Raw genomic sequence first — 144,179 nt, forward strand, 5'->3', positions numbered from 1 at the left:
CGTTTGGACGCCCATACCTAAACGAGGACTTACCTAAAATACGCCCATACCTAAATGAGGTGATACCTTGGACTACACTTATTTCTGCAACGACTTGGAGATGCAACTTACGAGGTCGTTCCCGGCGGTTCGCATAGTACGAGGCTTCGCCAGCACCATCCTGAACTCGTTCGCGTTGTGCGTATGACGTTTTATGTCAGCGAGTGACTGCGTGACTTTTCTTTTGAAAAAAAAAACCTTCACTATTGAGTCAGCATGAGCGCGATGTTCTTTGAGAGAGAAGCAAATGACGCGTTTTTAAATGTGGACAAAAATGACGATGAGGGTAGTTAGCGGACACCATGTAGTGGGCCTCTGGCTATTCGAGGACGATGGTGATCTTGCTGAACTGTTCAGCTGCTTAGAACACGCTGTTATCACTGTGTCAACATTTACTGGTCTTCTGTTCGCGTTGCACCATGACAATATAAGGAGTGGAAGTTCATGGTTCAATTATGTGTTTATAAGACGTGGTTAACAATTTACAGTACTTGGTACTGTACTATGGGAGAGCCAAAAGCCGTCCCACGTGCTAGTATTCAACATTCGAATGCATGTGGAACGTTTGATTATAGGACACTCTCTAAGTCAAGCAGATGTCTCCCTAAAGGCACCAAATGATGCCTCAAACGGCTAACCCCATCCGCAGCGCCCACGAATAATGCTGAAGTTTCAGCGTTTACACTTGTGCGATTGTCGATTCAAAAGCAATTATTGCGCATATCTGAGGCACCATAACAGTGCGTCAATGTTTTATATGTGTGCCTTTATACTGGAGAAGGCACACGCAAGCAATTCTAATGACCATAGCGTTTGTCACGCTGTGCCCACAGTGCAACGCAATGCTGAAAAAGGCAAGTGTTTCCAACGCCTTGCTAGGATGACACGGTGGTGGCACCTGCCCGTCGATTTGCGCTATACTCCTCATCGCCTCCAAGACAGGCACGCATCTTTCTCCACGGGCGCTCACGCGTTCCTTCGTTTTTGAAGACGACTGCCAGATGGCGCTCGTGTCTAACGTTCCTCGATGCGCTCGTTTGCTTTCGCTGCATGGATCGAGACTTTCTAACTCAGCACTTCCAGAATACCATTCACTGATTTTCTCACGCAGAACACCAAATAAACGTTTTGTTCATTCTCTGCACACGCAAGACAATCGTCTTTCAAAGACTTTTGCAATGAAACATGCAGATACGGGGCCAATTTTTTGTAACGTTTTGTTCCTCTGACATACCCAAAATTAAGAAAAACATGTATCCGCTTTGTCAACGGGCACCAAAAGAGCTAAACTTGTTGTGTTTCGTACCACGTAGTTTAAACCAACAAAATAGATATTTACGTTGCTGTACTGATGCAGGAGTAGCATCATGCACGCATCGGAAAATTTGGCTGAGCAGACGGGTCACGAACACACTGTTATCAGCCGCGTAATTTTCCCGTGCGAACGCTGTGAGCAATCATCAAGTTCCACACATGAAATATAGACAAAGACCAGCATCTATCGTTGGAGTAGAGAAATAAAGAAAGAGAACTGGTTTTTGTACTATCTACAAAGGCCGCCAATATCAGAATATTGCGTTTTGCCCTGTGTCTCATTTTAGCCTACCTTACCCCAACTGACTGTATATTCTCAATACTTTATTTTCTGCAATATACAAGGTATTCATATAGGCTCCCGTTAATCATAAAGAGTCACGTTATGATTAATTTGAAAGTCATGCGTAATGATGACCGAAGAAAAATTACTGAATTATTAAAATTGGAGTGTCTTTGACATCAGTCAGAAGCAATTCATATCTAGAGAAAAGTTGTTGGTGCATAGCACATTTTAAAACACGAGCTACCGCTGAAGCTAACGCCCATCATTTTTTTGTGCAATCAATTGCTCATCACGACTGTTTGTTTCACCAGTGGCCTTTTTTTTCTGCCAAGACACAACGTGGTGCGCCATGCAAGCTCACTGCCTTTCGACATTATCATTCATCCCGAGGGACAGCTCGAGCAATCGCAAATTCAAAACCGTTTTACATCGGCACTGTCGAAATATCCGCACTCTCGAGCGTCCTTTGTTTCACCGACTGTAGTCAAAATCTTCAAACCGACCAGGAGGGCTGAAAGATTTATTCAAAGCACGTAAAATCCATGAAAATGGCAGATCACGTTGCTCCCTTAAGCAAAGAATTCAGATGAGGCTGTGCATGACGAAAACACAAAAGAAGCGAGTAAGACTGTGGTTTATCAGGGTAGGCGCTGTATAGTAAAGGTGCTCAGATCATTCATCTTCCGAGTCTCTCCCGGGTTTCAGGCAATATGTCACTCGTACTTACCTTTTGATTTCGTTCATTTTTGTTGGGGAATAAGCCATAGCAACTATAGACATATCGCATTTGATGATTTTTTCTCCTGATAATCTCAAACTGCTTTTTCTCTTATTATATACGGCGTGGTTGCCATAATTCACCCGAAGCCGCTTTGTTTGACGCCACTATCCTTCGTATGCCACCACCATAGGCCTCAAAACACGTGTGCCACGTATGTATGAGGGTCAAGTTGAGAACTGGTTTATAGTCGATGTGGTGTTCAGGGTGCTACGAAGGTGTGGCACAGTTCCTTCTGTCTGTGCTTCAAGTCCCAGTGAAGGGAAATTCCCAATTGGAGTCCGCGTGATGATGGAATGGAAATAAAAAAAGAAGAAGAGGGTGGGGGGAGGGGGTGCGGCCTTATGCGAGGCGACCTCAGCCGATGAAGCGAAAAAATCTAGAGACTTATAACAATAGTTCTACTTCAATTGGGAACCACGCAGATAGCGCGATGGAAAGGAAAATTATAGGTGTGGCGACCCCAGCGCAAAAACATGCGCAGCCTCCCTCACGTCACTGGTTATCTCGGCGTGACACAGCCACTTGCTGCAACACTCTTCGATAAGAAACAGCGCCACCACAGCTTCAGTGGAGGCCGGCGTCACCACTGGTGGATATAAAATCCAAGCTGCCAAACTCGGTTCCTGCATTTGTTTCCCTAGCCGTTCGAGTGCAGCATCGTCAAACTCTCCACACTGCTGCTACCACGTTAATAAACAGTCGTATTATGGTTTATGTTGGGATGCATCCTTATACCCACACGGCATCCCACAGGTGTAACCTCAAGAGGCAGAAAGAGCGCAGAATGGGCCAGGCAACAAACCGGGGTTAAGACTATCATAAACAAAACCAAGAAGAAATGAAGATATACCGGGCACGTAGCGCGTTGCAGTATAACTGCTGGTAATTAAGGACAACCGACTTTATTCTGAAAGAAGGCAAGCGCGTGAAAAGGAGACAGGAAATTAGGTGTGCAAATGAGATTAAAAAGTTTGTAGGCATAGCATGGCAGCAGAAAGCACAACGGAACGTGGGTGGGGCCTCAGCCCTGCAGTGGGCGTAGTCGGACGGATGACGCTGATGATGATGATGAGTATACTTTCCGCGATGTTGCCCTTCGCTGGAGGGTTTCTAAGTCAAGTGTCAAATTTAGTGCATGCCAGATACATGTATGTACGAAAATTAATCGTTTTAAACCCACTCGCGGGTGGGTTTCTTATAAAAAAGGACGAGTAAAAAACGAGAAAGAATATAGGAAAGGTGGGCAGGCTAATTAGCTTACGTCTAGTGAGCTACCCTAGACCTCGGGAGGAAAATAAAGGAGTGAAATAGAGAAAGTAGAAGCGTAATGCACATCAGACACACCGTGCAGGGTTTCACAGGTGGTCGCTCAGTGAATCCACAATTACGCTAAAATTTGCACCTCAGTTTTGTCGGGCATGCAAACTAGCGTCTTCAAACGTTTTTTTGTCAAATCATGTTCTTGCCAAAAAAAAAAAAAAATTTGTCCATAGCGGTGGGGCTCAATAACGTAATTGCGTGGGTAGCAGAAGTATTTCATGCTGATTTATCAAGCCGAAATTCTTTGATGCTTCCTTTAACCTGCAATGTGACCTTGAGCAGCCTAGTGGATTTATCACATTAACTCACTCGAGTGAATGCGATAAATTGTCACGTGGTAACGTCACTATGACATCGCTCAAAATGACGTCATCACGTGGAACCGTCCCTTGATCAGAAGTGTGGAATTGGGCTAATTGTTATTACTTGATCGGAAGCGGGCCAATCAGAAACATGCAAAACAAGGTTAGCTGCAGAAGGCTTTCAGACAAAAGGAAAAGTGGGAGGGATAGTGTGTCGACTACATCCACATAAATAAAACACAAGCAGAAGTTTTCTTTCGCCTTAGAGTCAGTCATCTTAGGCTACTGCATAAGAGACACTTTCAGTTTTCAATCACACAGCGAAGCAGCGGTGACATATTAAAACTGGATTATGCCCGTATTTAAATACTGCATTTCTCTCCAATGAAGAGTAGGCTTGATACATTGAGCGCTGGTGTCTATTGTTTTTCACATAAATTTAACAAGAAAAGAAACATAGCATTGAAGGAATGCCTCATTTAAGTTTGAAGGAGTGTGCACAGTATTCACTAAACACAGCGTGTAATCCGAATTTTGGAGAATCACAACATATAAAAACCAAAGAAAGGCAAATTTTCACTCTACCTACGCGTTCCCAACAGCTGCAAAGAGGTCGGCATGTAGTACGAGTTGGGCAGGTGTACACATAAGTATGACGTAATGGTAGGAATATTACAAATGTGTGCTGTGTGCACAGTTGTACGTATGGGAAAGGTGCAAGTGTGTGCTATGTATATATATGCATAAAGTGCGGCACATCATATTTCTTAAACTCGGGCTATTTTATACCCGTGAACTTCAGCCTTATAGCACTTTCCACTTTCCGAAAATCATGAAATCGTTGGCACGTTTTTTCTGCAATTTTTTCCCTTCACAAACTTGTTGTAAGAGTAGTGCACTGAATTTTTGGTTATACCGATACCAACTTTCCTCTGCGGTGGCTTCATAACAGAATGGTATAAATATGTTGGTATATAGAATGTGCACTTATAGTAATGGCTCGTAGAAAATCTATAAACATGCGCACAAGGGAATTACAAAGGGTCCCGCATGTATTGATTGGTGTGTCCCATGTGTCGCGAAACTTTTTCAGTTAAGATACACCTGTCTGATCGTGCTCGTTTTTAAGGACTACTACGTTCGCGCATATCTACAGTTTACCAGAGTCATTCAGTGCTTTTCTGGATACGAAGTTCCGCCCGGAGTTTCATACAAGGACAAATGCCCCACAATAATTCAACCACCACTCATACTTCACTTGGCTTACAAAGTGGCTGTCGCACCACCGCGTGTCTAAAGTTATTTTTGTGTATTTCATTTCAGTTATCGAGGCTGCGACGAATCCAGTCATGTTGGACGTAGCATTAGTCGCTGCACATATTGTACCAACTTGGTTTCTTACCTCAGGTAGTGAAGCACAAGCGTATATATTCAGGCGCACAATATTTTCTCTAACATCTGGCACCGCTCAAGTCTTATAAACCCACCAACCCGCAAAATGGAGTCTCACAGCGAGAGCTGAGCCAGTGATGATCACCCTCTTTACAACCAGACCACCTAGGTCTGGATTCATGGCCGTATCACGAAATATAAAAGCTATAAATTCATGAGTTTAAAATTCACAAGAGCTTACTTTCCGCCACCGCCGCCTAGCACACGTAAATTTGGCAACACACTAAATCAGGAATGACGAAGAATTCGCATGGTAACGTCCGAACGAAAGGCAACGTTCGTAAGATAACTCATATATCTAAGGTATATAGCCTGGTCTTAAGTCCGAGCCTGCAATTACATCCCGTTAATTTTGGATGTGTAACCTTGGACCTACATGTTATATGGACAATATTGTACGAGGGAAAGTGTGTCGGACTTTACGTTGTGCGTCGTCACAAGGGCACTCGGCTAGAGTGGTGCCCTCACAAATTATACGTGGGTTACATCATTGCTTAGATAGACTACATATGCAATATATGTGATGCGACAAATTTCGTGAAGGCTTCTCGTGCGGTAGGCTAAATAAAGAAAACAAATCCGTGTTTCTCTAGCCTAAAAAAATTATTCCATGTATTCACAATTGGATGCAGAGATTGAAAAACGCAGCATTTGGAAAATACCTAAAAACGTGTGAAGCGGAGGAAGCAGTGATGTACATTGAGTTCTTAATTTTTCATGATTGCTTGATATGGTGCAGTTGTTTAAGAACATGACACTGTCTAAAACTAACTTACAGTAAACGAAGTAAGAATACTATGATTTAAAGAAAAATAGAAGAAAAGTAATAGAAAATTACTCCAGGAAACCGAAACCTATAAACGACACTTTTTCTAGTGCAGTAAAGCTCTCTTCTAGGCCAGTAAGCGAAGGCAGCTGGCTATTAAAGAAACAAAACCACTGAACTAATGTAAATAAAAAAGCATTTATCTTACTTGACATTCTATAAACAGAAATATATATTTAAAAACTTAACAACTGTAACCAAGAAAATGGTCAAAAACATGTAATACACAGGCAAAGAGCTAAAAAGCTAGCTAGCTACGAAAGAAACGGCAAACACATTTCTGTTCTGTCACTATCAAGTCGTCAGCTCGAAATCTCGGTGGGGTCAAAATCTTTCTCACACACTCTAACATGTTCGAAATTAGAGATTAGTCCAATGGCTTCCTGTTGTGGTATTGCACGTTCGCATTCATGCATCTCATTGCCATGCAGGCAAACTCAACGACACCTTTTCGCTAGTACATGTATTGTCGGAGTGACAACCCGGTACACAGTGTATCTGCACATCGTCATTCACGTACACGTTGCAACTGTGGCGCCGCATACAATTTTCATAGCTGTCAGCCGCTAAAGTGCAGAAAAACGAGGAAGACTGAACGCCGATTCCACCGGGTGTATTGGATCTCCAGCTTCGCGTTCCGCAGCGAAGCTCTCCTCGATGCCCCCAGCGTGTGCTTAACCAACACTGTTCAGTCGACGTAGCACCGTCGACGTAGCAAGCTCTTTCCGTAGTTCTAGAGGGGGGTTTCGTGACCAGAATAGCATTGAAAGACTTGGATTTTGCCAAGTATTCCGAATGAGCGCTGCGAAAGCACGGAACTGTAAATCAAGGATGACGATCCAAAATTGTTATACCTGAAGAGAAAGACGAAAAATAACAATGAGTTGTTTAATGTTAGCGTTTGGCTTGTGTAAGTAAGAACAAGCCAGGTCAAGCCAAGCAGCAGCGGCTGTACCGTGGTCGTTTCCGTTCTTGCTACACGTCAAAACACAGCGTGCCGTGCCTGCATCATGCACCCACGCTTGCTTCCTTTTAGACTTCTTAGAAAGGCTAAAGCAAATAAGGTCACCGCTTCGTCGAAATATCTGCCTTGGTCTTATTTAGCATGCACAGTACACTTCCTGCGCATAGCTAAATTAATCTATACTTGGATTTTCCATTTTAGACAAGCCTTAAGTTTCTGGTCCTAGTTCTCGGTGGAAAGATTTCAAGGTAAAGATCTCTCCGATGAACCCTTGGTATTGGCAGCACGCGCAGCACTCCTAGCGAGTTTACTTTGAACAAGACTCCCAATTTATTCTGCTCCTATCAAAGCGGTGTACCTTGTGTTTGTCTTAACAGTGGCATGGATCTCTACTGATCTTCTGGAAACAGCGCTGGAACGGTTCATCGAAAGAAGGAAAAATACCAGGCGCGGCTTGTGTCCTGCCATTGTTCTTGTAGCTTTTTTTTTTTTCACGTGCCGTCTCAGTTCTGTTTTCAGACGTTTTGTATGTAGGAACACGCATGGACGAGTGAGTACTGCTGTTCATTTCACTTGCTAGAGAAAAAAATTGAACAAGCTACTTTTTTGTGATCGTCAAAGAGCGAATAGAATGACTATGCTACGTTTTCTTGCCGCAAAGGTTGGAAAGTTTATTGTGAAAGCGCAGTCGTCTTTAGTAAAAACTTTTGTTGCTCCACAAGTTCACCGAGATTTGGGCTGCATGAACGACAACGTAAAAACGTGGGCACTGAAACAAACGCACCTGTGATATCATCCAAATTTGAATGATGTTCTTTATCTTTCATTATTCCTGGGTGTACATACGCTGCTAGCAGAATGTCTTTGTTTGCACGGCACTGCCTGCCTGCATCAAGTTGGGAGCTTGGGGTGCTTTTAAGTGCTATCTAATGGGCATAATAGAATTTCCGAAAGAAATATACTTGCTTAGTGCGCAGGGAACGTTTTCAAAAGGAAGATAGAGCCGAGAGATAGGACAGAGCGCACCGTGTGCTATGTCCTATCTCTCGGCTCTATCTTCCTTTTGAAAACGTTCCTGCGCACTAAGCAAGTATATTTCTTTCAAAAATGCAATACCAACTAGCCCAAGTAGCCAATATGCTGCCTAATAGAATACGTTGGGCTGTTTCTTCTCTATATGAAAAATAGTCGCACTCTCCGAAGTGTTCTCAAAGGTGGGCCAAGTTCCTATTTACCGCTGTAACCACGTTATTCGTTCTGGCGGTGGCGTGCTTTTGGCGATAAATAAAAAGTCGCCTTCAGATTGCATTCAAACTGCATCTAATTCGAAGATGGTATGAGCAGTCGTAGCACTATCCCACCAAAAAAAATAATTTGGGGGTTTGTTATCACCTCCAAGTTTTACTACAATGCTCGTGGGTGATTTGCTTGATGTAATTAGCAGTCTTTTTTTTCCAGTACACCACACTGCCAGTTTTAGTACTTGGTAATTTTGGTTTCCCTCATTTCTTACGGAAAAAGGAACCCATCACAGTGTATACCCGAACCCATTTATGGCACAAGTTTTTTTACAGTTGTGCTGTACAATTTCTTTTGTGCAGATTATTAAAAAAACCAACAAGAATAACACCATTTGTTATCCTCGATCTTGTATTAACCACACAACCCGATCTTGTTTATGATGAAACATCCCTGCTGGAATAAGTAATCATAGCCTTCTCCCATTTCAAGTTTGCCTTGAGAAACCGAAAGTGGTTAAAACGACTAAGACATTAAGAAATTACAACAATGTCAGCTTTATTGCTATCAACCCTTAACTTGTTGTATTTCCTGATTATTTATTAAGGGATTTCGTTTATCGCAATGTTCAGTCGAACTGGAGTATCTTTCTTGCTAAGGGTGCGGAATTAACAAATAAGTGCATCCCTGCTTACCTGGTCTCCTCCAATCTAAAGAAAAGAACATGATTTCATTACCAGTTTAAACGCGTGTTTAACAAAATAAAGCGTATTTTAAAATCACTTAAACTTAGTAATCGTAGGGCTAGTTCGCCAGCTTATAAGCAGAGTGCTTATCAACACGCGCAGGCTCTGAAAGTAGCCAAACATCGTTTTCTAGGTGACATCTTTTCCAAGATGTTTTTGATTGACATGTGGGGTTTAACGTCCCAAAACCACCATATGATTATGAGAGACGCCGTAGTGGAAAGCTCCAGGAATTTCGACCACCTGGGGTTCTTTAACGTGCACCCGAATCTGAGCACATGGGCCTACAACATTCCCGCCTCCATTTCCGAAGACTTATATCCTAAATCATTTTGGCACATGATCAACTCTCAAGAGAGTAATGTAATAGTACTAAACGATCTCAGCGATAATGCTGTACCGACTGACCAATGCTACAACACACTTAATGATGTTCTTTTAAAAAAACTTCTTTGCCCACCACCGCCAATGCTCCCCCTGTGCAACAATATGACCACGATTATATGTTTCCTGTCATTTTCAGTTACGATGGTGTCGCAAGCAGTATTAAGTTACTGAAACCATCCTCGGCACCGGGTGGTGTTCAAATAAACGTCAAATTTTGCAAAGTACTGCCTGTTATTCATTCATAATACTGACCACATTTTATCAACAGTTTCTCAACAATAGTGTTCTCCCATTTGAGTGAAACGTTGGGAAGCTAGCTCCAATCTACATATCAGGTATAAGAATTATCCTTTAAACTACAGATTCATTTTTCTCACTAATATACCAAGTAAAATATTAAACCACATTTTGCCTTCTCACTTTGCGAATTCACCACACTCATTTTTCGCTCAATGGTAACGTGAATTTCACGAATCATACTTGTGCTGAACTCAATTAACACTTTTCGTACACAAACTAAACAGCATTCTTGACAACATCTGCTTAGCCGGCTGCATTTTCCTCAAATTTTCTACAGCTTTTGACGAAGTGTGCCACAAAGTGTTGTTTTATAAATTATGACTATTTAAACTAGACCCTCGTCTTGTAACCTGGATTTAAAGTTTTCTTTCTGACAGCTCACTATTTGTCTCGGCTAATGGAAGTAATTCCGAGGAATGTGCGGTACATTCTGCTGTACCACAGGGCTCCGTTCTTGGTCCGCTTCTTTCCCTACCCTATAATAATGATCTGCCATAACGCGTCACCTCATCAGTTCATCTAATAACCGTTAATTGTGTAATGTTTTGTGAAACCATCATCATCTTCTTCAGCCTAGCTACGCCTACTGCAGGGCAGGGCGAGCGAGTGACAGACAGACAGACAGACAGACAGACAGACAGACAGACAGACAGACAGACAGACAGACAGACAGACAGACAGACAGACAGACAGACAGACAGACAGACAGACAGACAGATAGATAGATAGATAGATAGATAGATAGATAGATAGATAGATAGATAGATAGATAGATAGATAGATAGATAGATAGATAGATAGATAGATAGATAGATAGATAGATAGATAGATAGATAGATAGATAGATAGATAGATAGATAGATAGATAGATAGATAGATAGATAGATAGATAGATAGATAGATAGATAGATAGATAGATAGATAGATAGATGTCAGATTTTTTGCTTGTTTTTCAATGCTCTTGCTTCTGAATTAGGTCAGCCCAAATTCATCGTTTTTGACAAAGAAATGTCTTCACGCACGCTTTGATGAACGGCGCGGACAAAATTGCCTACTGAATTGTAGTATTCGTCCACAGAGCGCTAGGACGTGACATAAAAGTCAGTGCGTTCTAGTAAGAACATTGAAATGGTTTTTGAGGGTACTCCGGGCCTTTTGACCCCAGGAAAGAATTTGTAATTGAGAAGACTACACTATAGCTTGAAGGCACTATGTCTTCGCTATGAAAACGGTATTTCTCTTTGAACGCCGTGGGCAGTATGTCTCTGGGTAGTGAGATTAGGAACTTGAAGTTTCAACTTATTACGAGATATATCTTCAGCAAGTTCTTTGTTCTCAATACAAAGCTCGTTTCTACCTAGCTGGAAAGTTAAGTATGAGCCTGAGGTGCTTTTTCAGCTTGCCAAGTAGAAAGACATTGCTCACGCCTCTTCCCAAATAAGCTTTCCCCAGAGTCAAGGGTCCCGTTGTCCACATTAGCACTTCGTCTGCGCGTCTCCACAGTGGCAATAAACTTCTCGTCTTAGGCCCAGCGGCTTCAGGGGAGTCTCTCTGTCGAGGTCGTGGCGGGAAAATTCCTTTTCGAAAGTCTGGTTCAACTCCTTTATCTATGTTCGTATGCGTGTTTGTATGCCTGCACGTAATGAATGCATCCAAAATTTTAAAAAAAAATTATGAATGATGTATGCGTTTGAAAACATGAAACATGAAGACTAAATGGCGTGTGATAACACTGTGAGTCTTTCTCTCGATAGTCATACACTGCGTGTACGTGGGCAGCTTGTGGTGATTGTTATACTTCAAAAAAAAAAAGGTTGGCAGATCCCACGTTCAGTGGGAATTGGTGATATGCAAAGCACGAATGAGGAATGTCGAATCCTCTCATTAAAGCCAGCAAAACGTTACGAGATGGATGTAAATTATGCCGTACAAGACCTCCATGTTATGATTATTATGTTATCGCCTGGCATTTGTGTTTGTCGTCTACTCATGACACGTAATACCAAATTTGGTATGTGTGAAGGTCCAGAAATGGCCACGAGCACCTTATGAGTGTAGTAAGTAGTCATGTTTTACATGGCACGTAAGTCATATTTATCAGATTTGGACGTGCCATTTCCTTTTATTATCTATTCACGTCACGTAATGCCAAATTTTGAATCTGTAAAGCTAGCGAAACGGCAGCGAGCACACCATGAGCATGGTATGTAGTCATGATATTACATGACACGCTTGTCGTGATTATCATGTTTTTGCCAGTCACATAGTTTTCTCATCTACTTACGTGTTGGAACACCAAACTAGGCATACGTGAAGCCAGAGAAATGACCGCCAGTTTACTATGAGCGTAGCATGTAGTCGTGTTTTACATGACACACATGACATGACTAGCATGTCTGGATGTGTCATTTACCTTCATCCTTCGTTCACGCCACAAAATAGCAAAGCTGGCGTAAGTGAAGCTAGAGAAACGGCTGTACACGCATCATGAGGCTGGCATGTAGTCGTGTTCTTACATGAGACGCATGTCAAGATTATCATGTTTGCTCCAGTCATATAACCGTCATTTATTGACGTCACATAAGCCAATTTCGTATTTGTGAATTTACCGAAACGACCGCGAGCGCATCAAGAGAGTGGCATGTATACTCATGTATGCTGATGTTCTTACAAGACAAGCATGTCATGTTCACCATGCAGTCATGTCATACCATACAAAATTTGAAATATGTAGTGTGAACGAAACCACCGCAGGAGCAGTAAGACTATGGCATGCACACATATCATGATTTTCATGTTATGACTGGTCACATATGCTTGGTATACAGTCGTGGTATGCTATTCCAATTTTGATGTCCAGGAGGGCTAAAAATTGTAGGAGAAATATATATATATATATATATATATATATATATATATATATATATATATATATATATATATATATATATATATATATATATATATATATATAATGGAAAAGAAGATGCACCTGCAGCGAGCAGCATCGCCAACGCCCGTATCTCTCGGCTCGTGCTTCAGTTCGCTGCTGTGCCAGTCTCTGGGCGGTTTTTCACGCTGTCTCACCACTGTCCTTAACGACTAATAAACCTCTTCACATTGGAGGTGGAGGATGCTGTTTATCTCCGTCGCTACACACTGGAGCTGCAAAGCCGCACGCTACCGCCCGTCATGACTGACAGCGCCCACCCATCAGCGCCTTCGGCCCAGTTCGTCAACTGCCTTGGCCATCCTAAGCTACGGGACCCGAAGGTCTTCAGTGGTGCGGACGGGACAGACGTGAAAGACTGGCCCGAGCACTACGAACTGGTGAGTGCCAATAATAAGTGGGATCAGCAGACAAGCTGGGCCACGTCATATTTTATCTCAGTGGCGTCGCCGAATTGTGGTTTAACAACCACAAACACATCTCCACATAGAGCGTCTTCAAGACGTCATGTGCTGAAGTGTTTGATCAACCGGCTGTCCATAAGCATCGGACAGAACAGCGCTTGCGCGTCCGCCCTCAGCAGACAAGCGAAAACTTTCCCAGCTATATTGAGAACGTCGTCAACCTTTGTCGTCGTGCGAATGACACCATGCCCGAATCTGACAAGGTCGAACACATCCTGAAGGGCTTTGACGATGGTGCATTTCAAATGCTCTTGGCTAGGAATCCGAGCTCAGTTTCCGAAGTCATGAGCTTGTCTCAGAGCCACGACGAGTTGAAGAAGCAACGCACTCTGACACGGCAGCCTCAGCATGGTGTTGAGTCGCTGTCGAATTTCGACACCATGCCTGGCGATTCTCCGTTGCTTCAGCAAGTCCGAGCCTTTGACCGTGACGGAGTCGCCCGCCAACTTTCCCTAGTGCCCTTTACTCTCTTCACGCTGCAACTTCGGAAGAGGTTGCCCAGGCTGTTCCCCTTGCGCACCACGAGCCGCCTCTATCTAGCCGTGTGCCCTGCCCACGTGTCGCGCCGCCAGTAGGCGCTGGTGTCGCCTATCCACCAGCCGTGCAGCCTGTGGCCGCGCCCCTAACGTATGAAGCACAGCGCGTGGCTCTTTCCGTCACCTGTTCGCAAGAGATGCAGCCTGTAACCGCGCCGCTCACAAATGCAGACGCTGAGCGTAGGCTTCCGCAACTGCCCTACACCACGCGCTCACAGCCCGCACACGCGGTTGCCTATACTGCACCTTGGGTGCACAACCAGTCACCAATCCTTGGAGGACGGCCGATAACCGACAGATTTGCTACTTGCTTCGCCTGACTCCCTCCCGGCTATATATATACACACACACACACACACATATATATATATATATATATATATATATATATATATATATATATATATATATATATATATATATATATATATATATATATATATATATATATATATATATATATATATATATCTTCATTGAGCAACTCGTTGTGCCTTTCGCGTTGTGTGACACCTGGTGTTATTGCACTTTGCACTTTTCTACCATGCTACACTACCATACGTGATCCCGGCACGTCACCTGCACGGGAGTTTCAAGCACTGTCGTGGCTGTTTAGGATAATACTGGAATGGTGCGCACAGGGACAAGTTTTAGGGCCTATCTGATCACAAGCTCTTTTCTCGTGTCATTTTTTTAGAGAGCCGAAGAATTTTCAGCGAGCTTTGGCGACTTTGAGTTTGTCTGTCTATCTATCTATCTATCTATCTATCTATCTATCTATCTATCTATCTATCTATCTATCTATCTATCTATCTATCTATCTATCTATCTATCTATCTATCTATCTGTCTGTCTATCTATCTATCTATCTATCTATCTATCTATCTATCTATCCATCTATCTATCTATCTATCTATCTATCTATCTATCTATCTATCTATCTAGCCGCTTACGCCTTTCACCTCTCCAAGCCATTTTGATAGTGGTATCAATACTAAAATAGGTATGGCGTGACATGACTGAACGACGAGAATAACTGACTAGTCGTAACATGAAAATTATGCCACGCATGTCATGAATGTCATGATTTACATTTCATGGCCCCGCAGCTCTTGCGGTGGTTTTGCTCACATCACACATTGCAAAACTGGTATATGGTATGGCATTACTGCATGGCGAACATAAGTGATAGACCCTAACGTAGAAATCATGACATGCATGCCATGTAAGCCATCACTACACGCTATGCTCATGATGTGCTCGTGGCCATTTCGCTAACGTCACATACACCGAAATTGATATTACGTGACGCGTACGGACGAAGAAGGTAAATGACACGACCAAACATGATGATCATGACATGCGTGTCATGCAAAACATGACTACCTACCACGCTCATAGTGCGATCGTGGTCGTATTGCTTGCTTCACATATACGAAATTTGGTGTTAAGCTGCTTCATTGGATGACGAAGGTATATGATTGGTTTGAACATGATACTCATTATATGCTTGTCGTGTAAGAACATAATTATACGCCACGCACATGACGTGCTCGTGGCCATTTTGCTAGCTTAATATATCCAAATTTGGTATTACGGAACGTAAATGTATGACGAAGGTGTATGTGTGGTGAAAACATGATAATCTTGAGATTCATTCATGTAGCAACATGATTACATGCCACGCTCATGATGTGCTCCCGCCCGTTTCGCTAGCTTCACATACACCAAATGTCTTATTACTTGACGCGAATGGACGACCGGGGTTGCCACTTGTGGCTACTTTTCGCCAAATTGGCGAATTTGAGAGGCCCGTGGCGACCTAAAAACTAATTGGTGACATGGCGATTTTTAGGCAATTTTACGACTGAGCTATGTATTCTATTTTTAGCGTCTTCAAAACGAATTGGCATTAGCATTTGGGGGGGCAAAGTTCCCTAGTGTGGGTCGTGCGTCCACGATGCATGTAGTCGTCGTAGTAGTAGTAGGTAGCCACCTCCACAGCTGGACTAGAGGAGCGGCACACGCGCACCCTTTTCAATTGAGGAGGAAACCCGCGTACGTTAATCATACATAAAAAGATAGTTGTTCCTGATAAAATAACTTACAGAGACGAGTATTGATGACATGACCCCGTATCTGCATGTTTCACAGCAAATGTCGTCGAAAGACGATAGTCTTGCGTCTAAAGAGAGCGAACAAAATGTTTATTTGATGTTCGGCGCGAAAAAAACGCTGATTTTATTTCGGAGGCACTGCGTAAGAGTCTCGATCCGTGCAGCGAAGGCAAACGAGCGCATCGAGGCACGTTTGACACGAGCGCTGTCTGGCAGTTACCTTTGAAAACGAAGGAAGGCGTACGCGCCTGTCTCGGAGGCGATAAGGTGTAGAACGCAAAGTGACGGACAGGTGCCATCGCCATGGTGTCTGAGCAAAACGTTGGAAATACTTGCCTTTTTCAGCATCACGTTGCAATATCAGCGTAGCGTGATAAACGCTACGGTCTTTAGAATTATTTACGCATGCCTTCTGAAGTGTAAAGACACACATATAAAATGTTGACGTGTTGTTATGGTGCCCCAGATATGCATCATAGTTGCTTTTTATTTGACTATCACTCAAGTATGAACGCTGAAACTGGAGCATTATTGCTGGGTGCTGCGGATGAGGTTGGCCGTTGGGGGTATCGTTTGGAGCCATTGGAATAGCGTTAACCTGGACAAACAGATAAATGCACAGACAGGCAGACAGACATAAAGAAAACAGAGTAGACAGACAGACAGACAGACAGACAGACAGACAGACAGACAGACAGACAGACAGACAGACAGATCAAAATTTTTGCGTCGAAGTACCCCAGGAAAGGCTATTTTCTTTAAAAACTAGTATCAGAAGGACGCACTTTGAGCACAATCTGAGCAGAAAGGGTTGCCATGCTAAACTCGCTGGGCGTAACCTCCTTGGTTTTAGCAAGGTTTAGTGAGGGTTGGGCTGCAGGCCATGAACTTAGTAAACTAGTATACAGCCATGAACTAGAGGTTGTCAAATGTGGGAAGTAGAGACGAAGCACAGGCTGTAAGAAAGTGTGCGAGTGCCACCTCTCGTTTAGTTCTTGGAATGTCCGCTGGATGTTGGTACTTCTATATGGGGATTATATGATGAAAAGATGCGAGATGGCGGTACTTGGAGTGTTCACTAGATGGTCGGATTGACGGACAGACAGCCATATGCATGGACGGGCGCACGGATGGATGGACGGATGGACGCATGGATGGACGCAGAGACGGACGTATGGACGAGCGGAAGCAAGAGTGAACGGACGGATGGACGTTTCGCCCCACTCATCATCATGCACTACGTGGATATGCTACGATTTTTTTTCTATTTTTCGTAGTTTTGGACTCACCAGTGAGAGGCACACTTTACGCGCAATTCAGTGTGTATGTCCTGTTCCTCGTTCCTCGTGTGTATTTTCTCAATTCACCAAGACGCTTGAGGCACTGGCACACTGATGCACCCACCAGCAATCTCCAAGCATAATTTAGGTCAGCAGACTTCTCGCGTGCCGCGAGGTATTGGTGTGTGCTAAGTTCTTGAGGAACTTAGAGCTTTACGTTTCTGTAAAGGTGGCTTCTGAAGTGGTTGGGTGACAGTTAAGCCACGTGCTCCAACCTCAGTTCCAACTGTACTGGATAGATGGTCGACTTCTTCCAGGCTGTAGTACTACCTATTTTTTATGCAGTTAAAATTTTCATCAACATTCTTTTAGGGCCGGCCAAGAAGTCGGTTTCCTCGGACAGCCTTCAGAAACTACACTCAGGCGAATGTTTAGTGTAAGCATGACCGCACATAAAGGGTGTTGCGTGCATTGCGAAGGTTACGCCCTACTTTCGAATGTATTACCTTTGATTTGTAATTAAGTTTTGTTTATCAAACGCCTCACTCCACTCAATGAAATTCTCCGTTATTCCAAGAAGGCTACGCACGTCATCCCTCTCTTGTTGTAGGCACTGCTTCATCCTGCAGTGTATCCGCTACAAGTAAAACCGTCGCAAACTAGAATTTAGAGATGCTGATGGTGCATGCATGTCCTCCCTGAGTGTTGCCATGATGAAGCGGGTCATGCAACTGGCATTAAAAAACCTCAATATAAATAAGGGTTGACAGGCGGTATTGTTGTCCACGGGGCTATACATAATTAGATATTTTATTACTAGGCACGCCACACATTTGTAGAGCGCCGACTTTTGTGGTAAAAATTGAAAAAAAATGGCAACATTTGGTGACTTTTCGCTCGTCGTTTGACTAATTTCACTCCAACGTCAGTGGAAACCCTGCGGACGACAAACGTAAATGACACGTCCACACATGATAATCGTATGAGATGGGTGTCATGTGAAACATGACTACATGCTACGTTCTTAGGGCGTTCGTGGTCGTTTCCTCAGCTCCCCATATAATATAATTGGGATCACGTGACTTGAATGGAAAATGAAGGTAAATGACTCGCCTAAACATAATAATCACGACATGCGTTTTATGTAAAACATGACTGTATGCTACATTCATAGCGTGCTCGCGGCCGTTTCGCTTGCACCACATATACTGAATTTGGTATCAGGTGACGTCAACAGACGATGAAGGTAAATGACTCGTCCAAGCTTGATAATCATGATATGGAAATCATGTACGGCATAATTTACGTCCACCTCATAACGTTGTGCTCATTTTAAATTGACACATCAGCCTTCCTCGTTCGTGCTTCGCATATCATCAATTCCCATCACATGTGACATCCGCCACTTTTTTGCCTGATAGTTACAGAATGTTCGCCTTTTTTGTATTTCGTGAAAAAAAAATTTGTCATCTTATAACAGCTTTGACTGTAAAAGTTCTCGCAAAGCCTCACAGTATCGCGATAATATTCCTGAAGAAGACATTGTTTAACCAAACCACTCAGAAAGATTGGCTCAGTGCTCACTAGATCAATTGCTCAAATGCGCAGCAAAACGACCAACTCTATAAAAATATCCTTAGTGTAACGAATGCATGGTACAATGACGGCATTTCACTGATGAACGCAAACTTCTATGCCTACCTTCTCGTGTTGCTTGATTCGCTGCGCCTACAAGGCTGTAGTCTCGTGGAGAAAAGTACATTTAAATATTTCAAGCAATATCAACGTTCATGTCTAGTTGTCTTTTTTTTCCTTCTGGAAAAGATCTCGCATCGCATTTTTTGCAGAGAATGCCCGTTACTGTGGCAAGTTAGTAGAGCAGCAAAATGTCGCAGAAAACAAATGTCGAAGAAATAGAAGAAATAAACAAGAGAATCTAAAACAGCAGAGCAGCTGTTCCTATAAACGCCTACGCAGTTAAAAGCGCAATGGCGTCTGGTACGCAGATACAGGCTTAATATAGTTTAGACGGATTTTTCATGGAAGGCTCGTAAGATTGCGCTTCTACCGTAAGCATAGTTCACCGATCTCTCGCGTTTCACAACACCCACGCAACTTCCTCTCTTGTCAAGGCGCTTTTGTATGCATATTCGGTCAGCGATGGAGGTCCTAATATTAGGCACAACATTCGGAGAACCGTTAACGAGGCAAGTGACTGTGAAAGATATACGCGATCATGGTCTCGCTTACGCGTAACGGGGACCTCATTATCTCGTAGGTATGCAAGAACATTCCCGATTCACAGAGCAACACAAATGTTGACAAGCGCTATCACCAGGAGCGCACGTTTCGTTCTCTTATGCCTTCAAAGGTACGTTGAAGCGCTTTTAGGTACTTTGGTTATTTCAATCTTCTAACGCTAAATAATTGCAATAATCATCCACCTACGTACTTATATAAATTTACCATCGCGTTCGCAACCTTAGAGGGAGATTTTCTTTCACCTATAGTCAAACATTTTACGTTGGAGACATATCATTCTTCCGCTCAGCCAACGTATCTCAGTATATTAAAGGTGACAATATATAATACTATACTTTCATACATATGTAATGTTTTTTATCAACACGTAAAGAGAAGGGAGCCTGGTTTTTTTTTTCATACGGCCGGCTTTGTCAACCCACAGGAAATTAAGGGAGATAATTACTAAGTATGGCTCTCACATTGACAAGCCATTCTTGTGTGGTAATTGCTTTATGGGGATGACATTTAATAACTATGTACAGCATACTTATTGCGAATACAGGTGACCAATAGCAGCAATAGCTTACGAAAAAAACGTTGTGAATTCAGACGCTGAAAACCACAGACGCTGACTTTAGTAATCACATTTAAAGAGACCAGTCGAAGCAGCTATGCACAAAACATTCTTTCTTTAACACATCAGTATTTTTAGCGCTATGCTGTTAAGCTAGCATAACTAACGTACGTGCAGAAGTATAGTGATGCTGTTTTGTTCTTGTAAAGTTGCATCACTCTGCTGGCTCTTACAGATGCACAAGAGGATCATTTAGTCAGAGGCTTTATGAAGATCATGACGTCTATAATACCCATTAAGAGAGTAAAAACTGCTGAACCTAATAACAAAGCAGCTACAGATGGCCAGACTTTCAGACCGTACTATAAGCCGAACAATGTAGTGGCGCATAACAAAACCGATCCTCGCATTGGCGCCACGCAAGCATGTCTTGTTATTTATTGTCTTGGACGTATACTCTCGTATGTGTTTATTCAGAAAAGGCACATGCATGTTGAGCTCGCGATTTCATTAGAGCTGTATGCAAAGTGGCTTCTTTATTCAGGCTCAAGAAAAGGCGAGAGAAGCTCGACTCAGCAGACTCCGGTGCAGATGCTTGATGTGAGGCGTCAGCTACAAGGATGAAAGCTAGATTATTCTGATGTTGTCGCAGATTCCTTTCCAGACACTGCATCCCTCATCTCCTGCATCTCTCCACGCTGCTCTATGTCCACTTTAAGCCGTGAGAGGTTGCAAGCCAGTTTATGTCCTTCATACGGGCACGTAGTCTGGGGTTACCGGCCTCATTAGAGGGCAGTTGAAACAATAGACAGAATAATTGGAGTAGCTGTGGCCGTCCTTGTCCTGGAAATGATCAACCTTCTTGTTTTAGTGTCATGGTGCGTATTTTAACGTCCTCGATCACAAGTATCGCTGCATGACAATAAATCTAAGTGAATCATACATGGGCGCCGTTAGTGAAACACTTACTTAGGCATAGCATTGTCCTAATATTTACTAACCTTGTTTAGGGTAAGCGATAAGAATTTTCCAATGCGTACTTAACAGTGCGACGCTAAACAGTCCATATAGGTTAGTGTTGCAGTGAGATCGAAGTTGCGCCGCAACAACTGTTCTGGAAAGCATAAACTGTTGCTGATATGAAACCATGCAGGCATACATTCTTGCTTGTATACTTAATCTTTCTTATGTTCGAACTTTAATGGCATTTGTGTCTCAGTAAATGAATGTAGTGCCTAGAATGCGGCGCTAAAAGAATACCTTACTTGCTATTGAAAACATAGGGTGTGGTGAACATTTCGCTTTTTCGAATATTTAAATTTCAGGAGCTGCGGTGTAGCATTAACATTCTTGTTGTAGCCTCCGACTTTAAGCATGAGGATTACTGTCCGTAATTTATTTATTAACTAACAGTGATAATGGTGATGATTAAATAAACGTTTAAAACCCCGCAACACTGTCCCGGAGCTTGGGATCACCCTCGGTGAGATGATCCATCATTCCAAGAATCGTCTGGCCGCGATCACCTTCCGGATATTAGGGACGACTCCTTGTTCGTCGTACCGCGCGGTGGTCTTGTCCTTTCACGCCTCGTCTAAGAGGTTGATACGTGTAGTCGTTGCGTTTCCTTGGTTTTCTTGCGACACCAAGCGTGCGACAAAACTAAGGGGAATGCTAGTAATTAAGAGGGTTGTAATAGGTGACACGCAAAAGTGTCACCACAGGATACAAAAATTAGCAAAGCTTACACTAAGCCGTGCAAGGTTTGAAGAGCTAACTGCGTGATTCTGAAGACAGATCAGGTGGCACTCTAGGCCTTAGCTAGGCGATCCTAGGTCGTTTATACGTTCATTCTTAGCGCAGAGTGCTTCGACCTAAACCACCGATAGTCACAGACATTCAACTGATGTCAAAAATCTAGAGACAGAAGCTCACGTTCAAACCAAGCGTTCTCCCCTCTGATAGATTGTTTTTAATGGACCAGTGCCAAGAAGTAGGGTTCACCCAATTTCTGTGGCAGATGCTACTTCTTATGATGATATAAATCTTATACGCCACACAGTGGCACTTGTTTGTTTACTTGTTTTTCCTTTGAGAACAATGGCAGGCACCCACTTTGGGCGGTTGTGAAAGATTAAGTATTCAAAAATTTGAAAGGTCATTCGAAAATGTTGAGAGGTTTGAAAACGAAAACAAAAAAAAAATGACAGATTCTGCGTACACTGGGAATGGATGATCTGTGAAGCACGAATGAGAAATGTTGATATGTCCCTTTAAACTCAACACAACATTACGAGGTGGAGGTAAATGAAGTCGTACATGACTGCCGTATCATGATTATCATGTTTGGATGTGTCGTTTGCCTTCGTCATCTATTCACTTCATGTGATACCAAATTTAGTGTATTTGGAGCCAGCGAAACGGCCGTGAGCAGACTGTGAGCGTGGTATGTTCTCATGTTCTTACATGACACGGGCGTCAGGATTACCATGTTTGCACAAGTCATATATTTCGTCATACATTGGCGTCACGTTACACCAAATTTGGTATATGTGGAGCTAGCAAAACGGCCGCGAGCGCAACATGATGGGTCCAATACACTCTAATGCAGCGTTGACGCGCGCGCGCGCTGGGCACAGTGACGCTACATAAGCAAAACACGAGTGCTCTATATTCTGACGCCAGGCGCGACCGGCGCGACCAGCCTTCGTCAGCGCGGCCCGACGGCTACCGGCGCGAAATGCGTCATGCTGCATTTAGCACTAATGCGTTACCCAGACAACACTACGCCTTCCTCTTTTCGTGACAAAGAGATGCCGGACTCGCTGAAATGGGCAGGCGTCACAGCAACGCGGCGCGGCACGCACCTGCGAGTATATGGCAGGGCCAGCGCCTGGCATGACAACGCCGGCGAGACGCGACGAAATGAACGCCAGCGAGCACGTTCACCGCGTCACGTCGAAATGTATTGGCGCCATTACTATGGCATGTCGTCATGTTCCCACATGACACGCATCTCATGAATGTTAAGTTTGCACCAGCCACATACCTTCGTCATTCAATGGCGTCACGTCATACTAAATTTGGCCTTTGTGAAGCTCGCGAAACGGCCGAGAACGTATCATGAGTGTGGCATGTGGTCATGTTGTTACATGACACGCATGTCGTGATTATCATGTTGATAATTTAAGTTATAAGATGCGTTTGTGCTTGAACAATGAAGAATCAGTTCTGAGAGTAATCGTCATGGCTCATCCTAATAAAACTACCAATTTCGACTATTTAATCATGGGCCTTTCAGGTTATACCCTCCTGCGCCGATGAATTCAGGAATATGCTTCTGCGTTACCTCTTTGCCTCAATGGCGGCATCTGAATACGTTTTTTGTCCTTCGTATTGTCCCCGCAATGTCCGTTTTACGGCTGTAGCTGTGCCAATGACTGAGAGATTACAAGCGAGGTCACGGCCCACTACTTTACCTAATTAGGAACCCGTCTATCTCCTGCGTGTGGAAGGAAACAAAGGAGCGGAAACGTGGGCTAGACTTGGGAAGTTGAGGCACACGCTGGTGCGTGCAGTAGAGGATGGTTATCTTGGTATGTGCCACAGAGGGCTAATTGATACACGTACGCAGTAACTCTGTTATCTAGGCCACGCTCGGTAGCCCGCATAATTACAAAACCAATCCCTCGTGGTAGGTTTACGAGAGCAGTTCATTAGTGCAGACACTGTTTTCGCTTTTTTGCGTTCCGGCATCATACTTATTTTTCTACAGCCAGCATAAGCAGTGTGAGGAGCGTATTCGATTGAGTCTCTTCTAAAGGTCATTTTAGTAACATCGGAACACTTTAAAAAGATTTTTATGATGAGCTTTTATAATCTTCTAAGCTACGAGATTTCTTAAAACGAATGCAGTAGTTACCACGCGGTCGCAATTGAAAAATGCTATCTTCCCCAGTTTGATGTTTGCTGGATATCACTGAATTATTCCACATATTGTAGGTAAATAGCACTGGCTGTAATTCACCATGTATATTATTATCTCTATGCATTGAATACCATGCAATATAGACGCTTATGCGTGTGCTGGAGCACAAACATTGTAAATGTGTGTGCGATTCACCGAAGATTCCTAATCTGAGGATCAATCGAGCACATTGTCATTCAATTGCTCAGGTGCTGCCTTGGTGCATGCAGGGATTGCTTGGCTTTCCTGATGCTAGATTTCTTTACGTGACTACTCCATCTGATAAACGCAATAAAAACACCTGATTGTACTTGTCGTGCATTTGGCTGTTTGCAAATTTTTGCACGTGTAATGATTATGCGAGTCATAGAAATACACATAGCTGTGCACAGATCGTCTTTCCTTTTCATTACCGCTTCCGTCTCACTACAGTACAGCCTGGACAATTCCTTGCCTCTCTCTCTCTCTCTCTGTCGCTCTCTCCTCCTTTTTTTTCTTTTCTTGCCTAAGCGCTCAACCTTTCCTCCACATCCCTGCTTTATTGCGCATAGTACACTATGTTCGTAAAGATTGTCGCTATCCTCGTGGCTGTGCCTTGCGAGCGAGTAAGCCATCAAGAAACAGGTCTTCTCTAAGAAGAGAAAAAGACGTTATGCTTCACTGCTCGGCGCTCTATTTCTGCTCGATTTACTAACTCCATCAGTTAGACATGAAGAGACGTTTTGCTTTTCTTTGTTTTTTTAGATTGTTGGACACATTTGAGAAAAGAGCTAACAAGAAACAAGTCTATTATCTTTGCTGGTGACAACAATTCGCACGTCCCAATTTTATTGATTAGTATACATAGTTGTACAGCTTGTACTGATGCTGGAATATAGATCGCAACGTTGTCTGCAGTCCTCGGTTTACTAACCTTCATTGATAATCGCTTGTCACTTCAAAAAGGCATGACAATGCTAGTTTAAACTAGAAACTGTGTTTTGAAGAGCCGCTCAAATTAATTTACTTATTCATGGTACCCTACAGGCCCCGAAGGGCATTGAGGGGGGGGAGGGTACAGAAAATTTATTATAAAGAAAGCATAAAAAGAAACTGCAACAAGAAAAAAAATAATGAAGAAAGATTATACAATGGAAGAGAAAAGAACAAGCGCTATAATACACTGTAGTAAAACATCTTTATACAAAATTCAAGGGAAATATGTCAATGTGTGTCCCATTTGTTTTCGAGGATTTATTCTGCTGTTATTAGTTCCCAGTCTAGGCTTTGGATTCGTTTTCTTCAAGTAGGACATTTAAGATATTTTGCCTGCGTGTGCACCTCTCAGTATTTTATCCATTTCTACCTTGTTTAAAGAGTATTGTGTTCGTGTAGTCGCTGTGGTGTCATACATCTTGTTTTTTGCCGTGTGCTGAACTTTGCGCACATTTTATGTACGGATTTTTTTCTAATCACTAAAATGTAGCTGGTGTGAGTTAATGAACTTATTCGCACTTCATTGTGGTATAAAAACGGTTACGCGTTTTTTGTGGTCACTCGTAAGAGTTGACGCACCGCTTCTTGAATCGTCAATAAAAAACACAAATATAAAGCTGTCGAACAAAAATACATGGTCAAAAACAACAGTGTGGATCTTGCTAATGCTCTATTCGGCCGCTCAATTCTTATCCGGCGAACATTCTCGAATGTTTTGTGCTTTTAAATGCGGATTCATTTATTAATCGGACTATGTCAGGCGTCCGTCGTTATCCGTCCACCTCTCCCATAGCAATAGTTGCGGGCACGCGCGCCCCTAGCAACCGAAGTCATGTCACGCTTTGGCGTCGGCAGCTTTCAGCAACAGCTGCGGCCACGCGCGTGCTTATCCCCACCCCTACAGATAGACACCCCGCCACTTCGACATTTTCGGGCCGATGCTCCTTATAACGGCACCTGTTCATCCCTCGTAGCCGTTGTAATCTGTAACAAGTATAACATTTTGACCTACAAGGTGATGCCGGTAAGAGATTTCTTCTGTGCATTGTTGAACAATAAAAAACAGTGCTCAATGTACATGCCAATGGCTGCTAAGAGGGAATGAGAGACATGAGCATTCGGCTTTTAGTTAACGCGCACGCTGCGATCCCCATTGGTAACCATTGGCATGTACATTGAGCAATATCTGACAAGAAAGGGTTGCTACGTTATACTCGCTGGGCGTAACCTCCTTGGTTTTAGAAAAGTATAGCAAGCGTTGGGCCGCAGTGTCATGAATACAGTGAACTAGTATATACCATGAACTCGAGGAGTTTGAAGGTGGGAAGTAGACCCGAAGCGCAAGCCGTAAGAAAGTGTGCGTGTGCCACCTCTCGTTTAGTCCTTGGAATGTCCGCTGGATGGCGGTGCTTCTATAAAGGGAATATATGATGAAAAGATGCGAGATGGTGGTACTTGGAGTGTTGAATAGATGGACGAACGGACACACAGACAGATGCATGGATGGACGCATGAACGGAGGCAGGAGCGGATGCATGGACGAACGCAGGGACGGACGCACGAACATACGCACGCATGGACGGGCGGGTGGACGCATGGACGGCCACACAGACGGACGCATGGACGGACGGAAGCAAGAATGAATGGACGGACGAATGCTTCGCCCCACTCTCCATCATTCACTCCATAGATATGCTGCCATTTTTTACACTATTCAGTGCGACAAGTTTTCTTTATTTGTTGCAAAATATATAAACGCATTGGGGTTACTATATACAGAAGCAGGTCCCATAGCACAAGGCATAAATGGGACTTCCTGTAAGAAGTATACATGTTGATAGATAGAACGAAATGGCAACTAAAAGCGGCCAGTAATTTTGATAGGAATAAAAACGACGCAAACATGCAATATAAATACCAGTAAAAATGACAAAAACCAACGTTCAGTAATTTTACATGTCAACATGACTTGCCACCACATCAATTCCAGACCCGGCGTTTCCTACTAGACGCAGCACATTCACCACCAGGGAGTCCACCCCGGACCTAGTTTTCGTGAAAAATGCTGGCTCGGTAGGTTGGGAAATTGTTCTGATGGATTTAGAAGGAAGGAAGAAAAATAGGGGGGAAAGAACGGCAGGGAGGTTAACCAGCCTATAGGCAGCCGGTTTGCTACCCTGCGCATGGGAGAGGAATGGGGAGGTGAAAGATAGTAAGCAGGTGATCATTATATTACAGTTACTAAATTGCAGATTGAGGCAAAATCTAAAAGAAAGTTTACTTACGTGAATTGTGATAAGTTTCGACAGTTTCGGGAGGGGGATTTCTCGGAGTTTCTGGAGCAATAGATGGAGATGCTGCTGCAGTACGTTAGGGCGGTTACCAGAACTGTCGAGACAGAGGTACAGACAGAAAAAAATGAGCAGTCGGCGTGCGCATTCACTGGAGGCAAAGCAGTCACTATTGGTCATATGAAAGGGCCAGAGGTTTAATCGTAAGCTTCGGAAAAAGACTGCGGAGTTAAATGCACAAATTGAAGAACATTGCCAAATTTTGTCTAAGCAGCAGTGGGATGAAATTCGTAACTGAGATGATGGACAAATGCAAACCAATGGAAAATTGAATCTTTTAAAACACCTGCCCGATGAGTCGGGCACTAAATGTAATCAAAGGGGGGTCCTCACTAGAATACTTCATCTTGCTCAAAAGTCCTCTTCGGGCGCGGAGCTATTAGGGCAGCTTGCTAAGATGATTTACCGCTAGCACTCGATTCCAACATGCAAGTCTATCTGGGGTATATGGGAATACATTGTGCTCATTTGGATGAACCCTTCCTCATCAGTGATGTGCGACATGCCCTGCACGACCTCAATGGCCGATCAGCGCCGGTTCAAGATAGGGTCACTAACAAAGCGCTTCGGAACTTGTAAGAAGACTCTGTTTAATTTTTAGAAGCAATGCTAGAAACAACAGGTGTCAATAACACCACGATTCAAAGGTTAGAAAAAAAGACAGATAGTAATATTAGACTCATAAGGCGGGTGGCTAATCGAAGGGCAGGATTATCAGAGGACAACTTGGCCAGGCTTATACATGCTTTTCTGCTGTGTCATTTTGCATTTGTTGTGGCAATGCATGTTTGCAAGATGTCACAAAACGAGCGCTCAAAAGGGGCGCGCCGCCAAATTCTTGCGATAACGCGCGGGAGAGACGCCGCGAGGTCAACGAAAAAAAAAAGAAAACAAGCATCCAAGGACTCCCTGGGCGCGCGACCCTCCCCTCTCGGAAGCGTAGCTTCGCCGACGAACCTCCTCACCCCACAACGGCGGCCGAGCAAGCACTCGAATGTTCTAGATGGAAAGGGGTGGTTGATGCTGGGTTGAGTCATCCGTCGTGGACGGCATTCGAGCCGTCTCGCCCTCTCCTCAGCCTTCGCTGCGTATCGCGCCGACGAAATGACGAGAACTTTCTGGAATCTCGCGCGGAAGGTATTTATTCGAGCAGCCGAGGTGGAAAAGCAGGAGAAGACGAAAGTTAGCGCCAGAGCGCGTAGGGATTTCGCCATGTAGTCGGCTAAGGTTTTGTCCGTAGAGACAAAGCAGGAAAAGAAGATGATTTCCACCTGAGGGGTGACGACTTGAGCTACAGGCAAGAGTGTGTGTTTACCGCTATCTAGCGAAGACGCGTGGCAACAGCTGAGTGTGTGAAGCCGACGTGTTTCTGGCGAAGAAGTTTGAAGCTTGGAGAGTGGCCAATTGAAGACGCGAGGTTTTCTGGAAGAGAAACTTCGGCGAGGTGTCCCGGAAGAGAAACTTCGGGGCAGCGGAACGATAGAGGTTTCCTGGAAGAGAAACTTCGGGGGCAGCGGAACGACAACAACGCTGTACTTTGAGTGAGTGATTCTCGGAAGAGTATCATCCAGACTTTTGTTCCAAGAACTTTGGATTGAATAGGTTTTCTATCTCTTTAGTCTTTAAGTGTCTTGGTTGTTCAATGCATGCGACTGCATCGTAGTGCGTATTGTTGTCCGTGTCCGTGGTTTCGAGTGTGGCTGATTGTACTGTGTAGTACTTCGTTTGATTGGTGTCATATTGCATTGTGGAGTGTGCATTGTGGACTATTGTGGAGTGTGCATACTTGTGTATTGTTTTATCTGCCATTATTGAAATATAATTTTCTTTTGTTTATCAACTCTCGGCTCTGACTTGTTCTTTGGGCCCCAGCTGGCGTTCGCTGGCGCGCCAAAAAGGACCACTACTAGATTGTCCACGCTTTCGTGGTGTGGTTCGGGGGGCTTGGAATTAGCCAGGCGATTGCCTCCCTAATTAACGGGACCTGTGTGACACAAGAGACCGGAAAGGGACAAGCGTAATGCAATGATAAGGAGAGCCGTAAAGAATGCCCTTGGGCTCCCCAACTAATCCCATAGCGATCGTCTCCTGCAGTTGGGAATTCATAATATATTGGGAAAAATTGCAGAAGCGCAAGAAAGAACACAGGTGATTAGGCTGTCTGGCTCAAAAGCAAAGAGTATGATTCTCGTGGATATGGGTATTCCACCAGCTCAGATTGAGGCTCTGTACCAAGGGTTGACGAGGGATCAGAAGGAGAACATCATTGTCTCGCCTGCCCCGCGGAACATGCATTCCCAATTGAATGTTGAAAGGAGGAGAGCGCGCGCTCGGGCCTTTCTCCGCCAAGTTGCGGATCTCGACGGGGATGCCTGTTTCGTAGGCGCGGTACAATATGATGACCAGAGAGACCGATTGACGGTAGTGACAATCAACCACAAAGGGTTACAATTTATGTGGCGTCGGTATGTGCCAAAACTGCCAACGCGGCTGAGCAGGTTGCCATTGCCTAGGCTCTTTTAGATCAACGTCATGAACGTATATTTAGCAATTCTAGAGCTGCCATTCGTGCCTTCAGTGTTGGAGCTGTGTGCAAAGAGGCCAAGAACATACTCGGCGTGAAGTCGCTTACAACCCGTACCCTTACATGGTTTCCGGCTCATATGGGAAACATGGATGGAGAGATTATCAGTCTCAATAAGTTGACCCTCTCCAGGGTACGAGGGTTAGCGCTGTCCGCGGCCGTGGAGGACCATTGAGTCGAACTGGAGATTTCGTAAACAGGGATCCGCCAAGTACATACAATGAAATGGCCCAACATTTCGCTATGGATAGGAGAATCCTTCCACCTCCACATAGGAAGCTAAATAGAGCGCAGACACTTGCGTTGTGATTACTTCAAACAGAAACGTGCCCTAACCCTGCTTTTCTCCACAAGCTTTACCCTGAGGTTTATTTAACCAACTCGTGCGCAAAATGTGATGGTTTAGCCACCTTACCTCACATACTCTGGGGGAGCCCTTCGGTACGCCGCACCGATACAGCATCGTCCTGAAAGTGGGACTCTGCTCTTCGGAGTCCGGACATAACGTCGCAACTTTGGGCTTTCCAGAGGGCCCACGCTGCGGCGCTAGGTCTCGGCCTTACTGTCCCATCATGGGAGCGGCCCGCCGTGTGCTAGGGCACACGGCTTCAGACTTTCACAATTATATTTTTTCCAAATCAAACCAAACCACAATAATGCAAGGCGTTTGAAACGTGTTTGCAGCGTTTGTGCTTCCAGCATTTGTGTAGCGTTGTTGTACCCATATACGCTAGCTACTATACTCTGTTTCGCCACTTTGGTTCAGCACTACAAAAGCTACGGGGTGTAAGAAACCCACATACAAGGGCTTTGAGATTGACAAGGTTGGCTGAAGTTAGCGTTACTTTGGTGTGTTTCATGCCACATGGATATACGATATGTTTATTCTTCTTCGCTTGTATTTTTGCGCATTTATAAATTTGTGTCGGTTACCGCCCATAACTGTGTCTATGAATCAACATTGCAGACCCACGCAGAAGTGACTGCCTCCTTCGATCCGGACTTGCTCTTGCTACACGCCCACTGCACTGACAGCAGTAAAGAAATGATGAAATCAGCCATCGATTCGTTCCATCTCACTCCAGCACTAAAGCATCAGGTACCTTTTGTCGATATTAGCGAGACATGTTGCTTGCTTAGCCGCACCTACTAAGCCTAATGCCCCGAGGCAGTGGTCGGACTGGGTCGTCAGACCAAGAACGCAACACCTCCAAATATCGCGCACGCAACCTCGCACAGCATTCCGTGCGTTTCGGGTTCTCCTTCGGTGGAAACAAAAAAGAGACAGAAAAAAATGGCAGCATATCCACGGAGTGAATGATGGGGAGTGGGGCGAAGCATTCGTCCGTCCATTAATTCTTGCTTCCGTCCGTTCCTGTGTACTTCTGTGTAACCGTCCATGCGTCCATCCACCCGTCCGTGCGTGCGTCTGTTCGTGCATCCATTCATGCATCTGTCTGTGTCTCCGTTCGTTCATCTATTCAGCACTCCAAATACCACCATCTCGCATCTTTTCATCATATATTCTCCATATAGAAGCACCGCCATCCAGCGGACATTTCAAGGACTAAACGGGAGGTGGCACATGCACACTTTCTTACGGCTTGCGCTTCGGGTTTTCCTCCCACCTTGTTGCGAAGCCAGCTCCGAATCCCACCGCTGACCTCCACTGTTGCGAACGACGGACCGATCCCGCCGAAGCCACCACTGTTGCGAAAGACGGCGACGCCAACACGGCCCCGAAGGCGCCACTGCTTTCAACTCCGCCGGGAAGGTCACCAGCCGTTTGGTAGCGTATGTTTCTCAGCTCGCGACTGCTTCTGCGCAGAGCTGATAAGACGAGCGGAAGAGACGACGGTGAGTTAAACAAGGTTTATGTACAGCATATATACAGAGGCGTTACAATTTCGGCACTGGGGCCGACAGAGACTCGAAGAGCCGAGCTCTCCTCTCTAACACATAGATCAGCCTTTCGCCTAAGACCGCTGACTCATACGCATGTCGGCTCTCCGACATGGGGACTCCTCTCTCAGGACCGCCGATCGCGACGCGCCGCAGGGCTTCTTTTATTTACACCGGGTCCAACCAAAATGTCCAATCAGAAGCGCCGCTGGTCGTCAGGGCAGATTCCTCCAATCGGGGTCGCCGCGCCATGCGTCAGACCACCAGACACGAGGTCGCCGGCTCGCTGTCACGTGCGCAGCTGACTCAATGCACGTGGGCCAGAGAGGGGCGCCGCGCGTGTTCACGCCGTTGAGATGTTCGCGTCAGGCGGACTGCGGGCTGGCCTTGACCCAGATTGCCTTTTTCAGAGGCACGGACGTTTGACGAGGACTCGCTGGCATAACAACCTTTAACCACCTCGAGTTCATGGTATATACTAGTTCACTGTATTCATGGCTATGCGGCCCAACGATCGCTAAACCTTTCTAAAACCAAGGAGGTTACACCCAGCGAGTATAACGTAGCAACCCTTTCTTGTCAGATCGTGGTCAATGTACATGCCAATAGCTGCTAATGGGGATCGCAGCGTGCGCGTTACCTAAAGGCCGAATGCTCCTGTCTCTCATTCCCCCTTAGCAGCCATTAACATGTGCATTCAGAACTATCTTTTATTGTTCAACAACGCACAGAAGAAATCTCTCACCGGAACCACCTTGGAGGTCAAAATCGTAAGGACCGCTATTTCGGGTATGTGCCACTGGTGGTTGCGTACTACGAGCGACGCACAAGCCACGCTGCCTTAACCGTGTCTTATAGACTGTGACCTTGTCAACGGGACGGCTTTAAGCTCTCCCATAGTAGAGTACCCTTTGCTCTAAATCGTTACCCCCTTTTGCTAACCCCCCCCCCCCCATAAGGAGCTTCGCCCCTAAAAGGAGCGTTGCAGTGGGAGACGCGAAGGAACGCGTTGACTGAGGAACGAACATACGAGAGCCACGAACAGCGTCGCAGAGAAACAGCCACAAAGTGAAGTTATCCGCCGGCATGCGATTCTCCCAATCTTAAGCAAAGCTACGAATTAACGCTTAATAATGTTCCTGGTGAAGTTCCTTGTTTAATAGCTTTAGTGCATTTTTAAGTCTATAAACTAGCCATAATAACTACAATTCGCTGAGCAGACGCCATGAATACGGTGAGAAGACGACATGGCGCGAATGAATGCATGTGGAGTGGCTAAGCGCCCTTCCTACTGGCTGAGGGGCCTGTAGCTTCCACAGTGCCGAAGAGAACTTCTGAAACAGAGCATAGAGCTGGAAACGCATGGCGCGTTTCTCGCGACATAAAAAACGCCACGTGCGGTGAGCGTTGCTATTGGCTACATGGTGTAAAATTAAAAAAAAAGAAAACATTATTTTTCTAACACTGGGTTCTCACGTGCGAAACACCGTTATGAACGTTACGCAACGCATTCGCATTTCCTCAAGATTCCTTTTAGAGTGGTGGGGCATTTCTCTTCTTTTTAGTTGTAACTTCCAACGTTTCTGTATTGCGTGTTGGCGGCAACACTCGGCGCACTCAAAAGTTCTAGGAACGACTCGTCGCCGTAATAAGAGTCCCATGTCCGGTATTAGTCTTCTCGAACGGTCGCAATGTAGCACACTAAGCCGTCGGGTAACAACGTCACCCCCAAGCTACCACAGCTGTCGCCTAACCCGTCGCCAGCATCTTTCAATTTTTTTCCGCATTTCTTTCATTTGAGACAAACTCCAGATACTTTGAAGTGGCTGTCTGAGACTTTTTGGGTTTCGAGAGATGGGTTACCGAAATACGGACACATTTATTATATATCGTTCGTGCACTTGTTTATCTCAATGAGAGTCTTCTGATTCTGTGACGTGTTGAAAACACATATCAACGCCATTTTATATGATCATGCTCTGTGGCTTTGCACCACGCTATAAAAAAATATACATAAAATAGTTGTATGCGCTCATTTTGGAAGCTGAAGTTTTTCACGTTTTTTTTTATGCCTTGAGGCATCCGAGCTCACACTTTTCAATCACGTTTACCCGGAATTCCATGCGTCAATCGCGTATAGTAATATATACGTCATGAACTTGCATTACTTTTGCAAATATTACAAGTAGTTACAATTACGGGGGCTTTTTATATTTTCAGTATAGGTAGGTGGTTGAGTGGACAAGAAATTCTTCTACATGATATATCCTAGCCTAGTTATTCGAAACAGCGTAGAAACGGGATACAGATGAGACCATACGACAAAGATGAGGATTTCCAATGGGAATTTATTGAACGACAACGAAATATATAGGCAGAAAAAGACTACAGAAAACACCTAATAAAAACAACACTAGGGTGTACAGGCTTTTGAAAGTCTTCAATTTTGCATATATGCGATTTTCTTGTCAAGCAACTGGATGGATTGTGAGACAGGCAGACAGAAAAAGTTTATTAGCAAGCGTGTTTGTACCCTCCGGGGTCCCTGGACCACCGCGCGGTCCCACACCACGTCTACGTGGTCATGCCTCTGGCTGCGATTACATCAGCTGCCCTAGTAACCGCAGCAAGCTGCAACGCCAGGTCCCCAGATGAGAGCAGGACCTCCCAGTCCTCCCAGCTTGAGACGGCAGGCTGTCCCTGCGGGGGAGGATCAGCAGGGCAGCCGATTAGGATATAGGAAAAGGGCGGCGTGAGGTTCACCGCAGAGGGAGCATTCCGGGGAAGTGCCACTGTAGTTGTACAGCAGCTGAGGGGAAGAAAGAGTGCTAGTGGGGAGACGTCTCCATAGGATTTGTTGCGAGTGCGTAAGAGAGGGATTTGGAGGAGGGTAGATCCGACGGTTCGAACGGGGTATTTGCGTGAATTCTGCAACAGTGTGGGGCTGCTCCTTCGAGAAGCCCGAATATAGACTGTCCTGAGCCCGGCAAATCAACCCTCGGGCCAATTTATCGGCAGCCTCATTTTCGGGGTTCCCTGAACGAGCTGGTACCCACTGAAGCTCTACCATTGGTGGTAAATATTGCGTGGGGCTGTTCAACAACTGCCAGGCAGAAGGGTGTATCCTACGCTGGCATATTTGTACAGAGCAGTTTTTGAATCAGTGAAGATGTACTGTGAATTGTATCGTGCAAGGGCTATAGATGGTGAATACTACAGTGGTCGCGTTTGCATTCTTGTTCTGAAGCTTTCATACGGTGGTGGCTTGATCGAAATTCAGACATGGCCTCCGAGATGGTAGGCGCGTGACGGGTTTGCCTCTTGCCGTCCCAATCGCACTGTGGATACTTGCGCACAAGTATCCACAGTGCGAATGCAAAACTGAAGTATATTATGTTAAAATGAATTTCACAACGTTTTTGTCGATAAAATTACGGGAGGCGTAATCTTTGTCCCTACTTTGAACCATATGATCTAAAGCATTGTCTCCGAGATGCGGCGCACAGCAATTCTTCTGTAGAGCAGACGACGGATGACAACTTGCCCTAAAGCGTGTTCTTCAGTCTAATGCGGCAGTCTTCGTGCCCCAAATGATAAGAGTTTGTTATGAATCGTTTATGAACTCATTCAACATTCAATTCTCTTACCCAACGTGTTGCAAACACATGGCCGTCACAGCAGCTCCATCTGTGTGTCAGTAATGGAGAGGCGCCACATATTACAAGTCTCAGTGCTCTACTTATAAGAGTGAATTCAGATACTGTAGAATACCGTGTTCAAAATAGTTACTCCTATCTGCTAAAACAGCCTTTCTTCACCAAATGCGGTCACGTTTACTCGCGTTTGAAGCTTATTGCCGCTTTTCCGTTCCGATTTCTAGATTTCTCAACTTATCAGCGCATTCTCGAAAAGCTCTGATTTGTACCATGAATATTGTCGCTAAAAACAAAATGATGCAACATGTTTTTCTATATTACTGTATGATGGCCTTCGGTTGTATATTTACGAGATTTTGAAAAATCGAAGATAAGTTTTTTTTTATTATTCAAATTTCAGCGGAGTACACTTTTGCCAATATGAGAATTTTGAGGCAATATATAAAAATTTACATTTGCCTTACGGCAGCAATAACTTATGTACCTAATGAACACACTATATCCTTAAAACGTGTCAACTTTGAAAACGCTGCTTGCATTACTTTCGGAGAAAAAAAATGGGGAATACGTAACTTATTTTAAACTGTCGCAAAATTAGACATTTTTAAAAAATATTTTCTTAAGGTCTACAAACTTGAAACCGTATGAATTTATTCTTCATTAGACGTGCATTTCAGGTAAAAAATTATCTTCCTTAAAACAAAAATCTTTGTCTTTTTATAGTATCTGCAATTTTCAAAAATAACAGGTGAGGAAATTGGTGCCTCCATGTTGGTGAAGTTTGATATGTTTTTTTCTCGTAATTTATGCCGTTAATCATAAAATTAAGTTGACCTCCGGGCTACCTGGTGAGAGGTGCACGAAATATAAAATACTCAATGAAATCCAAATATATAAACTTTTGGACCCGTTTCGATCTCTCGTGGAATAACCCATATATACATGGTGGCTCAGTAATACGAATACATAGCTCTGTCAGATCGCCAGGCATGTCACAATCGTCTCGTTTGTCTTATTTGTTGTTTCAATAAAGGCTCTGAAAGAAAACATGAAAAAGGACTTTCAGTAGCAATATTACGCGTCAAGTCCCACTCACTCCAGTATATGGACAGATTCACGGTTTCGTTCGAACAAAGTGTCTGAAACAGCGTTTCGTTTATTGACTCCGTTTCGGCGTGAATGAAGTTTTCTTTTATAGTTGTCTTTATCACTAATTTCGGGCGAATTAAAATCGTAATGTGGCGTTTTATGAGTTATTTCTTGGTAATTTGAGATGTCAAATTGGCTTTCTGTCAAACAAGTTTACATGCGATAAAGTAGTAGAGCAGATGCCCCTTTCACCCCATGGCCCTCTCACATACTCTCAAACAAGATTCTGCTTTAGCTCCCTTCTGTATTCAATCCTTTCCCTGGTTACACCCTCTCCCGGATAGGGCAGCAAACCGGGTGCAACATCATTATTCTCCTTGTATATAATTTGCCTTTTTCTCTTTTTGTTCTCCTTTGGCGGTCTCCAGATAATCTTTCATTCTCGCCTATACAGTTTTCCTCAAACCTTAGATTATTTGACAATGATGTACAGTGTCTGTCGGCATAAACACGCTGTTTCATTGACGCCTTACTGAAAGCCTTAGGTACCGTATCAAAACTGATTAGTGGAAATGTTTGGGAGAATTGGTAGGTCATCGCCAAGAAAGTTTCAACAGCGCGAAAAAGAAAAACAAGAACGGACGAAGATAGAGCTGACACTGCAGCACGTGTCTGTGTCAGCTCTTTTTTCGTCCGTCCGTGTTTTCTTCCCGCGCTGTTGAACCTATAGCCTGGCAAAAATGGACCAACATCTCGCATCACGACTCCCGTTGGTGGTGTCAACCCGAGAGATGAAAAAATCATCGTCTCGCATCGACATCGCCACATGACGTCACTGTGACGTCATAGATAAATATGTGACGTCGATATGAAGCCATCGATGCGCCACAGTGACGCAACGTCATCATGACATAGCACCACACGATGACATCATCACATCGTAACTTGGTGTACGGTGCCACGATCACGGAGGCAGTGCAGAACTAGGTGAAATGCCTCTGATTCAGGAGGCCATTGAAAACCACGTTGGGTGCAGATGGCTTTTTCAGGGTGGTGTAGGGGCGTCAATGCAATCGTCTGAGAAGAAAAAAACACCAGGCCGGCGTGGAACACTCAGCACATTCACAGCGAAAGCTAGAAGAGCAGCTTTTCAGAGCCTTTTCTAAACACTCTTTCCGATGCTACAACCACACTGCTGGTTACCCACTGCGCCTTAAATAGTAATGCATTTTTTGTAGTGGGCCAGCATTCACTCTAAAACCCTACGTTATTTTGGAAAAACGTAGTATCCGCTACACACTTGATGGAAATTTTGTGCAATTTTCTATGCAGTTGCTGACGGCGATGAAGAAATAAGCGTGAAGTAGGTATAGCCGCAATTATTAGGTGATAAGGAACAAGTTTTCTAATGGGTTGGAGCATTAAACGACCCAGTCGTTACGCAATTCGCATTGTGTGACACCTGGCTGTTTCTTTGATGTTCTAAAACGCTTTATTACTCATATGAACGGGATTCCTTTCCCTGCAATAGGCCTACCTACAGCCATTTCAGAAACTAGTTTCAAGCACTAGCGTGGCTCACTGGTGGAATGATAGGCTGGCATGCAGAGGACCCTGTCTCGAATCCCATTGTGTCATTGGTGTTTTTTTTATTAAACGATTCCATAGCATTGGCGTGGCTCAGTGGTAGAATACTGGGCAGGCACGCAGTAGACCCGGGTAGGAATGCCATCGTGTCATTGGTGTTTTTTCTATTTACGGCGTTGTTTTCGTTTGCTACTGCTTACGGACACCGGCAGTGGCGGCAGCGGCGGTCAAGTATACGGCGCCGCGCGTCATCCGTGTTCTGTTCTGATAACAACTTTCGCTGTAAAAGAAGCTCGTTCTCGCCTTCGACTCGTGTCAGTGGTGCGCATGAGGAACCCTGGGGTCTTATGACAACCACATGCGTCTCAACGGTGTTTCTTTGAAACAGTGCAGCTACATAAATGCCTACTCTACAACAACGCATTTGCTTCAGTGCAGTACCACAGAAGTACGTTCTACTCGCTCTTGGCAAAGCTAAACCATGCTAGCCATCGCTCCTACACGTCCATTTTGTGAAAGTACTGTTTTCTTTAAAGTGAGAACGACGTCCGAACTTCTAGCGCCGCTCTTCGAGTAAATTCGATTGTGAAACTGTATTTTTTTGGGTACGCCCTATGGCTCATTGCAGCGACATTGACAAATAGCATCGCCTTGTCGCGGCGGTTTCACAAAGTGAAGTCTGCTGGGCGCGCCTGTCGCAAAGAGACTGCCGCTGTTCGTGTTTACTGTCCTATAGACACACATGGACGATAAATTGCGTCTTTGGATTGGACAGACAGACGAAGCTGGCGGTTAAGTAACGAGTAGATGGAAATGTCAGCAGCACATAACCTGCGAGGCTCCAATAAACTACAGTCCTGTGTAATGGTTACCCCTCCCTCATTGTAATATTGAAAGCCTCGGCTCCCTTGTTTCACGAGGCTGCCTATAGCCACAACCACGAACACCTGCGAGTGACAGGTGGAGCCGTGACCGTGAGCAAACTGAGTACGAGAAATGTGACAAGCAGTCACGCGTTTCACATTGAAGGAACAAAAAGCTCCATTTCTTAGTCTTCTAGAACTCCTGCCTGCCGCGCTGTATTTCTGTATTCTTATCTATCTATCTATCTATCTATCTATCTATCTATCTATCTATCTATCTATCTATCTATCTATCTATCTATTCAGTTATCTGAGTATGTATATGGTTTTTCATTATTTATATTTGTATTTTCTGTAAGATGTATACATTCAGAAGCCGCCCAAAAAAAACGGGACATTTGCAGTTACTTTCCAATAAAAAAGGGTAAGCAAAAGTTGGGCAAGTCTTCAGTAGTTGCACCATACTTCCAGCATTCTGGCACCCTATTCCAGGAAACTGGCTGCAGTCTAGTAAGAGATCGTCTCCAAAACGTTGCATGACCATGCCGATACGTCAAGAAAATCGATTATGAAGAGCAAGTCAGCAGTCGCCGTTTCAGAGGTAGACACAAAACTTAGTGACATCTGAAAATCTTAGCACTCACCATCAAACTGGAAATTCTTGGAGAAGGTGCGTAGCCTTTGGGAACGTGAGAGCTGAAAGCAAAGAATTCACAAGAGTGTCCGGTTTCTAGTTTTGCGTCCTGTCACTTTCGTATGTCTGGCGTGGAGTTTCAGGTAGGATGGTGAGACATTTGAGAAAGCAGTTGGATAAAAGAAAAAGTACATTCCAAAGCGTACTCGTGCAATTACGCTCACATTCTCGGATACACATGCCAAAAAGGGGGGTAGAACAAAAAATTCTCGACAAAATAATTTTGGTTTTTAAAGAAACGTCTTTTGTTGACGCAAATGATGGTCTCGAGCGATTTGAGGTTTGAGAAGGGTCAGTGAGAACAAAAATTGCTTGGGCGAATACATTTTATTGGAATACTAATTATATCGATCAAACAAACAGTGAAACAAAGAAAGAAATAAATAGCCTTATTGAGGCGTTGGAATTCGACGTGCTGCAACACTGTTCAAGGGGATTAAATAAGAAAGAGACATTCATTCACAGCTGTTTTTGTAACAAAAACAAAAAAACAGATCATCAATGAAGACTTATTGTGGGTTAACCAAAAGCATGCATACACGCAACAACCTTTCCTTCTCTCCCCAAGTACACTATTTACTCCGACTCTCACGCCGCCATCCGTCACATACAGAACAACACGTTGCCCCCTGCTCTTCAACAGGAGGTCGAGCGAGCGGCCTCTGCTGTCACTTTCGGGCTTCTGGGTCGATAAGGGGTATTGGGAATACTGTAAATTTAGCGCGCCGGTCTTCGAGGAGCCGCCGCGGACATTCTTGGGATACGGGAGATTCGAGCCCGAGGTGCAGCCCAGGCTAGTCAAATAGCTGTTTCACACCTAATATAAAGCAGGGCTCAGACAGAGGATGAAGGAACGAAGTGACACACGGCACTGAGGCGAGAAAAGTGCATGCACAGAGCGTTCAAGATCTCGTCTGCCAAGATTGGCAACGCTACGTGCCCCGGAAACAGGTAAAATGTCAGAATGCCACTGAACGCCGCTTGTCCTTTGTTTCACGGGCGCGTGCCCTCGACACGGTGGAAGTGACGTACAGCAAGGAATGGCCCTGTGTACGCCAAAGTAGTAAGCGACCCTTCGAGCATTATTCGAGGTGACTCGTGTAGTTTGTGTAATCTGTTGCTTGAATGGTAGTATGAAGGGGGAGAGAAATATTAACACATAAAAAAGAAATTAGTGCGTGTTACTTACCGTTTTACTTCGCGTCGAGCGAGATGCGAGACTACAGTGCAGTTTAAACTGTGCGACGTTGTGTATCGTTGTAAAGATACCTGATTCTTGCTAGCCTCTGCAAACGTGCGCGCATATAAGAATCTATCACACAGAAAGCAGCAATGTATACGCTACACAAAACGCCTAAACGACCCAACGCCGCTTGTGTGCACGGCCTGGCTTGAACATGTCATGCGAATGTAGCCTTGCGTGCACGTGACGTGACATGCGTTTGCGTCGTATGATCGTGCGGCTCCGATTTGCTTCAATGCATTACTGGGCAGGGGAAGAATTTGTCTTCCGAAGTGTGCACAGGATGGCAGACGTTCCAAGCTCAGCTTCTCGCATCATGTCTTCGCGACTCGTAATGAGCCAATTAAATGCTTCTTGTGGTACAAAGCTTTTCATTGGGCAGGCAACAACTTTCTGTGTCTATCTGAAATTTCTGATGTGACCTGTTGAAGCGCTTTTAAGAAGTATTGACAAGGAAAACAAAAACCACGAGGACATTAGATTTTTTCTTTTACTGACACTCTACTTTCTCATGATGATACTTTAAAGTTTGGCATTCGTTCTCCATCGTACTGCAGCTACACAGAAGTAACTCTTGGTCCCTACGTGTGCCAGCAGACACCATGGAGATGCCGATCCGATGATGTGGTGCAGATGAATGCATGTGCAGAGGCTAATCAGCCTTCCATTGCACCAAGGGGCCTTGCAGCCTTGACAGTAGTGAAAGGAACTTCTGAGATTTAGTATAGGTTGAACCCCATAGAGTTTTGAACGATAAATTCTGCCCGTTAACATGAATACCACTCTTAAACTCTACTCGAAAGCAAAATTTGAGGTTATATAGTGTTCACATGGGCACTGATTTCGAAATCAGGCATTTATATTTACTTATACGATTTTTTTTTCACAAATAGCTTTTTTTCTCCTGAACAATGGTATAAAAAAAACGAAATACACTTTCGGGCTTCTGGGTCGTATGTGCACAAAATATAAAATAAACAATCAAATCTCAAATATCACCCTTTTCGATCCGTGTCGATCTCTCGTGGAATCATCGTGATGCATTTATGAGAAACGCTGCCAAAATTTAGCTGTCAAACACTAACAGACATTGTATAAGCTTTCTTACATCTATGTACAATAAACACTAAACTCCGTAAGGACACTTTTTGCTTTTGTGTTACACCGATTCCCAAGACGGATGGATCCATCATGCTTTTTTTTTTTTTACTTTGGCTGCAGTATAGGCTCTCTGTAACATAGACTAGTAACAAGACTCCTGGTCTCTATCGGCGCTAAATATAGTGACCTCAGAAATGCTTGCAGGAATAATGGTATGCTCCGGGAGGCCATTTTGGCCGCGAAGAATTCGAGAGATCTTCAAATGCGTAGGTTTCATGACAGCGAAGTGGTTTGAGAAACGATAAATTTTATTCTGAAGCCGCGGTTCGCCTTTAAGCTTCCGGCTTAAGACTGCACGCTTTGTTCTAAGCCTTATTTAAGGGCCCTGTTTTAGAGCTTTATTCCGTAACAAAAATGTGAGAGATGTGTTCACTTCGACGACAACTAGCTTTGTTTTGGCCAATATATATAATAATGAACACAACGAATAGCACGGGAGATATCTTACATTTCTGGATTGGTCCCTGCCTACGCCACTCATTGAGTGGCAGCGCCCTCGCAAGCTTCTTAGCTTCGGGGTTTTCGCAGAAAATGAGATCGAAAGGCCACCCCTGAAAACTAATGCTGGCAATATCACTCACATAACAGAAAATACAGGAGAAAACTTTCATGATTCCAAAAGTTTGCGCCAAATAGCCCTATTAACTTGCTTTATTTTCAGTCGTATCCACTCAGCAATTCTTTTACGTTGTTAGGACTTTAAAGCAACACATGACAACGCAACTTCTTGCTCTGCTGCTGCTTTCAAAAAGTTCATCCCAGCCTATCTCGTCACATCGCAGGCGTGCCAAAAATATTTCATTGTATTCAAGTTTGGCATTTCCTTGCGAACGTCACTTTTGAATATTGCCTGTTCGAAAAATAAGCCAGTTTTTGGACGCAAACAAGAAAAATTATTTCTGAAGTGAATGCCGTTTCTATGCCTTGTATAACATCACTGATTTAAATATTCCCCATATTGAAGATAGTTAAGCTCGCTCTAAATACAAATTAAAGTGAGAGACTGAGTTGATGCAAACTGTCGGTGTCGAACATTGGTACACAGTATGCCTTAATTTAAAAATCGTAGAAGAGGCCACCCGCATATTGTACTCCGGGTTGCGAAAGGGTGGTGATTGATGTGCACGTATAATTCAGCGCGCGTTGTCTGCGGGTCAATCATATATAGGCCTGGGCAACATGCGGGTACACTTCGTGCAAGGCTTTGTTGGATGAATGCACGAAAAGTGTGCTCGGTATGTGCAAGCGAAAGCGACAACTTCAGAAGAGCACAGAATCGCGCTGAGCTGAACGCATCATAGTGAGTGCGAGGTACTTGATTACGGAATTTCTGTTTAATGTCATTATAGCACAGCCTACGTTGAAAACTTCCTTCGTCCGGAAATATCCCCCACCTGCACTCTTAGAAGTTGAGCAAAATGCAGTAACTACTACTTAACTAGCACACCTGTAGCTCTTGTACTAACTTTCAATTAGAAGCTCTCACAAGACAATCCTTCATCTAAAATGTCGCAGCATATTCACGAATTGAATGATCATAAGTGGGCGAATCACGCGGATCACTTACTCTCTTTGAACCACGTAGACGAAACATTTCAAACGTTTTTATACATTTGCTCTATATACGTGATTCAGAAATGATAAGCGATCGGGTTTGGGTGGGTAGCTGTAGCCGTACATAACGCTTTCAGCGTTTCGCAGCCGCTTCCTACGCTCTAGACACATTCTGGTCCACCTGAAGGCGTCGACGTGCCGCTGCAGCTTTGCGAGCCCTCAACTTAGCAGGCCAGCTTGCCGCTACGGCCGTTTTATTTCAGCTTTGTGAGCCCACAACCCTGGATCTGCTTGTCCACGTTGCCGTGCTGGAGCCGGCTTGTGAGCCCTCAGCTACGCATGCAGTTTTGCCGCTGTCTCTCTATTGTCTTCGTTGTCGAAGAGGAAGAGCTTGCACGTTAATAGCGAGCTACTTGTTTTATTTAGGGACTTCGATATCCTTATTTAGGATATCGAGGTGACCCTGGGCGCTACTGAGATGAAAATTTTGATGAAATTGCTCGAAGGGCACACTAACAGAATGACTTCCGTGAATAGCCTAATATCGAATCAAAGCGAACTGTAATCAGACATAACCGATATGAAGGAAGTACTGGGCAGTTTAGATGCTAGCTCGTCTGTCTTGGAGTCCTCAGCACCGGAACTTAAGAGCATGAAAGCGACTTTCACTGCCTTGGAAACACAAGTGTCATTTTTGCAGAATAAGTTATACGATCTTGAAAACAGAGGTCATCGGAATAACTTGATAATATATGGACTACAAGATAACGACACTGAAACATCTCAAAGCGTAACAAAAATACTGCAAAAGGACTTATTCACATACAAGCTAGGACTGAGTCTTAGTGGCATCGAAAGGTACCGAAGACTAGGCAAAAAGACTGGAAGGAGCCACCCAGTGATAATAGTAGATTATCGGCAGAGAAATGCCATTTCTAGCGCTTGCTGAAAGCGGAAAGGGACAAAGCTTTCTGTATGAAGAGTTTTCAAGCAGAGTACGTCAAATTAGGAAGAAATTATGGCAAATGGCAAAAGAGGAGAGAAATCAAGTTACTCTTTTATAACCTTATTATATATCCTGTAATATTTGGTTAGGACGAAACCAAGAATAAACGCTTCAAAATTTTCAAAAGAAAACGATTTGTTAAAACCAGCAGCTGGCCCCTCGCAATACTTGACATGAATTGCTGCAGCGTTGTCAATAAAACTGCACAACTAAAGAGCATTTTTTTAATAAACACCGACATAGGCGTGCTAACTAACTTTAGTTAAGGTATGATATATTTGACAGTGAATTTTTACGAAGAATTTGTAAGTTGTTGCGTATGGATCGCGACAAAAGAGGCGAGGCATTGCTGTATTGTACAAGCCGTCAACAACAATACATTTTATGCCTCACGTTCCACATGTACAAAGCATCTTTTGTGAACTGTAGTGCCGAGAGTCGTCGGTGTCTATTATTTCAAGTTGATGGTTTGTGGTGATTGATGCAAACATGTCATTACTTTCGTATGAAGTTTTTTTTTTACTTTTCACCGCTTTCTAGAACTAGAAATAATTTTCTGCTTACCTTTTATTCCACAATTTAACGTTATTAGTCTAACCATAGATGTAATTACTAGTACGTACATATTACTTCTCACAGAGGGTCACTGCCTACTTCTCTTTTTACTTACCAGAGTTTTAATTAGTGCTCTAAAACACCAACGAAATAGTATACTGTCCCTTAAAGACAGCGCCTGTCTACTCTGCAGCAGTTAGAAACTTTTAGCGTTTAAGTTTTATGCACTCCAAGCGCCCGCGGCGTATACGATCAATGTAACAATGATATAGAAGTAGCTGATTAGTTCACGAAACAGGTGCGCGCAGCTCGTCAGTTGACAGGAAACGCCAAAGTAGCAGTGCTACCCCTGAAAATCAGCAAAACGCCGACATTGCGGACACTCTAAAATAAACAATGTCAAATTCGAGCAAGACAAAAAGAAGTTAAGAGAGAATGAACGCATGAAAAGGATGGCTATACAGGGCACTAGGTTGGCGTAATAATGCAAAGTCATAAGTTCGAAACCACGCGGGTTTTTTAAATAAACTTTACTTTAAAGCAATTAAGAAAGAAACTACGTGAGCTACGCGTCTGATTCCGTTAGGAGCTGATAGGCGGTCAGGTGGTGTTCTACAGTGCTAAGAAAGGATAGCGCAGCAGCCTAGCATGCCATGACGAAATTCGGTTTCAGTGCAGAAGCCGGACCATTCACAATGGTATATTTACTTAAAACGCGTGATAAAAGAATCGTTTAAACAAAAAAGAAAAGGTCTGAGATGTGGCCTCACCGGAGACCGCCTGCCCGTAATGCACTTCCTCCCCAGAGCAGGATTGGCCACCCTGGTGCAGTACTTGGCGACTACCACCCATGACTACAGCAATGAACTCTTGACCCTCAGTCCCCAGCGGCTGCAAAGCAATTGTTCAAGGCTGTAGTCAGACCTGCGACGCAATGGAGGGTGCTAAGATTCTCCAAGTCTGGACAGACCACTATTGAAATCTGAACTTGGCTACCTTCAACACTAGAACGCTATCCAGTGATGCTAGTCTAGCTGTCCTGATTGAGAAATTAGAGGATGTTTAATGTGATATAATAGGGCTCTGTAAAGTTAGGACGCCACGTGAGGTTTATACACTGCGGAAGAGTGGACACGCCCTATGCTACCGTGTAATATGGATTGACTGAAAGTGACTAGAGGTGGGTTTTCTATACACAAGAGTATCGCTAACCACATAGATAAATACTATAGAATCAGTGAGAGGATGGCAAGTACCATAATTGAGTTTAACAAAAGTTACAAAGTGAAGGTGGTACAGGCCTACACATCTACCTTAAGCCATGATGATCATTTTGTTGAACGCTTCTACGAAGATGAAGAGTGATCCAATAATAAAGTAAAGTCACAGTATACTATTCTGATCGGTGACTCTCATGCCAAAGTAGGCAAGAAACAGACGGCATACTATGCGGTGAAGGAATGTAGCATCGGCTCTAGAAATTCCAGTGGACAGTTATTAGTAGAGTTCGTAGAACGTAATTTACGGATCTTAAATACCTTAGTTCGAAAACGGACTAACCGTAAATGCACGTGGAGACGTCTTGATGTCGAAATTAAATGAAATGCACATCATTCTGTGTGCACATCAGGGCATGGTATATGATGTAGAAGTAGTTGGCAAGACCCAATGCAGTGACCATAGAATGGCAAGAGCTCGCATTCATCTAGATCTTAAAAATCAAAAACAAAAACTGATACGCAAGAAGCCAATTAAGGAACTAACGGTGATAGTGAAAATACAGGAATTCAGAGTTTCGCTTCAGAATTAATTCGAGGCACTAAACGAGGTAACCGACGTAAGCGTTGGCACAATGAACGATACTCTTACTAGTGTCATCAAAAATTGTGCAATGAAAATCGGAGGTACAGTCACTAGACAGGACACCGGAAAACTATCTTAGGAGACAAAAAAGTCTGATTAAGTGACGACAAAGCATGAAAGCCTCAAATGCAGCCGACCAAATAGAGTTTGTGGAGCGTTCGAAGTTAACCAATAGGCGTAAGGTAGCCGACGTCAGAAGGTGCAACATGAAGAGGATTGAGCAGGCTGTCAAAAGCGGCGGAAGCCTAAAACCCGCGATGGCAAACTTGTGCATAGGCGAGAATCGGATGTATGCATTAAGTAACAAGGAAGGAAATGTCATAACCAACATGAATATTACAGTTGAAGTGATGGAGAAATTCTACAGAGAGCTGTACGGTTGCCAAAAGAACTAGGGTAATATCGTGAGAAACATTATTAGTCCAGAGGAATTCGAAATCCTACCAGTAACGGCAGGAGAAGTAAGGAAAGCCCTAGAAGGATTGCAACGCGGCAAAGCCGCTGTTGAAAATAAGGTAACAACGGACCTCCTAAAAATGACGGAGAAATCGTCTTAGAAAAACTGGCCACCTTATGAAGTTTTTCTTGATGGGAATGGTACCAGAATCTTGGAAGAACGCCAACATCATCCTAATCCACAAGAAAGGAGACGTCAACTGCTTGAAAAAATTACAGGCCGATCAACTTAGTGTTCGGTCTCTAAAATCTATTTACGAAAATAATAGCTAATAAAATTAAATAATAAATTAAGAGCACGTTAGAGTTAAAATATACAAAGGCCCAAGCAGGATTTCCTACAGGCTATTCCACAATAGACTATATTCATAATATCAATCAGGTAATAGATAAATGCGTGGACTACAACTAACCCTTATGCATAGCCTTCATAGGTTACGAGAAGGAGTTTGACTCAGTCCGGACATCAGCAGTAATGCAGGCACTACGAAATCAGGGCACGGAAGAATCCTAAATAAACATACTAGAATTGTAGAGTCGATCCACAGCCACCATAGTTCGCCGTAAAGAAAGCGACAGAATCCCAATAAAGAAAGGTGTAAGGCAGGGAGACGCAATCTCTCCAATGCGATTTACTGCGTGTTTACAGGAGGTTTTTAAGACCATAGATTTGGAGGAGTTAGAGATAAAAGTTTGTGGGAATTGAGGCTGGCCCGCTGCCTTTGCGCGGGCTTTACCGCCTTTCCTGCCATTCTCATGTCCCGACATGTCTGCCCTCCTTTGCTGTCTGCCGCGCTGGGAAGGGCGGAGTGACGTTTAACTCCCTCACCCGGTAGCGGATGTTGACTGTGGCGCCGCGTGGGGAGCCTCCCGAGAGGTTTTCGCGCGCTGCGTCGGGAGCGGGGAGTACAGTCCGGGACTTCAAACGGTGAGCCACGCATTCTTTTCCGTCCGTCGAGTCCCGTCGCTCGGGGCTCGTCGGACTTCGCTGACGGCGCCTCGCGCCCGATGCGAACGCTCACCTCTTGTTGCCCCGCTGCGTACTCACGGCCGAAGGGCAGTACGGTGTCCTAGTGCGTGGCCTAGCTACGCCGACCCGTCTCCCTTCGAAGCCAACGCGAGCGCCTTTGCCCTCGCTCGAGCAACCGGGCCCCTTTGTCCCGGTGTCTCCGTGGATTACCTTTACCGCGGAGACGTGCTCGTGGCACCCCTGTGTAGTACTTTGTGCCCGTGGCGTGGATAAGCCTACTTGCTTTCCCGCCGCGCCTTTTTGCAACGGGCTGTACTGCGTTGGTGTTGCCACAGTAAAGTGTTGCGACTTGAGCAGTATCGTGTTTCCCGCCACGGCGACGGTTGACGCGTGCCCTGCGGCTCGCTAAGACCGGACCCACGCTGGTGGCCGTACTCCTTCGGGATACGTGTACACCACAAGTTATTGGAGAACATCTTAGTAACGTGCCATTCGCTGATGAAAGTGCCATGATGAGTAACTCGAGCGACGAATTACAGCTCACGATTACTGAACTGGGCACGGAAAGTGGAAGAGTGTGTCTCAAATTTAATATGCACGAAACTAAAGTAATGTGCAACAGTCTCGGCGGAAAACAGAGCTTTGCGATAGGTGGAGAGACGCTGGAAGTCGTAAAGGATTATGTCTACTTAGGACAGGTAGTAACCACGGAGCCGAAACATGAGAGTGAAATAACTGAAAGAATAAAGATTGGAGGACAACATTCAGCGAGCATTCTCGGATCATGAATGGTAATCTGCCACTAACCCTCAAGAGGATGGTATATAACAGCTGCATTTTACAGCCTCGCCACGGTAGTCCAGTGGCTAAAGTACTTGGCTGCTGACCCGCAGGTCGCAGGATCGAATCCTGGCTGCGGTGGCTGCATTTGCGATGGAGGTGGAAATGTTGTAGTCCCGTGTGGTCAGATTTGGGTGCACGTTAAAGATCCCCAGGTGGTTGAAATTTCAGGAGCCCTCCACTACGGCATCTCTCATAAGGTGGTTTCGGGGCGTTAAACCCTATATATAAATCGATCAAGCTGCATTTTACAAGTACTTGCTTACGGAGCAGAAATCTGGAGATTTACAAAGAGGGTTCAGCTAAATATAGGACGATGCAGCAAGCAATAGAAAGAATAATGATTGGTGTTTAATATACAAGAAGAGGGCACGGAGTTAAGGATACCATAGTTGAAAGCGAGAAAAAAAAATTGACATGGGCCGGGCACGTAGCACGTAGGTAGGTTAGCCACTGGTGATTAAGGGTAAATGGCTTGATTCCCAGAGAAGGCAAATGCACGATGTGAACACAGAAAGTTTGGTGGAGCAATGAGATTAAAAAAAAAAGTTTTCTAGTATAACGTGCCAAGGGAAAGCACCAGACCAGGTTGATTGGCGGATCATGGGAGAGGCCTTTGACTTGCTGTTAGCGTGTTTATATTGTATATGCGCACTGCAGTGGGCGCATATACATGTGCCTGGGACTTCCCTGGTTTGTGGCATCTAATGCAATGTATCAGGAGCACTTGGTTTTGGATTCCCTATTCTAACTGTGCAAACTTCCTTCACATTTCACAGCTTACCGGCTAGAAGATCCGAGTACGCCTTTATCAGTAACCCCGATGCCTTCTTTCTTGCTCATTGGCCATCATTTTTTACACCCCTGATTTTTTTTTTTTAAATAACCGGGAGAGCATAAAAGTAGACCTTAGGACGGCAAGAGAAAATGATGGCCTAAATCACAATATTACGACAGAATGTGATGAAATTTTTTGCCTACGATCACAGGTCTAATCTCTGAAATTTCGCAATAACAGGATAAAAGATTACATAAAAAATGCAGACGCAAATAACGACAGCCACAGACCTTTCTGTAAATAATGAAAAGAAATGGGTAGGAATTACCTCTGATTACTTCGGCTGGTGAGTCTCAGTGAGGCTACCAGATTTAACTCCTTTTGTTGAGGCTTAGCTCATGGCTATTCCTTATTGGCGCTTCAAAATCTACCTTGGAACGAAATGAGTGCAGTCATCATAACAGATCCTCTTCCGTGTGCACAAATCTTACAGCTTCATAACAATCACGAGCCCCCTTGCCTTTGCGCACATTTGTACCACAAAACATGAAACCCCTGAAATAAATATGGATTATAGGTCGATGTGATAGTGAAAAGAACTAGCTAATAAAAATTTATGAATTTTAGGTCACTGTAATAGTGAAAAGAACTGGCTAATTCGTTAGCCCTAGCTTCACTTGAACGACGAATAATTTTGGTACTCGCACAAATAAGGTATAGAAAATTAACGATTTGTACAAATATAAGAGAAAATATTACTAAATGGACCGACTATCAGCAACGCGTATTTTTTTTTAGACATCAGTAGAGTCAATTTGAAAAGTTTGAAGTTATTTTGTTAAAATATGGTGGAGTGTGCCCCCATTAAACTTTTATTAACACAAAGCTCGTCTGCTGATATTTCTCCTGTGCCCATTCTACGAAGAAGCAGACAATATGGAAGATTGTTTTGTAGCATGTCGCAGCGATACATTAATCATGAAACGACTTCTGGTTATTCCGTTTTCAATGGTAGGTTTCAGTTTTAACCGCAGTAATTATTCTAAGTTTTGGTGTCTCCGTCTCGGGACATTGCCACAAAAACGTATTTGATGCAGTATGTAATATTATTCAAGTAAATAAACGTATTTGTATTTGTAATAGTATTCAAGCAACGAGCCTATGAAGCGTACTTTAATATATACTCAAAAATACTATAAAGATGAATTTAAATGTGAATAAATGTACGACTACATTTCATTTTTGTATTAAACTTGGCTTTCTGGTCAGCTCAAAATTTCGAGTCTTTCTTTACGGTATTAGCACACATTTCCTTTCATGTTTTGTTGCTTCTTTATATATTCATATTAGATGCGAAGCATCTTATACTCGCGCCTTGTAGTGCGCCGTCCGCACCGCTTCTCGAACATTCGACAGCTGACGCGCGCGCATGCGCCGTCGCGCCGTCGCCCACTCTTCCACCATCTGTGCATCCCTTCCTCCTCTACACACCGCGCGCGCTTCACTCCTCCACCATCTGTGCACCCTTCCTCCTCTACACACCGCGTTCGACATCTACAATTCTCCTGATTCTCCAGTGGACGCGCATGTGGCGTCGCGCTTCGAGAACATTCAACAGCTGACAGTGCATGCGCCGTCGTGCTGTATATATACTCAAGGTCGGCGCTCGCTCGCTCAGTTGCCGCTCGTCGGTTGGTTTGTACGGCGCGTCGACGTCCAAGGTCGCGGTGAAATGAATTCCAACGAATCCACAAACACAATGATCGACGTCCCTTCGACCAGCGCCGCCCTTTCGCATACGTGTGTACGTGTTCACTCATTTAACACCCCCTCCTACAACCACGTTAACCAATTTAGCCATCGACCCAAGTAAGTCGCAATTTAACACCCCATTTCACAACCACGTTAACCAATTTAGCCATCGACCCAAGTAAGTCGCACTTTAACACCCCGTTAACCAATTATATGCTCCGCATCCTCCTCAGTGTTCCCCCGAGGGAAGCTGCGGGCAATTTTTTTTCTCACTTTATGTTTCTATTGTTGTATATTTTAATCTGTTTGTTTAGATTATTTAGTAAAGGTTTGGCAATCATTATTGTACTTAACATCCATTAGCTGCAAGGTTGCTTGGCCAGTCCCCCAGAGTGGATATGTGCCTGAGTCTACAGGCCACAAACAAACAACGATGGCGTTTGTCGCAACAACGCTCACACTGCGGCGAGCTATACAACAGCTTCGATGTTAATATCACAAGTGCCAAATATGTTAAATTTTTGAGCCCCAGATAGATAATAATTAAGCAACCGGATCATCCAAAGGCATTTTCATCGAGCATCTATGACTGAGCTGTTCATTTGGCACTTTTTACTTAATTTGCCCTATGCGTATAAATGTACAAGCACATGTTTACACAGTTTTGATTTTGGTGTCCTTAGTGTTGCTGCTGATGAAAAAAATACTATGGTTTTACTACAAAAGTGCAGTCGCTACGTGTTTACGCAACTGAAATGAAGCTCTTGTTATTCTTTATCAGCGGTAAAACAGCGCAAATGGTCAATCAGGGGATCGTCTATTGAAAAAAGAAGACTAAGCCTGCCCATACACCAAAGATAGACGCCCACTCTACAGCGTAACTTGGACAAATGTATTTCTGTTTAGAGGCTTAACTTCCGCACGATGAACGACCTAGCTTCTATCGAGGCAATAATGAATTTGACTGCTACAAGTGAGAGCTCATGAGTAACCCAGGCATGCCATGCTCGACACAGGAGGGAAAACAATAGAGCACTCTTCTTTTTACGAGCCCCGCTGTTCAATTGGTAACCATTAGTATGCGGCTCATTTATTCTCCAGTGGGTTCGAGCACCCAGCCAAAGGCCGCATTAGTGGTGAGCCGGCAAGGGCAGTAACTGTGGTGATTAACCTTGGCGCTGGTCGAAACAGCTGAACCCAGCGCTGCAATCATCTGCGTGCAGGCGCCGAAGGGGCTACCCAATCGTGCGAGTGGCCCGCATTAATCAGCAATGCGTCTGCCGACCACAGTCCGATCGGAGAGAGACTGTACAATGAAAGCCGCTTATTTGTCTTTTCCGGATGTATGACTTTTTTATTTATAAGAGATCTCACTTTGTTATTTTGTTTATTTTATTTCTTGTTTGGTTGTTCCTGTTTATGCACTTCCCAGTAGCATGACTTATGTTTGGTCACTATTCTTTTTTATATTGACCGTTTTTTTCAACGCTTCCCTACGTTCGGGACTGATACATTTTTTGTGTGGTCTACTACTCTCTTCAATTATTCCGTCTTTTCTTTCTTTGCGTTAACGCTTACAAGCGTATTATTTGCATTAACGCTTACAAGCGCAAATTCTTTGCGTTAACGTTACGAACGAACTCACGAACGGACGCTTCGCCCCACTCATCAGTCACTCCGTGAATATGCTGTGAAAACTACTAACACAGTCTAGTTATAATATTTCCAAGGGCATATACACACAACGCCATCTATAGAGCAACTCATAAACTTAAGAAGGTTACACACATCTACTACTACAACTACTGCAGAGGAGGGAACGACCCACGGCGTAAGGAGCTTGCCCTAAAAGAGATGTATACTCTCGCCCACTACACCAGTACAAGAGTGTCAGCCCCAAGTCGTTGTGTGGGCATGTTTGCACATTTTAGGGTTATTTCTGCTTCTTTATATCGCATTGCAATAAAATAAGAAAAGCCAACGGTTAAGGTAGCCGGTGTTTTTGATATCATCAAATCATTTGAACCACCATCGACTGTCTTGACTTTAAAATCAGTTTTGTATGCGAACAAAGGCAGGTCATGAGAGGCTACATAGTTTCGGAGATCGTTGGACAATTTGCATCTGCAGATTCTTCGAGGCCCTTAAGAATAACAACTAGGAGGTCGTTTCCATATTATCCTTTTGAATGAGGCAAGTTTAATGCTAGACATTTTTACGATATTATGCTCGTTACAAGAAAATTTTCTCTAGAAATTTTCCGTTTAAAACTTATCGAATGCGATTTGAGTGCCTACACCCAGAGAGACACTTATAATTCCTGGCTACAGTATGACTACAAATGAAATGAACGTTGTCTATAGTGTGGTGTATATAACACAAGCTTCGCGACTCTTTTGAAGACATTTGAATAAATTTTATGTAGCGTGAACCGAAACATGACCACAAGAAGGCACGCCGAACATCGAAATGCACTACCAGCAACAACATGCTTACTTTCAAACTCGAACCTCTTTATAACATATTCGTCAGAAAGCCTGAGTTTGAAAACAAACACATTTTTGCTCGTACCGCTGGGTAGTGTCCACATGCTACTTCTAGAGTTCGTTTTTTGCTTCGCGCTCCATCAAATTCTTTCAAATGCATACCTACAAACCCACATTTCAACTCTCATTTAGAGACATTTTCTACTAGCCTGAAGGAAACCTTTCAAACCCCTTCTGCATAGGAGACTGAATTTGTGTACTTTGCGCTTTCGCTAGCAAGATCTCAGCTCTTGCATTTGTACTTCGCATCAATTTATGCGCAATATTTAGGCTTCTTGAAGATGTTTTCTGATTATTTTTTTCTGCTTGTGCACAAGGTTGTTTCCCATCATCATCATCATCATCATCATCATCATCGTCGTCGTCGTCGTCATCGTCGTCGTCGTTGTCGTCATCGTCGTCATCGTTATCAACATCATCATCATATTCATGTGTTGTCGTTTTTTTTACATGAAAGCGTTTTATGCCGGTCTACACTACGGCTTTACTGGCAAGAAGTTCGTCATTATATGACGTAGTAAAAAATGGCAGCATATCCACGGAGCGAATGATGGATAATTGGGCGAAGCATCCGTCCGTCTATTCGTTCTTGCTTCCGTCCATCCATGCGTGTGTCTGTGTGGCCGCCCGTGCGTCCATCCGCCCGTCCGTGCGTGCGTCTGTTCACGCGTCCGTTCCTTCTTTCGTTCATGCATCCATTCCTGCGTCCGTCCATGCGTCCATCCGTGCGTCCGTCCATGCATCTGTCTGTGTGTCCGTTCGTCTACCTATTCAACACTCCAAGTACCACCATCTCGCATCTCTTCATGATATATTCCTCATATAGAAGCACCGTCATCCAGCGGACATTCTGAACGGGAGGAGGCACACGCACACTTTCCTACGGCTTGCGCTTCATGTCTACTTCCCAGTTTTAACCACCTCGAGTTCATGGTATATACAAGTTCACTGTATTCATGACACTGCGGCCCAACGCTCGCTGAACCTTTCTAAAACCTAGGAGGTTACGGCCAGCGAGTATAATGTAGCAACCTTTTCTTGTCTTTTGTGCGCTGTTGAACAATGCCCACAATGCGAGATAGTGGTACTTGGAGTGTTGACTAGATGGACAAACGAACACACAGACAGATGCATGGACGGATGCACGGATGGCTGCACGGACGGATGGACGCATGGACGGACGCAGGGGCGGATGCATGGACGAACGCAGGGAGGAACACACGGATGGGCGTGTGGGCGCACGAACAGACGCACGCGTGGGCGGGCGGATGGATGCATGGATGATCACACAGACAGACGCATGGATGACGGAAGCAAGAAAGAATGGACGGACGGATGCTTCGCCCCATCACGTTGGGCGCACTCTAAATGTCATCTTCTCTCGCGTTTCGATGAGCGCCGCTTCCACGGAGCATGATCTCTCCTGCGCACGCGTTTATCAGACTCGTGATTCGAGAGAGCCTGAAGGTCACTTCGCTCGCTGCTGCGGCCGCGTTTACGAAAGGAGCACGCTTTTCACACACGAAAAAATAAGAATAGTGACAATTCACGCTTGTGCTGTATATACATGTGCGTTCGTTTGATGCGTCTTTTTTTCTCTTGGAACAGTGCACTTTACTTGCCGAGCAGTGATAGTTGTTAGTCTGCCCACAACCTGTGTAATTTCGTGCGTGCTTTCTGCTTGAGGAGCACGCTGCAAGTTACGAGTTGCTTGTCATTCTTCGTATGACTTTGCGATTTGTTGCTGAAGTATTTAGTCCATCGCCCTTGTAGCGAAACAATGCACAATAAGGGCTCAACTACCTATACGAACACGCATTTCACTTTCATCTTGTTCGCCCCCCTGGCGCTGCTTCACGGCACGCTTCGCCATCGCGCACTCGCATATCAAGGTTCCGTCTTCGAGCACGAGCCGCTGCCGCCTTGCACGTACCATACTTTTTAGCCGCAAATCGTGAATCATCCACTGGCCCCGTCTGTCTATCTGTCTGTCTGTGTCTTTGACACATGAACAGACGGACGGATGGACGCATGGACGAACGCAGGAACGGACGCACATACAGATGGACGAATGGACACATGAGCGAACGCAGGGATGGAAACACGAGATAATGAACGGACGCACGCATTGACGGATGCACGAATGGACAGACGCATGGATGAACGGATGGACGCATAGATGAACATACATATGGATCCATGGACGAACGCAGGTGCTGACACACGGATGGATTGATGGATGAATAGAGGGACGCATGTATGGATGCATGAACTGATGGATGGATGGACGCACAGATGGACGCACGGATGAACAGATGCATGGAAGGACGGGTGGATGAACGCACGGATGAACGGATGGACGCACGGATGAACGGATGGATGCACGGACAGACGGAAGAACAATCGGCGGGAAGCACAGACGCAATCACGGACCCCTCGCCCCACTGATTATTGACTCCATGTATGTGCTGTAATTTTTGTTATTTGTCATACTACAAGTGACGCCCTCTAGTATCGTACCATTTGGATTTTTCAGCATATATGCATTTCATTTACGTACAAGTACCGTCCTCTATGGCCGGTTCAAGAACTAACGAGATGAGGCTGCATACGATTATGACCGAACGCTCAGCCCACGCTTTAAGGAGGTTCGCTACTAAAAATAATCAAGAAAAATTCTCCGTTGCGCGGAATAGAATGTCCGACCTCTTGCTTGTGATTGCGTACCGTGAGCTACTGAGCCACCAAGGCGCATCTTCGTCAACGTTGAAACGATCAGCCATTTATTTCTACCACTCAACACTGGTGATGGCGATCTTGAGAAAACTATCGTGCTTTCCGCATTACCATTGAGATGGCGCAATGGGCACGAGTCGCCAGATCATCACGAAGTGGCGATGCACACTGATACATTCATAAGCCACGTGTACTTTGCCCCGCGGAGGGGGGGGGGGGGGGGGTTGACGCTCACGCGTACGCGCGTTAACTCGTGGGGGAGAGAATCGTACGGCTCTGGCTTACGCCGGAACGATTCTGTTGTAGTTCCCGGGCGCACAAAGGTTTCTAAACTAGCTGCTGTTATGCCTGCGAGTCCACAGCGAACGTCCATGCCTCTAAAAAAGGCAATCTGTGTCAAGGCCAGCACGCGAGCTCGCCTGAGGCGAACAACTAAACGGCGTCATCACACGGCGGTGCCTTTCTGTCGCGCACGCACAGCGAGCCCGTCGAAGCCATCGGCGCCTTTCTGTCTGGCGAGTCTGACGCAATGCGTGGCGACGTCATTCGTCCTTCGGTGCAGCCACGTGCAGCGCAGCGGCTCCGGATTCGATGAGAATGACACGGGCCAGCGACGACCCCATTGGAGGATTCTGACCTCACGACCAGCGGCGCTTCTGGTTGGACATTTGGCTACTCAAAGAATCCACCCGGTGCATATAAAAAAAGCCCTGCGGCGCGTCGCGAGCAGTAGACCTATGTGTCAGAGGAGAGAGATCGGCTGTCCGAGTCTCTAAGCTGTCGGCGCCAGTGCCGAACTTGTAACGCCTCTGTATATATGCTGTACATAAAACTTGTTTAAATCACCGTCGTCTCGTTCGCTCGTCTATCAGCTCTGCGCAGAAGCAGTCGCGAGCTGAGAAACCTACGCTACCAAACGGCTGGTGACCTTCCCGGTGGAATTCGAAGCAGTGGTGCCTTCGGGACTTTGTTGGCGTCGCCGTCTTTCGAAACAGTGGTTGCAGCGGTGAGATTCGTGGTGCCCTTCGTAACGTCGTCGGAGGCGCGCTTCGTAACACTGCGCAGCGTCTGTTTGCGAAAAGGTAGCGCATTTCAGACACAGCAAAGGAGTAACTGAGACACTTATTCGCTTTCCTCTTTACCTGCAATTGCGGACGTTTTGCACGTCATTTTTGCTTAAGAAAGGTGGGGCATGTTTCGATCTACTTGCGATTCTTCGCGTGACATTCCAATTTATTGCTGTGCATTCCTTGCCTCGCCTTTGTTGCAAAGCTGTGATTTTTTTGTTCTTTTTAAGCCTTTAAGACCCTGCACACAGGCATGTACTAAAAGGGCTAGAAGATGAGGTTTTACTCTTCGAGAAAGAAGCAGTGCATGAATTATTTACTTGAGGACATACTCACAACCAGAAAAGTGCTTATTTATGTGAAATATTTCTCCTTTTTTTTGCGCTTACACAACCAAGCTACATTATGTTGGGTTGAATCACCTGAATTCATGTCAGTATAGTTCATTTCTTTGGGCCTTTTGAGACCTATATTGCACAAATACTAAGAGAAGCGTTAGAATTCGGGTGGATATTTCTTACGACCACAGCACTTCGTGTAACAAATTGCTTTATTTGGCAGTGCAATTTTTTCTTCAAAAACTGGAAGAAGTCACAGCGTTGCCGTAAAGGCTAAGCAATGATCACGATAGCAACAAATTGGAAAGTCACGCGCTGAATGGCAAGCAGATAAAAACGTGCCCCGCATTGCTAACGCACAAATTGCGCATGAAACCTACACACAGGTGCAGATGACAGCGAATAAGCGTCTCATTTGTTACTTCACTGTGTCTGAAAAGCGCGTCCTTTTCGCAAACGAAACTTTGCAATGATTGCAGTGACCTTTGTGCGCCAAGTAACTACAACAAAATCGTTCCGGTGAAAGCTCAAGGCCATCCTAGACGTGCGATCCTCCCCACCGCGATAAAAGAACGCGCGAGTGAGCATCCACCCCCCTCTCCACGAGGCAAAGTAGGCGTGGGAGGTGAGAGCACGCGCTGCCGCATCGTGATTACGTGGAGATGCGCGCTTAGTGCGCCCTCTTGCTCGTTATGCAAAAAACACGGTAGTCCTCCCCCCCCCCCTCCCCCCACCTCATGAGATGTCCGTCACCGTCGGTAAGTGGCAGATATAAATAGCTGCCGTTTCAACGATTAAAGATGTGCTCCTCCGCGGCTCAGTAGTGAACGCCTTGCACTCACGATTCAGAGGTTCTTCGTTTAATTCCACGCACCGGAGTCTTTTCGTAGATTATTTTTCTTTCTTGCGTTTTCATATATATTGATACGTATACGTATACGGTGAGTGACGGCGACACCAACATCGATACTAACGCCAGCGGCAAAATGCCGCCGAGAGTGTCCATATAGTGGCTGTCACAATAAAAAAAAAGCATGGTAGGATCAACTTTTTCCCTCCATCAGTCCTGAATGGTTGAGTAAAAAAAATGGCAGCATATCCACGAAGTGAATGATAGAGAGTGGGGCGAAGAATTCGTCCGTTCATTCGTTCTTGCTTCCGTCCGTCCATGCGTCCGTCAGTTTGACCATCCATGCGTCCATCAGCCCGTCCGTGCGTGCATCTGTTCGCGCGTCCGTTCTGCGTCCGTTCTGCGTTCGTCCCTGCAGCCGCCCCTGCGTCCGTTCATGCGTCCATCCATGCATCTGTCTATGTGTCCGTTTGTCCATCTATTCAACACTCCAAGTACCACCATCTTGCATCTTTTCATCATATATTCCCCATATAGAAGCACCGCCATCCAGCGGACATTCCAAGGACTAAACGAGAGGTGGCACACGCAAATTTTCTTACGGCTTGCGCTTCGGGTCCACTTCCCACCTTTAACCACCTCGAGTTCATGGTATATACTAGTTCACTGTATTCATGGCACTGCGGCCGAACGCTCGCTGAACCTTTCGAAAACCAAGGAGGTTACGCCTAGCGAGTATGTCGTAGCAAACTTTTTCAGTCAGATAGTGCTCAATGTACATGCCAATGGCTGCTAATGGGAAATGAGAGGCGGAGAATTCGGCTTTTTTTTTTTTTCTTACGGCTTGCGCTTCGTATCTACTTCCCATTTTTAACCACCTCGAGTTCATTCATGGTTTATACAAGTTCATTGTATTCGTGGCACTGTGGCTCAACACTCGCTAAACCTTTCTAAAGCTAAGGAGGTTACTCCCAGCGAGTATAACGTAGCAACCCTTTCTTGTCAGATAGTGCTCAATGTACATGCCAATGGCTGCTAATTGTGATCGCAGCCTGCGCGTTAACTAGAAGCCAAATGCTCCTGTCTCTCATTCCCCATTAGCAGCCATTGGCATGTACATTGAGCACTATTTTTTATTGTTTAACAACGCACAGAAGAAGTCTCTCACCGGCACCACCTTGGAGGTCAAAATGTTATACTCGTTACATACTACGGGGGACGAACGGGTGCCGCTATAATAAGTTTCGCTGCTAAAAGAAAGTGGCCACTGGTTGCTTGGATTTTATAGCGATAGCAAATCTATAACTGTCTCGGCTAGTTTCTTGCCGTCGCCGCCACCGTCATTCACGGTATGTGTATACGTATCTATATAAACACTCAGGAAATAAAAAAGCCCTCCACGCTCGGCGCCCAGCTCGGCGCGATGCGCCACGGCATGCTTATCCCTCACGCGTTCTTTGCCCCGCGGATGGGGAGGGGGTTAGGTACGTGGGCACGCACACTTATCCTTAGGTGGGGAGAATCGTGCGCCTTAAGCTTTCGCTGCAACGATTGCGTTAGTCGCCGGGCCCACAATGGTCACTTTGATCTCTGCAAAGGCGCCATTTGCGAAAAGAGCGCGCTTTTCATGCACAGCGAGGTATAACAACTGGTACACTTGTTAGTTTTTACTCATTTGCACCCGTGATTACGTTTCGTGTGTCGGTTTTGCTTACACAGTTCAGTGCGTTATGTGTCAAGTGGTAAACGTTGTTAGTTCACTCTCGTCCTAAGTGTGTTGTTTTCGTGCATCAATTGTGCTTGAGCAGCGTACTGCACGTTTCCATTTGCTGGCCGTTCTCAACGTGACTTTCCAAGCTTTTGCTGTCGCGTTCATTGATTCGCCCTTGCGGTGAAACCGTGACATTTTCGGGAAACGGTAACCTATACTAACCAGCTGATTACATGATATCAGAAAAATTTCTGAGTGCCGACATTAGATATTATGTCATCATTACATGTTACAGACGTACAGCTGCGGCTACGTCTGTGTAGAGCGCGTGAGCAGCTGGTTTTCACTCTGTGGGGCGAAACCTTGAGGCAGTATCATGCTCTGACGTGCTCAGCTTGACAATTAGACCACGCATGCTCTTGTTACACCAATTTACAGCCCAAAACTTTCTCAAGATTTTGACCCACAAAACAAAACCCTGTTCTCGCATGTTCACACAGACGTGGCCGCGGCTGTACTACCATCCCTGCTCTCTTATATACGGAGTTGCTTTAGCGCGTTGAATGAAGCTCATATGTCATATGAGTCTGCAAATTCTTGTTTAGAAAAAGTTTATTCTCTCATGAGACGCAACAAAGCTAAGGGACAAGCGTCTGTATAACAGGCACAATAACAAACAAAAGACAAAGCACAACATACATTACACATTTAAACAAAAGTGTCCAAGTCCGTAGGATGTCCATAGTCCATTGTACTAATAACTATACATCACTACATAAATGCACTAATCACAATATGGACAATGTACATGATGATATATGTGCAGAATTTACAAGAATTGGTGAAGATGTTAGAAAATATGTACAACAGGTATCAATATTCATAAAAGTTACAAACCTTACAGCGTTAGAATGAAGTGCATAAATAGAAGAGCTCACACCCATATGGGACTTACACAAACACATAAAAATAGTAAACACATACTGATTACATGCACCAATCAGACATTGACAGGTGACCTGGCTATAGTAACCAGACCAGGTGGAAGACTAATCGAACGCGTCTGTGAACTACGGAAAGAAAGTGGCACGACCATTGTCGCAGAAGTTCTTCCTCCCCAAGGAAGAATAATTCCTCCGACAGAAACGATAAGAGTTCAGAGTAGAGGGGTTCCAGAATCGGAAAGAGAGCACGACGACGATGACCTGCCGCAACAGCTTCGTACCTATTACGCCATAAACAAAAAGCTCCCGCATCTATTAGAAGGAGTGCAAAGCGACTACGCGAGCAGCGACCAGATGTTACAAAGCGATTAACACCTAGGCCACGAAAACTAGTGTTAACTGACTTCCAAAACACCTTTGCAATGACACATTGCTGCAGCATATGCTGGTTAGACTCCTGTAACGGGCAGTTAGGACAAGTGGAAGATGGGACCATGCCCCACCTCTCCAGCCTGTCCCATGTTGGGAGTACTCTCCATCCAAGACGCCACATAAAGTCACGGAGGTGACCAGGCAAAAACGATGCCGTTATCGCGCTCCACGAGACATCTCTCGATCGTGCTAGACGGGCTGGAGGAACCAGAGGAAGCAGAAGAGCCGCCGTTGTATCTACAATGCGGCTTTCAAAAATGTCCACATCGGGACAAACCTGCTGCGCGTGTCGATAAAATGCTACTGCCGTTGAGTAAAATGCAGGCACGTTAAGTGTTTGCGGTGCAGAATTAAGCCGTGCATCTGGTAGTAAATAGCGTAGCTTGGTGCCTAAGAAATAAAGAAATAACAGGCAAGATCACGCACGGGGCACTGATCACCATGCAACAACCGAAGTAAGAATCGTAGGGCAAGCACCCGGCAGCGAACAGAGACGGATGGGAATGCGAATCCACCGCAGTTTCTCGGTTGCCCAAGAGCTGCTCGGCTAACCAGCTCTGTTCCACCCGACCAAAAAAAGGAGCCAATGAGGGATTGCAACGACCTGGTGATTCGTAATGGGGGCTGTAAGACATGAGATATGTACCATGTACGGCCGCAAAACACCGTCTGTGCTAAATACCTTCTTTCGAGCATCGGTAAATCATACTCTTGTGCTTCCCGGACGTGTCGTTTTACATCTTCGACTACTGAATTCCACAAGGAGGCTGATATGCCGTAGCTAGTATAATCAAGCCCCAGAATGCGAATAGAGTCACTTTTTTGAAGACCGAAAAATGAACTTAGACATGTGTCTGGGGAACCAATGAATAAATATCGACATTTGGAAAAATTTACCGCAGCACCGGAAATCGTGCCATACGTTGTAAAAAGTCGTAGGCTACGGGATAAACTGTCCTCATTCTTCAAATACAACATAATGTCATCAGCAAATGCTGTCACTGTCACGGTACCACTACCTGGAAGAGGAAGGCCTCTAACGTAAGGATCAGCGATTAGCGATTGAAGGAATGGTTCGAGGCTGAGTACAAAAAGTGCACACCCCTGGCGAACACCACGGGTAACCGGAAATGGCGCACTCTCTAAACCATCAAGAAACAACGTGCTGCATATATTTCGGTATGCGTTTCTGAGAAGCTCAACGAATTTTTGTGAGAAGCCAAATGCTGTCATTACGCTAAATATAAAGCTATGTTCGAGGCGATCGAATGCCTTTTCCTGGTCAAGTGAAACCAAGAGTCCCCGAGCTGATCTTGTTAACGTGTACGCAACTATATCGCGCGTAACAAAGGAAAGACTGTGGATTTCTCTTCCAGGAATAGAGCACGTCTGATGATGACCTATTAAGGAGGGCATCAGGCTTCTCAAACGCCGAGTGATAACTGCCGCGAAAGTTTTATAATCAACGTTGAGGAGCGTTATTGGTCGCCACTTCTCTGGGCGAACAGACGATGGGTCATGTATTAAAACAACTCGACCGTCGCGAAAGCTATCAGGAAAATCAAAGTACTCGAAACAGCGGCAAATAACAGAGGTGAAAAGAGCCCCAATGTCGTCCCAAAACGTTAAATAAAACTCAACAGGCAACCCATCCGGCCCGGGGGCCGAGCCACGCTTCATGGAAGACAGTGCCTCTTTCACTTCATCAGCTGACGAACTTGTGCACAGTTGTTCAGCTACTTCAGACAAAATTTGAGGTAGCCTACTTAACATTGTGGCTGTCTCGGTGGTACCGCGATGTGATGGCATTGTCGTACGAGCCATGTTGGCAAAGTGAGCAAGGAAAACTTATTGATCACGCTTCGGCGGTAAGGCAGTGTGTAATAATCTGGCAGCCGGAGTTCCTAGCCGACTCGACGGGTTGAGAAGCGAGCTTTTCGCAAAGCGTAGAACCTCAGGGTGAGCACATGGATTACGTCTGCAACGCCAAGCAGCCGCCGTCAATGACGAAGCTGCTATGAGGCGTTGAAAACGACCCCTTAACTCTCGCTTCCATGCACGCATCAAGAGAGTTAGTCGATCAACCCGAAGAGCAATACGCAGCTTTGTGGCAGTGTCCGCTAGTTCTTCGGACGTACGGCGTCTAAGGGCCCGCCCTGCTACTGAGCAGTGTAAACGCCACTGCGTCTTGAGCACGTCCCACACCACCGGACCACATCCCAAAAGAGAGGCACGCAAGCTTTTAGATAAACTGGAGCGTGTACGCGCGTCGTGCAGAATGCGGATGTCAAGACGTCAAGGTTTCACATATGATGAAAAGGGAAAGTGAACCTCGAGCATCACTGGTCGATGGTCTGATAGATAAACAGGCGATGATAGTAATGTTACTACATCAGAGTGCGATACGTAAGAAGCTAGCGCGCTCGGCACATAGAAACGATCCATGCGACTAGACAACGTGCTACGCCGCCAAGTTCAGGCATACTGTGGTCCATGCACTAGTCTGTACGTATCTGTCAAAGAGAAATGTTGCACTAGGCGACGCAGCTCTCGCGCGTTCCAATCAGAGCGACCCCATCCTGGACCTTGCATGTCAGCTCGCGTGTCTAATACACAATTAATGTCTCCAGTGAGCATGACATGACGACCGCTTAGGAAATACACGTCCAGGTCACGGAAAAAATCGTTAGACATCTCTGCTTGAGCTGGCTCATAAATACACAAAACACGCTGCTTGAAGGATGATAGGACGCAGTCAAAAGCCAATGCCCGTCCGAACCCGTCATAGAAAACATGATGATTGCGCAGAGAAGCGCGGTTAAAAATAATAATTCCAACTCCAGAGAAGCGAGATGTCGCGAAGGGAAAATAACAGTCTAAATTAAATGCGCGTTTGAACCAACGAGCGTTGCCAATGGTGAAAAAATTTGATTCTTGTAAACACAGAATATCACAATGTTTTGCGCGGGCTATGCTGATAACCTCGGCTTGCCTTACTGGGTTACGGAACCCTTGAACATTAAGGCCCTTTTTCGTAGCTTCTTGACTTGAACGAAACCTCAGTGACTTGTTGGTTTTTCGACGTTTTTGGGTTTTGTCGGTCGTTCGCAAGTTACTTGGTTTTAAAGGCATGTTGTCGAATATAACTTAGAAGCTTTGTTTTTCCAGTGTGCATGTGTATGCTAGAGCACGTCACTTTCTTACATTGCGCAAAGTCTTTTATTTGCGTAATATGTTTTGTACAGATGTTTGCTGATTGAAACATCTTATACTCCGCCTTCGTGAACTCATTTTTTAGTTGTGTTCACGCACGAGACGGCTTATCGCTAACGCGTTGCAGCTAACACGGCATACCGCGTTTGCTTTCCTGCCGCTTTCTGCAGCTACATTTGTTTTCCCTAGGTTTTCTTAGGCGGATAGCAGGGCACCATCGGTGCTAGTCGGTCTATTCAGTTGGTGTTGCGCCATTAATTCAGCTTCTTCGAATACCTTATCTGCTGCACTACTGTCAATTACTACGCTTGGTAAAGCTCAGATTAGTCTAACGAAGCGTTGGAGTTTCAAGGCCCCTATGTGCTGGTAATGATGGTAGACAAACTTAGTGTCTGTCTCCAAAGTTTTCCCTTTTCCGATCTCGTAAAGCTTGAGGGAAACTTTTGCGCATGACAACAGTAGTGGCTCGACTGTGTATACGTCCTCCTAAATTTGCTTACACGCGGCGCCACTGCGTTTTGATCACGGAACCATGACCAGTTCACTACTGGCCTTTGAAGCGCCACGCTAATAAAAAAAAACGAGGCGTCCCAGACTCCTTGAACGTGCACAACAGTTGAGTGGCAAAACTCTGAAAACATGCTGATCTAGATATTGAAAGTTGCACTTCTTCGACGATCTAGGGCTATTAGTTCCAAATTGAGTTGGTGCTATAGGATATACAGGTAAGGTCACGCTATTTTTCATTCCCTATTAAGTATTAAAATTGGCTTAGGTTTAGCTCTTCTAAACCAATTCAGCACTAGTGAGAGGCACCTACATGTTTTGCTTCGTTTTGCAAGGACCATGTATGCAGGTGATGGCTACGCGAACTTTTATCTTCGGCACGCTTCAGCTCTCAGTAATTTTCACTATAATGTGTTGATCTTGGCCCCCCTTTCTTCAGTGTTTCAGGCAGCAAATTTGCCTTTCCTTGAGATTCGGCAGCCTGCCGTCTAGCTATGTATCCCCTAGATGATTGGGTTCAACCTGTCGCTTGCGCTGATGGGCACTCACAGACAGCCCATGTGGTGCGCTATGCAGGCAAGGCTGATCAAAGCATGTTTGTAGGTGCACACTTAACTGCAGAAATTGAATCAACCTCTGGTTCAACTATATGCATGCAATCGGTAGAGAGTCCAATGCTTGTGTATCAAGGCAGCTTGTTTTGACTGTGCTCCAGACCTGAATCAGGGTATATCCATGCATTTTGCAGACTGTCCGCATTGAAACGCGCAAGAAAACAAGGTTTATTTTCAAAAATTCAGCCGAAAGTGTGCTAATCATGCGGGGTGTCCATACTTATCGTGTTCAGTCACAGGGAGTTCAGGTAGGTAGGTAATCAACTTTATTGATTCACGAGTGAATCATTTGAGGGGGGGGTGGTGGTTAGGGAAGTGGAATCAGGATGACGATGAGCCCTCGGGCCGCTCTAGGTGGCTGGACACTGCTGTGCTTCGGCGACCCTTCTGGCCCAGCTCACTGTCCGGAGCTGTAAACCCGGTTGCGAGCTGCGCAGAGCAGCCTCCCATCGCTCCTGGTGTTCTGACCCTTGCCACGGAGGCTTGGGTTTGTTTGGACAATTCCGAAATATGTGCTGGATGTCGGCAGGGAGTTCAAACATGATTATTTATATGAACCTTTCTGAATTCTTTTTTTTTTGTAGTTTTGACATTGACAAGCAAAGCAGACCAGGTGCCCGCTTGCGCAAATTAGATATATAGTTTCTGGTAGTTGTTCTATAACTTAATCATAGAGCTATGAATTAGTGGTAGACTAGGTACCGCAGTTACTTACTTGCATGGTGAAGCAAGAAACATTTATACGGCGATTAAAAAATTCTCCGTAACGCTCCTTACTAAAACTTCTTAATCGATCACGGTGGTGCACTCATTGCCTGTTAGGCATAGATAGTGCTATAAATTCACTAGACCAAACTCTGGCGCTATTGTCTGTGGTTGCTGCAATGAACAGCGCATCAGCGAGCGTAGGAATGATATGTAGTACATGGATTTGTCTAAGCTGATTCTGCCTTCGTTTGGGTTCGCGTGGTTTGGGTTCGCGTGGAGCAGGGAGTGGTCACCTGCTTTCTACTTACTTGAGAAAGATAAGTGGGGGGCGCGAAATCAGCCCATACATTGATTTAGTTGGCTTGGGTGGGGGCTTGGGGGCACATCCCCTCCCCACTCCCTTGGTGGGAACTCCGAACACAGCTATGGGCCTCTGTTCTGCACTAACGACATGATGTCATAAATCCAGCTTCTCCCGTGCTGGCACTGCATCATGAAGTCTCACTAAGAAGATTACCTAGATAGGATAACTTACTTTGACTGTTTTCCACATTTACAATATAACAGCGCGAACACATGATCCCCTCCCTTGTATCTGAAGCAGAATTGTTTTAAATTACAGCAGCAAAATTTAGACCCATTCAAAAAGCGAACTAGACATGAGCCACAACATTCAGCCAGATCGTCTCGATAGTTTTATTATGAAGCTCCTGAGTAAGCACTTTTGTGAACATTGTAGTTTTAATAGGGTTGTTATTATTCACAATAAACAATGCACTAATCTTGCTTATTTTAACGAGGACAATTTGTATGGATACAACAAAACCATGCACAGCGGAATCTCTCACAATGGCTCCAAAAATTGGGGGACCCTTAGTGTGCCCACACCACCGCCAAGTGCACACATAATAATATATTTTGTTACACACACACACACACACACGCGCGCGCGCGCGCGCGCACATGCACACACACACGCACGCACATGCACACACACACACACACACACACACACACACAGTAGATTGTACCAGTGCGCGTGAGCGAATGGTTCATCTATCTATCTATCTATCTATCTATCTATCTATCTATCTATCTATCTATCTATCTATCTATCTATCTATCTATCTATCTATCTATCTATCTATCTATCTATCTATCTAGCCACCTACGACATTAAGCTCTCTTGGCCGTTTCGATAATGGTATCAATACCAAACTTGGTATGGCATAACATGACTGTATGAAGAACGTATTGGACTAGTCATAAGGTGAAAATCATGACGTGTATGTCATGAATGTCGTGATTTACATTTCATGGTCCTGCAGCTCTTGCGGTGGTTTCGTTCAGTGGCATGTTGCAAAACTGGTATGGTATGACATGATTGCATGGTGAACACAAGCGACAGACCCTCACATGAAAATCATGACATGCGAGTCATGTAACAACATGACTACATGCTATGCTCATAATGGGCTCGCGGTCATTTCGCTAGTGTCACGTATACCAAGTTTGGTATCACAGTACGTGAATGTATGACGAAGGTATGTGACTGGTGCAAACATGATAATCATGGGTTGTGCGTCATGTAACAACATGACTATATGCCACGCTCATGATGCACTGGCAGCGGTTTCGCTCGCTTCACTTATACCGTTTGGTATTACGGGACGTGAATGGATGACGTAGGTATGTGACTGATGCAAATATTATAAAAATGAGAAGTGTGTCTTGTAACAACACGACTAAATGCTACGCTCATGATGCGCTCGTGGCTGTTTCGCTAGCTTCACACGTACGAAACTTGGTTTTACGCGACTAAAAGCGACGACATAGGTAAATGACACTTCCAAGCATGATAATCACGACATGCGTGTCATGTAACAACATGAATACATGCCACACTCATGATGCGGTCGCGGCCGTTTCGCTAGCTTCACATATGACGAATTTAGTATTACGTGACGCCAATGGATGACGAAGGTATGTGACTGGGGCAAACATAATAGTTATGAGATGTATGTCATGTGAGAACATGACTACATGCCACAGTCAAGGCACCAATACATTTCGACATGACGCGATGCGCGTGCTCACCGGCGTTGCTACGCCATGTGCCGGTCCTGCCATATACTCCCAGGCGCGCGCCCCGCTACGTTGCTTTGGCGCATGCGCGTCTCAGCGCGTCCGGCGTCCCACCGTCACGAAAAGAGGGATTTACACTGTTGTCTGGGTAACGCATTCGCATAGATTAATGTTACTCTATGGCATCAGGAAATGCAGCATATCTCGTTTGGCGCCGTTGCCGTCGGGCCGCGCTGACGGATGCTGGTCGCGCCTGGCGTCAGACTATAGAGTGCTCGCGTTTTGCTAACGTGGCGTAGCTGTGACCAGCGTGCGCGCGTGTCAGTGCAACATTAAATTGCATTAGACCCTTCATGATTCGCTCGCGGCCATTTCGCTAGCTCGACATATACTAAATAAGGGATCACGTGACGTGAATAGACAACAAAGGTAAACGACGCATCCCAACATGATAGTCGTGACATGGAAGTCATATACGGCATAATTTACCTCCACCTTGTAACGTTGTGTTGATTTCAATGTGACAGATCAACATTTCTCATTCATGCTTCGCATATCATCGATTCCCACTGCACGTGGGATCTGCCAATTTTTTTGACTAGCAGACGCTGCATGCGTTGGCCTTGCAACTATGCTTGTGAGGCGGGAGAGGTTAAGTTAGGTTAGTTTTGCGGGTGTCTTCGATCTTCCAATGACCACGTCCAACCAGCGCTTTATCGGCCTGGGGATGGTAAACACTTTCGCAGAGCTTCGGGAGGCACACTTGTATAACCAATACACCAAACTTTCGAACACTCCGTCGGGTCGCCGCCTATTAGCCCGACTACTGCACCACCCAACAGAGACGGAAGAGTGCGTACGCATCCAAGAAGTCTGGAGATACGACCTGCACGCGCGCCCTCTTCCGGCCAACATGACACGTGGCGTCCACAATGGCAGGCGCCTTGCGCGGGCGGAGATACTAGCCCGCCACGATGGGAAAAAACACGGCATATTTCATGTGGACGCCTCCGGCCCTCACCATGGGGGGTCGTCCACCAAAACATGGCGGTGAATGGTCTCACATTCAGAGCACAGGACATAACACGTGCGGAAGAAGTCGCCATCGCGCTAGCTGCCACAGACCAGGACTCGCGTGCTATCATTACGGACTCGAGAGGTGCCTCCAGAAATATTCAACGCGGGTACGTCCCATACATGGCGTACCACATTTTACAGAATAGTAATTACGTCGAGGCCACTGCATCCCGTAGCATCATATGTGCTCTAGCTCACACGGGCCTTGAAGGCAATGAAACGGCAGGCGCCGCTGCCCGCCCGCTCACTCTCTGGGTAACGCCTGCAGACCTTTCCGGAATGGATCCCGAACCTTATGCAGCCTTAACATTTCGAGAAATTGCTGAATTTTATCATGTCGGCCACGTGATTTATCATAAACCCTGTCAAAGCCTTACAAAGGCAGAGGAACGCTTACTCCACCACCTTTACACCAAAACACTGCTGTGCCCAGCAGTTTCAAATATCTTGATCCTTCGTGTACAGGAAATTGCCCGCACTGTTCGGAGAAGTTGACATCTTCCACATGATGTGGGCATGCCAGTCGACTCCGCACCTCACCCCGAAACCGAACACCACCCGGGAGGACTGGGAGGCAGCCCTGCTCACCTGTTCCATCTGGCGAACCAGAAGGCCCTGGTCAACCGAGCTCGAGTCGCGTTGGCTGCCAATGGACTTCTGTAACGAGGAGCCCACCTAGTATGTGTGAGCGGTGTACCGCACCGGGCCGTCTCCCTCCTGCTCCCTGTATACATATAAATAATAAAGCTTTTCTTTCTCTTTCTCTTGCGGGTGTGTTCTTGGGCCAGCGAGCATGCGCGTCACGCGAATATGCACAGTGAGGGTTCACGGAGGGACAGCGTTACGCAGGATAGTCAAAGAGCTGCTTGGCATTTGAAAAATAGCTTGTCCCACTGCACATTCGTTCACTGGCCACGCCGCATATATAGGCACTGGATTTCGACCTCCAAGGCAGTGCTGGTGGGAGATTTTTTTGTGCGTTGCTCAGCAATAAATATTCGTTCGCGGCGTGCGCGTTACCTAAAAATGGACTGTCGATCTTCGTGTCGAATCTGAGTCTCCTGCCTGTCATTGTTCATTAGCAGCGATTGGCATGTTCAGTAGGGAACACCCCTGCGCAACACCGAGATGAGCGCCAGCGTCAACGGTGCTGCTAGTGTTAGCTTTAGCACCCACTGCTTTGCATCTACACATGGTTCCCTTTAGCAGGAGATCGGGTGATGTTTTAGGGGCAAAGATCCTAAAGCCGCAGGTCTGTCCTTCCTTTGTGACTTGTTCATAACCACCTTTCAAACTACAATCTACATCGTTCCTGCAAACATCCCACTATGCCCCATCGCCGAAGCACCACCTCATAGACCATAAAGGACCTTTTCAAACAAGAACAAGAACGAAATGAAAGTTTGTTTGTATAATATACGTACAGTCTTACGTCTTTCTAATGATGTAATGGGCTAACTTCAACGGGAGAGTTACAGTTTACCGATGATCTCCCCCTCTCGAGCTTCGCCAACTTAGCATCATTCATTCCACGGATATATGGAACACTTTTTTTTCTTTATATGTGAATCTTGAAGCTTCGAGAGTAATGTATTAGTCGGTATTGTGCAGTGTTTCCAAGATTCAATCTTTAATTAGCAATCATAGACAGACCAGCCCAAATACGTACACTTATGCATATTGCGTTGGTTCTTTCACCAAAACACTTGCATACTTCAATATCATCAGCGGATGTGAAATACATTGTATAAAAAGCTGAGTGAGGTGGGCTTCACATATTTGGACACGTGGCGGACTCCTAAGACACCACTTCAAGTAAACAGAAGATCATATCTCGTTTTTCATCTAACATTCATCTCCAGAACGTCTCGACGGCAATTTATGGCAGCTAGAGGAAAGTAGCTAACGTGGTTGCTTGGGCGAGTTGGTACGACATGATTCACATAAAAAACAGCGCCAATAACGAGAGACTAGAAAAAGAAGGAGACAGACAGCGGCACTGAACTTACAACAAGATTTATTTGCCAGAACCGCACAATATATACTTGGTCAGTATCTAACAAAAAAAAAAAACGTTTGTTTTGTATTTTCTTTTTTTTGTTAGATACTGACCAAGTATATATTGTGCGGTTCTGGCAAATAAATCTTGTTGTAAGTTCAGTGCCGCTGTCTGTCTCCTTCTTTTTCTAGTCTCTCGTTATTGGCGCTGTTTTTTATGTGAAGCTAGAGGAAATTAGTGCACTTAGGCGTCCTTTATTTGCCTGTGCTTCTACGGTGCGCATTTGAAGACTGACAGGTACAAAAATATATTACGCGCAGGGTGTCGCTGCAAAGAAAACCACCTGAAGTTCCTGATAAAACAAGTTTCCAAGGTAGCGTCACTCATTGTTCTCGAGCTGTCCTCATCACTCTCTCCATTACCCCTCTTTTTCTCGGCCATCCGCGTCTTTTTTTTGTTGGATTCTTTGCACGTAATTTTAAAAATGGCTGGTGATGTTATTTATTATTATGCAAAAGCTTCAAAAAGAGAACGCATGCGCATATGGCTCCAGCCAGATTCTCCCCATGACTAAAGACGAAATCGTAGCCAGGACATAAACTGAATAGGAGGAGCGGTTCAGTGTGCGCCAAGTCGACCAAGATTGTTTCGCGGTGCTTGTTCAATGCAACGTCAGCGTTTTTCAACAATGCTGCGTTGTCATGAAACAACAGAAAACGGTTTCGCTCTCTTCAACTTACTTTGTGCTTTCCGAGATGAAGCACACTGTGATGAAGTGTAGCAGTGAAACGTTTCACAGTGAATGTTTTCGTGCAATTTCGTCGACGTACGTCGACGCGGATCCGCAAAGCGAGTTTATTTGTCAATTTTTATTGAAACGGCAGGCGCGTGTCTAATGCGGGTTTAGTGCATTCCAATTGGTACAAATACTTGTGCGTATGCACGTATACGGAGCAGCTGAAGGGTTTGATCAACGCACATTCAAAAAAATTCCACGCTTGACCAGTTCACGCTTGAGACGAAACGCGCTGCTTTGAGACACCTCACCAGTAAAACTCTCACTTTTCAGGAATTTGCGAGCACCACATCAGAATCGCCTGGCATCACGATTGTCCAAATGGGCACATTAAAAAAAAAACGTGATCGCAGTGCTGCTAGTCAAGCGTTCGTACCAGTCTGGCCAAGGTTTTTCCTCGCATGTTCACAAGCCGGCTGTGATCACTCGTCACAACATCACGCTCTGTAGTCACTTGCAGGATCCAGCAGGAAGCGCGTACACAGTGCCACAGCACGAGCAAACTCATTGAGGGAAGCGGACTAGTTCAAACTGGATGAACTACGGTGAACGAATATTACGCGAAGCGCCATGACTAGTGGTGCAAAATATAGAACTGCACAACGTTGCCAGTTGAGTAACGCACATCCCGCTTGTTCTTGTGTTGTACCGTTTATGCTCATAAAGATAACCGTTTATTCTACGACACATTTCGTTCCATTTTGTTTCATTTACATCAATTCACCGTAGCAAATGAACACAAACATTCGCTTTTTCATGAAAGTTTTGAACCTTCTAGTGGGTGCTCCAGAACATATATAGGTGAGGAGGAAAGGGAAAGGTGTCACTACCTTGGAAACTTGTTTCATTTAGGGACCTTAAAACCGCCGTCTTCTATCAAGCAGGCTAGCACGACTTTTTTGTCAGTCAATGCCTGAGGCTGTGGAAGCGAGTTAAGGCTTAAAAGTGTCTGGGGATGTTTTTACTAAGCGGTAAAGAACTTTCCCATTTAGGCGTGCGAAGCTGTCTGAACTTTCAGCGGTCGGCACTGTACCACGTGAAAAGGGTTGGGACGTGATCTCAAGAAAAACATCCATCGCGGCTGAAGGCACTGTGCTAAGCATCTCCTTAGACTGCGGAGTTTGCGTTTGGGCCGCCGTGACATTCTCGAAACTTTAAGAGAAGCCAGCGTTTGAGTGTTTTCTCCTTTATCGAAGCCACTTTCGTCACGTTTTTCGAATACATCAAGATAACACGTTGTTGTCTTTTCTAAGCTTCGTTATAAAGGGGGCGCCGCTGGTAATGAGGAAACTCGCCATGCATGAAAAACCACGAAATTGACGCGACATGTTGCCTTATGTGCACACAGTCTTCTGGTGCGTTTGACAGGTCTTTGGTGTAATACGCAGCCATTATTTTTAATGCATCTTTCAAGTCAGGACGTTGAAAAGTTATAAAATTCATGCATGATAATATTGCGAAGCTAAATTGAAATTGAAAAAAAAAAACATAAGTTGCTTCTAAACTAAAATGGTTTGTCTGTCTGTCTGTTTGTTTGTTTGTTTGTTTGTTTGCTCGTTTGTTTGTTTGTTGGTTATATAGAAAACTGCCTTCACGCCCAAACTAGTTAGCAGCTTATAGGACGAAAGGTGCGTCACAATTAAAGTAAGAAAACTGTTTCCTGCATAAAGTCTAGTAAGAATTGGTTAAACGGTTAGTTTGTTCGAAGAATATTAACTTCATCGCTTGGTTAGGTCTCTTGTTTATTGTGACAAGGTTAGCGCAAACTTTGCAGTCTCATCTTTTTTACACAGGGTGGGACTGCATAAGTTGGTTTTCGTAGCACACAAAAAGCAAAAAAAAACAGCAAACAAACAAGTGACAGTATAAAAGCATATGTAGCACTGACATTCAATTATAAGATCTTTCTTTGAAAGCAAGCCCTGTATTTATGATATTCAATGACACTGCTCTCGATTTTCTTGCATTTATACACGAGCTTGGTTGAGAGCACCTGCACTGAGGTTTCTATGATTAAATACAAGTTTAAATAAAACATAGCTGCAGAATACTCAGTTATACAGGTCTGATGGCCACTTATTTTTGCCATTATTAGAAAGTTAAACAGCCATTAGTTTCAAAAGTACGTTGTTTGCACGCGGACGCACGTTTCCTTTAATCACTCATTAAAGAATCCTCCGCTGACTGGAATAACGAGAAATGTATTCAGGAGTATACATATGTGGGCCTAATTCATGGATGTCTTCGAAGGTAGAATTTAAATACCGATTACGTTCTTCGTATAATTAATTTCAAGGCACTGCTACGTGCAGAAGTATTGAAACAATGTTTGGGCATGCAACAGCCAGTTGTAATTATTATATATGAGTCGCCATCTGTCACTAAAGTAGCACCTAGCCAGCTGGAACCAGACACGTTGATCGAGCACAATTGTGTTCGTATATAACGTCCGGCTAATAATTACGAGCCTCAGCTTTGAACAGCACAGACACCCGCTAAAAAGGACTTTCCAAATTCCATTGTGCATGAGGCTTTATAGTTTTCATTGTTCTTACCAAACCTCCACTCGCCTTTTTTTGGGGGGGGAAGGGGGGGGTGTCACTTTCACATTTTCGATTTTGTCCATTCACGTTCCCAGATGTAAAGAAAATGATCTTGAATAGTAGGTATCTGTTGAGAAAACACATCGTCTCTAAACAATATTTGTAGACTCCCATACAAGAAGACAAGAAGAAATGAAAGACGGCGACGAGCGCTACAGTAAATTATTTCTTTCTTTCATATGATGATTGTAGCATTCCGAAAAAGTCTGATACATCTCTTTCTTATGTGAGGACAAAAAGGCAGGAAAATATTTCCAAAAAACAAAAATAAACAAGACAAAGACTGCTGTGTGGCAGTCACATGTTCTGCCGGGGAACTAACCCAGCGCTTGAAATTGCTTCGAAAAAAAAAAAAACCTACACGGGCATAGCGTTGGGCAAGGAGGAGCCTTATGAGCAGACGCAATATTTTGTGGCAAAGGCTTATAATTGCACCAGGCATAATGCAACGCGAATTTAAAATGGACGAAATAATTTTGGTAAGGTGGGGCAAACTGCGACAAAAATTTTAAAATGGTGTTATTTCACTGTAACCGTCAAACGTCAATGCAAAAACTTTCATTAGGTACGAGGTATGTGCTGTATAAATATGACAGTGTTGCTAAAGCTTCAAAGGTCATTGTAAAAATTTAAAAAGAAAATTCACCAGATGTCAGTATGATTGATTGGGCGAGTTGGTGATACATGATTGTTTTGAAATGAGAGTGCACTACTTAGACGGGGACAAGCGCTTGTCCCTGTCTTTCTGTCTGCGTCTAAGTAGTGCGCTTTCATTTCAAAACAATCACCAGATGTCTCATTTTTCCCAACCTGCGGTACAAAACGAGACAGTGTAAAAAAAAAAAATGCTCTCTTCAGCTCTTGCAGTAGAAGCACTTGAAATTCACTCCCTTGGCCTTCAAGCTGTTTCCATGAGCACAGTCCTTGCCATCCACGCATTGAATCCAGACGGACACCGATGCTCTGATGTTCTAAAACTTTTTGCAGATAAAAAAAACATCTGAGCATATGCACGAAGTGAATGATGATGAGTGGGGTAGAGCGTTCGTCAGTCTCTCCGTGCGTCAGTCCGTCCGTGCATACGTCCGTGCGACCCCCCCCCCATCCGTCCGTGCGTCTTTCCGAGCGTCCGTGCTTCTGCCTGTCCGTTATTTCATCCATACGTCCGTCCGTTCCTCCCTCCGTTCATGCGTCCGTCCGTGCATCCGTCCATCTATGCGTTCGTCCATGCGTTCGTCCGTTTCTCTGTCTGTCTGTCTGTCTGTCTGTCTGTCTGTCTGTCTGTCTGTCTGTCTGTCTGTCTGTCTGTCTGTCTGTCTGTCTGTCTGTCTGTCTGTCTGTCTGTCTGTCTGTCTGTCCACCCGTCTGTCCGTCCATCTAGCGAACACTACAAGTACCGCCATGCCACATCTTTTAATCATATATTCATCCTATACATACAATCAATTTTCGGGTGTTTAACGTCCCAAAACAACCATATGATTGTGAGAGACGCTGTAGTGGAGAGCTCCGGAAATTTTCACCACCTGGGGTTCTCGCCCAAATATGAGCACACGTGCCTACAACAATTCTGCCTCCATCGAAAATGCAGCCGCCGCAGCCGGGATTCAATCCCGCGACCTGTAGGTCAGCAGCCGAGTACCTTAGCCACTAAACCACCACGGTGGGGCAAGGACTTAACGATAGGTGGCTACCTACTACTACTGCTACTACTACTACTACTACTACTACTACTACTACTACTACTACTACTACTACTACTACTACTACTACTACTACTACTACTACTACTACTACTACTACAAACATCAGGGACACACGACACACGGCTTAAGAAGCTAGAAGCTTCGCCCTAAAATCAGCAGTCCTTGTTGGGCTAATGCTGGCGTTGGCTGAACGCTAGCACTTCTTTAGATAATTTATCAATTTGAAGCTATATATGTTCTGACATGTCTTCTGCGCCTCTTTTTGCCGTTTGATGCAGAACTGCACAGGTGTTTTGTGGCCTTCAACATCGTTGGTTGGGATTTGTGAGGCTGTTAATTTTGGATTTTCTAGCGCTTCGTATTTAAAAAAGCCTGGTATGAATAAAGTGTCACTAAAACTCAAGTTCAAGACTTGTTTGTTAAAGGCTTGATTTGAAGATTCTTCCAATTTTTTATGTTCCTCTTAAGGGCATCCTTGGGATTGTGGAACAGCCTCGATACTGTGCGAATGGAGTGAGTGCTGCGTGCAACAGCAATCAATGCTTTTTCATGTCGTTTTCCTCCTAAAAAGCTGCATATGATGTTCTTTTGTACGTCCGAACCATCCTTAACAATGGCTTATAATATGAGTATAAAAGATTCTTAACTTAATAAAACACTCTTTATGGCAACTTCAGGCCTTGTTGTCTCGTTGTGCCCCTCAGGCAGGCCCAAATTAAAAAATTATTTCGCTTAGGTACCTGGCACCAAATCAACTAAACCTTTAATGGTGAGTAGCCAGAAGTGTAAAGTAACAAAATGAATACTTATACTGTTTTACCGGCGCCGCAGTAGCTTGAAGCACTAATCCAAATATTTCATCTAGCAGAGTGTCACCCCTTTTTGACGGGCCACTCACACACTGACAACAGCCGCCTATTTTTTCCCGCAGAAAGGCTGTGAGTAATCATCAACTTTTACGCACAATAAGGTGGTTAAAAACTAGGACATATCGCTGGAATAGAGAAACAAAGAAATAAATTTATTCTATTAGCTACAGACGAAGGCAAAGTCAAAACTTTGCGTTTTTCCCAAGTCCCATTTTCGCTCGCCTTACCTTAAACCTCTCCAGCCAATGCAAAGCGTTCAGCTATAATTCACCATGATCATTAACATCATCATCATTCACATCACCAACAAAGGTTGCAGCTTCGTAGGTTTGCCTACTGCCTCACAGGCTCGTAATGGGTACTCTGGTATGTTTGAAAGCGCCAAGTTATGCCATAACTGTGTAGTGTAAGTATGCATCCAAGCTGAGATTACAACGGCTATATTACAGAGGGCTCCAAAGCTGCTTGCGTGCGTGAGCGCTGGCGTATTCTCGGTGGAAGTATTTGCTGCAGAAGAATAAGGTAATGCATTTTGCACAATTTGATGCGTAGGCGTTTCAGATACGTTACGAGTTGTCCCTGCATGCGTGGGGACCCCAGAAACTGCTGCGCCGCTTTTCCATCAGTAAAGACGCTCAGCTGTCTGGTTGTGTAGCGAGTCCTGGATGAGCAAGCTGCCGAGCTGCATGCCAAAAACGCAGTGACCTTCGTATCAGCGACGCTTCCACCAATCCCTCTGGACAGATGCTTGTCACCAGCAAGACCCTCTTTACAAAAATAACGCATCGTGTCAATTCGATATTTTGCGAGAACTTTACAGGCCGAAGGAAACACATACATGCTCCGCACAATATTAAACGCCGTCTACACAAACTACTTTAGGAGCAAGATCAAACTATCTGATTCACTGCTGTGCGTTCAGTGTAACTCCCAGAAGACCTGAAACAAGTTCTGTGTGAATGCAGGTGATACGCATTAGAGAGATAGTCTCTGAAGGAGGTCTAACACTTTCAACGGTACTCGTGTTTGAAACTGCGACATATTCTGCGCCGATGGCCAAACCACACATGTGCGTTATGCGCCAGAACTCCGAGGCTAAACAAAGCAAACAGCATAATCCGCGCGCGCGCGCGCGCGCGTGTGTGTGCGTGCGTGTGCGTGTGTGTGTGTGTGTGTGTGTGTGTGTGTGTGTGTGTGTGTGTGTGTGTGTGTGTGTGTGTGTGTGTGTGTGTGCGTGCGTGTGTGTGTGTTAGTGTTTGGCTGCATATGTTCTGTAATTATCTGTTATTTGTCATAATGATCACTCAGCACCTGCAGTATTATGTCCGGTGCCTAGTCCTCGGCTGACATCCACATCTTGTAATTAAAAAAAATTATCATCTCTCTCTTTCTCCCTGAGTTCGACTGGAAGTACGAAGGAACGAGAGAATTTGCGTAATCAAGCGGCTCGCGATCCCACGCACAAAAACATTCTTGTGCCTCGATCGCACGGACGTTCCTTCCATGCCGGCACGCTTGAGGTGTGCAACGAGGAGTCAAGCTTGCAACCGCGTCACAAAGCGACTCCACTCGTAAACGGTGAAGCGTCCTCCAAGTTTCTTCAAGGGCGTCCCTCTTTTTGTTTACTCACAAATGCACCCGGCTTTTACAGCAACTACGAACTAAGCTTTAACCAAGCAAATACATAACGTAAGTCTTACCTCGCCTTGATTGGAAGTCGCACGCACTCGCAGTGCTAATTATATAGAACTCATTACCGAGACATGCAATCCAATACCTGAGGTAATAAGAAAGCCACTCGTGCGTGCACTTTGTGAGCGGTGGCAAATATTCATGCACTTCGGCCATTTCTTTTTATTATTATTAATTTATCGCTGATGAAAGCTTATTTATAGTTCAACCTATAGTGCGTAAAAGGTGCATCAAGGCCCTTTGGTATGAAAAATTGGTCCACAAACACAAGCAAACTTTCTACGAGTGACTAGAATGTCGCCAGCAGAAGGCAGAAGTTTCCTGCCTTGACCGTAATAGCCAGACGTTCATCGAAGTAGAAAATCAAATTTTTTGTTTGCTATTTAATTGATTAATGGTATTACCAATTTCTCAAGAACTATGAAAATTAACTGTTCCCAGTATTCCTCGCAAAAGTAACAGCCAATGCCAGCTTTTTTTCTGAATTATAAAACAGAATGACAGGGGTGCAGTAATAACTGTTGTGGGTCCTACTTCCTGAAAAGCACAATATGAACATGAGAGGTGCTGTAGTAGAGGGCTCTCAATTTTTCAACCGCCCCTGGTTTTTAAAGGCACCCTCTAACGCTTGAAAACATCGGTGCTGACTGCATAACTCGTAGCGGCGTTCGCCAGTACTATTGCGAGCGGAAACAGCAGTGGAAGGCGCACACCGGTGATTTGATAAATGTTAACGTGAAAGTATATCAAAATAAGGATTACTATTGCATTTCTTTTACCTTTGGCATGTTTTTTTTTTTTCACTGAACGCGGAAGAGAATAAATCTCTCCAACTTTTTCAGCTTGAAAACTGCGAAGCCGGTCAAATATTGCACCGAAAGCCACGGTGCTGGAGGAAACGTGCCGGAAACGCTCCAGGCACCGTTGTTTGAAGAAACTAAAAGAAAAAAGTGTGAAAGCGTTGACACATAGAGGCCAACGCAAAATAAAGCTACAAAACATTATTGAAGCTTTTGCGAGCAGCCTCGTTTCGCACGTGTCGTTCCCTCGTCATGTACAACATTATTCGTTACCATCGCAACGGCTTCCTCAATACGTTGGACGTAACGGGCAATATGGCATGCAAGTTTCCTTTATGGTAGGGCTTTTAGTTCATTTTATTGGGCAGCCTTCCGACGTGACATGTAGGACGAGGGAAACACGGTCAGGTAAGGCCACGAAAATTGAGTTCAGGGTAAGTAACCATTTCCTTGTTATTTCGATATATCTAGGCTGAATAACTGTGCATTACGTGCCCCTATCACTCTCATTCTTGCGCCGCTTACCTCTTAAGCCTTCAGTGTGCGAATGCAGCTAGGAAACGACATGTAAAATAATAGGGTCATGAAATGTGTTAGAGGGCCTCTTTAAGGTGTGCCTAAATATAAGCGCATAGGCATCTAGCGTTTTACCTCGATAGAAATGCTACCGCCGTTGCTTAGCTTTCAACCATTGACCATTGACGCAGCAGTCATGCACTATAACCGCCAGACCACCAAGGCTGGTGGAGAGTATTATTTGAAGTAAAGCACTTATCAAGCACATCTACAATAGAGGCTCCGAGCCTGAAGGAGGAGTGGAGCAGGGTCACCTTCCTCGTCTCTCGTGTTTGTTCTTTTACATCTTTCTTTATATTTGCCTTTGTTTCTTATACCTTGTTTTGCATTTCCATCTATTTATTTGGGTTTTTTTTACCTATATTTCTTAATTTTCATTCTTACTACCTTTATCTCACTCTCTTTCGTTGACCTGTTTGTGATATATATATATATATATATATATATATATATATATATATATAGTGACGCTTCAGAAGACCGTCGTGATTATGCGAACAAATCTGAGCTGAGAAAGATGCCGATTTTGTCCGAAGTTGAACTGAACAGTGTGAAGAGGTAAATGCTAAGCATAACATGGCATTCGTAAACTGCTTTCAGCTTTTAACGCACTAGTGTTAAAGAGCTCATGTCGCAGAAAGCCCGCCGTCGGCGTCAGCACCGTTGGTTGTGAGCGAAAAATTGTCTCTGCGTCTGTAACCGAAAAATCAAGTTACCGAGATAGCCGCGGGAGGCGGCTATTTTTCCACGCGTGCGCGCATGATCACATTGAAAAAGCCCCACATTCGAAGAAAAAAAAAGTGTTCCAGGTCACGAGGCGCGGTAGTTTCTTTGCCCTGCCCCCCTCCCTGCTTAGCTTCCAGCGCTTTCGTCGGGACGAGAGAATAGATAATGCAATTGCAGCATGCGAATGCGACAAACTTTTGTAACTTCACTCACACTGGACGGATTCCTGAACTTTTTACGGCGTTGAATTCGAGAGGCAATAATCTCTTCTAGTAATTTATTTCATGGTTACTTAGAAAAGTGTTTTAGGGCATTTTTAACACATTTTGTTTGACAGGCGTCACGACGAAAACAAGCCCATTCGGCGATAGTAGTGTGCGCTGGTCCAATTTACTGTGTGCGTGCGTGTTTATGTAACAAAGCATAAATAAGTATGCACTTAGCGGTAGAAGGGTGCACTAGGGGCCGTATTTCGCTATCTCTTTCAACTCTTAAAGGTGAAGCTTAAGGGTCCCCCAATTTTGCAATATAAACTTACTTTGTTACATGCAGTCAGCAAACTAATTGGTGTCTGTACAGCGTATTAAACGCCAAGGACAACGCTCTGAAGGGTGTGGGGCACTTCTCACGGTACATATTGGAACACATTTGTGTTTGTGCGTGTGTGTGTGTGTGTGTGTGTGTGTGTGTGTGCGTGCGTGTGTGTGTGTTGATTGATTGATTGATTTGTGGGGTTTAACGTCCCAAAACCACCATATGATTATGAGAGACGCCGTAGTGGAAGGCTCCGGAAATTTTGACCACCTGGGGTTCTTTAACGTGCACCCAAATCTGAGCACACGGGCCTACAACATTTCCGCCTCCATCGGAAATGCAGCCGCCGCAGCCGGGATTCGAACCCGCGCCCTGCGGGTCAGCAGCCGAGTACCTTAGCCACTAGACCACCGCGGCGGGGCTGTGTGTGTGTGTGTGTGTGTGTGTGTGTGTGTGTGTGTGTGTGTGTGTGTGTGTGTGTGTGTGTGTGCGTGTGTGTGTGTGTGTGTGTGTCTGTCTGTCTAAACCAGCAAGTTTCACTTGATGACTACCGAAATATGCTGCGTGAATAACCACAAGAAATATACTGTTAATGCGGAACTGCTACTTAGCAGCTGCGGCGAACGAACTTGACGAGATTGGAACTGTTCATTTTAACGTAAAGCACTAATGGACATGCACGGAGCAAGTAAACTGGACGAGCACTTTCTGTCAATCTAAAAGCTTAGTCGGGAATGAAAGACAGCTTATAGACGAGATTTCGCACAATACGTATGTCAGCTGAACAATGTAGAAGAATTAGTGAGTAGACGCACAGGGAACGAAATTATCTGCTCCTGGACAAAGAACGGTCTCAGGAGACCTAGCTGACAAATCTGTGAAGTCACTCACACGTCGCAACACCTAGAAGGAACGCCCACCTCAAATGGGGCTTTGTCAGCAACGCTGGTGCTCCCTAAAATTATTTTCAAACATTCGGATCAACTAGCACGGTAAATCGCTAATTTATCTGATAGCGACGAAACCAAAAGCTTGTGTGTAAGCCCATGGTTAGTGAATTTATAGAGTTGTGAGCTAGATTTGCAGGGACCATTTCTCGCCAGGAGGAGATAGTTTTGCTATCTTCTCTGAATTATATCTGCTAATCCTAAAGTAAGCTGTTCAACTGATATGCACAATCTGTAAAATTTTGAGGGCAACCAGTTTTCAATATCAGTGAGCGCTTGTGCTGCGCCCATACTGCGTGCTTGTCCGTTCGTGCTTGACGTTGAAAAGAAGAAAGAAAGCTGCCCTTGGGCATCTATCATCGTCAAGCATATTCCACCACCCAACGTGGGCTACATCATCTAAGCCACGAACATTACTCGAAGTCCTTACAGCAGTATTTGAGGTACGTCTTCTTGGAAACATGCCAGGGGTGCTACTCTGGATATTTTCGAATTCCGTCATATACTTTGCCATTGGACGATGCTAATTGGCCAAGTGAGTGGCTACGACCTCTCTGATTGGCTTAAAATGCCGCCATTACAAAATTTGACAATATGGCAGAATTCGACAGTGTCCAGAATATCACCCAAGAATAGAAGTGAATATGCCGCAGACTACGGTACAGCTTTCGCAAGCGAAACGCTATACCTGCGGATTTGAGGCCGAGCAGCTTCCTTTTAGGTATAATGCAGAGGCACATGTTTGCGTTCGTAATCTAGGACAGCGTGTTAGAACGCATGCTGGTCGAGACGATGTTATTATTCTTGAGACTACTAATAAATAGCGAATATGAAGATAGGCAACAGAAGACAACGTTGGTTTTCGAAGATAGAGACGGCTTAGAAAAAATGCAGCAAAAATGATTAGTATTCAATATTATAATGAATTTTAATAACGTATGACTGCAACATGGCCAACACGTTCATAAAGGTTTGTGCCACTTGATTCATTGTAGTTGTGGCCTAGTAAATAATGCTTGTCGTGAAGCTACCACTGTGCAGTCGCGTGCATTCGATAAAGGTTGTCGAGCCAAACACTGTGGTTGCTCTGCTTCATGGCGTCGTTTATGGACGTGAATCACCCTGGGCGCTTCCATTTCCTTCAGTTCAGAGTATCTGCCTGTGACCCGTTTGCTCTCACGAAAAAAAAAAAAACTTCTCGGGACATTTTGGCCCTCTTTGCGCAATAAAAAATTTTGTTTAAAAGAAAACGTGCTAAGCATGTGGGCACTTGCGTGCGGGGCATTCATGGGGGTGCTCTATTTTCCCTCGGCCGGTGCGAGTGACGCCGGCCGTGCCACTTGGTGGTTAAGTGGTTATGTTACACCAGCATCAGTACCGCCTTAAGCAAACTTCACAACGACGTGCTGTGCTATCAGTGACGTAGCGCGGGACGCTCCCCCTTAGTTCACGTAACCCTTCCGCATGTGACGGCCACCGGATGTTCCGATCCTGCACTACTGAAACAGTATGCGCTTGTGGCTCACAATGAAGAAGAAATGCTTGTGGCACAGTGATTAGTGTCATGCCTCGCATGCCGGAGTTCGAAATCTAAAGGCTTTACAATTTGAGATCTTTCTTTAGAGTTATTACTGTTTATGAGGGGCACATATGGGCCGTGCTTGTCCCTCGCACGTGCATGTATGTGTGAAACAACGATCAGATGATCATCCTGATCCGGGTATTTTGCCTAAACTGCGCACAGACACATACACATTATTTATAATTTCTCTCATTTTATGCCTATAGGCTACATGTTGGTGCTTAAACGTGCAACTTTTTAAAACCGTGTAATACCCGTGCCACACGGGCAGAAAAAATGGCATTTACCCCCGAATGCCTTCAGATTTATTGCCATTCGCGCGGTGCCACACGGGCGAACGAAATGGCATTCATCCGAATGCCATTCGCCACCAACTGCCTTCGCCAGAACTCAGTTGACTGAGAAATGCCTACTCTCGACGACACAGCTCGCGAATGCGATTTACCTGAAAGTATATAAAACAAATCGTATTGAGCTAAAAATGAAATTTCCCGTCTTTTATTTGCACTAAAGTCTTAAAAAGATGCTTTGAACGTTATACGAAGAAAATCAAGTATTGATAATGGAACGCTTCTCAATTTTAGTGTCCATTTACGCTGTGGATCTGACTAGTGTTGGCTTAGGTTGCTACGGTCGGCTGCAACGTTGTAAAACAAAGCAAGAAACTAAAACTTAGGACAGCGTAATACGCTTATTTCTACATTTGATGATTATCTGATGTGTATGAAGCTTGTAAATGATTCTTAATTTTTTTATTGCTATTCACTCAATGCTCACTTGGAAGGTGCTGTGATCGACATCATCAAGTCAAATGTCATTCGCTTTGGACGTGTAGCAGCGCCGGCGAAACGAATGTCATTCGGGAACTGAAGGCCTTCGCCACCAAATGTCATTTTCTATGCCCGTGTGGCACGGGTATAAGATGATACGTGAAACTGAATTGACGTAAAGCTTAGGTAGGGTGCCTAGAAGGGGGAGGTGTGCTGAGCGCCGCTCGTTTCCCTTGCCAAAGAGGGCCCTACTGCACGCTGATGCCGCTAAGGGCGCTGCTGCAAGGGGCGCTGCATGGGACAGCCGCCTCCATCGCAAATTACCCGAAGGAAGCCTAACCCTCAAATGCGTGGCCTCCCCCCCCCCCCCAAAGTTTTTGCGCCGAAGGTCCTTAAGAAAGAATATCGTCTTTAATAGCGCGGGCCACGTTCCTCAAGCACAAGCAAGGTTGCGCTCAATGTCGTCTGCTCAACGCCACGCGCCCCTTGCGGTATCCGTGCATCCTGGGGACCGGTTTCAGCGCGCGCTTGTCACACCTCCCCATTCTAGCCACTCTAGCTATGGCTCGAAGAAAAGTAAACAATAAAGGGGAATGCTACGTCGCGTGACGTGCAAATATTACGCTGCTGATTATATGGCTTCACGATGTTTTTACCATCATCACCATCATAAGCCTAACTCCGCCACTGCCGAGCAAAGGCTTCTTCCATGATACCCCAATCAACCCAGTACTGTGCTTTCTGTTCCCAGTTTCTACCAGCAAACTTCTTAATCGCATCTGCCCACCTAATTTTCTGTCTCCCTCTATCGCGTTTGCCTTCTCTTGAAATCCAGTCTGTTACCCTTAATGACCAGCGGTTATTGTGCCTGCGTGCTACGGGTCCGGCCCATGTCCATTTCTTCTCCTTGATTTCCACCATGATATTCTTCACCGCCGTTCGTTCCCTGACCCACTCTGGTCTCTTCATATATCCCTCACAATTACACCTATAAGTTTCTTTGCCATCTTTCTGCGTCATCCTCAATTGAGGCTGAACCCCCTATGTATGCCTACAGATTTCCCCTCCTTAGTTAAGTACTGATAAGATATGGCCGTTATATATATCACCGGTACTTATGTCAGTGATTAATAATTGTCCGTTGCGGTGCTGTGACCACTACTGTGCTCAGATGCTGACCCGATTGCCACAGGTTCAATCGTGACCATTGTGGTCGCGTTTCCATGAAGGCGAAATGCTGTAGCACCGATTGCTCCGCTATATGACTGCACCTTAATGAACGCCTCAAAAATTGCGCACCCGTCTCTAAGGCATGCCTTACAATCGTATCCTGGTTTCGGGACATGTGACCCCAAGTATTATAATATGCGAAGCATTTGTTAGCGAACTGCAGGCACTTCGGCACATCATCTATCTATCTATCTATCTATCTATCTATCTATCTATCTATCTATCTATCTATCTATCTATCTATCTATCTATCTATTTGCCTATTGCCTACGTCTGGGGGCTCTCGTGTAGCCTCCTTAAGTTAGGGTAGACCAAGATTATTACGGAAGGGTAAGATGGTTTGACAAATAATGCTCTATGGTTACATGAAAAAAAAATCGCCAGGCCAGCGCAGAACGCGCAGAACAGTTACGGCGAAAGCTAGAAAAGCGGCCTTTCAGAGCCTTTTCTGAACTTTCCTTGGGTAAATACTAGAAGCACACTTGCTGGGTACCCACTACGCCATAAATATTCATAATTTGTATGCAGTAGATCGGCGTTCACTATTCTATTCTTTGCCATCCTTCGGCGAAGCGTGGTAGCTAAACACTTGCAACGAATTTCGTGCTTCATGCAGTTGATTGATTGATTGATTTCTGGGGTTTAACGTCCCAAAATCACTATATGATTATGAGAGACGCCATAGTGGAGGGCTCCGGAAATTTAGTCCATCTGGGGTCCTTTAACGTGCACCCAAATCTGAGTACAGGGGCCTACAACATTTCCGCCTCCATCGGAAATGCAGCCGCCACAGCCGGGATTTGATCGCGCGACCTGCGGGTCAGCAGCCGAGTACCTTAGCCACTAGACCACCGTGGCGGGGCGTGCTTCATGCAGTGGCTGACGATGAAGAAGAATAACGCCTGAAGTGGGTATGCAGCAGAGTTATTAGGTGATCAAGAACAAGCTTTCGTAATGCGTTGGAGCATTGGACGACTCACTCGTTAGGCAATTCATATTTTGTGACACCTGGTTGTTCATCTGCTGTTGTTGAATGCTTTTTAGTCATAATTACGCGATTCCTTTCCCGACATCAAGCTTTAGTAAGGCAACTTTGAGAACGAATCCGTAGCACCAGTTTGGCTCAGTGGTAGAATACTGACTGGTATGCAGTAGACCTGGGTTCGTATCCCACTATGCTCTTGCTGTTTTCTATATGAGTTTTCTTTTTTGTATTTCGAATGATAGCAGTTACGGACACCGGCGGTGGCAACTACGGCGCCGCGCATGACCCGTGTTGTGATTTCATTTCAGCTTTATCTTTCGGTCTAAAAAGTGTGCAGATCCCACTCACCTTTGGAATTCATGTTGTGCAAAGCATGCGAATGTAAGGTGTCTGTGTTATCAATTTTTCATTGAGCAAAATGCTTCGAATGGGAACTAAAGATATTTTCAAATGCACACACAAACATACGTTAAACAGTCATATGTGTTTTATATAAACAGTTGTTTTCACTTGTGTAACAATGCCAACAGCAACATCGCTAGTAGTAACACCAGAAACGGTAAGATGATAAGAAGCGCTGGGGCTCGCGAGGATGGTAGCTCTGGACACTGCTGCATAAATTAACTTCAGGGGATGAAGCTTAACTACAAATCACAATAATAACTAGGTGGCGGCTATATCATTGTGGTACATATCTACAGTTTATAAAGTTTGATAGCCAACACTGCAACCACAATTGAAGTTCCACAAACACTATCTGAAAAGTAGTTCGGAAACCTGGCGTGAAACTGTGGTAAAACACTTGATTGCCACGCAGAATGCTATAGAATTCAATTCCTGTGGGGACACAGTAATTTATTTTTTGCCTTCGCTCACGCGTTAAAGCTATCCATGTCTGTTCTCGCCGTTCATGGGTAGATATAAACTGTCGATCAGCTGTGACACATACCCAGATACTCAAGCATCTGCGTTGCAATAAAGTATTCCGTCATAGAGTCACGCCAGGTCTCAGAAGCTCTTTGGAAAGGAGACCCTGGGCAGGCGGAATATTAGTGAAGTTTCTGTTGTGGTAGCATGCAGCAGTAGGTGTATGAATTTATGAACATTACGTATGTATTCCTGTGACACCGTCGCCACATCGCATTTACGTCACTAATAAGTGCCATCCACAGAAATTGGTCGACGCAGCACTATCCAGAACAACCAACCTCGCAGCCACACGTCCGCTTACCGTACCCGTGTGGCTGTTGGCATCGTTACGGAACTGTAAAGAGCTGGTTATATAAAATATACACAACTTTTCAACATTTGCCTTTTCGTATAGCATTTGTAGATATTCCTACTTACCAATACGTAACATTATATATAGCTTCTACTTGTAATGTTTAGCTGAAGAAAAAAAAATAGTACACCACAGTCACCTTCCCGCATCATGCTTCGCAAGATATCGATTCACATGGTTGTATGTATACGTGGCATCTGCTGAAGTTTTTTCACAGAGCCCTAAATCTTTCACAACGATTGCCGAAAAGACCATTCAAAGAACATATATATATATATATATACGTTATAAAATCTGTAGATTCATGGGCATTTTGTGATATTTTTTGACATCCTTGAGTTATTACCTTATCATCACACATTCATCGGTTGAGTTGCCTATCCATCCAGCTCTTTTGTACTCGACTGATTACATATCCTTACAGTATCACGCCTTTCATTTGCTTGTGCTAGCACTGCTATTACTTCATATCTAATCTCTTCTAAACCAATCTCAACTGAATGAGCGCTATTTCAATCATGAGTATACCTTGAAAGTTTCTCGTTGTCTCTAACGGCTGCTGTAAAAAAATTCGACTACTTTTAAGCCATTACGCGATTACTCTCACTCGTTGTAGTAAAAAGAAGAAAGTTCAGAGGCTCTTCACGGAGCCGTTCCTATTCCATATTTGACAGCGCATAGAATCGGTCGCTTTTTAAGCCGGTTGACACCCACTTGACAATATTTGGTGCTTTTTTCTGTTGTTGTATTTGTCCTTGGGGGTGTACTGTAATCGTGTAATGCGTTTTTGAAATCTCTCCATCATCTCTACTTTTCATTGTGCTTTTTATTTTCTTCACGAGCGAAACAAAATTTCATTTCTATCAGTCTCTGCAATAAAATTATTCACTCTTTTTTTCAAACGACGCAAATGTCGTTCTAATCGGTGAAATCGTTGTCTAATAATAGTACACGCGAGCAGGCGTTATATTCTGTGCCAGTGATCACATTACAGGACGTTATCGTTCTCAGTAACGACCGTGCTTACAGTGCTACAGGCTTTTCGCTAACGCTGTCAGTCTCGTTTGGGGTGAATTCATCTGATCCGACGGCGCTCGCGACGAACGGTGCGGTGAAATCACGATTTTTGCGTGTAATAAGCATGCATCGATTGCTTCTGGAATAGACGATGACGCACGTAAAAGTGCGAAACAAGCCTTAGTGGTTTCAGCAACTGCCAATTGCTTATAAGTTTCATTTTGAGAGTTTTATAATAACAAGTTGAGCTCGCAAAGAATTTGGAGATTCATCTTGGATTTATATGTCTTATGTCTTCCAGTGCAGAACAATTTATTAAGAGGAATGCCCTTGCAGAGAGCAAAGATTTTTCAATCACATAGGGTTCTTTAGAGCTCACCTAGGTCTACACAGGTCTCCATCATCAAACCGTCATCACAATGTGGCAGTCACGGCCAGGGTTCAATTTTGTGACTTCTGGATGCGCTGTCGAGCACCCTAACCAGTATTTTACCATTATTGGTTTGTGGAAACGCTAACTCTAAAAATAGAGTTAGATAAAAGGCACTGGCCCAATTGACGATTGCGTCCATGTGAGACAAGAATTTTAACGCCATAGCGTTAGAGAGCTATTGTCGCAGAAATCCCGCCGTCGGCGTCAGCACCGTTGGGTGTGAGTGAAAAATCGTCCGTGAGCGAAAAAGCAAGTTACAGAGATCGCCGTGGGAGGCCGCTACTTATCCACGCGTGCCGCGTGATCCCACTGGGAAAGCCGCGTATTCGAAGAAAACAAAAACGCTCAAGGTCACGAGGCGTCGGTCACGTAGATTCTTTGCCCCTGCCAACCCTCCCTGTTTAGCTTCCAGCGCTTTCGTTGGGACGAGAGAAGAGATAATGCAATTGCAGCATGCGACAGACCTTAAACTCCGCTCGCACTGGACGGATTCTTAAAATTTTCGCGGCATTTAATTCGTGAGACAATAAGCTCTTCTAGTGAATTCATTCTTTGGTTACTTGAAAAAGTGTTTCAAGGCCCCTCTAACGCATTTTGTTCGACAGGTGTCATGACGAAAACGAGCCCATTGGGCGATTTCTAGGCGCATATGAGAGGCCTCTAACTACGTCAAAAAAGGCCAGAGTAGTGCAGCCATAGCCGCTAAAAACACACAGGAACTTTCAAACAGCTCTAAAAATGGACAACTATGTCCATCTAGTGGAAAACATATCATGTATGTACCTGTAGGTGCCATTCGCGCACGCGCGCTGGTACAATATACCGTGTGCGTGCGTGCATGTGTATGTAACAAACATATTAATAACTTAACGGTTGAAGGGTACACTAGGAGACGGATTTCGCTGTCGCGTTCAACTATTAAAGTTGAAGCTTAAAGGTCTCCCCATTTTTTTTATGCATAGCCTTTGTAAAAACCTTCGAAAACTTTTCCTACCCGCATTTAAAGTTTGCAGTGTTTCAGCATCGAATGTGACATCCGCGCACAGGCCACCAGTGCAAGAAAACTTACAGAAGCGGTTCGCATTCCAATGTTATCCTATTCAGCATAAACTGTGTGTATATCAGCCTTATGCAGGACCCATAAGGTTCTTATTGTGATCGCAATTATATAGATGGAGCTATTAGAGACAGAAGCTGCGAACTGAGATCAAAAGGGACCAGTCACGAGAGCTGGCGCGGCGCGCTATGTCGACAGACAACAGTATTGGTTCGTTTACTGTCGTATGTATTTTACTACAACGGCTTTGCGTTAAAACAGCAGACCGCATCAAAACGGAGCGACTGTTCTCCCTTAGAACCAACATTTTTTAGTCACGCCATATAAAAAAGAGGCACTATTGAAGTATGTCTTTTACCTCCACTAACGTCATCGGCTATTTATTGGGCTGACTGTTTCATACTAACATTCCAATTACACTCGGACGATTAGTCTATATATTCTACAACATGGTTACTTACAATATTTACAATTTCAGCGTTAGAGAGCCAAGAATCTATGGTATTTCTATTTCGAAAGGTCTTTTTCAGTACCTCTTCTTCAGCCACTGAGTCACTCCATACCGACCACTACCACTCCCTCTATTTTCAGCTGCACAGTTCGGTGTTGAAATGAGCTGTCTGGTCAACCTAGGGGGCAATCATCCCATACGCAAACATATACGCAAGAGTCACCCAGCTTTTTGCGTGGGAAGTGCCAAGTGTCGGTCAGAGACGTTGCCCGTGATGGCAAAAGGGAAAATCTTTAACGAACTGTTGCCGTCTTCATATTTAGTGTACAGGCGGCGAGTAGTGCGACTAACCCAGTCCTTTTGGTACGCACCTGCTTTTATGATGGACTGTGACACACTGCGGCATTACACGTTGACAAGCCGAGGCCTAAAGGTGATTCGTCACGTTGTGTTTCCGCCACGATTGCGTCACCAATTTTGTCAACCTTATATCCTCATGATGACTTGATATGATTACGTGAAGTTGACTTTATGATATATCGTGACTACATGACCCACCAATACGACATGAGCTGCCGACACGCCGAGCCTATGAGGTGCTTCTCGCCCCGAAGTAGGCGGTATACCCTTACTTCGTACAACAATCCCCGTAGTTGCTGTCGCATTCATAGTTTTGCTCTCGCGGTGTAGCTGTGTTTTGCCTTCTCTCAGAAAGAAGCTTTCCCTAAGGTTTTTTCAATTCTTGCAAAAAAGAAAAACGTACGCAAATCTAGCCACGGATAAGATAGATTAAGCGCAGAACTTTTCGCAGAAGCCATTGAGTCGAGGGGACTTCCCTTTCAGCCTGAGTATGAGACATTCTTGACTGTCATTCTACTTCAGCCTGATACGAGCCACTTTTCAACCGTCTTGTCTTTTCTGGGTTAAGGCAACCTCGAATGTTCGTACCTCCGGAAGCTGGTGTCTTCGTCGATCTTGAGAAAGTGTCCACGCACCAGTGTGAAACAGTCGTAAATCACGAACTGGTCGATAGGCGAGCTTGCAGGCTATACCATAAAGGCCGCACATTGAACGTGATGTTTTTTAGTTTCTTTTTGTCTGCCTCGTGTAGGAATACAACGTCTTTGGCAAGATCTTCGAAGACGCTAATGGATTCCGAGTAGCCATTCACCAAGGGCATAACTCTCAGAAATACTTCTCTTCTGGGCCCACAGATAATTTTAAAGAAACTGAAGGCAGTTGTAAGAAACAGAAATGTATATAGGTTATATCGCCAATAAAGAAAAAAGTTTTCGCTGTCATATACGCATACGTTTTTGATGCGCTCCTGTGCACTTCCCATGCGCTAAAACAACTGCAGTAAGTTTGTGCAATGCGCAAATTTCGCAAAGCAGGCTTTTCCATAAATTGGGGACATGGAGGCATTGGTTTGGACCAGTTAGCGGTGTGATCAGTGGCACGTTTGCTACCCTACACCGACCAAGCGCTGTCTGCCACGGCGTTGTGGTGGTCAAGTTGATCGGCTGCGCGTTCAATCCTGGCAACAGTGGTCGTACTTCGATGGAGGCGAAATCGTGGAAGCCTGTGCACTGTTCAGTGTCAGTTCACGTTAAAAAAAAACACCTGATCAAAATTTCTGAATCCGTGCTTTTGTGACGTTAACCATTAACTATTATTAACAAAAATAAGTTCCAAAAGTGTGAGCGCAATAGATACCTTTTACAATATGCACAAGTAGTTCTAATATGTGACCACCACTATCTGTGCGTCCAAGTTAAATTACACTTTCACAACAAAAACTTAGAGGAACCTTGAGCTTTGCTATCTAGAGTAGAATGCGATAGCGCAATCGGGCCCCATCACATGGCCTTCTCCCCAACTTCGTTTCTCGGTGCATGCCTCAACCCTGCCTTAACTTAACGAACCATTGTGTGAGTAGCATTGGCCGTCTCAAAGCATGCCTATCGCAAGTACAGCTGTTAAGTGCCCACTAAGCCATAATGATTCCTTTTGCGAATCAGCCAAGCGCCCATTGCGCGTCCCTAAGGCAACACGTGAGTCTACGCAGCTGTCCTCTTTGTTGATGCTTTTGCTGATGATTATGAGTAACTATGCTCGAGTTCTATGTAATGGGTAGGTATTCAAAACAACAGCTGACTGCGGTTAACCTGTTTGACACCACCAGGAGCGCTTCGACACTTTTGCCACGCAAACTTACATGCGTTAAAAAGATCCCTTCCACTATTTGACATTCATATCGTTTATTTTTCATTTTTGAAGCAGTTACAAGCGATACCTTGGCTCTGTGGTACAACAGCTGCTTTCGACGCTGAAGTTCAGGGTTGGATTCTACAACAGCAGTTTATTATTATATTGTTTCCACTGCATGAAATTTGTGTTATTTTTTTCTGAAGCATTGTGAAGCTAGCCCGTGGCTTTTTAAGTAGAACATCTGCTTGCCAAACAGACTGCCTGGGTTGGATCCTCACTCAAACCAAACATTCTTTATTATTATTTATATTTGCATGTTCTTCATTTTCGATCATGCACAAGATGACTTTTCGCTCATAAGCCACGACGCCAACACCAGAATTTCTGCGAAACGAGCTCTTTCATGCTATGTCGTTCGAATATCACGGCTGTTTGAATGGGATGAATGAACGAGTAGTGAAACACTGAATAACACTCACATACAATCACAAGAGTTGGCAAATCACCCTTTTAGAAAGATGCATACCAAGTTTAATACAACCGATAAGATCATTACCTACGAAAAGTGAGTTCTATCCTGATGCGACGTCTATTAAAATAGGCAACTGCTTGCCTTGTGAAATTGTGCTTGGCATTCAAAAGCAATGCCGAATTCCTTCATGCTATGAACAGTCAGGAGGCACACTTCTCTCGGTGAAAGAATGCTTGGTTTCCTGCTGGTGTCACAGAACAGTAGACAAAAGCGCATAAAGAAAATTCGGGCAGCCTGATTCCACGTCACATCTGATGAGTCTTGTGGCGAGACAGACTTCAAGCTCACCCGCATGGAGTCGAAGGCGAGCCTCAAACCAAGCGAGTTGATTACCATCGCATCCGTTTGCTCATCTGACAATGTCAGCCCGAACCCTAGTTCAGCGTAAAGCTGTTGCAGGCAGCCAATCGTGCCGTTGTAACGATCCTCGTTCATGCCGCTCCACCAGTAATCTCTGTTTCCATCAGGCGTCGTGTACGACGCTGCTAAAGCAAAGGCAGCCACTGCCTCATGTGCCAGAAGGGCGCCGACTGTGCCATAGTTGAAATAAACGGGAATGAACTCCGAGTACAAGAAGTGGGGCATTTGGTACAGCGTCGGCACTATGATTGCACTCGCTGATGGAACGTACGACACGCTTTCGGCGGAATCTTTTTTCCAAAGTAGCACATCCTGCGTAGATGGTGGATATGACATCGAAAACACGCGCTCGTCCTTCACTGCTTCGAACAAGGATGCTATAGACGTGCCGATTCCGCCGTCCCCAGAAGGATAGCTGGATTCGGCCAAATATCTTGGCGCCTTTTGTCGATGCGATTGGCCGTGCGACATGAGAAGCGTCGTTTGGTCGACCTCTTTGGCTGCCTTGGTGTAGGCGCTGTCGCTTGTCCAGTACAGAACTTGGCTGTTAGACAGCGCTTCTTTTACAAGGGAGAATATATCGCGCAGCATGGGGTGTCTATCTGTCGTAGCAAGGACGTCTGCCACCACTTGTGGCCACGAGTAGCGCAGGAGGGTCTTCGTCACGAGAAGGCAAAACGAGGCTGCTTTCTCCGCACTCGGCTCCGAATCATCCTGGAAGACATCAAACATGGCGACATTAGCCGCCATGCTGGCGACGTGGTACTCAATTGCGTCCTTTAATCCGGCTTTCGTCAACACATTGAGAGCCACCCTAACCTGATCAATACCAATGGTGACCACCGTGTCTATCAATCGGATGCGACTAAACTTCGGAACGACCTTGTTGACAGCGATTATCCAGTCAACAGCGCTGAGACCCTGAATGGCTCCACCGACGAAACTCTCAAGTGGCCCTAGCTTCTCGTCGGAGTTGGATAACTTGAGAGCATTATCGACATGCTGGTCAATTACCGTGACTATTTCAATTGGGACGCCGAGCAGTTGACGCATTATATCCTCGAACTTCTTTGAAGAGTCTGTCCCGAACCGCTTTTGTTTTATCGACCTACCCACGGTGATGTGCAGGACAGGTCTGCCTTTGTCGCCTACGAAGTCCATGGAGAAGACGGTGTACACACCCACCTGGAAGGCAAAGCGAACCAGTGACTGCAGCAGTTCATTCCAGTTTTCTGACTTGCGCAAACTGCTGAATTTGAGAATCTTGTCGGCGGTCAGTAACGCGGGCTCCTGGTGCACGACGGACGTACAGTACGCGTAACAGCTTCGATAAATGGTCCCAGCACGTATGACCTGCGTGCATGGAGTTATTATACAACGATTAAAGAATAAAAAAACTGATTACCATAACTCTTTCTGCATTCTTGTTGAATATAATTTTATAAGTCACCTGATACCATACACAAAAACCCACTTGTCTGTAGGACTTGCTCGAAGAAGAAACTAAAACTGTTGTTCCAACTTATTACGCTCCTCATTGCCGTTGTCTTAATAATAAAAGATCCAATATACTTTCATTTAGAAACTGAAGGAAGTAGGCTCAAAGTATGGAATGAGTAAGTACTCGCTGACTGCTTTGTATGAATTCGCAATACGTGGGATTTGCGTTTTTTTATGTGTGTTAGAGGTAGTTCCAGAAAATTTACTTTTGAAATTGGACTGATCAGACCTAGGTAGATTATTTGAGTTTCAGAAAAGATAGGCTGAAACAAGAGTCTAAAATTGAAACGAATGTTTTGCTAACCATGTAGATTCTTAGCTCAGTGTGTAGAAAGAAGGTAACGTACACGCTGTGAAAAAGAAATATTATTTCTTTGGGGACTCTCCAGCTTCGCCTTCAAAAATAGAACGCAAGTGTGTAATCGGGTCCCGTTTGCATCACCTCCATATCTAGCGTGGTTTCGCTTTTCAGTTCTGAGTAGCAAAAAAAAAAAAAAAAACGTCTGCGTGCGTTAGCATAGCCGCCTTCAAACATTCCTAAAATGCCTGCTGCGAGTACAGTTGCGCATTGCACGCCACGCCGTATAATTTTTCACCAAATGCCTAAGTACCCACTGTGCATCTACAACGCGACACGCACACATACGCAAGTATTGGCCTTGTTTACGCTGTCACTGCTGACGATTAATTTTACCGGAGCGCTTCGTAACAGGTTAACATACTCATCGCGAAACTCAAATGTTTTGACGCCCGGCGAAATTTTGTTTCCGCGATGCAATAATACGCATGTTAATGATGTTCCTCGCACTACCTAACTTTCATATAGTGTTATCTCTATTTTTCTTTTTGTACACATGAGCACGGCCGTAGCGCTGTGGCAGAGCACCAGGTTGCTTTGCAGTAGGTCTGAGTTTGATTCCGAGTTCAATAAAAGATTTTTTTATTATTTATATATGTGCATTCATTTTGATTTTTTGTCACGGACAACGCAGATTTTTCGGCCGCTGACAACGATGCCGACGCTGACACTGGAATGTCTGCGAAACGAGCTCTTTAACAATGTTGCAATAAAAAAAGTGGGGTGGTTGATGTAGAGGCACTGTTCTCTACGCTTCAGATAACTACGCACTTGTTAAAAAAAAAAGTCCCAGCTTTGCCGAAAAGTCGAAGCAATGAACGCGATAGCAACAAAGTGAAAGGTCGCGGGAAGAAAGGCAAGCAATGACGCACGAAACGTATACACTCACATGTACAGATGAACGCGAATAAGCGTCTCTCTTGTTACTTCGCCCTGTATGAAAAGCATGCCCTTTTTGCAAACGGAGGATGTGCAACGATTTCAGTGACCTTTGTGCACCCGGAAACAACAAAATTGTTCCGGTGAAAGCCCAAGGCTTACGATTGTTCCCACCGCGAGATAAGTGAGTGCACACGTGAGCGTCCCCTCTCTATGGGGCAAAGTACGCGTGGGAGATGAGAGCGCGCGCCACCACGTCGTGACAATCTGGCGGCACGCGCTCATTGCGTCATGTCTCTGGTAATGCTGAAAACACGATAGTTCCCCCAAGATGCCAGTCACCAGGAGTAAGTGGTACATATAAATAGCCTGCTGTTTGAACGTTGAAGTAGGTGCTCCTTCGTGGCTCAGTGGCTAACGCCTCGCATTCACAGTTCAGTCGTCGGGCGTTCGATTCCGCGCCCCTGAGTCTTTTTCTGGATTATTTTCTTTCTTTAGTTTTGATATACATAGACACGTATACATATACGGTGAATAAAGGTGACGCTGGCAGCAAAATCAAGCCAAGAGCGTGCATATAATTGTTATCGCAATAATTCAAGAGCAAGTGCTCAACTCCGTTATTCTACGATGTTTATTTCTTACGCAATATTTATGCGATACAGAATATTTGTTGATGACACAATATTTGAGCATTCTCAAACTTAATTATCCTATACTGTGTTCATACTCGGGACACTGGAAGTGATGTTGGGCATGATGAAAGAACGATTTTGGGTTATGAGCGTTCAGAATACTTGTAAGGCTCGGTCCATTCCTCTATTCAGAAATTTGACGGCGCACTCAGCAATTTTCCGCTGTTGTATACTTAAATTGTGTGCCTTGTTTTCGTCATGGAGACGCCAGGCTGAAAAAAGAGTAAATAGTTAAAGTAAAAGTAAGAAAGTTAATTACTTGTTTCGTTGAAATCACACATGGAAGAGCTTCTGAGGATTCATAAGAGTGTTGTATGAACCACACAAAATATGGCTATCTAATATTGCAAAACAAAGTGACATAAAGGTAAATTTAGTGGAAATAGTAGCAACGTAGCGGCTTACTTTCATTCAAAAACACATCTGTGTGTGGGATGTACTACAGTGTTAAATATACAATTCTTGAGAACGTGCTTGAAAGCGTGATGCGTGGCTTTTTCTGACCGCAAATTAACTTGTAATAATGAGAACTAAGAGGCAATGATGCCAACAAAATTGTAGGGGTCGGTATTAGAGGCAATTGTAACGAAGAAAGAAAAGTTGACGAAAAGATAACTTCCCGCCGGCAAGAACCGAACTTGCGACTTTTAAATAACGCGTCCCATGCCCTACCACTGAGTTACGGTGACGGTGATCCTTCCATGCATTTTATAGGGTATATATGTGCTTATGCAAGGCTACTGGTCCAATGTCTGCTTAATTCCTGGTTCCTACTGCAAGTATGCAAGAAATACCAGCCTGACTCGTACATGGACTGCGATTCTGTAAAATGGCCAACATGGCTTTTATTTTCATTATTTTTGTTTCACTTTGACTATGGTCCTTTTGAAAACAATATTTCGTTTTAGGGGTGATGCTCTTTAAGGTATAGGCCTGTCCGCTGGAGTTGGCGTTGTTCACCGTAAACAAGAACATGCAAGGCATCCCCTATTATAGTTATTGTATATGCTCTCTATGGTAGCAGCATTGCGCATACATCCTCCATCTTACTTGGCTGGCAACCATAGTTACGCGGCGAAGTCGCGGTCTTTCTCAAGCGACTTGCTTAAGCTTCTCGCTAATCGCCAGTGGACGTTCCTGGCTTGCCAACGACTGGCGAAGAAAGAAGACCCGCTTTCGGTATTGTGCCGCAAAAGTACAAAAGAATTTTTAGGCGAGAAGCTCCTTAAGCCGTTGGTTGTGCGCCCCCGATGTGTGTAGTAGTAGTAGTAGTAGTAGTAGTAGTAGTAGTAGTAGTAGTAGTAGTAGTAGTAGTTATCCTAGTAGTAGTAGTTGTCGTAGTAGCTGTCGTTGTAGTAGTAGTAGTAGTAGTAGTAGTAGTAGTAGTTATCCTAGTAGTAGTAGTTGTCGTAGTAGCTGTCGTTGTAGTAGTAGTAGTAGTAGTAGTAGTAGTAGTAGTAGTAGTAATAGTATAGTAGGTAGCCATCTCCACTACCGGGCTACACTGCACGCACGCGCTTGTTTCCTTACGGCCTTTTCATCCGTCGCGAATGCGAAAGGAAAGTTTCTGAGTACGTTTTTTGGTTACCCGTTCTTGGTAGGGACGCTGCGACCCTAACCTTATGCTGCAGAAACTAAGCGTCTTTTTGTTCCGCTAACCGCAACCACCGCCACCCTGACCTTGCACCTTCTGCGCCAAGCACACGGCACAAGTGTTGCGCGATGTGAGACCGTGAAATGGGGGTTCTCGTCAAAAAGGGGGATTATTCAAGAAGCCGGAGGTAGAGGAATGGTCGTCTCCTTTATAAAAAAAGAAGCTAATGTTATCAGACGGCTTGACACATAATGCAGGTGTGCATGTGCTCGTCGAAAATACCAGCTGGAACTCAGTAAAAATGCGGAAGAATCTGCTAACGAGGCATAATGCACGAGGCATAAAGCACTGGCAACGATCAGAAAGCGATATATAAACAACGCTGCACGAAATAAATTTGGCCCTTGCTCTCGTTGGACAACGAGGTCACAATCAAGCGAGGTCGCTCACAGAAATGAGGAGCACGCCTACTCTTCGCTAGCAGCTTTCTATTTCTTCATTTTTCTAAATATATTTGAAGTTATTTTCAAAGCTAAAAGCTGTGGCCAGCAGCTTGAAAGTTCTTTGAAGCAAGTACATGAGTTGTTTCTTTAACAGCTAAATATAAAATAAAAATAGGACTTTTGCTGCTAAATAATTCCTTCGGACGGCACGCCATGAGAAAGGTGGCGTGCATTGTCAAGGTGTTAACACCACATTAATTCCGGGGACCCCAAGCTCTTTTGCGTTTCTCTGTACTGCAAGCCACATCTATGAATAATGCAAAGAACTCAGCTGCCTACGCTCGCAAGCCGCTTGCCCTCAAACTAAAATCTCTAGTGCAAATAAGTTCTGCGCTATACTTCGAGTTCGTGGAAGAACATGTTCAGAAAGAGAAACTGATGTTTCAACTTTTCGGCAAGTAAGCAGTTTTTTCTTCAGAAACATGGTGCGAATTCTTTTGTAGCTTTGTGCTAGAAGCAAGCTGTTGCCGATTTCCCCTTTTCTATGGTGAGACTTGCTTTATTCTAGTACTTGCTCATTGCGGCTGCATTTTGTTCGTTCCTTTCCGAGTTTTCAATCTGCACTGATTTCTCCTCTCGGGAAGACGGTCGTATACCTTCAGCACGTGCAGTATGTACATGGATATGTGTAAGATGTACAATGGTGTATTGCTGTGTATTGCAAGTACCGTTCGGGGAAAACACCCGGTGTTTCTTTTCATTATTTCCCAAGCAATGCTGAAATGTGCGCTACATATGAAACAAATATTGCAAAAACAACAAACTCATCAATGACAAGTCTGCCTTGACTGTCGTATAATGCAGACACTTCCGCGATGTAGACTATGTGCCTGCGTGCCACATCAGAAAACTTCTTCCCGCCTGCACGTCAACTCTCTTTGAGGACTATCATTCATATACTTGATTCCAAGTGCAAAGAATTACCGCAAAGAATTACCGCAAAGAATTACCGCAAAGATCCTGCTTCCCGAGCATCGTCCTTACGCCAAAAATCACGAAAGCGAAAAGCAGACCCCATGAATTAGACTTGGATGTTGTGACTTCACAAGACGATTTCACTGAACAAGAAGCAGTATATGTTTGGACGCAAACAATGAACAGCGATGCTCGTCGCACTGGTTGATACCTGGCTATGATAAGAAGATTATGCCACGACGTGTCGTACTATCGTTTAAGTGTAGGAAGGTGCAGCAGTTGCTAAAAGAAGATGAAAAGGCGTCCAAATATCACTGCAAACGCAAACACCACGCGTGTGTTAATAAAATTGCAAAAAATTCTCAGAAAAGAGTGAAAAAGGCCATGTTTTTTTTTTGCATCGAATAGAATCTTACGGAGGAAAGCATTTAGCGTGCCCAGAACAAGCTGTTAGGGTGTGTTTGATATGGCGCTTTCTGTCGTAAAAGGCTGCGATCACGGTGCCTCAGACACTGCCAGCAAAGACAGTGTCAGAATTGGGCGCGACAACACACCGTGGCGCCACCATGCGGAGGCATTTCTGTGACGAACGTGGTTATTTGATTGATTTGTGGGGTTTAACGTCCCAAGACCACCATATGATTATGAGAGACGCCGTAGTGGAGGGCTCCGGAAATTTCGACCGCCTGGGGTTCTTTAACGTGCACCCAAATCTGAGTACACGGGCGTACAACATTTCCGCCTCCATCGGAAATGCAGCCGCCACAGCCGGTATTCAATCCCTCGACCTGCGGGTCAGCAGCCGAGTACCTTAGCCACTAGACCACGGTGGCGGGGCGTGACAAACGTGGTTGGATTGCTCTGCCACCCTCTCGCGAGCAGCCCGCAGCCGCATTCGCGTCTTCTTTTTTAATTATTGTATATACTTCACTCAACTAAATCAGTAAAATACTGCTGCAGCTTCTTCCCTGACTGTACGAAGTAATAAATAACTGTCCCGGAAAAGAGTTACGCTTCTCACAATTCCTGACTGCCGGCGGCTGCTATGACCACCTAAGTGAAGAAAAGCACGGCGGACGAGCGCGCCGCCTCTGTAAGAGGTGAGGACTCATTCCGCGTCGAATTGAAGCGTCAAATTGGAATTAACGGGAAAGAAACTTACCTTTATTCCAAGAAATGTGCACAACCACGCTACTTCATTCATTGTAAATTTGCATCTAAAGACTGGCCACGACATGACGAGCTTGCGCAAATTACATTTATGTTTAGCACACATAACCCTACGAAGCACAGCGCAAGCGAATGTCCTGCTTTGTGAGAGGCAACACAGCATTCTTAGAGCCGCATGCAGCCGCAACATTGCTGTTATGATTGCGGGCAAACGTGACAACCACGCAAGCACGTGCCTCATTCAAAGTTATAACTCATCTCTGTGTCATGCTCCTAATAGTTATTGCGCAAAATTTCTGCGGTTGTCACATCTTGCACATTTGATCACCATCTTGCCACAAATGGCCGAAAATTATGAATAAATGGCGCAGTTCCAGAGCTTCTACAAATGGTTAAATGATGATTTTAAAAATGTGATGAGCCAGCTGTATTATTTCACACCCTTGAGCATGCTGCGAGATCTTGCGTACCGTCATCTAAATGGCAATTTCACGTTTCAGTAAAATTGCCTGCACCTTTTTTTTTTTTGCAGTTTCATTGATAAGCTGTGTTATATTTCACGGCATCTCTTCGAAGACGAATCAGTTTTCAAAGCTGAACACGTTTCTGCTTGTAGATCAAACCGACATTAGGAGTAAGTGACAGTGGCTATGGGCCCATTCTACAGACGTAATCTATAAGCAAGGAGCCCTGTGAGCTGAAGTCGTGGACGGCAAGTGCGTTGGCATAAATTTTTTTTTGGAGGGTGAACCACTTTGATTATAACTGGGGCTGAGTAGGTAGGTGTGGGCGACTGTTATTTTGTGCGCTATATACCATGAAAAAATTTGGGAAGGGGGGGGGGCACGGGCTTTGTGTGCTTTTCCCTGGCTAGGCCAATGGTGGGTGACAAGCCGCGTGGTCGGGCCCACGCATGGGGACGGACGCCCGGGGATGGATGATGGTGGTGGCACAGATTGCGGTAAAATTGACCGTGGCGAGAGAAGTAAGCTTTAGCATAAACTGGAGCGCACATGTTTAATCTGAGAAAGAAGGTTTCGTTGAACGGGCTGGCCTAAGACGCAGAAGCTACTGGCCATGAAATAGACTGGAATAAGGTAGAAATAACGAAAACCAAAAAAAAAAGAACTGGGATTCTGGGCTATATCTTGTCTCTGTGACGATTCTGAGTCCCATTTTAAAGTATACATAATTGAACTGTTTGCACATTAATTTTTAATCGTGACCGAGGCTCCCGTGCAGAAACAAACGTTCTGCTTTTATGTGAACATTCGTGGTATGTGCTCCTTTCAACCCCACGAGCTGGAAATAACAACCACAACAACAAAGAAAGAGAGAAATGACAGTGGCACTGCCAGCGGCCGCAACAATGGAATCGCGTACGTAACGCACTGTGGCACGCTGCCAGGAAAGTTTACTGCAGCATTTCGCATTGTATAGTCTGCAGAAGTCCACACAGATGAAGTCAGAGCAATACAAATCTGTTCAGAAATGAAAGCCGTTAGAAACAACGCATCCAACTGCCAGCTTTCCTTCGTCAGAGCGAGGCGAAATCACGTGATCTAATCCTGCACGTCACAGTGATTGCACCGCTCGTTCCTCCAGTGGTAGGCCTGGCGCCCAATATAGTTCCAAGCCCAACGTTATCGGGTACAAGCTGGGAACCATCTGGTTCACGAGGCCTCGCTATCCAGCAGCAAACAGCATATGGCCTTATTAATAATAGATGAAGCTAGCATAAAACAAAAGTGAATCTATGATAAGAAGACTGATGCAGTGTTTGGCCTCAAGGAGAAGCCATAAAGTAGCATGGTTAATACAGAGAAAGAAGCCCTTGCGAACAGAGTCATCTGCCTTGTGCTGCATGATACCACAAGTTGGTACAAATTTTTATGCTCGTATATACTAGCTCATGAATAAACCTCTTGCATGGACGAAGGAGGTCTTTGCTGATGTGAAATTGTGTGGCTTTATCATCGTTCGCATTGTCGCAGACAATTATTCAGCAAACGTGATGATGTTTAGGCACATGGGTAACTGCTACCTCTACACAGTTGTATGTCCTCCACAGGACGCCAACCGCGTTATCTTTCTGAGTTTAGGCCCATTCCACGTACTCAAAAACCTTATAAACCAGTTTCTTGAACGAGAACATACAGGTGGCACAGATGTGATTAGTGGTGCGTTTGTGCATAAGTGATACAAGCATCAAAAACACATGACTGTGAAGCTGCCCCAAAGTTTGACAAGACAGCATGTCTAACCTTTAAGTTTAGAACAAATGAATGTGCTGCGAGCGTTCCCAGTTTTCGCCACCCAAGTGTCTGCCATCATGGCTTCAGCGAAATTCCACGGGTGCTGCCAGAAATTTTAAGGAAGCAACTTCCATTCTTTTCTTCATGAAGTCCATGAAGAAACGGTTTCACGTTTATGACACTCCATTCAATGAAAGCAGCCGCAGAACTCCCATTTTTCGGAGCAATGACAATTGCCTACTGTGGCTGAAGGATAAGTTTATCTCATACGTGGAAAAAATGCCGAAAAGTTCCATCTGATCAGTAATTTTAGGCTTCACCGAGATGTACGAAGCCTTGCTTTTTACCAGGTCGACGGTAAAAACAACAGAATTTCTTCTGGAGCAAGGCGTCAGTTATGTCCTACCAAGGAAATTGACACAGTGAGCACTTAGAAGCTATCTTGAGATGGGTGTGGTCAATGTGTGGCGAGAATGACATGCTGAATGCTACAGCCCTCACCGCTGCTCTGGACCACATCGTTAAGTTGAAAACCCCAAGACATAAATAAATCAAACTATCAGTTGTGGAAGTTGAGGAAGAGGCTGCGATGATATCGAATCTACTTGATAAAGACCTGAGGTGTTTGTTGGAGTACGAGGCTTGTCACCTTCTTCGGCTTGGCATACCTCGGCTATTACATCGACAAGCTTATTATAAACCTCTGATGTGACCCATGCACTGCGCTGCTGACGACCAACAACAAGCAGCGTCAGCTGTTCAAGCTACTGCGAGCTCAAGACAGGAGCGATCTATACTACCCAAGGCCTGCGTTTCTTGCTCTTTTGGACAAGTTAGTGGCCTTTTTTAATAAGGCCTCCAAACATCTACTACGCAAGAATTCGCTAGAAGTTTTGGTAACAGCAGTCCAGCCATACTCAATTGCAACACACTCCAATCTTAAGCTGCCCCGAAAGCGTTGACGACAGCCACTGGTACAGTGGTTGTCATCAAAACGCAAAACACATATATTAAAATGATTACTAATACGGCCTATTTTAGAATATGCAAAACTTATTTGGTACCCGTTTACACAGCCGAAAACACTTAAGCCTAATGATTACTAATACTGCCTATTTTAGAATATGCAAAACTTATTTGGTACCCGTTTACACAGCCGAAAACACTTAAGCCTGAAAGAGCTAACATTGAGGTTAGGATTTATTTTTATAAGTTACGATCATTTATATTACTCTGTCATTTCTCTAACCAGAAACAAAAGCGTATGATGGTAAGATATAAAAGTGTCGCTCGCCCTAAATTTGTTTAAAAATTTCAAAGGCAAATTTAAAAGCTCAATATGTCAGTTTATATTGTTTTTCACATGTTGTTCGACGCGGCTATGACATCCTTATTTATTAGTGCAACTTTGATCTAAGAACAGTGTTTATAATTTTTTGCGAACTCCAGGCATTTTGAACGTTTCTATCTATCTATCTATCTATCTATCTATCTATCTATCTATCTATCTATCTATCTATCTATCTATCTATCTATCTATCTATCTATCTATCTATCTATCTATCTATCTATCTATCTATCTATCTGTCTGTCTGTCTGTCTGTCTGTCTGTCTGTCTGTCTGTCTGTCTGTCTGTTTATCTATCTATCTATCTATCTATCTATCTATCCGTCCGCTTACGTCTTGGTGCTCTCTGGATCACATCCTTGACTCGCAATGAACCAAAATTTGTATAATAGGGTAAAATTTTTCAGGAGTACTTCTGGCTGGTCGTGACACGAATAACTTGAAAATACCGTCGCGTACGTCAATAAGTTTTTTAATACATACACGTGTGGCACATACTCGTATACCACATGTGATTGGAACTTTGTTTCGATTATTCTAGCGACTATGGGTGGCGCAGCGGTCAGTCTCAATGGCGGACGAGACGGTGATGTCGCGAGCGCGCACGTCAGCGTCGCAGAGCGTGAAGACGCATTCAATGGTTCATGACTACTAAGACACCAAACTGCGTCGCAGTTTATCACTGTGTGACAGCTTCGGAGCACGGCTACATGGCGCTGCCTGCGTTCCTAGAATTACCGGATCTACCCAGGAACTACGACAAGATACATTAGTAATTTAAATGCGAAAGCGTTAAGAAAAAAGTCACAGATTTGCCGCAAAGGCAAAGCAATGAACGCGATAGCAACAAATTGAAAGGTAACGCGCAGAATAGCAAGCACATCGAAACGTGCCCCGTGTTTCTCCCGCACAAATGACGCACGAAACGTACTCACAGGTACAGAAGCACGCGCATAAGCGTCTCAGTTGTTACTTCGCTGTGTCTAAAAACCACGCGCTTTTCGCAAACGGAGACTGCAAGTATTGCAGTGACCTTTGTGCGCCCGGTAACTACAACAGAATCGTTCTAGTAAAGCCCAAGTCAGCCAAGACATACTATTCTCCCCCTCCTCCCTAACGTGAGATAAGGGTGGCAGAGAGACCATACAAATATTGTGTTTTCAGCATTATCAGCATGATGGCGCAGTGAGCGCGTGGCGGCTGCGGCGGCTCTCATCTCTCACGTGTACTTGGGCCTGCGTATAAAATAAGGGGTGCACGCTCGATCACGCACCCTTATCTTGCAGTGGGGAGAATTGCATGCACCCAGCGCACAAAGGTCACTGCAATCGTTGCACATCCTCCGTTTGCAAAAAGGGCGCGCTTTTCATACAGGGCGAAGTAACAAGAGAGACGCTTATTCGCGTTCATCTGTACATGTATGTACGTTTCGTGCGTCATTTGTGCGTGAGAAACACGGGGCGTTTTTCGATCTGCTTACCATCTTGCGCGTGACCTTCCTATTTGTTGCTATCGCGTTGATTGCTTCGCCTTTGCGGCAAAGCTGTGACTTTTTTTATGTGTACTCCTTTGATACAGATGTCATGTTATAGGCAAAGATTAATTGTATACTTAAGCGCCATGAACTGAAGTTGGTATATCTGGTACTGTATCCAGGACTATCATTCTCGAAACTACATGTGCTACATACTACCTTGCTACTTCTCGTGGGATTGCTATAGGTAGTTATACGGTGCTGTAAGCAACTGTTTATATAAAGCTTAGCCGACTGTTTTTGACAAGTGTCCTTGTATTGCTTTGTACACATCTTTAACGTAACTTTGTAACACTTCCTTCGATAAAAAAACTATGCGATAGTCACCTTCCCTTCGCATGCTTCGCATAACATTGATTCGGACGTTATCCTGAGATCCACTGAATGTTGAAAAACAATAAATATATAACTATATAAAAATAAGTAATTAAAACAATAAGTCAGGCGTACCTGTCCCGTAGTGGCGGCGTTGTTGGATACCTTGAAGAGACTGCTATTTAGGCGCCCCTCCATTTTCTTGACCATGTCAGCGATGAAGCCTGAATCATCAGTGTAACTCCAGGAGCTGCACACGCGTTCGTAGAAGTCTCCGCAGGCATTGTGCCTGGAGAAGACATTAAAAGGACACAGCCCCAATGATAAGTTTCCTGTGTTGAACACAAAACGTTATCGCCACCATATCTACCCCTTTCTCTCGTGCTCCTCTTCACCAAAATATTCGAATAACGAAGCATTGAGTCGGCAAAGAGTTCTTAAGAAACACTAAGATTAGTAGCGTAGCGATTGAAGAGTTAAACGGTTGAACAGTTCTCGCCCCACACGCACATGAAAACTTGCAGTTGCACGTGTGCGTCTACGTGTACACACTTATGCTAACTGCCATACGAAGTTACATAAAGAGCGGTAGAGTTTTAACGCAACAACCCCATCCCCCTGTAAAAAAATTACACCGTCTCCCGCTAAAGGGAACCGTGTGTAGATGCGAAGCAGTGGGCGTTAACGCTTACACTGGTGGCTACGTTGACGCTGGTGCTCATCGTGGCATTGCGCAGGAGAGAAACCCGGGGAAGCGCAAAGCACGCAGTGGTGAAGCGGTGTTTCCTACTAAAACATGCCAATCACTGCTAATGGGCAATCAAAGACGGAAGACTCCGATTGGACATGAAGACGTGCAGTCCGCCTTTAGTAAACGCGCACGCTGCTAATATTTATTGTTCAAAATCGCACAGGAGAAATCTCCCACCGGCACTACCTTAGTGATCAATATCTTGTGCCTATATATAAGGGGGGGGGGGGGGTCAGTCAATTGTTGTGCTGCACGACTGGTTGGTTTTTTCAGGTTAAAAAAACTCAATAGCACACGCTGCCTGCGTCGGCGTTGCGAGGCAAGAGAGAGGCAGCGTAGGAGAGGCAAAAGTGGGAGGGGACGCGCATGTGCAATAGTGGTTGAACGCCACGGTGAGGAATGCCTAAAGGAGAGGGGCGAGTGAGCGTAGGTTAGCAGATGCTCTCTGCGTCAGCGTTGCGAGGGGAGAGGGAAGCGCGTAGGAGAGGAAAGAAGTTGCACATGCGTAGTGTGAGTGTAAACGCTGACGCCATGGGACATAGATCCGAGCAAGAAATGCTTCGCATCTGAAATTTCTGGCTTCGCCTTTGCCTGGGACGAGACGATACCCAGCAACCAACGGCCAAAATAGAAACGGTTATACGATAGTCCCGGTACGTACTTGACGTTTATGAGCTTCTGGAGATAACGCTGTGCATTCAGACACTCTCCAGTACAGGACACGACTGTTGCATTCTTCTGACGAGTGAACAGAGCGTAGAGGAGGCCCACAAATACCGACACCAGAACCAGTAGCAGCGTGCCAACCGCGATGTCGATGGCACGTTCCTGCCTCGCTCCCGACTCGTTCTGCGATACTGCCGTAATTGGTCAGAGAAAGCAATGTCAGTAGCATATGCATTTCTGTATGGAATGCATAGTGCATCATTGTGGGAGTGGTATAGAGTGTTGGAAGAAGCTGACAGGTACGCGAAATGGTCGATTTTTTTTTTGTTAACTTATACGGAATTCGGAAATGAATACAACTTATAAGTAAAGGGCAGGATATCATACTACAAACTAGCTTCTGAAAAAACAAGAGATCTGCACAATTTCATTGGCAGTAAAGTGATAGCAGTGGCAATAATATAACAGTCTTAGAATGAGATCCAATCATTTCTAATGAAACGATGGTTGTAAATGCTTACGAGGTTTTCCTGGACTCGCTTAGTGCCGTTACTGCTTGATTTGTCAATACCATTCCCGATCACGGTTGCTTGCAAAAGGCTGTAGAATAACTGAATTTTCGAGAAATTCTTCAAACACAGCTGAGAGAATGAAGGCCCCACATGGCAGCGCGATTATGTGAGCATAAAAATTTAGGACGCTATCAAAATTAACACGAAGGTCACTGATCTCATAACCTTACTTGACGACATGGTATTGACATAGTATAGAAATGACACGATGGGTGTTTTACTAAATATACACATGAATTTGGTCTTTGAGGTATTCAGCAAAATGTTATTCTTGTTATAAATGATGATAATTGTAATATTGTTAATAATAGTAATAATAATAATAATAATATTAATGTTGTTGTTGTTGTTGTTGTTGTTGTTGTTGTTGTTGTTGTTGTTGTTGTTGTTGTTGTTGTTGTTGTTGTTGTTGTTGTTGTTGTTGTTGTTGTTGTTGTTGTTGTTGTTGTTGTTGTTGTTGTTGTTGTTGTTGTTGTTGTTGTTCATCGCAATCGTTATTGGCTGTGGAATGTCCCTTGCAGCCTCCGCGTGCAGTGAAAGGGGTAGTATCTGGAGTTGAGTCGAAACCATGATGCCATAGTGGAAGGCTCTAGATATTTTGCAAGCCTGATATTCTTTAACGCTCACTAGTACAACACTGTACACGGACCTGTACCCTTTCACCGCCATCGAAATGTGATCACCCCGACAGGATCGAGCTCGCCTGTTTCAGGTCTGCGCCAGAGCAGATTGACACAGCCGCCTGCAACGTTCCACACGAGATGTACTTCCGTGATGATATGAATAAAAGGTCAACTACTTGCTGCGTCTTTCAGAGTACTCATTGTGTTGTGAACACGCGTCGGCAGCATACCTGAATATCTAGCCAAGTAAATAACATTTTCGGTATTGTATGTACGAACTTCTGTCATTTCTTTGCTCTGGAGACTGTTAAACAGCGCTTGAAATATAATTACAGCATGCTAAAAGAGGCAGAATATCTTACGACAGTGACTTACTGTTATGTTTTCTGACAAGCCACGATGTAGACCATTTCATCGGTGTCATTGAGATTTCACGCATTGCCTCGAAAGTTGTTGTCGAACCTCGAGGTCTGTTCCAAGGAGGCGACCTCTCAGGGCGACTCAAATCGCTTCTGACCCATTTGAGAACACTGTCCTTGTCAGTTCTATTCGAAGCGCGTTCACGAAGTTCTGTAGGCGTGTGCATTGGGGTCATGTCCAGTGACTTTCCGCTCGCACTCTGTGTAGGGATTCTTCTATGCACGTCCTTTCTCTCGGCTGACATGTTATGGTAGAAGCGACAGTCGTAATCTCCTCGCCTGCTCTGCTTCGTGGAATGTTCGTCGCGTTCGGAGACGCCCTTAGAAAAAATACGGAGATCTTCGCTGTTGTCAGCCACGCTTTCATGCCTCCGGTTGTGGCCATTCCTAGTGGACGCCGCAGACTTTCTCCTTGCCTTCGTTGTTGCAGAAGTCACCATTAACTGAGAAGGGCGACGCTGACTAGCGAGAAACTCTTGAGTCTTCTGGACAGACTTAGCAGTCACCTTCACCGGATGCACGGTCCTTTCGAGCTGTCGGGCCGATGTACTTTCGAGGGCTCCTTGACTGACTGTGCTCGACTCGGTATTCGGCGCCCCGGCACTGCTCGTTGCCTCCGACGTGTCGTCACGCTGGTGGCGACTAGTTTGCGTGGCTGTCGCCTCAAGTATTTCGTGTCCGTGGTTGGACTTAAGTTTCCGAGTGCTTTCCATTGCAAGATTACTGTCTTCTTCTTCTTCTTCTTCTTCTTCTTCTTGTCTTGTCTTGTCTTGTCTCCTAGGAGATCTTGGCTCATACCCACATGGGGGATTGGCCACACTGTACCTCATAATAGATCATTTTTTAAAACGCTTGCTAAAAAATAGAGAAATTAGATAGTAACGATAATAATGTCCCTTTGAAAAAACGTGAAAAATTGCAGAAGAATGCGATAAACCAGAATATATAAAACAAATTAACAAGAATGAGGAAGGGGGAGAAAGAATTGGATATATCTGGCAGTACCACTAGCAGCGTATCCTTCCGGTTGCCTGAATGAATTTATGTAGCGCTGACAGAATAGTACTGCGGCCCACACCCAACTGACTGGCTCCAAACGATAATAGGGTGGATGTATTGACTGGCAATCCGAGCATACCAATCGGTCTTTCAAGAATCATTCGGCGCAGTGAGGCGAAGCGGCGCCATGTGAGAAGAAAGTGATCTATTGTTTCCGGTTAATTGAAAACTACACATAGGTTAGTTAATGAAAATCCTCATTTGTTGAGATAAAAATTTAACAGAAGAACTCTACAGCGAAAGCTTGTGAGGCTCACCTCACATTGACGGGAAAGGCATTTTGCGGTGCTCCATGTGAATTGCAAGTGCCGAAATTCTTCAGATTGTAGAAGCGACGTTTCGTTGATTTTTAAGATTAACAGGCATTTGAATCGTTCGGCAGTAATAAAAGAAAACTTTGGAGCTACTAGCACCACCGGGAAATTTAAGGATGCCGAAGCGAGCGAATCAGCAATTTCATTTAGTTCAATTCCTGCATGCCCGGGGACACAAATAAACCGAACTTCTGATAAGCTATGCGGTACGAGAGACAAAAATATCCTGAGAAGAGGAGACTTCCTTGCGGACGTGAGATGTGTACATACACACAAGGTATCCGAAATAATAATAGCTTTTGATTGCTGATAATTTAGTTTTCGAAGAGCCAATGTAATAGCCAGGAATCCTGCGAGATAAATTGGTGTGAAGTCAGGCAATCGGAGCGCAAAAGACCAATTAAGCTGATGAGAAAAAATACCTACTCCAGCCTTCTGAAGATTTTGCGTTGCGTCCGTCGAAATTACTACGTATTCAGGAAAATGACTGAGATGGTCTTGAAGGAGGCCCTCCAGAACATGCTTTGGAAGTAACTTGGCATTTTTCGGAAAAATATCATCGAAAATTAAGTCAACTGGCAACGAGCATTGGGTTTGGGGGGTTAAATGCCGGAAGGAAACGTGAAGATTTGATAACAGAGACTCGATGAAAATGACTTGGGGTCTTTGATAACGAAACCACGGGCGCTGAAAGAAAGAAACTGGATGTTTGATGAAAACTGTCTGTGACCAGAAGAGGGGCACATTGTGAAGTTTTAAAATGTTTGGCCAGTAAGCTGTCGAAATCTAGCATCAAGTGGAATGATTCTAGCTTCCAAATAAAGCACGCTATTCGCGACACACCTAGGTAGCCCGAGACACAGCCGCAGAGCTTGCCTTTCTAGCAATATAAGAGGTCATAATTTGTACTCAGCACTTCCAGAAAACAGAACGCAGCCAAACTCCAGAATTGGGGGTACGTAAAGTTTGTATATCATAAGTAACGTATCCCTGCGCATCCCTGACTTATTGCAAAACCGGCGGAGCATTCCTACGGCGCTTTCTCCTTTACGGGTGTTCGATTCTATTTGTTGCTGCCAATTTAAATTGTCCACGTAAACAATACCAAGATATTATAGCGCTGTTACTTGTGGAATCGGATCATTTCGATAATGCAGTGAAAGAAATACGGGAACGGATAGAAGGAAAACAAGCAGAGCACATTTGCTAACATTAAGTGAAAAAGACAGTCCGCCAAGCCATACCTCAAGCTCACTCAAATATGACTGTAAGATTTGATACAAACTATTGATATCTTGGGATGACGAGAAAAAAGCAATATCATCGGCGTAGACGTAAAGAGTAACATTTTTATGAACAGGAATAGATGATAATAATATATTAAATAAAAGAGGTGACAGGACTGATCCTTGCGGAACACCTCTTGTTTGCTTATATGAAGCAGAAGTAATTCCCTCGTGGCAACAAAAGAATTGTCTCTCAAAGAGAAACTCCTTAACCCAAGGTATAATGTACTTGGGAACCTCACAGTCCACTAATCTTGAAATTAATGTACTGTATTCCACACTATCGTAGGCTTTTGCGATATCTAACGTGACTAATGCAGAAAGCTCACCAGATACTTTTGCAAGGCGAATTCGGCTTTCCAAATCAACATGAGCCGACCATATAGAGCACCCCTGTCTAAATCCTACTTGCCTTGGTGAAACGATGTCCTGACGAGCGATGAATTCAATCAGCCTTCCATGAAGAATTCTTTCAATTATTTTAACTAGGTTTGAAGTAAGCGAAATTGGCCGAATGTTATCCAGGGCATATCCGAGGCTTCTATTTTTTCGCAGCAACACACCTTTAGCAATTTTCTATGCGCTTGGAATCCATGTGTGCTGTAAGGAGCAGTTAACAATATTCAAAAGCTCCTCGAGATGGGAATTAAATATCAATTTAATCATAGAGTTTGTAATCTGATATGGACCGGGAGCCGCTTGCTTTACAGTTAGTATGACATCTGCCAGTTCATCCATAGTGACCTCCCGAAAGTCCGAGGTTGCGCTTTTTAATGTCACAGGTCTCAAGCATGACGAAGCGAAACGCGCTTGAAGTCCTTTCGCGATGCCCTCTAACAAATCTGTTGTCTCTTTAGGAGATAGCACTACTGAATGCGAATATGCTGGTACCTGCGTCGATTTTTTGTTCCGTAGAAACCTGTACAGGGCAGATCTTTTATCAGGTTTTGATAAACGCGAATGTAAGTCAGAATTGTGTTTATCTTTAGCTATTGCAACTGTACGTTTAAACAGCGTTGCGTGGAATTTATAGTCAACCCAATTTTTCGGAGTATGGTTGAAGCGTAAACGTTTCCAAGCAGCCTTACGTTGCCTATACGCAAGCGTACAATCTTCATTCCACCAAGCTGAATTTGACGGTGTGCTGCCGTACTTAACAGTAAACTCTGCCGGCTGGACAGAGTCGCTTAGACACTTTACGACTGAAGCAGCTCGTTGCTGTCCGACGCATCCTCTCAATGACGAGAGCGCGGAGTTTAAAACAGTTTTATAAATTTTATAGCTGGTGAACCGTTGTTGCCGGATAGCAGAGGTAAGTTGTGGTAGCATTATTTCATAGGTAATTGGTACATGATCACTACTCGTCCCATTATCAAAAGTTTCCCACGATGAAATCATAAACTGGCCACACGAAAATGTTAGGTCTAATGTTGATGAGCTTATCCCGCGTAGAAAGGTAACTTGTCCAGAGTTATGACAGCGAAAATTATTATCCTGCAACCAATTCCACAGTCTTTTGCCACAGCCATCTGTTTTAAGCCCCCAAGAAGTGTGATGCGAGTTAAAATCCCCAGCCAATAAAATTGAATTTGGTGAAGAATTCTTGATAACACAATCTAGGTGATCTGTGCGTCTTACTCCATTCTTCTTTTTCTTCTTCTTCTTCTTCTTCTTCTTCTTCTTCTTCTTCTTCTTCTTCTTCTTCTTCTTCTTCTTCTTCTTCTTCTTCTTCTTCTTCTTCTTCTTCTTCTTCTTCTTCTTCTTCTTCTTCTTCTTCTTCTTCTTCTTCTTCTTCTTCTTCTTCTTCTTCTTCTTCTTCTTCTTCTTCTTCTTCTTCTTCTTCTTCTTCTTCTTTTCTTCTTCTTTTCTTCTTCTTTTTCTTCTTCTTTTCTTCTTCTTTTTCTTCTTCTTTTTCTTTTTCTTTTTCTTTTTCTTCTTCTTTTTCTTCTTCTTTTTCTTCTTCTTCTTCTTCTTCTTCTTCTTCTTCTTCTTCTTCTTCTTCTTCTTCTTCTTCTTCTTCTTCTTCTTCTTCTTCTTCTTCTTCTTCTTCTTCTTCTTTGTATGCAGCTAGAGACACTACAATTTTGCTTGCAACCTCATCGCTGTCGTTTACCCACGACGGGTGATTGGTGAGGAATCCTTTTGAGAAGAGCCTGACGTTGGGAGTCTTGAAGAAAAAAGTGTTCATATATTAAAGGGAGTCTTAGTTTGCCTTTTCGTTTGTGTTGGCTCTTAGGTGCCAACTGTTGCCTCATGGCTGCTGTTTTGCCGATTTGAACGCTTCAACCGCGAATTATGCGCCACTGCGTATTACACGTACTTGACAGTGCTGATTGATGTATGTGTTATCAATGTTTAGCCTCATTCCAGTAAGAATGTGCATCAGCATAATATTCCGGTGAATCTCACAGGTCGTGATATGGAAATTGATCTCAAGTGAATCAATCGGTGTGTATCTACTCATGTTTTGAGGCGAATCTTACGAGCTTGACTATTTTGTGTCACACACTGGTCTAAGGACAAGCTGCCGAAGAAAATCCCTCTCGCCTCGGCATACACTTCACTTGAAACAAGTCCGTTTGTCAAACATCGGCTCCAGAAACCACCCTATGTTTGGAATTTCTCACCATTACAAAAAAGCCGATTTGTTTTTTGTGCTTGCAACAATTTCCGACTTGACGAAGTCTAACATCACGATGAGCGCTGCCTTGTTGGCCATAAGATGCTTTGTGGCTTCGTTAGGTCCGGCATATGTCAACGCTTTGAAAGCCGTCATGGCGTCATGTATACTACTGGAAATGATTCTTTTTATTACGTGGACACAATTGACCTTTGGAACAATCTTTCCAGTAATACTTGAAGCTAAGTTATGACCTCATCTACGCGAAATCCGTACTAATGTTCTCGCCGATAGACAGAATAGTTTCCATCGGCACATTGAGCACTTGGCTTATAACAACCTGGAAGGACTTCAAGTTGACCACATGAGATAACGCAATTATAGAACTGCCGGCAGTGATTTGCAGCCCAGATGTGCATTCGTCAGCTGTAATTTTTGTGGCGAAAATGTCTAATTCAAGAGAAAACGGAACCAGGCAGTGACTGAAGCAGATAATTGCAGTTCTCTACCTTACGTAAGCACATTAACGTCTCGATATTGTCGGCCATCGTCGACGTGGCGTCTAGGTGAGTGTTCAACCTGACATACACGTAGTATTTTTGGTCTAAGCACGACTGACCTGCGCTGTGACAAGGTAGTGCATGCGTATGGCACAAATACGCAGTAGGCTATTAAATATTCATAGAAATAAAATTCAGTTTTAAATCTTCTTGTGGGATCAAAACAGGGCATATCTAAGCAAAACATCGCATGAGACACTCAGAACCCCTTTAAATGCTACTGATCGCATTTTCGCTGTGTACTTAGCGCACATTCTTTATGCACCAATAGGAAAAATTACTATGATTATGTACGTTATTATTGTGTGTTCCTCCTTTTTTTTCTGATAATTCCACCTCATTATGTACTCTGTCGCTCATATGAACTTTTGGTAATATCCCACAAGATATCACTCATTACCATGCAGAGTAATCGTACCTGTCAGCGTTATCCCCTCAATGCTACCTGAAAAGTTTCACCCCGCCGCAGTGGTCTAGTGGCTAAGGTACTCGGCTGCTGAGCCGCAGGTCGTGGGATCGAGTCCCGGCTGCGGCGGCTGCATATCTGATGGAGGCGGAAATGTTGTAGGCCCGTATGCTCAGATTTGGGTGCACGTTAAAGAACCCCAGGTGGTCGAAATTTCCGGAGCCCTCCACTACGGCGTCTGTCATAATCATATAGTGGTTTTGGGACGTTAAACCCCATATATCATTCAAATCAAATACCTACAAAGTTTTATCCCTTAAATATGTCGTACTTTGTCGCGCGCAATAACGTACCTGTGACAATAAAATCGGGCTTCTGGAGTTATAACAAAAACATTGTTGATGTTCTCTCAAGCTTCTTTGACCAAACCGCCGACGAAGCTAGAGCCGTCACTTAAGGAGCTGCACACGCTCTTGAAGAAAGCTCCGCACGCGTTGTGCCTATAGAAATGAAGAGGTGACGCTAGCGCTAAGTTGTCGTCGTAGTGGCAGGTCTATCGACCAGCTCAGAACGTGCAGCGCTGTCACAGCAAAAGTTGGAAGAAGCGGCTTTTCAGAGCTCTTTCTAAACACCTATTCGGAAACTGCTACAGGCTCACTTGCTGGGTACCCACTACGCCATAAATAATCATAATTTTTGTGTAGTAGGTCGGCATTTACTGTGCTATCCTTCGTCAATCTTCAAATATGCGTGGTCTACGCTACCCACACACTTGCAAGAAGTTTTGTGCAAATCCTTTATGCAGTGGCTGACGACGATTAAGAACTATAGGCCTGAAGTGGTTATGCCCCACAGATGATGAGTGCTCAAGAACAAACTTTGGTAAAGCGTTGGAGCATCGGACGACCTACTTGTTACATAATTCGCATTATGTGACGCCTGGTTGTTCCTTAACTGCTCTAAAACGCTATATTCTCCTATTAGCGCAATTCCTTTCCCAACATAAAGTCTGCCTAAGGCCAATTTCTAAACGAGTTTCAAGCACCAACATAGCTCCGTAGTATAAGGGGCTGGCACGCAGGAGTCCTGGGTTGAAACTGCGCTGAGTTCGTGATGCTTTAGGGGCGAAGCTTTTTATAAGGGCACTTGTTCGTCTCTCGTAGCCGTTGTAGTGTGTAACACGTATAACATTTTGACCTCCCAGATGGTGCCGGTGAGAGATTTCTTCTCTGCGTTGTTGAACAAAGCAAAATAGTGCTCAGTGTACATGCCAACGGCCGCTGAGGGGAAATCAGAGACAGGAGCATTCGGCTTTTAGTAAACGCGCACGCTGCGATCCCCATTAGCAGCTGTTAATTGGCATGTACATTGAGCACTATCAGAAAAGAAAGGGTTGCTATACGTTATACTCGCTAGGTGTAACCTCCTTAGTTTTAGAAAGGTTTAGCGAGCGTTGGGCCGCAGTGCCGTGAATGCAGTGAACTAGTATATAACATGAACTCGAGGTGGTTAAAGGTGGGAAAAGACCCGAAGTGCAAGCCGTAACAAAGTGTGCGTGTGCAACCCCTCGTTTAGTCCTTGGAATGTCCGCTAGACGGCGGTGCTTCTATATGGGGAATATATTATGAAAAGATGCGAGATGGTGGTACTTGGAGTGTTGAATAGACGGACGAACGGACACACAGACAGATGCATGAATGAACGCATGAACGGGCGCAGGGGCGGATGCATGGACGAACGCAGGGACGGACGCACGAACAGACGCGCGCGTTCGGACGTTGGATGGACGCACGGATGGTCACACAGACGGACGCATTGACGGATGGTAGCAAGAACGAATGGACGGACGGATGCTTCACCCCCCTCTCCATTATTCACCACGTGGATATGCTGCCATTTTTTTTTCTTTGGAGGCTTCTGTGCTGCCAGCGCTGACACCATGGCATTGCGCACCAGCACCATGACAATCTCTTGTTCTTCGCTTAAATCGAACTCCTTGACGCTGCTGGGAACGCTGTGTGAGAATGGATGAAAACAATAATTGAGGCGCGCTTGGTTTCACTCCCCTCACTCAGCTGGCAGCGATCAGCTGATCGGCGCCGGTCACCAGAGTTCTCGCTGATAACGAGATGCGGGCGTGACTCTCCGGTTTTGCGACTTCACGTCGCTTGCACGCAACCTCTGGCGGTGTGAACACCCGTCGCCTTTTGGTCACCAGTCATAAATGGTCACGCAAGTGCTGCTATAGTCGCTTGTGCGCACCAACATTTAGTCGCTTCAACGAAGGCAATTTTCTTTTGGTCTAAGTACACTGAATGAAGAAATGAAAAAAAAAATCGGCAGCATATCCACGGAGTGAATGATGGAGAGTGGGGCGAAGAATTCGTCCGTCCATGCGTCCGTCTGTGTGACCGTCCATGCGTCCAACAGCCCGTCCGTGCGTGTGTCTGTTCGTGCGTCCGTCCCTGCGTTCGTCCATGCAGCCGCCCCTGCGTCCGTTCATGCGTCCATCCATGCATCTGTCTATGTGTCCGTTCGTCCATCTATTCAACATTCCAAGTACCACCATCTCGCATCTTTTCATCATATATTGCCCATATATATATTATCTTGGAAGCACCGCCATCCAGCGGACATTCCAAGGACTAAACGAGAGGTGGCACACGCACACTTTCTTACGGCTTGCGCTTCGGGTCCACTTTCCACCTTTAACTACCTCGAGTTCATGGGATATACTAGTTCACTTTATTCATGGCACTGCGGCCGAACGCTCGCTAAACCTTTCGAAAACCAAGGAGGTTACGCCCAGCGAGCATGACGTAGCAAACTTTTTCAGTCAGATAGTGCTCAATGTACATGCCGATGGCTGCTAATAGGAAATGAGAGGCGGAGAATTCGGCTTTTACTTTCTTACGGCTTGCGCTTCGTATCTACTTCCCATTTTTACTCTCCTCGAGTTCATTCATTGTTCATTGTATTCATGGCACTGCGGCTCAACGCTCGCTAAACCTTTCTAAAGCTAAGGAGGTTACACCCAGTGAGTATAACGTAGCAACCCTTTCTTGTCAGATACTGCTCAATGTACATGCCAATGGCTGCTAATGGTGATCGCAGCCTGCGCGTTAACTAAAAGCCGAATGCTCCTGTCTCTCATTCCGCATTAGCAGCTATTGACATGTACATAGAGCATTATTATCTATTATTCAACAACGCACAGAAGAAGTCTCTCAGTGGCACCGCCTTGGAGGTCGAAATGTTATACTTCTTACATACAATAGGGGATGAACGGGTGCCGTTATAAGGAGTTTCGCCCCTAAAAAGCTCAAGTTACCTGACGCTTGTGAGTCGTTCCAGGTTTTGCTCGGCGTTCAGGCACTCGTCGTTGCAGGAAGCAACCAAAGCTTCCTTTTTGTGTGCGATTAATGCATACAGCCCGCCCGCGAACACCATCCGCAGCAGAACGAAGAGCAGTGTAAAAGTTTAAATGTCCGCAGTTTCCTTGCTCCTCGCGTTGAACTCGCTCTAATGAAACGTTTCGGGAGAAATTCCTGCAATTATGTTTTCAATAAAAAATAAGGAAAAAAAATTCCACATAACAGTTTTTTTTCACACTATTTTAAGCTTTAAACATAGCTTAGGAGCATTTCAATTGACTTCAAAGAAGTGTGCACAATGTGCACAACCCTTTTGGAGGCCTTCTAAGTGCTGACTTTCTGGAAACTTCCTGAAAAGAAAGAGCAGGTCTGGTTTCTATGATCCTTTGTGTGCCATTACAAGCTGGAAGCTTTTGCTACTCGGAGTTCTAATTTCGTACTGTCGATATGACATAATGAGGCGTAGTGGACGAGACTGTGCGTGGCGCATGTATGAAATTATACTCGGATAAGCTTGTCAAGATTGTATGAGATGCGCGAGTAGTTTCATTTGGAAGCGTAAATATATTTATTATTCATTTTTTTCATTTTAGGGGAGAAGCTCTTTGAGGCGTAGGCTTGTCCGCCGTCGTTTAGGCACCCCTAGAACTCGGAGTGCTCACGAGATGGCGATGGCGCTGCGGCACTCACTCCACTCCGGTGCGTAGGAGACGAACATACGGACATCTTTGCGATGTACTGGGCAAGATTCACGGAAGATTCATGGTTTTGACAATGAACCTCCGAAGCTTCGCCCCCTCATCATCAATCTCTCTGTGAATATGCTGTGATTTTTTTATTTATTTTGATGGTGACACAGCCAATGCTCTAATGAGCCAAGTTCGTTGAAGAACAGCACATAGTTCCACACGCTCACTAAGCCTAATTTCTAAAACGACTGATTTCTAAGGCGGTTTCGTCAATGCAGCAATCCTGTATGCTGTGCCTAAGAGCACGGGTATCCAGTGTTCGAACATCTAGCATGTACCTTATGAGAAAGATGTATCCCAACAATGATAATCGCACTAAAATGATTATCTCTCTTTTGTTTTTTCTTATTCGGACCTCAAATATCCGACATATTTAGTCTCATTGCACGTCATGTTCGTGTCAAACTATGTGCCGAGTGCAGGGTATACGCATATACTGTTTCAGCCAATCGAAGGTGCTTATCAAGGATCGCCTCTATCAACGCCCGCAATCTTACAAACATATCTGTATGAGGCTATACATTATTGCCGGCAACTTTCATTATCATTACTTGCATTGCGGGAGTTCGCTACTCGGGCGACGTGGGGTATGCCGTAAACCAGCATGTCTTCTTGACCACTGAACACATTGTATAGAAGATCCAGCTGCACTAAATAAACGCTTTTTTTCTTACATGTTCAGTTACTTCATTTTCAGCAACCACTATCACTCACGAGACTAAAGTCTGGCATTGAATGGCCACTGTTTATAGCGTGTACCAGCATTGTTTTCGACGCCAGTGAGTTTATCAACGTCTTCTGAAGCTTAAGCATCAAACGAGTCAAACGATACGGACGACGCATGGCCCATGCTCCGACCAGATGTATAAGCCGCCAAAAGGCAACCACTTCGTTACATCCATTCAAAGTTACGCGCGTTCGTTCCGGAGCCTGTAGCTCTTGCCCAAGAAGAGTCGTTATGCCCTCCTGATCGTCTTTAGACTGAGTAGCGTGCTGTGTTTAGTGTGTTCGACGTTACTCGCGCTTTGCCGGTTGCTCCGCTCTGTAACTTGATTGCGAGACTCGGCATTTTCCGGTCTGCTGTATTTCTCGGCTTTTCCGCCAACGACACCTTTAGTGAAGAGCACAGTGCACTCTTCGCAGAGGCCAACGCTCTTGATTCCGCAGCTCGAGTTGATGCCTCTCACAGTGTCACCATTGCTGCCCAAGACAGTGTGTGCCGGGAGGTTAAGTGGACGTTAGTTGGGAAGCTCTCTTGTCGAAGCTTTTCCGGTTTTTTCGCCGGAATTTCAAGGTTCTCGTGGACCTTATTTGAAAGACTCTTCGAAGTTTCCTCACTAGGCACTTATGACTCCTGCTTCACTACAGTGATCCGCCCCGGCACTCAAGAAATCTCTTCCTGTTAGTTCTAAGATGCGGGGACGTGATCTTGCTTTTCAGTGTCTCATAGCTGCTTTGGCTTTTCTGAACGTCTTCCGTGCTGATCGAGTTTTTTTTCTTTGTCTTAAAGTGCGCAAGCTCATCAAGGAAACCTAAAGAGTAGCACTAGTACGACAAACTAGAAATTTCGTGTCTTAGAGAAGAGGCATGTTCTTGTCACACAAGGTGAAAATACACAATACAAGCGATAAACAGTCTTCTGTTTCCAGTCCGAGAAAACCCATTCAAAGCAATAGTAAGACACTACGAAAACAGGAGAATATTCATATTGCTATAAATCATAATATTGCTCACTAATGAAATAAAACTAATTGTGATGCGACAAGTGAACCGGGCTTCCTGGTCTCATTCGATTACTAGATGCCCTTTGTGCCCCAACGCTGGCTATGACACGATATATTTGCCAGTATTACTCTTATACTGTATACAATCACCTCTTTAATGTCATTCAGAGTGCAGTTAGACTTCATGTCACTTAGAAACGGGCAACCTGAGAGGGTCTTAGGTCAAAACACGGCTGCACATTGAATACTGTAGGAAAAAGCAACACCACATTTTCGATGGCGCAAGTCAAAGACACGATTCAGCCGCAAAGAAAGCAAATCTTTCCCTTGGGGAGCTGCATGCGAAACGACATACGGGCCAACATAGCAGACTGTTCTTCGTTTTTCGATGATTTAGTTTTTTTCCTTTTTTGTGTATTTGAACAGGCATTCTCTATTTTCAATCCCATTCGGGTCATCATTGAAGGTTTCTTTTTTCTTTATTTTTCTACCACAGCAACTTGTACCCGCGGGGCATTCACGCTCTCAGTTCATCTCAGCAAAGAAAACATCAGTGTAAACAAAGTTGCTGAGCTGTATTGTTTTGAGGCTTTCGTGTGGAACGAAGAATAACAACGGGGTCACCAGCTATGAATAAAAGTTAAGGGGCGTTGTTTTCGCAGTACAATTCAATTTGACCACTTCTGCAGGCGCTGGTTTCCGGTTCTGATGACATTACTTTCAATGTTCAGTATTCCAAGGCTTTCAAACAATTGAAAACTGCAGCGATGCGCCAAAAAGTGTGCGCGCCATGCAGATAAGCGGTGCCAAAGCCGGCTTCCTACTACTTCACCTTAAATTGTCTCGCTGTCTGCAGTTTGCTTTTCTCTTTTCGTTCGTGCTATTTTTTAAATTTGTTTTGTCATTTTTAGTGAATTTTTTCTTGGGGTATATTTCATGGGCAAACAACTTGTCAGGGGGTCATCGGGTTAGCCTCGCCCGTGTTTAGAAAACTTCCGAGACCTATGTCGTGGCGGCACTTTAATGCAGTTAATTGTGAACGGGCCTGTCAATGAGAAAAAAATACAATGTAACATCCTGCTATGATAATGAAATTTCGTTTTAATTTTCTCATTTGACCGTAAATCAAACCCCAAGCAGCTACACTTAGCGAAAATCTATTGAATACAAGAACAATAGATAGTGAACAGCAGAAAAAAAAGAATGCTACCCGTATACCTCAGTTCTTTTTAAAAAGTTTTCTTCTGTATACAACAATCGTTTTCTTTATTGAGACTCAGCCATACACGCTGCCCTGTGCATAATGGGGCTGATCATCATTGTAACGCTATGAGGAAAGTTCGAAACGACAGCGAAGCTCGTAGTCCTAGCACATTGCATTCCGCAGCTTTGTACACATGGCATAGGCCGTTGGCAACAGCGGGAACAAGTTCCATAATCAACTTCCGCGTGTATATATATGCTTTGTGAAGGCTGTCTCATTCCCCTCAAAGTGCTTTTGCGACTGACGTCCCGTGTAATCTAATGCCGCTTTTTGTGGCGAGTTGCAACGAAAACGTGAAGCGGAGGGGGCGGGGGAGGGGGCAAATCTACAGCCCATGTTGAGAATTACTTGACTAGTTTGAGTTCTGGTCGACACAATTCTCTCAGGGACCCTGCACGCCACCACTGTCAACAGACTTTCATATGCTAATGCCGGGTGCAATACGCATGCCTCTCCCTAACCTAGAGCACAGTGTTACGGGAATGCCATTCGTAGTAATTAATACAATTCAGTTACTGCGTTATGGTGTACGTCGTGTCTTCAAAGGTCTGACAGACACGGCCTTTGCAAACTTAAGCACTCCACAGCGAGCCTTTTCTTATTACTAACAGTGGTAAGTTCGTAGCAATACAACAAATAACAAGACCTCATCGGTACTAACTCAGAACTCACCTCAAACTTACACTAACTCCACACGTTTCGAATTGCATAACAACTTCGCTCTACTAAACGTTCACACATAATCTGGCAAACACAGTTCACATTGCAGGAATATGCTTATGCAAGAAATTGTCATTATCATAAAATTCAATGACACTCTCCAAACTTTTCATTAATCAGTTTACGCGTATATTTATTTATTAATTTTATTTCATAATACTGTCAGACCCCTCTTGAGGGCTCTTACAGAGAGGTTACAACCAAATACAAACCAACCAAAATACATGCATTTCAGGTGGTAGCGCAATCAATTATTATATGTGTAAAACGTCATCAAATCGGCAAACACTGCCTGTATTTACAACAATGTCTGGCTACGCATTACAAAGGATAAACACAGCTGGGGGAAAGAAAACAAAGAAACTCAAACCAAGGAAACATGCAGGCTTATTATCTGAGTTTCTTATACGCCACATATGATCAGAGACAGCACGTATAACTCGCGCTTCGTTTTTTTTTTTTTGAGTTCGTTGCAGTGCCGCCCTCCCTATTACGTCAATGTGTGGGGCTGACTTTGGTTCACGCCACAGGCAAAGCCCCGTTCCTGTTATGCAAGTCACTGTACTGGGCTGCTTTTATGGGGCTGTGGCAGGCTTTGGTTCGACTGTACTTTGTCTTCGCCAAGGAAAGACCTAGCATCAGCCAACAGGTTCACATTCAGCCCCTAAGATCAACCAGCTTAGTTGGTTCAAATGCGGAGCATTCTTTAGCGAACTTCGGCGACTTAGGGCGTATCTGTCTATTTATCCATCTGGCAACTTACATTTGGGCGCTCTCGTGGTCACTCCCTTAATTTGGCGTCAACTAAAATTAGCATGGGAGGGTAAGATGGTTGACGAATATGACGCGCTGGTCAACATATTGTTACAATCCCGTCGTGTACGTCGTCCAGCACTTGTCGCTAGACAGTGGCACATACCCATGGGCGGGTATGTGCCGCTGGTATGCGGGTATCTGCCACAGGTGATTGACACTTAGTATCTACCAAGTAACGACGAGAACACACATGGGCAATTTCGACGCACGAGCATTAAGAAAGAGCCAAAATTGATAGCGTCGATCCGACGAATGCAAAGAATAAATGTGAGGGTCCCAGCTTAAATCAAACCGAAGCATACTGCGTGGCAATGAAGCATTTTACCGCAGAGCATCGATAGGTCTCAGAACTAATTTTCTAATAGACGTTAATCTTCGCAAAACGTCAATAATAGTTGCAGCGCTGTCGACCCAATTCTATAAGAATTATGTATGCACTCCTTTTATACAGCCGACACGTCGGGTTAACGTCAATTATGGTTAGTTGTCATGCACTGAAGTTGATTTAGGTAACAGTGTCTAGGACCAGCATCCTCGTGAGCATCAGCGCTTCATATCAGCTTCTGGTGTTACTAATACGCATGTTCCAGTTGACATCGTTGCGGAAGTGCAAACAACTGGTTATATAAACATCTGCAACTTTTCAACATATGTCTGTGTGTGCAACATTTACGCATATATTTAGCGTAATTTCATGACGTGTCGCTCAATAAAAAAAAAATGCAACACGGTCACCTTCCCCCTGCATGCGTCGCTTAACGTCTATTTCCAGGTACGTGGGATCTGCCGAATTTTCTTAAGCTTGCCCCTACGTGGAGGTATAGTGGCTAAGGTACTCGTCGGCTGACCCACAGGTCGCGCGATCGAATCCTGGCTGCGGCGGCTGCATTTCCGATGGAGGCGGTAATTTTGTAGGCCCATGTGCTCAGATTTGGGTGCACGTTAAAGAACCCCAGGTGGTCGAAATTTTCTGAACCCTCCACTATGGCGTCTCATAATAAGATGGTGGCTGTCGAACGTTAATAAACTTCGGCCTTTTCACATTTGGTGTTACTGTACCTTTTCATTCATCTTTATCATATACAGTACACTGCAGATGGCTCACACCTTCGTGCGTGCTGTGTTCTGCTGTGCTTGCGTTAGGGAGATAGACAGGAAAAATGCAAATTCGGCTGCTGCAGTGATAATGTTTCTTTATATCAGCGTTTTGTTGAAGTACGCCAGGCCAGATGCTAGAGGAGTGGCTGCCAGTGTTTTTACCACGTATATCGCAATCATTGCTTCACTGTCGCGGCGAAAGTAACTTTATGGCAGGCGATTTGGAGGCGAAGCTTCTTAAGATGTGGGTCGGTTGTCACCTGTACATATGCTTGTATATAGTTAACACCTAACAGCATATCCAGGGAGTCAATGATGAAGAGTGGGGCGAAGCGTCGTAGGTTTTTATCGGCAAATCGTAAATAACGCGCTGGCCACATCCGTCCATCGTCTGTCTCTATGTCTGTCTGACGTACGCGCGGACGCATACAAGGACGGACGCATGAACGAACGGAAGCAAGAGCGAGCGCACGGACGAAAACGCGGAAGGTGTGATAAACGCTTTGTCTTGCTGTGAAATTTGTCTTGCTGTGCAAGTCTGTTTTCTCGTGGCACATCCTATGTACGCATGCTCAAATCTTGCTGTCTCTTGGATGTGATTTATGCGGTTTGTTATGAGAGTGCATCTTTCCGAGTTTCATTTCTTGGTACTTGTGCAGACTCATAGCTCTATAGCGGGAATAGGATAAGCTTGCCACTTCAGTCTGTTGTAATTGAAAATTTAATCCAGTTTGTGTACGCAGGGGCGTAAAAGTAGTGTCGACGTACTATCATTTTCCTTTATACAATGATGCCCTAATGCCTAATTTCTGATTGTGCCCTCGCTATTATCAGAATTCTAGTTCCTAACAGTTTCATTGCAGTCTTTATAAAATGTTCGAACGCAATTTCGGAATCGCGTAGAACAAAAGGGGCCAGCATAAGCTGCTACTGAAATATCGCTTTTGATAAAATTGATTCTCGCATGGCTTGCGGGAACTAGGGGCTGTCGTAAGTTGTTGTCGTCGGTTGGCGTAACGCTTTATGTGCAGAACATGGAATGCACGCTCGCGCCAAGCAGAAAACACTTTGTTTTTGTTCTTCGAACGCGTTGATGATAATTGCTCATTATCAATAAGTCATAATCACTTATATTCTGTAAAGAAACTTGGCTGCTTGACCTAACGCAGGCAAAACAACGTATAAAAATATAAAAAAGAGACAGCAAGATCTATATAAAAGGAAACAAATAGAACAAAAAAGAAGATTACCGAGAAAGAAATAAGCGGAAAAATAAAAAAGTTTAAAAAAGAAAGAGACCGCGAAATAATAAGAAAACCGAAGAAAGAAACGATGCCTTAACCTTTTATTTTCGATCTCCTATCGTGCGCGGATGTATGCACTAAGGGACAAAGAAGGCAAAATAACTACCAATATGGATAGCATAGTTAAAATAGCGGAGGAGTTTTGCAGAGATCTGTACAGTAGCCGAGACAACCATGACCGTAATACTATAAGAACTAGCAGTAACCCAGATGACACCCCACCAGTAATGATAGAAGAAGTCAGAAAAGCTTTGGAGAGCATGCAAAGAGGCACAGCTGCTGGTGAGGATCAGGTAACATCAGACCTGCTTAAAGATGGAGGACAGATCGTGTTAGAAAAACTAGCTACCCTGTTTACGAGGTGTCTCCTGACGGGAAGGGTACCAGAGTCTTGGAAGAACGCTAACATCATCTTAATACATAAGAAAGGAGATGACAAGGACTTGAAGAATTACAGGCCGATCAGCTTGCTCTCTGTAGTATACAAGCTATTTACAAAGGTAATTGCTAACAGAGTAAAGAAAACATTAGAATTCAATCAACCAAAGGAACAAACAGGATTTCGAACAGGCTACTCAGCAGTTGACCACATTCATACTATAAATTAGGTAATAGAGAAATGCTCAGAGTATAACCAACCACTATACATAGCCTTCATGGATTACGAGAAGGCGTTTGATTCAGTAGAAATATCAGCCGTCATGCAGACACTGCTGAATCAGGGCGTAGATAAAGTATATATAAACAATCTGGAAGAAATCTACAGGGGGTCAACTGCTACCATAGTGCTTCATAAAGAAAGCAACAAAATACTAATCAAGAAGGGTGTAAGGCAGGGGGACACAATCTCCCCAATGCTATTTACCGCGTGCTTACAGGAGGTTTTCAGAAGCCTAGAATAGGAACAGTTAGGGATAAGAGTTAATGGAGAATACCTTAGTAATCTGCGCTTCGCCGATGACATTGCATTGCTGAGTAACTCAGGGGACGAATTGCAACTCATGATTACGGAGTTTGACAAGGAGAGCAGAAAGGTGGGTCTTAAAATTAATCTGCAGAAAACGAAAGTAATGTACAACAACCTCGGAAAGGAGCAGCGCTTCGAGATAGGTGATAGTGCACTTGAAGTTGTAAAAGACTATGTCTACTTAGGGCAGGTAATAACCGCAGAGCCGAACCACGAGATTGAAGTAACTAGAAGAATAAGAATGAGGTGGAGCACATTCGGCAAGCACTCTCAAATTATGACAGGTAGATTGCCACTATTCCTCAAGAGGAAGGTATATAACAGCTGTATCTTGCCGGTATTTAGCTACGGAGCAGAAATCTGGAGACTTACAAGAGGGTTCAGCTTAAATTGAGGACAACGCAGCGAGCAATGGAAAGAAAAATGGTAGATGTAACCTTAAGAGGCAAGGAGAGAGCAGAGTGGATTAGGGGACAAACGGGGGTTAAAGATATCATAGTTGAGATAAAGAAGAGGAAATGGACATGGGCCAGGCATGTAGCGCGTAGACAGGATAACCGCTGGTCATTAAGGGTAACTAACTGGATTCCCAGAGAAGGGAAGCGGGTTAGGGGGAGACAGAAGGTTAGGTGGGCAGATGGGATTAAGAAGTTTGCAGGTATAAATTGGCAGCAGCAAGCACAGGACCGGGTTAACTGGCGGAACATGGGAGAGGCCTTGGTCCTGCAGTGGATGTAGTCAGGCTGATGATGATGATGATGATGACGATGATGATCGTGTGCGTGGAGGTCTCGTTGGCGGTAACAGCGCGTTGGCCCACAACGACAACGTTAAGGCCATTGGCGTGCACATAGTTACATGATACTATCACTCGATGAAGAAGACACGTGTTTTGAATTGAGCCAGCAAATAGATCAAATAGTATAAATGAATCGAAAGCCTAAGATGCCTATTCAAACGGGAACGTGGAGGTCGTTGTCAGCACGAGTGATGCAAAAGATCAGTAGCCATGTGATCACATCATCGTGACGTCCTTATGTCATCACATAACGACGTCATCACACAACACGCCCTTTTTTGTTAAAGATGAGCCGATTCTAAAGGTATTGCGAAACCACGTTAGGTGCAGAAAGCCCCTAATGCCTCCGATTCCGGAGGTCATGCAAACAGCTTGCAGGGTAGGTACACTAAAGGGAGAGAGCAAGGTGTATACAATCGACTGAAGCAAAAAAAAAAATAAGTTTTGCCTTCGAGTCGTCTTGGGATTGAGCATAAGAAACCGTGGTACTTTGTTAAACGCAGGCAATTAGATCTTTGTCCTAAGGCAGGCATTGGAGGTACCGATGTTATTTTTTTCGGTCGTGTTTCTAGTCTTGATTTCTCAAAAAAGGCAGCGCCCGTCAGCATCCTCTGAAGACTGCTGAATGGACAGCTGAACTGTGATGACTGGGGCCTCGAAATTGCGTAGTTGGTATGGGGAGCTCACCCTCTGCGGGTTGCCTGAAATCCCCGTTTCCTGAAATCGCTGCGCGATCAGCCATCTTTCACGAATGTTTCCCTGGCACTGGTCAATGAAGGCTGTATGCAATTGATCGAGTAAGCCACTCAAGGCCATGACGCCCCTTGAGCTCCATTCAATCAGTCTTCGTTCTAAAGAAATTATGCAAGACCTTACTGAGCCTATTAAATTCCAGGCGGGAAGAAGAACATAAGATGTAAAAGCACGCAATATACCTGATCGCAGGCCCATCGATCAATGCCTCACTTTTCAAAAATGATTACACAAAAGTGCGCGTCACGTTTTGTCATCAGAAGCTAATCGATGAGTGCAACAAAACACGGTTGCAGAAGTGCGCAGTCATGACGAAATGCCTGTAGTGTTTTTTTTAACAAGCAAGTACTCGTGATACATCCCTTGTAATCTCATTTTCTATGATTCGAAAAAGAAAGCGCAAGCAAGACGAGGTAAAAAAGGGAGACGCACACACAAAGGGCACCACTTTTTTTTAAAGCTTGCTAACCAAACTTCTCATGTTTGAGACAAGTCCCTTAACCTGTACGCTAGTTCTCGAAGTGACCGCTAGAGGCGAAGCTGTGCAAATACACGCTCACCAAAATTTTCATGAATTAGGGAAGCAACCACACTGCCATTCGTCATTCTGCTGATAAGCGAGGTATCAACTACACATCTGTAAACGCATTATGTGCACTTTTTGCGAGGAAGAAACCTCGTCGACAGGTGGAGCTCGAAGTGGGAGCCTGCGAAGCAGAGGTGGCACAAAAACCTTGAAACGGGGCCTGTATCAACATTGCCTTCTCAAACTTTCAACTGTGACTTCTAACTCAAGATGTTCTCGCCACATATTTCATCAACCGAAAAATCTTAATCTTCAAAAAAAAACGCGTCAAGATGTACCATTCACAAAAAATAAAACGTTTTTGAACTTTGGTTCGTTATTTTAAACTGTGGAAAACACTGGATCAGCTGAAACTGTCTCGATATATAATTCCATCGATATGTAAATAAAAGAAACATTTTGTAAATAAGTTTATATACAATCATCCCTATATCAACGTGGGAAGTCTTTATATGATGCTAGTACTTGTACAGAGAATTGGTTGGTTCTCCTGATAAGTTCCGAGCAAGCTCCTTCATTGTTATTCACTTCATGAAGATGGCGGAATTTTGTTTTTTTGGAATCACGGAATATCAACATGCCCAGTTGTTCACTTTCACATCTCATTATTTAATAATGATTGAAGCTTTACCAACAACGAAACCGAATACGCCCACACCACAGAACTCACGCATTGAAACGCGACATCAAAGATTTTAATATAACAACTGGTGTGCGCCATTTCTCGGCACAACTACTTCACGTCGCGATGATTGTAATTTGTCCAGATAATGTCGGCTCATATATATGCGTTTCAGTAAAAAAAAAAGGCAGATCTAACATACAGTGGGAATCGATTATATGCGAAGCACGAATGAGAAATGTTCATATGACACTTTAAAATCAGCACAACGTTATGAGGTGGAGGAAAATGATGCCGTACGCGACTTACGTGTAATTAGTACAATGTTTGGATGTGTCGTTTACTTTCGTCATCTATTCACGTCACGTGATACCAAATTTAGTACATGTGGATCTAACGAAACGGCCGCGAGCACGCTATGAGCATGGTATGTTGTCATGTTCTTACATGACACGCGTGTAAGGATTATCGTGTTTGAAGCACTCATATAATTCGTCCTCCATTGACGTCACGTAACGCCAAATTTGGTATACGTAGAGCTGGCAAAACGGCCGCAAGCGCATCATGAAGAGCCCAATATACTCCAATGTAGCGTTGACGCCCGCACACGCTGGGCACAGCGGCGCTACGTTAGCAAAACGCGAGCACGACAGTCTCGCAGCCAGGCACCTTCGGCGGCATACCCTCGCTCCAAGAGACGCCATAATTTGTGTGGAACTGCCAAGGCGCGCCTCGCTAGCATGGAATGCAGTCGCTCTGGGAGATTAAAATGCGAAAAAGCGCCTGTTCGCGCTGCACCCGCTTATAACATGTCATCTTATCTGGAAACCACTGCGCTGTCATGTGATGCAAGAACAACCTGTGCAAGAGGAAGAGATTGGTGAACACTGCCTGTGAAGCTCACAGCGCATCGCGGGAATCATACCGGTGTGGTGTTCTTCGATTGCACAGATTTCCGTCCACAACGAAAAACGCTGAGCTCCACCACCTTAGGATATAATTGCAATCAGCAGGAAAAATTACAAGCCCAGTGAAGTGTACGAGTAAGTAAACTTATTGTTTTTATGCAAGCGTGACTCCAACTGTTTCACTTTACAACAGCGATTTGCTTGCAGTATGCCTGTAGTATGAGGCACAATACTATTGCCGTACTCTTTCACTGGCGGCAGGTCAATAATAGGATATACGTATTACGACTCACACGTGGATGCACGCACCGCGCATGATTAGTACAACTGCAACGGCCTACTATCGCGATGCGTCAACGCCGCGGAAAGCAGGACTTTGGACTCGGTCGAACTGCGACATGCCTAGACTGTCACTAGGCGAATCTACACGTGTTTTCAGCCGGCATCCCCATAGCATTTTAATATTTTGTTCTAGCTGGCACTTTTGCAGCGCGTGTGTGTGTGGCACTTTTGCAACCGAGCACGCGGCGGGCGGCTTCTACAGCTGCTTGTCTAGTGCAGTGTCCCCAGGGAAGCGAAGAACCGCCTTTAAGACCTGGGTGTTGTGCAGTGCAGGGAGGAGGAGATCCCTCCTTGTAGCTGCGGGCAGACCCTGGCGACAGAGTGCGGGGAGCAAGGCGTGTCGTTGTGTGCGAAGTACTGGGCAAACACACCACAGGTGTTCGGTGGTTTCGCCTGCCCCACACGCAGTGCACGCAGGGGACGAGGCTCTGCCAAGCCGATGACTCCGGGCCGCAGGTCAGGAGCAGCCGATGCGTAAGTGAAGTAGCAGGGACCTCTCCCTCCTTGCGAAACCCCGGGTCAGGCAGCCGGGTTGGTGGCTTCATCCTGGCTCCACGATCTTCAGTGTGGCAGCATATAGTAGACGAGAGCCGGAGCCTCAAGAAGTCTGCGGCGACCACGGCACGGCACACAAAGACGGAGGAATGTTAACACCGTTGCTTACCACAATAGTCACATGACCACCACCGCACCTCTTCAATCGATGAGGGCAATCAGCGCGATTACTTTATCGTACTTGCGGTAATCCCGTGATTGAAGAATATATAAAAAGCGCTGTTCACAAGTTGTATAGTGCACGAAAGCGTAGCTTCACCCGGGATGGCTTTACTTTCGAATATAGTCTCAGGCACATAGTCACAAACCAACCTATTTGGCCCATCTCTGCTGCGTGCTATCTGCTTTGCGCATTTTGTGTGCTTTATGAACAAAGTAAAGGTCAGTATTCGCAAACAAATGTTTTTTTTTATTTCATCCTATTACAATATTTGTGCATTTGTAGCACATGCACAGAAAAAGCAAAGATAAGATAACGGTAATGTTGGTTTGTGAATACGGGAATACGAGCCTTAAAGGGACATGGAAGATAACCTGTAAAATTTAATAATATCTTGGTTTTACGACTCACAACCACGATAAGATTATGACAGAGACCAAAGTAACTGGCTCCAAAACTTTGGACCATTTGGTGTTCTTAAACATGCACTGGCATCGCACAATACACGGGCCACTTGCATTTCGCCTGCATCGAAATGTGACAGCTGCACCTGAGATCGAACCGGCAACCTTCGTGTCAACAGCGCAGCACCATAACCAGCTCTCAACAATAACAGGAAAACCTGTAGGTTTTGTTCAGCATTGTTCACAACGCAAAAAAAAAGGACGTCATTACGTTTGAGCTGTACCGACAAAGTACGTCTTAGCACCATCGTACGGCGCAGTATCCAAGGCATAGCTACTTATAGTTGCTTCTGTCAAAAATTAGGAATGGTGAGATGGAAAGTATTGCGACGACGAGAGAGACGGCCATCATGGATCGCCATGGAGAACAAAAGTTACAATATTACGATTATCTCTGCTAACCCGGGCTGACAAGTTGACGCTGCCGCGTCGCACAATGCCCGCCGAATCGGCCAAGTCTCGTCTGCTGCAGTCGTAATGACGCGTGACGTTCCAAGCACGTCGTTGCTCTCCTGCGGGTCGTTGCGGGCCGTGCCAACTAACGACCAGTCCGCGAGGAAGGACGATTTCGGGGCGGCTGCGATAACGTATTGACGAAAAAGAAAAGAGCGGAGAGATTGTGCGTGAGAGCGACAGTATTATGCTCAGTCCGGCAGCGTTCACCATGAAGTCGCTGGAAGGCGCATAATAATGTTCTCTGTCCTCTGGGCTCGTTCTCCCTTATCACTGACATTAAGGTAACGACAACGTCGCTTCTTTTTTTTACATATTTTATTGCTAGCTGGGCTGAGAACAGCATGCTTATGCGGCACCACGAAAACGTACACTTATGCCGAAGATTGGCATTTTTAGTTTTGCGTCAGTAGAAGTATACCTCCACAAACGCACACGTATACACAAAGGAGTATCCTGTTATCGTTCATTTTACTGTTTCTTTTTTTAAGAACTTTCATGCACCCTGAAGCATGCCGTAATCAACATAATAAAAATAAATGTGTATTTGTTAAAGTCCGAAACAAATGAGAAGAAATACTCAAACCAACTATATACAGTGAGTGAAGCTTGTTCCTCTCATTAGGATGTGAAAACCACGACATTGATAACGGATCGCTTGCACTGGGGAAATTGACATACATCGAGCAGGTTGATGAGATTCTTTGGTAAAAATGGTCTCATAATCATCTTCTTCGACGACTGTTTATTGTTGTAGTTTCATGCAAGACTCTCCACCAAGCATAACCTCACAAATATTGAGTTTTAAAAAGCGCAGGTCATGTAGGGCGTCTTTATAGCACCGGAACAGCTAACGGAAATCAGTGAAAATCTTTACTGGCGAATACGCATCGACAGGACGTTCAAACTTTGCTCAAGGAAAAATCCAACTCAACTTGGGCAAACGTTTGTGTGTGTTTGTGTGCGTGCGAGAGAGAGAGAGAGAGAATGTGGTCATCACCTTTTTTCAAATCGCCTCCACAAGTTCGCGTCCGGAATGGACATCATGAGCCACTTTTCGTGTGAAATGGGTTAACAGCTTTCAGAGGCAGCTTATGGAAACATGGAAAAAAAAATAGGCCAGCGATGCAGTGTTGTTCCGCATACTGGGAAGCAGTGTAGCCGTTTGCGGTGCCTCCTTCTTTCCCTTCTCCTCCCCCTCACCTTTTGTTTCCCATCATTCTGCTTTACAAAACTACGCGATGCCTTACCATCTTGCTTCCTTCTCTCTCTCTCTCCTTCCCATGACCTTAGTTTTCACACCTTGCTATATTATACCATACATTGCTAGCGTAAGCGCCAGTGAATATTTTCTGAAATTTAGGAGTTATTGATCAATTGTTCAGCTGTTTTCGATTGATTATCGCAACGCATAGGTACGTGCGTGCTGCAAGTCTCGAGCTGCTCCTGCTCGTCGTTCTTCGCGTGACTTTGCAAATCGTTGTTGCTGTATTCATTCCTTCGGCCTTGTGGTGAAACAATGAACAATAAAAGCTCAACTACGTCTGTGAAAGCACGCTTAATTTTCGTGCTTACCTATTCCTGAAAAGAGGGATCAGCCACATTTTTTTTTTTACCAATACTCATACTCGTACACGTTGTTCATTTTGTGTGACGGCATGCAGCGTTTCATGGTGTAAAACTATTGCATGGTATATCATTCGACGCTGAAGGCACATTCATGATTCTAACAAAGCATTTGTGCACGCATGCACGACGCGCATAGTTCTGGAATTTAGGCGAACACCACCGATATCCCTGGAATGGAGAATTACGCGTGCATTAAACACAGCTATTTTCACCGAAAGTCAGATTATCATCGACCGACAACTGCTCGCGCCGCTGTGAGCGAGCTTTGTAACTGAAGAACACGGTCACCCACTGAAGAGCTCAATTTTAGAAGCGGCTGTCTTAAAAGTCACGACTAAGTACCTGTATGTCCTCCCACACCATGTGTGATTCCGTCCAACTCTTGATTACAACAGGACCAATGTAAAAGAATGCTATGCCCGCTGCGAATCTCAGCGCTTCTTAGGAGCGAAGCTCCTCAATGTCGAGGCTTATGCTTATTGCGAAGTTCTGCTCGCGACACGCGCAGATGATGGCGCAATTTTGCATGGTACAGTGCTCTTTATTACACCATTCTCAAATTTCATAACTTGGAGTCAGTGTGACATCTAATAAATAATAATGGGTGTTAAGGTTAGTAATGTCCATGTGTGAAAAATCGTTCTTCCCATTCTGAAGAGGCTACGAGCTACGACTTCAATTCGTGTGAAGCCTATATAATGATTGACCGTTCGGTTTCCTCAGTTGGCGTGCGCTTCTATTTCTCAAGTTAGGTTTTTTATACATTTTTTTCTCGTGACACAGACGTTGCATACAGCTCTTCGCAGGCAGATCTTTGCTTGGACTGACTGCATGACTTTCTTTAGGCAAATCGATCTGCAAAAAAAACTTGTCAGCAACTTTTTTTTTCTTTTTTCATTCGAGTCATATAGATCTCGGAGAAACTCTTCATTGCAAAACCGTTTTTAATGGTTTTCTTTTTCGTTTTCATTGCTCTCTCAAGCGATTTTAATCAACAATGAAGGGCAAAGTGGCTAAAGCTAGTTCCTACTATATATATTACTACTACCTTTTTCTTGCATTCATTATAACGTTGTGCATACCTCGTTGTACTTCATTTCTAAGCTCTGCTGACTTTCATGAGCCAAACAGATCTGACCACTATTTTACTGACACATACGTTAGTTCGTGCAAGTGTGTGTGTGTGTGTGTGTGTGTGTGTGTGTGTGTGTGTGTGTGTGTGTGTGTGTGTGTGTGTGTGTGTGTGTGTGTGGGTGTGTGTGTGTGTGTGTGTGTGCACGCACACACGCGCGCGCGCTTACATCGTGACGTTAAACTACAGAAAGACTCATTATTTCTACGTCTTGTGTTTTTTTCGGTGCCTCAATAAAAAATTGATGTGGGCACTTAATACCTACCGTGGTGCACCGCCGAGTAGGCATGTCTAAGCAGCGCGTGATTGTGAAAACTTTTACGCCGTTTACACATATTTACTTAGGAAAAGTTGTTGCTGGGCTAAATGGTTCATAATGGTTAACATGCAATGTGCAAATAACGTACAATGTAGAGAACAACACACACATGGCATATTACAGGGCTCTTGTTTTGAGCAGTGTGTGTTCGTCTCTGTCTCTAACGTTGTTCGCGCTCTCCCCTTCACATTCACAATACACCTGTTTAATTATGACCAAACGTATTTTCATATTAACAGTTTCCTTGTCCAATAAACTTCTCTTAAGTACAGAAGTTTTGGCTTTCATAACCTTTTTGTTGCCTTTCCGGATGCTAATTACTTTCCTTCGTATAGAAGCTTCACATACACTCGATGGAAGCTTTTAGCTGTTTCGTCTTCCTTCATAAAATTTTTCTTGTAGGATCGGGTTTACATATCTGGTTACTCGAGATCCCTTTACTAAAGTGCAGTCCGGACTTGGCAGAGACGCTTTGGAATTTCTTCGCTATATAATACATGATATTCGGGCAATATTTATTCGAGATACAGATGCGGGTTACTTCCCAAAAAATTGTATGTGATGTGATACTTCTGAATTCTAGTCTGAGACATTTCGCTACATATGCGAATTTGTTTTTATATCGTATATCAGTATAACGCTGCAGGAAACTCCTATATCCAAAAAGGTTGGCTTGAAGATTGCTTAACTGTTGCCGTCTTTAACTTTTCTCGAAAAATTTTTATCTTAGTATTTTTTCTGCTACTTAACATGGAAGCATTTATTGAGCTGCGCTATCGGTGTTTTTTTTTTCTTGAAAGTTCTGTGATTCATAGGTGGCGCTTCTCATTTGTAGAACAGCTAGTGGGTTGCCATATAATTAAAAGAACGCGATTAAGAGGGCTTCGCGCGATGGCGAAATTACCACTTTGCTGTGCGACCTTGTTGCTTGTTGCTTTTGCAATCGCTGCTTATTCGACAGGCGTACAGCAGCAAGAAAGCTGCTCACGATATTTTTTGTGACACTTCCTGTACAGATTGAAAACATAACACTGCAAGCACTTCACATATTCTACTAGTCTGCCGGTGTAAAGGGTTCCTTGACAATACATTCACATAAGCGCAGTTTAAGACTTCTTTGAAAATTTGAACCTTGTGCCACCCAGTAACGTCTCCGAATGGCTCTGGTGGCGCACAATGTCACAAGATGCCACTGCCAGTCACACTATTACTACTTATAGTTCAAAATACCTGGTGATTTGTAACTTACAGAGAGACAGAAAACCGTTGCATCGTCTCCAGTGTATTTGAAGACTTGGCTCCCGCCTAGGTGTCGGCTATGAGGTCTTGCCTTCCACACAGGCGTCTTCGGCCCACTGGATTCCTCAGAATTATTCGTTCAAGGCTCAGCTGAGCAGCGCGGCCTGTCAACGCGCGCAAAGCCTGTCGACGGGCGCCACGTTCCCAGTACTGTGTATCAGTTCCTGGCATTCCCGTAGAGTGTGTTCAAATGTAGCTACTGCAGCACATCTTTACACGGATGAGTCGCGCGTATCTGTACATGCATGTAACATGCAGAAGCGCTGATATCTCACAAGTCATTGTTTCTAACTGTCGCCATTGGGCAAACTGCGACCTGTTGAGTTTGGGTTGGGGTGGTACGTAAACACGCATCTGCAGCTAATAATATTTAGTAATTTCATTTACTGCAGCCATTCTACTCTCCCACACCCACGCATTGGGAGACTCTGAAAAAAGAGCAGCAGTTGTAATGGCTGGCAGAGTCAGTCCTCTTGTTACGTTGTCTCTATACAACTACCGTGGAAGGTCAGAGGGGTAGGCTGTAATTTGAAAACAAATAACACTAACCGATTAGTTAAAAAAGCAAAACAAATATATCCAACTTAAACAGAAAGGCACTTACATATCAGAATATCACAATGGAAGTATTTACACTGTATAAATTACCCCTAGTGCTTTCATATAAGTACAAAAAGAAGAATTATATCGATGCTTAACGAAATAACAGAACTAGCCGAATGCGTTTCTGTGTACCATTTGCGGCTAATTGAAAAACCTTAGGTAAGGTATTCACGCACGAATTATCGCACCGAAATGTTAAGAATTATTTTATCCTTTGTTTTAAATGTTTTAATGATGTTAAAATTGATGTATGTTGCACGTCTTAGCTTCTAGTGTTTATTTCATGAAGTTGATATCTGCACTTCCAAACGTGGAGTGCACTTTATTAGGTAAACTCAGTGCTCATTTGCTTCAAGTGCTGTAGACTCTGCCTGTAATGAATGCTTTCGTTTTGTTTTTGTGTACCTTTCGTGCAAAACGTGTGCACTGAGACAGCGTGCAGCTGGACCTTAATAGGCTGGGAAGCCTTATCACGTTCTGCAGAGCTTTCTCTACCTATGCGCCTTGCTCAATAAGTGGTAAATAAGCGAAAATATTCAGGGTGTTCTACGTAACTAGAATTAGTCTTTTTTTAACTGGTTCGCTGAGACTGAATGACACCAGCGACATATGGCTTACCGTCATGTGTTGGTCGTCGTATTATTGTCTATATTGCGCTCAAATAGTCAAGTAACTGAGATCAAAAATGTAATATATATACGTATTATTTGCTCTGGGGCCCAAGTCCATTGGCTCACGTTGTCGACAGCATTCCAAAAAGATCACTCCAATTTTTTTTGTGTCGACCTACATGATACGTGGTAAGTTTTCGGTGATCAGCACTATGTCACTAATCTAGCACGCCAAATAATAATAATAATAATAATAATAATAATAATAATAATAATAATAATAATAATAATAATAATAATATAAATTGATGCTGCCCATGAACAACCGTAAGGTCATTGTGCAGGCACACGCAAAAGTAAAACAATAAAAATAAACAATACAATACAGTCTAAAGAAAAAAAGCTCAAATAACAAGAGAGTAAACCCACCAACGAAAAAAAAATCAGGTCATAATGGGAAGAATAAACGACAAGACTAGAATCATAGAAATGCAGCGAAAAATAAAGCCAAATAAACACAACTCTGCGGAAGGATTCCTGAAAAATGGAAAAAGAAGAATCCGTAAGCCATCAAAAACTATTTGTAGACAGTGCAAAGATGAGATAAAAACAATGACAGTGCAATGTGAAAGATTATGAAAGTTAACGTTATATAGACTTTGCATTCTGTGAGCACTAGTGTTGGAAGAAGTTGGCAGGTACATGAAATGGTCGATTTTCTCTCTGGTTAAGTTATGCGAAATCCGAAAAAGTTCTACAACTGAGAAGCAAAGGGCAGGATATAACACCGTTAGCTAGTTTGTACAGAAATAAAGAGGCCAGCGTGATTTTGTCGGCAGTGAAGTGAAGGCAATGATAATAATCTTGCATGCAGTGTTAAAACGAGATCTAGAGACATTTCTTGCAAAACGATGATTGTAGATACTTATGAATTTTCTATGTACTTGTTCGATAGTGTCCCTGTCAGATTTAGCAATGCTATTTCAAATCACAGAAACATATGCAAGTTGAAAAAGTTATAATATGGAGTACGATTTGTGGAACGCTGTAAGAGAACTGGATTCTCGAAAGAATCTGCAAAAACAGCCTCTCACGCGAGAATGCGCTTAGTGCGAGCAGAAAAATTGAGCATGCTATATATAAAAAAAAAGATCAATGAACTCACAGAACCTTACATAACGACGTGGTATTGATTTACTTATTTGTCTGAGGGGCTTAACGTCCCAAAATCACTATATGATTATGAGGAACGCCGTAGTAGAGGGCTCCGGAAATTTCGAACACCTGGGTTTTATTAACGTGCTCCCAAATCTGAGCACGGGCCTACAACATTTTCGCTTCCATCGAAAATGCTGCCGGGATTTGATCCCACGACCAGCGGGTCAGCAGGCTAGTACCTTAGCCACTAGACCACAGCGGCGGGGCAATGACGCGGTATTACTGAGTACGGAAATGACACGATGAATGTATTGTGATATACACTCATGAACTTGATCGTTGAGGTATTCAAAAAAGTTTTATAGTTGTCACACCATTCAGAGAAACAATACAAATCTTGTTGCAGCAAGCGACAGCTATTATCTGAATGAATTTACTGAAATATCTTGATGTCATCGGCATACAGGCAAATCAAGAATAACGAATTGCAAAAGATACGTGTTAACGAAAATTCAAAATAAATAGTATTAAAATCGTTATTGCAAATCCAGATATAATACACAGAGATGGGCCTTCCTAATTATAACAAAACTTGATTGACGAGTCCCGTCAGTAGAGCGATGTGGTTACACGGTGACAAAATAACTTTTCCTTTTGCCAACGAAGAAACCAGTGATTGACAATAAAGCTAAGTCACAATAATAAATGCAAATAATAAGCTGAAAAAGGACAAATAGCAATCTTATCTGGAAATAACCCATATAATGACTGCTGCATTTTTGGAAGTAAAAATAAAGACTTGTTTGGGTAATTCATTCAGCAATTTGCGAATACCAGAAATAAAAATATTATTATTATAATGCAACAGAACTTCACTTCATCACTGAACACAAGAGACTCCATCTTCTTCTATCTAACTTGTTCATTCTTTTCACCCCTTCCTGCCTTTTGCCTTGTCTTGTTTCGAAATGTTCTTCTTCAAAGTGTAGGCAGCGCAACTTGCTTCGTTTTCCCGAGCATAGTTTACGTCCGTTATGGGATGATACTTGACTATATTTCCAATAGCAGCTAAGTCATATGTGTAAAGAAACAATAACATTTGCCTTTTTTTTAAATGTGAAGCGTTTCTTAGTGAACTTCGGTGACTTTGAGCGTATCTATCTATCTATCCGCTTACGTTTGGAGGCTCTCTTGGTCACCCCCTTATGGCGTGAACCTCAATTAGTATGCGAGGGTAGGATGGTTTGACGAATATGACGCGCTGGTCAAGACATTGGTATAGTCACAATCCTGTCACGTACGTCGTCAAACACTTCCCGCCAGACAGTGGCACATACTCACGGGCGGGTATGTGCCGCTGGTATGTGCCACAGGCAGGTATGTGCAGCAGGCTGTGCCACACGCAGGAACGACAACTCGTCGTTTCTGCGTAGATACTAAGTACCAACAATATAAATTACGCTTGTGTGTTCGGAA

General features: G+C 44.5%; 1 protein-coding gene and 1 long non-coding RNA gene across 2 annotated transcripts; both read right to left on the reverse strand.

Moving 5' to 3' along the window:
* Window positions 1-34,474: 34,474 nt before the first annotated feature.
* Window positions 34,475-97,901, reverse strand: LOC142814126 (uncharacterized). The gene is made up of 5 exons (XM_075892056.1): window positions 97,896-97,901; window positions 95,882-97,306; window positions 93,799-93,896; window positions 39,740-39,791; window positions 34,475-34,600 (listed from the first exon to the last, which is right to left on the reverse strand). Exons 1-5 carry the CDS (start codon window positions 97,899-97,901, stop codon window positions 34,475-34,477), a joined length of 1,707 nt encoding a protein of 568 aa, XP_075748171.1.
* A 1,405-nt stretch (window positions 97,902-99,306) lies between these two features.
* On the reverse strand, window positions 99,307-103,678 carry LOC142813854 (uncharacterized). The gene is made up of 2 exons (XR_012894701.1): window positions 103,560-103,678; window positions 99,307-99,597 (listed from the first exon to the last, which is right to left on the reverse strand). It is a non-coding gene; the product is annotated as an uncharacterized LOC142813854 (long non-coding RNA).
* Window positions 103,679-144,179: the final 40,501 nt, after the last annotated feature.

The sequence above is a fragment of the Rhipicephalus microplus genome, chromosome 4, assembly GCF_043290135.1.
Source record: "Rhipicephalus microplus isolate Deutch F79 chromosome 4, USDA_Rmic, whole genome shotgun sequence".
Classification (NCBI taxonomy): Eukaryota; Metazoa; Arthropoda; class Arachnida; order Ixodida; family Ixodidae; genus Rhipicephalus; species Rhipicephalus microplus.

What these genes read in the sequence shown, in the direction of transcription:
- LOC142814126 (XM_075892056.1), bottom strand. An exon ending in TCGCCTTCGACTCCATGCGG is followed by an intron (nt 93,897 to 95,881) that starts GTGAGCTTGAAG and finishes TTTATGGTATAG; the next exon opens with CCTGCAAGCTCGCCTATCGA. An exon ending in CAAGAATTTCCAGTTTGATG is followed by an intron (nt 34,601 to 39,739) that starts GTGAGTGCTAAG and finishes CCTCCCCCGCAG; the next exon opens with GGACAGCCTGCCGTCTCAAG.